Source organism: Oratosquilla oratoria, chromosome 8 (genome assembly GCF_046742065.1).
Source record: "Oratosquilla oratoria isolate Oo_2021 chromosome 8, ASM4674206v1, whole genome shotgun sequence".
Taxonomy (NCBI): domain Eukaryota; kingdom Metazoa; phylum Arthropoda; class Malacostraca; order Stomatopoda; family Squillidae; genus Oratosquilla; species Oratosquilla oratoria.
Genome location: NC_134784.1, coordinates 23,085,802 through 23,229,980, shown reverse-complemented (window position 1 = coordinate 23,229,980; position 144,179 = coordinate 23,085,802). Strand labels below are relative to the sequence as shown.

At 39.1% G+C, this 144,179-nt stretch overlaps 4 protein-coding genes across 5 annotated transcripts; 1 reads left to right on the top strand and 3 right to left on the bottom strand.

Annotated features, from left to right (window-relative positions):
- The first annotated feature begins 13,284 nt into the window (after positions 1–13,284).
- On the top strand, positions 13,285–16,692 carry LOC143027326 (uncharacterized). The gene is made up of 2 exons (XM_076188599.1): positions 13,285–13,391; positions 15,966–16,692. The coding sequence occupies exons 1-2, from the start codon at positions 13,285–13,287 to the stop codon at positions 16,690–16,692; spliced, it is 834 nt and encodes a 277-aa protein (XP_076044714.1).
- A 12,419-nt stretch (positions 16,693–29,111) lies between these two features.
- LOC143027635 (aspartate aminotransferase, cytoplasmic-like) lies at positions 29,112–41,330 on the bottom strand. The gene is made up of 8 exons (XM_076189022.1): positions 41,117–41,330; positions 37,888–38,069; positions 37,640–37,748; positions 32,176–32,360; positions 31,422–31,605; positions 30,978–31,143; positions 30,103–30,245; positions 29,112–29,866 (listed from the first exon to the last, which is right to left on the bottom strand). The coding sequence occupies exons 1-8, from the start codon at positions 41,226–41,228 to the stop codon at positions 29,715–29,717; spliced, it is 1,233 nt and encodes a 410-aa protein (XP_076045137.1). The 5' UTR covers positions 41,229–41,330; the 3' UTR covers positions 29,112–29,714.
- An 11,286-nt stretch (positions 41,331–52,616) lies between these two features.
- Positions 52,617–89,805, bottom strand: LOC143027633 (aspartate aminotransferase, cytoplasmic-like). 2 transcript variants are annotated; one of them, XM_076189020.1, is made up of 8 exons: positions 89,486–89,805; positions 70,240–70,421; positions 69,997–70,105; positions 67,323–67,507; positions 59,291–59,474; positions 56,554–56,719; positions 54,167–54,309; positions 52,617–53,452 (listed from the first exon to the last, which is right to left on the bottom strand). In XM_076189020.1, the coding sequence occupies exons 1-8, from the start codon at positions 89,598–89,600 to the stop codon at positions 53,301–53,303; spliced, it is 1,236 nt and encodes a 411-aa protein (XP_076045135.1). In that variant the 5' UTR covers positions 89,601–89,805; the 3' UTR covers positions 52,617–53,300. The 2 variants fall into 2 exon arrangements, with proteins under 2 accessions (XP_076045135.1, XP_076045136.1); XM_076189021.1 differs by lacking the exon at positions 89,486–89,805 and adding an exon at positions 72,258–72,462 and having other exon boundaries at positions 52,618–53,452.
- Positions 89,806–97,091: 7,286 nt separating this feature from the next.
- On the bottom strand, positions 97,092–121,262 carry LOC143027632 (aspartate aminotransferase, cytoplasmic-like). Its single transcript, XM_076189019.1, has 8 exons — positions 121,108–121,262; positions 108,904–109,085; positions 108,662–108,770; positions 106,035–106,219; positions 105,351–105,534; positions 99,968–100,133; positions 98,705–98,847; positions 97,092–98,447 (listed from the first exon to the last, which is right to left on the bottom strand). The coding sequence occupies exons 1-8, from the start codon at positions 121,220–121,222 to the stop codon at positions 98,296–98,298; spliced, it is 1,236 nt and encodes a 411-aa protein (XP_076045134.1). The 5' UTR covers positions 121,223–121,262; the 3' UTR covers positions 97,092–98,295.
- Positions 121,263–144,179: the final 22,917 nt, after the last annotated feature.

The following is a 144,179-nucleotide window of genomic DNA, read 5'->3' as shown; positions in this document are numbered from 1 at the left end:
GACGTTTGATCTCAATTTTTGTTTGTACGATTTTTTTTTACAAGTTTAAACGATTTTTACTAGTATTAAGATATTTGACCACCGGATAATGTTTACCAGAGAAGTGACATTTGATCGCATTTGTGATAATGCTTTCTCTATTTTTTGACATCTGACCAGTAAACAATATTCAACAGAAAAATTACATTTGATAGCATTTCTTATAAAGCACAGGTTTATTCCTTTTTAATAAAGCTTTTCGTTGTTACTTTTTTCCAACAATTAATAATTTGTACATTTTTCTGATAATACTAATAATCTATACTTGTATTAGGATATTTGACCACAGAACAATACCCTTCTAATAACACTCTCTGTGATTACTTTTTAAGGTGGTGAGGAGCCTACGCCGGGAGGCGCTGAGTAGCTGCGGCCAATTAAAGCTGTCGCCTTTAACCCTATGCGTTCTGTAGATTGTTGGGGGGGGGGGCAGGTAACAACCATTGCTATGAATTGGAGAGAAGTGTGGGATTCGAACCCACAACTAAGCGAATACGAGAGCAACACGCTAGCAATTACGCCACAAGAATCTTTTGGCAATATTCAATTGTTTGCACTTGTACACTTAAAACCCATTATCGGATGAATAATATCAGAAGTACAGGATATTCGTATATTTCGACTACTAACTGTAGTCCTCTTCAGCACTTGTAGAAGGACGATTGACCACCGGATGACGACTACAAGATAAAGTCCACCACATAAGGGTGTCCGGTTCTAAATGAACATAATAATCATAGAATAATGGAACATAACATTCCTTTACATGACATTTTGCTCATAAAGTCCCACTGCTAATGACATATAAGTGTTTTTCATAGTTAAATAAAGCAGATTATTTTCCATCCTTTCTTTCATTTTTTCTCAATTAATACATCCAATCACTCACCAGTACTCCAAAGTTACATAAACGAATCCATGTAAAAATGTCATGGGAAAAAAAGTCACAAAAATAAGTCACGGTAAAAAGTCTCAGGTAAAACGGGTGACTCCAGTCAACTGCCGGAATTGGCGTTCGAATGACTGATCATTGATCAGTCGATACTCAAAAGAGACATAGCAGGCTACACATATATAATTGAACGTAACATGATGTATACATAAAAACCATGCAAAAATACTTATATACAAACTATCAATGGAGAGCATTTTATACACTGTATAAGCTATTACTTCCACTCTCCTTTTCAACAAACTAATGCTTATATGTATGCATATATCTGCATCTTCAACATGCAAATGTAATGTGTAATATTTTGTTGAATAAACTGTTATAAAGAATTGAAAATGAAAAATACAGCATGTAATTCCGTGCCCGAAACATCCACCTAGGGTCACCCTTGGACCAAACGTCCTAGATCGTTCACCGGTGCCTCAAACGTCCGTTCACCGAGGTCATTCACTGCCCGTAATAAAACTCACACTTGAGACTAGAAAAGATACATAAGGAAAAATCACAAGTAATCTATACTAAGATTTAATAACGTCCTATCTTACAATTAAACAAAAATCATTATCCTTTTGCTGAATCTTATTGACATAATACCCTTAAAAATGTTATGAACCAATTATTAACTTGGTGTTGAATTAAAAAATGACCATGGAGGAGCTATTAAGATTATCATTATTCAACAAATGCAGTGAGAATCTAAATAAAAATAATATACATATTCTAATGCATTCCAAACATTTTCTATAGTCTGTTCAGGGCTTGGTGCCCTATTGTTACAAATCATAAACTTCTATATAATATAGTAATGTGGTGTAATTAAAATATTCCCCCAAAAACCTTTCAAATATGAGATAATTATGACTATCAACTTTATAATACAACAAAGGAGTTTCTCTTCATACACATTCTAACATTTCACCTTTCTTGGGCGACTGGCATTTGGGGGATGAATGAAAGGTAGCTGTACAAATGTTGAGAATTGATAAAGGGACGGTGGAATGGAGTGAGAAAGTTTGAGGGCCAATTATTTAAAAGTCTGTTTTGATAATACCCACCAACGTCGCGCGCAGGCCTCACGTGTGGGTAATTTGAATTTTAAGGTGGACAATTTGAGAATAAGTTATTAACGTTGATTTTTTTTCCAGTGAGTCTGTGTTCGAGTTCACGCATACGGTGGATATACAGTATACACAAGTAAAAATATTTTTGATTGTATGTACATGTGTAAGTACATATGTATATATGTAAAGAAATCACAAACAACACGTGAATCATAAAATATGCAAGTAACCACTAGTAAAATGATTACTGGGTAACCGAAAGTTTTCGTCTATTAAAGACATTTTCAAATGTACCTTTGAAAAATGTCTTAAATAGATGAAAACCTTTGGTTACCAAGTTTTCATTTCCCTAGTGGTTACTTGCATAAAACATGTACATATGTATATCTGTGTTTTTATAATAAATACTAAATGTCACAGGGAACATCAGAATTTTCGAAGTGCTTAGGTGGGAAAAAGAAAGAACCGCTGATACAGATGAATAAAATGTCGGCTGTGATTGATCATTTGAAATTCGAACACCAACTTTGACAGTTGTTTGGGGTCTTGTTTTCATAACCTTTGTCATCTTGATACTGATAAATGTCCATTAGGTTTCCTCTAGCGCTATTCTCCCCGGATTTATCCTAATGAAAATCAGATAAAATTCTACTTTTTTTTTTTTTTTATAAAAAAACTGTATTATGGGATTCTATGAAATATACACCAAACCATCTCTGCTGGTTATCATTGAATTATAATTGGATGAAATTTTATTCTATTTTTTTTTTCGTATTATCGGAAATTCTACACTTGCATTCTTTGAAATTTCAAAGGATTACAAAGCCGGAGCATGCGGCCGACAGGAGACATTTTGGTCCATAACTAGGTCGGCTGCGAAAAAATACAACAATGATAAATGAGTAAACAAATAAATATTATAATATATAAATAATAATAGATAAAATAAATAAACAAATGCATAGGTACAGCTAAATTACTAATGAATAGTTTAATATTCGTAACTAAATAGCTGAATCCAATGAAAATACAAATTCAGAGTGCATATATAAGTAAATTTACGCACTATGGATTTGTATTGTTATTGTTACTCCATGTTCAAAAAACGCCAATCATTATCCCCAGTAAATATCAACGTCGGACAAAATCCACCAATATTCTTCCTTAAGGTGGACATAATTCCACCTGGGGCGTTTACATTGGTATCATATCTGGCATCACTTTCATACTTGGTTGTCAGCAAATTTACATGTATGGCAAAAGCATGGTATTTGAAAATATATAAAAGTAGACAAGTTTTTACTTTTCTCGGATAATCTACAACTGCACTCTTTGATATGTACACCAAATCATCTTTGCTGGTGGTTATGAAATCAGAATTAGATAAAAAAAATACTTTGTTAGTTTTTTTTTTCGAAAAGTCTACACTGGCATTCTTTGAAATGAGCAGTTTGATACCAGAATTGAATAGCTGAATCCTACAAGAATTGAAATCCAAAATTCACATATATGTATATATATATATATATATATATATATATATATATATATATATATATATATATATATATATATATATATATATATATATATATATATATATATATATATATACATATATTTACCTCATTTCCAAAACTCCCACACCATTATTCCTAATACATGACGCCTCCGGACAAAATTCCACGACTCGTCTCTCCTTCAGGTGGACATAATCCCATCACGGGCATTTCCATTGATATTCTATCTGGTAGCGCTTTCATATTTGAATGTTAACAAATCTAAATGTGTGGCAGTAGCATGGTATCTAAAAATATACAAAACAAGAAATAAGTTTTTGCATTTGAATTTGTGAAAAAATGGTTCATGCATTATTGCAATTATGGCAATGGTTTATGTTGAAAGTTGTTACTTAACAAATATATTACTTATGAGATTGAATTGATTTATTCATGATTGAAAAAAAATATTAGCAATGGTCTCCACAACATTCAAACGACGAGCCCAAACAAAACAAAAAAACTAATCAAAGCAAATTCATTTAAGTAATTTATATTTGTTATTAGATCGAAAACAGACTGCTTGTTAAATTCAATTCATTCGTTCGTTTTGTTCACGGCGATTTTCATCCCATTCAAATGATACTTCCAAATGAAAAAGACAATTTGATATTTTTTATGTGTGAATTCGTTCAATGATTCTATGTAAACACAATAATCATAAAATAATGAAACATACATAGCATCCATATGTATGCAGAGGAAGGCGCCCAAAATACCTCCGGCCAAAATCCCACACCCAAAATACCTTCACCCAAAATACCTCCATGCATATTGTGCTGTTTGTACTGCTTAGAAGGTTATAATCTTAAATTATCAAGTTTATGGGAATAATTATAATTTGCGGAATGAAGATTTAGATAAATTATAGCAATGGTTTGAAATTGGCTAATGAAATTTAACACAAGTAAATGCAAGGTAATGCACATAGGTAACAATAACAGTAAGTACGATTACAAGATATTTGGAAATTCGTTAACAAAAGTTAGTGGAAAAGATCTCTGCGTAATTATCAGTAACGATCTCAAATCATCCATGCAAATGATAAGTGTTATGATGAGGACATTTGGGAATGATATTGTAAACAATATGTAGAGTATAGAATCCTATAGAAAGTATCATTAGAGGGCTTTTTCATTCAGGATTATTGTGGTGTGGTAGATCAAAGGAATAATCAATTCTATATAGAATTTTTCAATCAAAGGAATCGGGCAAAACAATTGATCAAAGGAATAATTAATTTTCTATAGAAAATTTTAAACAAAGTAATCAGACAAAACAATACAACGACTTCAGTTCACGTGTTCACCCATAGGTAATCGCTTGATAAAATGGATACAAGGGTCCTTAAAATCAGAAATAAAATAAGATAATGTATTTTACCCTGTATTTTACCTGGTCGCCATCTGTAATGGCATATAGTAATTGGCAAATAGTAATTGGAGTCAGAGGTATCTTATTTTATTTCATTTATTTATTTATTCTATTTTATTTTTGAAAATCGGCTTAATTACTATATGCCATTACAGATGGCGACCAGGTACTGATATAGGGTAAAATACATTATATAGGGTAAAATACATTATATAGGGTAAAATACATTATTTGATTTGAACATGTGAACTGAATATCGTTTTATTGTTTTGTCTGATTCCTTTGATTAAAATTTTCTATATAGAATTAATTATTCCTTTGATCAATTGCTTTGTCTGATTCCTTTGATTAACAATTTCTATATAGAATTGATTATTCCTTTGATCTACCATACTACCATAATCCTGAATGAAAAAGTCCTCTAATGATACTTTCTATAGGATTCTATACTCTACGTATTGTTTACAATATAATTCCCAAATGTCCTTATCATAACACTTATCATTTGCATGGAGGTATTATGGGTAGTTTCGGAGGTATTTTGGGTGTGGGATTTTGGCTGGAGGTATTTTGGGCGGAGGTATTATGTCATGGATCCGTATGCAGAGCCCAGTAGAAAGAGAGAGAGAAAAAAAAAAACACACACACGGAGTCCGAGCGCTTTCGTGATATATTTACATTATCAAGGAATACAGAAAAGTGATAATGTGAATATATCACGAAAGTGCTTTCGTGATATATTCACATTATCAAGGAATGCAGAAAAGTGATAATGTGAATATATCACGAAAGCGCTCGGACTGCGTGTGTTTTTCCTCTTCCTAGTGGACTCACGTGATTCACGTGGGAACTGCACAAACAAATCCAGGTATAAGTCATAGGTAAAAAAGGTCACATGAAAAAAGTCACAGGAGCAAAGGTCACCGGAAAAAAAGTCACGGGAAAAAGTCACAAAAATAAGTCATGGGAAAAAGTCACAGAAACAAAGTTACGGGAAAAAGTCACAAAAATAAGTCACGGGAAAAAGTCACAGAATAAGTCACGGGAAAAAGTCACAGGAACAAAGTCACGGGGAAAAGTCACAAAAATAAGTCACGGAAAAAAGTTACAAAAATAAGTCAAGAGAAAAAGTCATAAAATAAGTTACGGGAACAAAGTCACAGAATCAAAGTCACAGAAACAAAGTTACAAGAAAAAGTCACAAAAATAAGTCACGGGAAAAAGTCACAAGAACAGTCACGGTCAAAAGTCACAAAATAAATCACGGGAAAAAGTCACAGGAACAAAGTCACGGGCCAAAGTCACAGAAACAAAGTTACGGGAAAAAGTCACAAAAATAAGTCACGGGGAAAAGTCACAAAAATAAGTCACGGAAAAAAGTTACAAAAATAAGTCAAGAGAAAAAGTCATAAAATAAGTTACGGGAACAAAGTCACAGGAACAAAGTCACGGAAAAAAGTCACAGAAACAAAGTCACGGGAAAAAGTCACAAAATAAGTCACGGGAGAAAGTCACAGGAACAAAGTCAGGGGAAAAAGTCACAAAAATAAGTCACGGGAAAAAGTCACAGGAACAAAGTCACGGTAAAAAGTCACAAAATAAGTCACGGGAAAAAGTCACAGGAACAAATTCGCGGGAAAAAGTCACAGAAACAAAGTCACGGTAAAAAGTCACAAAATAAGTCACGGGAAAAAGTCACAGAATAAGTCACGGGAAAAAGTCACAGGAACAAAGTCACGGGAAAACGTCACAAAAATAAGTCACGGGAAAAAGTCACAAAAATAAGTCACGGGAAAAAGTCACAGGAATAAAGTTACGGGAAAAAGTCACAAAAATAAGTCACGGGAAAAAGTCACAGGAATAAAGTTACGGGAAAACGTCACAAAAATAAGTCACGGGAAAAAGTCACAGAAACAAAGTCACGGGAAAAAGTCACAAAAATAAGTCACGGGAAAAAGTCACAAAAATAAGTCACGGGAAAAAGTCACAGAATAAGTCACGGGAAAAAGTCACAGGAACAAAGTTACGGGAAAAAGTCACAGGAACAAAGTTACGGGAAAAAAATCACAAAAATAAGTCACGGGAAAAAGTCACAGAATAAGTCAAGAGAAAAAGTCATAAAATAAGTTACGGGAACAAAATCACAGGAACAAAGTCACGGGAAAAAGTCACAGAAACAAAGTTACGAGAAAAAATCACAAAAATAAGTCACGGGAAAAAGTCACAAATTAAGTCACGGGAAAAAGTCACAGGAACAAAGTCACGGGAAAAAGTAACAAAAATAAGTCACGGGAAAAAGTCACAGAAACAAAGTTACGGGAAAAAGTCACAAAAATAAGTCACGGGATAAAGTCACAAGAACAGTCACGGTAAAAAGTCACAAAATAAATCACGGGAAAAAGTCACAGGAACAAAGTCACGGGAAAAAGTCACAGAAACAAAGTTACGGTAAAAGTCACAAAATAAGTCACGGGAAAAAGTCACAGGAATGAAGTAACTGGAACAAAGTCACGGGAAAAAGTCACAGAAACAAAGTTACGGGAAAAAGTCACAAAAATAAGTCATGGGAAAAAGTCACAGAGAAGTAAGTCAAGGGGAAAATGTCACAGGAACAAAGTTACAGGAAAATAAGTCACAGTTAAAAAAGTGACTCCAGTCAACCGCTTTATTAATTAAAAGAACTTTTGGATTTTATTAAAAGATGAATTAGCTCATTATATATCTACATCTGATCATTGATCATTTAAAAGATTACATAATGACACAATAATTTAAATATGAACATCAAAACAGAAAATATAAGTAAAAGGTGACTCCAATCAACAGTTTTATTAATTAAAAGAGCTTTTGGATTATATTTAAAAGATAAATTATATCATTATATATCTACATCTGATCATTTAAAAGATTACATATCTTTGAAATAATCATACAATAATTTGAATATGAAAATCAAAACAGAAAATATAAGTAAATGTGACTTTTTCCCGCTACTTTGTTACTACTTACGAATATGCATATATACCAGAAAAAACTATTTCTTGACTCATTTGTTCGTTTGTTTAGAATTAATATATTTGGATCTATTTGATCATCTATCAATACTCTTGTTAATAGATTGGTTTGTTTGTGTCTATTTACTCATGAGCTGACATTCTTATCTACATGTATACTATTTTTTTTCATTTATCCATTAGAATTCTTATTAACACTTCAAATAGTTTATTTATGTTTATATGTTAATTAGGTTGCTTGTGTTTATTCATATATGAATGTCCTTATTTATTCATTCATTAAACTATAGCATATCTACCTATTCTTTCTCTACTTATTTGCTCAAACTATTTGATAACGAATTATATATAGTTGTCATAGACCAAATAACTCTGTTACCAGAATTATAGCTATCAGTTGTCATTGGCAAGGGTCCGAGCAAGAAGGATCTAACGTCTTAGAGAACCGAGGGTGATCTGTCCTAGGTTCCGCCGCTTGTCATCATATTAAAACCCGCTCCCGTTACTGCCCTGACCAGTAACTCCTCACTTTTCGAAATGGGCAGACGTACACGAGAACAGCTCCTGTTAGACTCCTTGACAAAAACCGACGTTGACAAATTTTGTCGTTCTGGACCAGGGAGACAAACCAGGCGTCAAGCAGTGTCTCCTAAGAGCGAATCTCCTAGATGTTCTAGGAGGGCGTTAGGCAAATCTCCTGAGGTAATTGTAGGTGGACATGGTCGACGTCGTAAGCCTTCCAACGGTCCCTGCGTCCCAAAGCAAGGGACGTCTAACAACTCTAATCTACAATCCACGAGTTCGTCAGGTCAACAAAACGGCCATGTAACGAAGACGAGGCGGACCGATGGTGAGATTCTCTTGGCTTCTGCTGAACGCTTCCTTTCCTCTTCGTCTGCTGTGAAGACGGAGGTGTTGCCCCAAGGTCGCGATAACGCGACACCAACAGATGTTCAACTTCCCGGGTCCTCCGTCCACGTAAAAATTGAGAAGAATGACTGCAACGACCCGACTATCGGAGCTACGTCAGCTCCGACAACCAGCATGCCACATGCTGCTGCAGCATATGAGAATTCCGACGTTGGCGAAGGTGCCCAATGCCAACCACGCAAGACCATCAGACGCCGGAGGGGGTCTACTAAAGTCACTTTGGCAAAGCGACGTTATACGTCTCAGATGTCAGGTCGGCTCAACGGCCATGTAGCTGTGAAGACAGAGGTCTCACCCCAAGGTGAAGATGACGCGACACAAACGGATGTCCAACTTCCCGAGTCTTCAGTCCGCGTAAAAGTGGAGATCATTGACAACGACGAGACTATGGGAGCTCCGTCAGCTCCGAGAACCAGCATGCCGGGCGGCGCCGCTGCTCCTGATGTCTGCGCCACTCCTCCTGCTGCTCCTGGTGTCTGCGCCACTCCTCCTGGTGTCTGCGCCACTCCTCCTGCTGCTCCTGGTGTCTGCGCCACTCCTCCTGCTGCTCCTGGTGTCTGCGCCACTCCTCCTGCTGCTCCTGGTGTCTGCGCCACTCCTCCTGCTGCTCCTGGTGTCTGCGCCACTCCTCCTGGTGTCTGCGCCACTCCTCCTGCTGCTCCTGTTGTCTGCGCCACTCCTCCTGCTACTGATGGCGAAGTTGCCCGCAAGACCACCAGACCTCCGGGGGCGTCTACCAAGAAAATTTTAGTAATGCGACGTCCTCCGTCTCTTCAAAGGTCCGACGTACTCCTCAGTTCCTGCATCCCACAAGTTCTGCCATCCAGCAACTGCACCCAGCAGTTCCCCGCAGCATCTCCTGACACTGCCCAAGATAACAGTTGTCGACCAAAGGTCAGGCGTAACCCCGAGAAGCTTCTGTTAGCTTCATCTGAGAGGGCCCGGTCCCGTGAACGTGTTCGATGTGATGTGTCGGGTTCTTCGATTGTGTTTGCCGTCTCTCCTGAACAAGAAGAAAATGGTCGCCACCATGGTGACGTTGACATAGTAGGTGCTCGTCCTCCTGTTGTTCGTTCTAAGAACCTTGATGTAGGTGGTTGCGCGTCTGGCCCTGGACATCCCTCCATCCTTCCCGACGGCAAGAAAAACCACCCTCCGTCTACTGCTCGGCTAAACAACGGAAGCAGCACTCCGGTCACTGATGGCCGAGCTGTTCCAGCAAGGATTCATGCACCTGGACAAATCTGCATATCAGGATCCCCGAAGCCACAAAATCTTGGGCATTGCCATGATCCCACACGTCGGCAGGGAGCACCAGCTCCCACGAGTACAATGGCTCGTCCTTTTAAACCTGCTGCTGTACAGGAAGTTGTTGGCAACAGTTGGCCGCCCGTGTCTACTGCTCTGCTAAACAATGGAGGCAGCACTTCAGAAGGTGATAACCGTCCGGTCATTTCGACGATCCCTGCGCCTCGACAGCCCGCTGGACAGGGCTTTATGTACAGCGTGGGAGCAGAAGCTTCTGCGAGTTACTTGACTCGTCCTGTACAGGGAGGTATTGGCAGCAGTTGGCGTCCCATGGTCAGGATCAACCATGGGCAGCCTCCATGTGTCGCCCGTCCTACAATCTATGGAAGGGGGGCGGCAGTGCCTCAACATCGTGGGAACATGTCCGCGGGACCGGTTCTTCCACCGCCGCATGCTTCTGCTCTACAGGGTGGTATTGGCAACGGTTGGCGACCCATGGTCATGATCAACCGTGGACAGCTTCCTTTGCCTTCCGGTAAATATTTCCCTCCACGTATCTGTGTTCCAGGTGACCAGGGTGTCGGTGGGATGATTCAACATCGTGGGGATATGTCCGTGAGACAGGTTCTTCCAGCTCCTAGACCTAGGCCCGATGCCTTCCCTGCCATCAACCCAAGACTGCCTTATTACCCCATGGGAACGACAGCAGCTCAGTTTGTTCATCCAAACAGCATTCCTGCAGCGAGGCCTGTGTGGTCTCCATCTAATGTCAACAATGTTCCAGTGTTGGGCATGCCATTTGCACCTCCTGTGCGCATGTTGCCTGTCCAGTACAACGGACTCTCCAACAACATCGACGCAGGAAGTCTGGGAGTACGAAATCCTGCGCATCCCATCATTGTCCCCGAGATTCCCCGGCCCATCGCTCCACAGCAATGTGGGGGCATTATGACACCGGGGCTTGGGTACCCTCAGGTTCATTCTCCGGCTACTGCTGGCTGCAACAGCAGCAGGCCAGCACCAGTGGGTCTTCTGGCTCCTGGTTGTAGTAGTACTTCTCCAGGCCAGAAGGCCATGACTCCGGTACCTGGGCATTGCTTCGTTGGTCCCAGGAAGCGTCAGCGTGAGGAGGAGCACTGCCTCCAATCTCCCCCTAAATATGTCAGGGCGGAGAACTCCCAGAGGATTCCTTCGAAGTCCTCCCGCCCTGTGAATGACTACAAACACCCGCGGGACGATCCTAATACATCCCAGATGTCATTCCTAGCACTGGTGGAGCTTATGGAAAAGGAAGAGGCAGATTCCTATCTTGAGCGGAGGAGGATTGTCTCTGCCAAGAAACGCCTCAGATCCGCGACCACCAAAGTTTGAAGTCTATTGATTCTGTATTTGTTCCCATAATCGTGCACTACATTTTTAATTGTGAGACCCTTCTTTAACTGAAGGTCATGTTTGTGATTTTATAATGTCTCTTTGGAAGTAAAGTCTTATTTTAGTATATTTTTGTTATTCATTCATTGTCTGCAGGCCCTTTAATTACCTATGCTAAAATTGACACATGTCTAGTGGGTCCATGAGTTTACTCTGATGGAGGAAAGCAGATTTTTGTCCTCCCCCTTCGTAAAACAATTTTGTTGATACTTGACAAATTGATATGATTAATGTTATTGATACGAGTTTTGAGATTTTCTAGACTTAAGATCTAGAGTGTTGCTTTGAACGGAATGAAGATTTTTGACAACCCATTCGTGCCATCTAAATAGTTTTATGGCACAAACTTGTAGTTTGTAAAATCCTCACTGCATTTTCAACAAACTTGTTTTCTATGCTACCGTATGATTTCAATTCAACTCGGAAGATTACCAGTGCATGTCCTGCGGTGCAGTTTCGCTCCCCAATTACGCGACTGTTTTCTTCCCGAGCATCAATTTTACAGCGATGCTGTCAAATTTGTTGCTTGATATGGTGCAATGTTATATTACATTGCCTCTGCATTATGTTCACATTTTATAATGGCTTTATTCTTATTGCAAAATAACGCTATCTGATTATATAACAATAAATTGAATCTTATGTTATATTATATTCATGTCTTAGTATTACAACAACTCATTTAGCATTACATAATGCACCGAAATAAGAACAACCCATAGTATCTTATTTTGCATCGAAATAAGAACGCATTAGCAGGCCCTTTACCCTGTGCTGCAAAATCTATAAAAATGAATAAAAGTTATTTTTCACCATTATTTCTTACCATTCAGAAATTATAATGTGGAAACTGGTGTTGCCAAATACGAATAATACAAAAAGAGTGAAGTGCCCAATTTCCAGCCCCCTTGCAATGCCTGTGCACGTTACCGCATTATTTTGCATTACATAATGCATCGAACGCATGACAGTAGATGTCCATGCCGAATAAAAACAACAACGAATGTTGTATTCATATTACGTAATAACTAGATTAAAGATAGTCCACATTTTACTTGTGGACTAGCTTGAAGAATTTTCGGAGTTTTGTGATCATATAATCACCTTAAGTATAGATGCTAAATTATGCGATCCGGTAGTAAGTATATGTTCAGCGTACAGCGGAGACATGGCCGATGAACAGAGCTCACGAAGTGCAGGCCAGCAAAATCGCAGAACCTTGATGAGAAGGGACCTAACAAATGTGGAGGGAGAAGAATTATGGCGGTGGAGGGAGACCGAAACAGGGGAGAAAATTAACTGTCAAAAGGACAACGTGTATGACCAGTGATCGGGTCGGGAGAGTTGTCAGAAAGACCTACCCTACACATATATAATATATATACTACACAATTGAATATCATATTTGTATTGCATAATGCAACATGACATTTGTACTGTAATTACAACATAATTATATTTACATTAGTAATTTATTATGCTATATTGTATAAATAACTAAGTGGTAAAATTGGACCCAAGCTCGTCACAATGAGAGAGCAGCATGTCTGTATGACTAAGAATGGTCTACCCAAAAGAAAAACAATGTGATGACGGAAAACTTTATTAATACGTCGTTTCGCTTGTTGCATTTTTGTGAAGTGCATAGTTGTGCTGCAGTACACGTCTCAAGGTCGATGGAGCCCACGGATCAATTGTCCGGGTGTAGGACATTTATTCCCCGCAGTAGACAACGAGACGAAGATCTTCACAAATCCAACAATTTGGAAGTAGTGTGCCAACAGTAGGATAATCCAAGACATCAGGACAATAGAGAAGACTGACAACAAATCCGGTGTCGATCGGATTCCGTGATCTGGGTGGAATAAGTCAATGGGGAAACAACACGCGACCTACGTGTAGGCACCATATAATTGTAAATATTGTGTATATATTGTTAGATCGGGAGATATGTGTTTTCTCCTTACATAAAAGTATTAAAAGTTGCTGTATATTATTATAATTAGTGTATTTTGTTTGGATTTATGAATAATAATATTGTAAGAACCAAATGTTCTGTTCGTTCATTCGGGAGTTTTCCCGCCTAAACTTGGCGTCAGGCTCGACAGTAAACAATGATGGTATCCCATTGTTTCACTAAAATTGGACACTTCAACAAAGAGAGCACAAGAAGGGGCCCCATCTCAGCAAATAAAGGAGGATATCAAGAGAGAGAACGGGAAATTGACTTGTAGCAATCCATCACTCAAGAAGGACCACCTGTGATGACCCCCCGAGACTCTTCAGGGTATCACCGTGACCCATTTAAGAAAATTTGAAACGGTGAATCTTGTGAAAAGGCAAGATGAAACACTACTTGTGGTCAGGGCCCTCACATGGGGGGTGAGGGGGGCGGCAGTTCTAGTCTGGACATCCCGGTCATAAGGCTGACAAAATAATTATTTTCCTACCTCCATTGTACAAGGGGAAAAAACCGTTGATGTATGTATATAAAATTCAGGCGGGTATATTCACCTTGCTCCTCCACGACCGTTATCGTCCTGGGGCCGTATACACAAAACTTTTTTGTTAGCCTTAACAATCTCTGCTAGCTAACAGAAAACCACTAAAAGTTATACACCAATGCTTAACTAACAACTGTTAGCTAGCAAACAGTTGTTTGTCAAGTACCGCTAAACAGCGCTGTTAGCAGCTTATGAACATGTAAATGGACGTATTATCAAAAATTGCACGCATAAAACAGTGTTATTAATGCAGTTGTTCAGAATTTATTAATAAAGTATCATGATAGCACATAGATATCGTATGTATGGGTTTTTAGAAGTACTTATTAACCAACGACAGATATTTTTGGACGAAGGCGCATTGTACAGGCGGCCGTGCCACAGAGAAATCTTCCGACAGAAGACTCAACAATAATTTCAGAGGACATAGACATGGCAGAAGAAACACAGAAAAAGAAAAGGAAGCCAAACTGGTCACAAGAGGAAACACTCCTCTTGATCAACGTGATTATGGAGAAAAAATAATAATAAATGGGCGATTCAAGCCAAGTTTAAACCACAAGGATAAGAGGGAGGCATGACAAAGCACGTTGATGCTATGGTATTGTTTTCTGTTTACATATAAATGTTCATCGACATTTGGAGCCCCAATTCTAATGTTTGTGCCATCTATGGTACCCACAACACCGGGAAACCTACAGTTTTCCATGAACTCTGCTTGTTTTACTTGCACTTCTTGGCGAGTCAATAGGAATTTTACAAACTGAGTTACAATATCTGGTTCTGATAGTGCATCAATTGTTTGAGTAATGACACGGCTGATTGATGCTTGCGAGGTCCCAAATTCGTCACTGCTGCATTTTACCTGTGGCTAAATATCATAGGGTAATTGCCACCTTCGTCTCAGGACTCAGTGGTCGATTCCGTTCTGTTCGGGATTGAAGTTTGTCCCTCACTAAATCAGCCATTTTTATTATACCAGCACGGTTCATTCTGAAGCGTTTGATGAGTTCGTCGTCATTGTACTCGTTAAATATGTCCCGTCGCTGTCGATAAACTCGCAGTCATCTTTTTAGTTGTTGTTGCTCCGCCATCTTCTCTACTAACAGGAACTTGTTAAGAGCTTAATAGTCCTCCTCAGTACTTTTAAGGCCCTAACAAGTTTTCTGTATCACTGTTAGTGCTTAACAGCTAAATGTTAGCCTTAACAGGAATTTGTTACCCTTAACAGCTATTTGTTAGTGCTAACAAGTTTTGTGTATACGGCCCCTGGTGTTTGGGTGGTGGTGAGAAAGAAATGGGGATATATAGGGCGACGGTTACACTTTCAACACACAGATTCATTTAAGAATATTTTTCGTTGAAATTCATAATTTCGTACTTCATAATTGTTACCGAGTTGCATTATATATATATATATATATATATATATATATACATATATATATATTATATATATATACATATATACATATATACATATATATATACATATATGCATATATGTATATACATATATGCATATATATGTATACATATATATACATATATATGTATACATATATATACATACATATACATACATATACATACATATATATATATAACTTAAACCCACTCTCGGAGAAAGATAAGCTGAGATACAGAGTAAACCGTATCTCGGCTTATCTTCGGGTTTAAGTTTTATTTTATTCGTGTGTTACGACACCTACGTTACTTGATTTGATATATATATATATAGGGTGAACAGAAAGTCCTTGGACTTTCTGATAATTTTTTAATTACAGTACATATTCTAAAGTACATATGCTAAATATCTTGTTATTAAACTATTAAATATTTGTTTCTTGCAGCTATATTGAAAATATGAGCCAACGAGAGGCCATCATTCAGCTCCATCGCGCAGGGAAAACCAACTCTGAGATTACTAAACTCCTTAAAGTTGCCAAATCGACCGTGTATCATGTTGTGAATAGATTTAAGGAACTTGGTACATCTGAAGATCGTCCTAGGAGTGGAAGACCTCGCACTGCTCGAACAAAGAAAGTGGTTAACGCTGTCCGAGAGAGGATGCGGAGAAACCCAAAGAGATCCATCCGAAAATTGGCTAAAGACATGAATTTTAGCAACACTTCAATGAGAACCATCGTGAGAAAGGATCTTCGGTTGTCTCCCTACAAGATGAGAAAACGGCAGTTTCTTACACCTCTCCAAAAACAAAAGAGACTTGAAAGAGCACAGATTCTTGTCAGAAAACTGAAGACAGACACGGCAGCGCAAGAGATCATTTTTTCAGACGAAAAACTCTTCACAATTGAAGCTCAGTTCAATAATCAGAACGATAGAGTTTATGCAAAGTCTTCTGCAGACATTAAAGATTCTGTGAGAACAGTTTACCGCCGCCAAAAACCATCTTCTCTCATGGTGTGGGCCGCTATCTCCAAAACTTGGAAGTCTCCTCTGATTTTTGTGGAGCAAGGGGTTAAAATCAATTCAGATCGCTACATCAACGATATTTTGGTTCCAGCCCTTGAAGAGATGAAGAAACACTTCAAAGATCATCCCTTCACTTTCCAATAAGATGGTGCGCCATCTCACACCTCAAGAAAGACTCAGGACTGGTGCTCACGTCAATTTCCAAGATTCTGGAGCAAGGAAATGTGGCCTCCCTCATCGCCTGATTTGAACCCCATGGACTTTTGTGTGTGGTCTTTGTTGGAGGCAAAGGCGTGTTCCGTTGCTCACTCAAGTGTTGATGCTCTGAAACAATCACTCCAGCGGGAATGGGTCAAAATACCCCAGGATAAGCTACGTGCCTCGGTCGAAAACTTCCGGGAGAGAATTGAGAGAGTTATCCGAGTGAAGGGCGACCACATTGAAAATTAATTAATGAGATTCATTCTAGTATTGTAAGCTATCATTGTGATACCTTTTTGATGACATTTAATTTATTTTCTGTTAATAAATCGTTTTTATGTTGGTCCAAGGACTTTCTGTTCACCCTGTATATGCTAAAGTGATGAAAATGCCAATATATATATATATATATATATATACATATACATATACATATACACATACACATACATATATATATACATATATATATATACACATATATATATATATATATACATATATATATATATATATATATATATATATAACTTAAACCCACTCTCGGAGAAAGATAAGCTGAGATACAGAGTAAACCGTATCTCAGCTTATCTTCGGGTTTTAAGTTTTATTTTATTCGTGTGTTACGACACCTACGTTACTTGATTTGATGAAAATGCCAATATTTTCTGTTTCTAAATAAGAATATGAACTATTTTGTATGAAAAAATAATTGAGGAAATAAATAAAAAACATACTGACAATGAAATCTAATATATCCTTGAGTATTCACCTTGGTCTTTGGATCACGTGCTGGGCTAATTTGTATGAAATAAGTATCAAAACAAGGGAGCATAAAAACAGTTTTTAAGAAAACATTTATTACAAATTAGTCAGGTTAGGTTAGTTTTTAGGAAAACATTTATTACAAATTAGTCAAAGCTCATTATATGTATATGTGTGTGTGTATTAACAAAACTCCCACTCCCACATACACCCTCCAAACATGAACCCATGCATGCAGACAGACGCGGACGAAAGTTTATACATCACCCTCCATTCACTCACTCGCGCGGTAGATAGCATACTATAGTAGCACCGATTAAAGTATGACTTTTTTCCCTTTACAATGACATAACAATAAAGATAATATGTAAAATAGAACCAGAGATATAGCTTATTAAAGGACAAAAACATTGATTTTTCGAACTCGACTCGAACTTGGGATGTCACTACTACCTCACGAATCTTTTACCAGTAAACTGCCGGTAATTTCGGTAACGCTATTGTTGTTCACCGGTAATTCCTGTATTGAAATTGGCGGTATTTACCCAGCACTAGTGAGCATCACGACACGTCTTAATTCTTTTCTACGCCCTGATGATTTCGACCAACATGGTCAACAAAAAATAATATTAGTTTTTGTGTTTTTTACTCTTAAGGGTATAGGGAGGGCTTCAACCGGAAATATATTATAAACATATAGCTATATAACAAGACAAAATACTAATTATAGTATAAAATAAGAGATAATACAAAATAAAAACAAAATATACAAATACCTTATGTAAACAAATTTATAATTATTATTTCATTAATACAAATAAGGTAAAATTATATCATGCACAAACCAAAATTATATTTGTACACAACTTGTAAGAAAAATGAAGGAAGGAGAGGGGTAACGTCGATATATTTTTTTTAATCGCCATTGCAACTGTCAGTCCCGTAGAGGAACTAAAAGATATGAAGAGTTGCTTATATATGGGAAATGAAATCTGGGGTGGACGTGAACCGTAGAGTGAGGGAACAATGACAAGTCTTGGGGGGAATGAAATGCGTCATGAGAAATGGATATCAAGGGATGAATACAAGGAGACTACGATTGCGCCGTCAACACGAGAGACAGAGACGAGGAATTTACATATATTTTAGATCAAGTGTTTAAGAAGTCCATGAGACTATAAAAATAACCGAGCAAGTGGGTCTGCCCCACATCTATCACATCTCTACTTTCCTCCCATTTCATTCTTCCCTTCCACTAAACCCCCAAATTCCTCCTCTCCCCCATCTTATGTATCCTGCCCTCCAACTAAAAAGTACGATGGGGGTGAGCGGATGGTGTAGCTCTCTGAGACCCACTCTCCCCCCCCAAAAAAAAGTAATCGACAATGAAAAATAATGGTAATCCATTGTTTCACTAAAATTGGACACTTGAACAAAGAGGGCACAAGAAGGGGCCACACCCCAGCAAATAAAGGGGGATAACAAGAGAGAGAACGTGAAATGGACTTGTAGCAATCCATCACTCAAGAACAGGGGTTCTAAACATTTTTTCTCCAATTCCCCACTTTTCAGTGAGCCAACTCTCCATTTCCCACCACAGCATCCGTCTTTGACAAATTCGATTTTAACCCATGCAGTGTTTAGTACGTAAATATACGCTTTGCTTTTTTTGTGCCATTTTACGGCCCTTCATTTTTGTTTGCATATATCAGATTTTTAACTAACAGTTATCACATTCCCCACTTGGCAACTCCGCCATTCCCCACCAGTGGAGAATTCCCCACAGGTTAAGAACCACTGCTCAAGAAGAACCACCTTTGGAACATGATAGCTCAGAAATGGTTTACTCTGGACCAGGCAGGGGTCACCAAACTACGTCAGTTCATCCGGCACCGCCGACGGTACTTGAATTTGCTTGATAAAATGTATGGAACACGAAACTTTGTGATACAATTAAAATTTAAATATTATAAAATGAAGTATATGAAGTCAACACATCGGAGGCGATTGACTGATGAACATTTGAAAGCAAATCTCTTGATTGGATGCAGCAATTCCAAACCAAACATTGACGATATCTTGAAAGCCAAACGTCAGTTTCGCAACTCTCACTAACCTTTTTTGCTGCTTAGTTTGTAAGATTCGGATATGTGCAAACCACTATGTCTGATGTAACTATCTTTTTGCTAACGTCGCTTCTTTGATAACTTTTTAGTAAATAGATATGTTGGTTGTTTTTGTTTTTTGTGCATGGCACGCCACTCACCCATGATTAACATGGAATGCTAAACTTAGTTTTTCGTTTTTTTTTTCCCAGAGCAGCTTTCGTTCTGGCTTGCAAGTATTCAACAGAATGATTATGCGCCCCGCGCTCGTCATTCTTTCAGTTGTCCGGCCCGCAATGAAAAAAGTTTGATGACCCCTGGGACTCTAGACCAATGGTTCTTAAGCTTTTTTCATCCTGTGATGACCCCCCAAGACTCCTCAGGGTATTACCGTAACCCCTTTAAGAACTTTTGAAACGGTGAACCTTGTGAAAAGGCAAGATGAAACACTACTTGTGGTCAGGGCACTCACATGGGGGGGGGGGGCAGCAATTCTTGTCTGTACATGCCGGTCATATGGCTGACAAAATAATCATAAATTAAGTCGGGGGGGGGGACGCCGCCCTGAGCATCTCAAGCTTCACTTCTCCCGTTGCCAGATAGGTGAGGAGGATGTCTGCAGGGTGGACGGGGGTTTGCGGCGCAGGTAGTGGATGTACGCGATCGAAAATTATATACTTTGAGCAAAGACACAGCTATATAACAAGACATAAAAACTAATTATAGTATAATATAATAAATACTACAAAATAATATCAAAATATACAAACATGTTAAGTAAACAAATTTATAATCATTATTTTATTAATACAAATAAGGCAAAATAATATCATATACAAACCAAAGTTATATTTGTACAAAACTTGTAAGAAAAATGAAGGAAGGAAAGGGGTAACTTCAATATATCTTATTTAATCGCTCATCGACCCCCTAATAAAGTTTAAGATTTTCTATAGACCACCAAACTATTAATTTACGAATTATGTCAGTTCATTATTATCATTATTGGTGTTGTTATTGTCATTAATGCTATTATTATTATCATTATTATTATTAGATTTTCTATAGACCACCAAACTATTAATTTACGAATTATGTCAGTTTATTATTATTATTATTGGTGTTGTTATTGTCATTAATGCTAGTATTATTATTATCATTACAGTTGTTATTATTATTATTAAGTGTTATTATCATCATTATGATTGTTATAATTTTTGTTGATATCATTGTTCTAATTCTTTACTGTGGTTCTTGTCTCATAAATCACTTTTGGTAATTCTAAACTACCATAGTCACAGTTTTCGTGTTTGTGGATTTTACTTATTCTATTCGTTTATTTTTATTTATTTATTTATTTTTATTTTAATCCGTTATAAAAGGGCCAAATGGCAACATTCATCATGGCAACGGCGTTCCAATAATAATAGACACTTTCACATATACATGTTTTAAAATAGGTATCTATAACTTACCACTAGGTTTGATACTGATATTGTGTATTCTTTATTATATCACGGTAATATTCAAGCCAGTAATATTACACTAGTTCGTCTTCTTGATGTTCATTCACGATGTGGTCGAGTGTGAGATTCTCCCTACATGCACGCCATCAGCCATCTTCAATAATTCGCTTTCGAGCGTACGCACGCTTTTGTAGTACATCTTTAAGTTTAGCTACCTCCATTATAGGGGAGAAAAGGCCTTTGGTATACGTGTGCTAATTTAAGTGATTGATAAAATATTTTACATTGTTAGTATTCTTTCATTACCCATCCTCGTACAGCCTTGATATCATCACCTACGCTTGTGTTACACACGGGAACATAGCAACCGCTTGATGGGCTGGGAAAAGACAGAATTATTGGTACATGATGTCGGCAAAATCCAATTATTTTTTTTAGAGTAGTCAACATACAAAGATCGAACAAAATGGAAGCATGTTAAAATATTCCACAGACAAAATCTTGCACTTCACACCGTTTCCTCTCTGATTTTGTCCATCATCAGTGGACAAATGCCCCCTCACCTTATTTCTCCTTTCGCATTAGGTCATCGGCGGTGGAGAGATGTCCTGCACATGGACAATTGACCCTGTTCTTCCTTAGGCTCCAATGACACCCCCCTGTAACTTCCTAGAAATATTAGTGTACCATGCCTTGATGAAGTTTAAGCAGTAAAAGATCGTACTAACAAAGCCTACTTCGTCCTCACATGACGTGTCTTTTGGTAGACAGGAAATTACAGAATATCATGAACAGGGCTGCTAGGTTAATAAAAGGTGTGGCAAGACGTGACAGAATTACACCTGTACTAGTAATAGAGCTTCATTGGTTTCCTATTAAAGCCAGAATTATATTCAAAATTTGTGTTATGGTATACCAGACAATTAGACATGGGGAAACCAGATTACTTAAGGCAGATACTGGACGATCATCAACCTGGATCAGCTGTATCACTTAGTAGCGATGATTCTTTTATGCTGGTTGAACCAAGTTGTAATTTTCCAATGGGATTTAGGGCCTTCAGGACATTTTGCCCAAGGCTATTTGATCGACTTCCCAGAGATAAAGGAAAGTGATAATGTTGATACTTTCAAGAAGAAATTGAAAACGTACCTATTTAGTGAATGTTACACTCAAGACGCAAATTAGTGAGCGTCGGAAAGACGGAACGGGAGTCGAGAATAAACAGTGATGATGATGATGATGATGATGATACACAGGGTTTCTCTCTCCTTAGCTTTGGGAGACTGGAACTTGCACACTGATCTATATAACACCTGGATAGCGTATACGGGCCGTGGGCTGCCCCAGGAGTGAGGCCAGCGGGCGGGACATGGCCGCCATAATGGAAGTACCAAAACAGCTAGTGTGAATCGCTCCGCCGGTCATTATAACACCATTTTTAAATCAGTGTCATGGGAGCTGTCGTGTTACTCTCGTGGCCTGTGATCCAAGCATGATTGGGTATATAATGGCCACACAATTCGTCGCTGCTGGGCCCTCCATGTACATACATACATACATATACAAGGTGTATATCAAAATAGCATCATCACAATAAAACAATATATTGATATTTATTACCTCTGGCAGAAATAACCATTTATATACATAAACTTGTGCATGTACAGTATATGGATGAGTTGGCATTGACAAATTATAATTCCAGTATATATTATAACTTCAAGGGAATGTTACACAGACAACAAATGGGATAATGATATATAGTCAAAATATTATAGGGATAATAATATATCTATACTAGCATTTAACGGAATAAATATCCCTATAACATTTGATTACTGTACTGCTTATCGTTATTGGTGCTTGAATAAAAAAAAATTGATAACTCCTTCCTCACTTTGACACCGGTTACTTTTTGAGAATACAATTTGGAGATATGATGGAGCCTGATTTTGCAGAAGCACGTGACGATACACTTGATCAAATTGACGATGAGGTTAGAATCCGGGGTTGTGTCGATCATGTGGAAAGATAGAGAAATTGCCATATCTATGATCTAAATTGTTTCAAATAGTAAAATATCGCATTAAAGTGGTGAACATGTAAGGGGCCATTCAAAGAGTATGTAACGCATGGTAGATGCGATGCGTTACGAGGATGTGGGGGTGTTTTCAACAGTGCTACGCAACGCTAATAATGGTTATTTATATTCATTTATCAATTTATGTCATAAATTATGCACTGAAATAGTATATCCTACAGATCGAGCAATAAATATCGAGCAAAAAAATCCAAAAACATCATACCATGTTTCATTCTTTGATGCAATCGTAAACAATTTCACACAGGACAAATAAAAATGAGTATGTTTTGGTGAGAAGTCAAGGGGGAGGGGTGTTTGGCGGATCTGGCCTACACTTGATGGGGGTGCCGAGTTGTAATTAGTTGTAATCAGTGTTATGTAATACAGGGAGATGTAACACCCAGTGTTACGCAATGTTACATGAGGTGGGGGGTGTCGAATTTCACCAGAAAAAACGTTACATAATTTTTGAACGGGCCCCGAATAGTAATTCAGCCCATCTAATATGAATTCCTCACACTTCACAATATAGAAAAAGCCTACACATGTAATCAGGAAGAACAACTGGTTCTATACAGCTACACAGCTCTGGACAGCGTTTGAGCCTTATAAGATATTTTTAAATGATAAATATCTATCCTGCTATTGCCACGATTACATTCGTGACAAATGGGTTGCTGCTAGACCTCTATTTCTTACGATAATAAATACAAAGCATTAACATGACAACACCTAACAAAACAGTTGGTGGGCAACATTTTATGGCTCCTGATGGCCGCATCATTTCTTGATGGGTATCGGGATATTTTGGGTAATAAAACCTTAATTTACTTACGAGTGGAAGGACTGCTCACATCCACCTTTTCTCCGGTTGGTGCAGTTGAATGCAGCACAAGTTGGCATTGTAAAAGGATCGTTGAATATGTATATGGGAGCGAAAGCTGCCGAGAACTGTAATTGTATCAGATCAGTGATCGCGTGGCGCGACTTTGTTTTGGTACTAACATCATGGCTGCCGCCGACCTCATAATCTCGACAGCGATCCGTGATCCAGTTATATCTAGATCAGTGCTTGCACCACCAACAAGGGATAGAGAGTGGTTGCCAATGAAAAAAGGAAAAGACAAACTCTAAAGGGATGTTCTTATATGCCCCATATACATATATCCATGTAACGAAGCATTGGGGGTAGCACAGCTCCTACTGTCTGGCCTTGCTGATGAAACAGTCTGGCTGTATTGTCTTAAAATCAATGTTGCGGGGAGAGGGAGGACATCATTCATCCAGGATAAGTATTTATTTATGTATCTTATTTGTTATCTACATTATTATAGTTTTTGTTTATTAATTTATTATTATTATATATTCTTTTGGCTACCTCCCTTGTAAGGGGGGAAAAGCCTTGGTATATGTATGTCTGATTTTTTTTCGCATCCGACCTAGATATGGACCAAAAGGTCTCCTGTCGGCATGCTCCGCCTTTGTAATCCTTTGAAATAAACAGGTGCAGCTTGGTTGTATATCTAGGAATTGTCAACTGTCTTGTTTATATATATTAACACCATCTCTAAGAGGGTGGAGGGGAGTGGAATATGTTGGGATGGAATGGGTGGGAGTGGTTTTTATGTCTTTGTTTTTGGCTACCTTCCATGTAAGGGGTGAAAAGCCTTTGGTATGGTATATGGTATTGCCACCATAAGTACTCTCTGGCAGTTTCTTGTTAAATCCCTATAGTACTTGTTGAGTGATGTTTATGAGTAATGTGCTAGTTTTGTATCGCCATGGATTCTCTGACAATTTGTTTGGTTTCAGGATATGGACTGTGTGTGTGTGTGTGCCATTTCCCAGATTGTTGGATAGCTAACATACAATCTAACAAGATGAGTTGACCAATCGTCCCTTGTCAGGTCTCCATATGCGAAAAAGTTGGAGAAACTATTCAAAGACGATGAGGAGAGATCTCAGGCTTGCTTCAGAGACCAAATGCCAGTCCTTCGGGGCTGCACCTCTCGAGGGTGGTGTGGGTAATGATGGACTTAGACGATGAGCAGAAGATAGCTATTATTGCCAACAGTTCACCAGTTGAGTAAAAGCAGCAACGACTGCAACAGCACTGTAGGAGAGAGGGCAAACGCAGAGTATGGGATCCAATGTATTTAACGTTTTGCCCAGCAGGGATTCTTCAGAAATAACCTGAAGAAGCCCTGCTGGGCAAAACGTTAAATACATTTGATCCCATACTCTGCATTTGGCCTCTCTCCGACAGTTCACCAGTTCTTGCAATATGGACAATATTACACTGGTACCATGAGAATCTGCTGTGGATGTGCTGTGTCTTGCAACACTGTTTCTGACCCAGGGTAGTAGACAAGATGCAGGGATGACCCGTCATCCCGGAGGTGCCAAGATACGAGGGAGGGAAGTGGAGTATGTAGGGGATGGAATGGGTGGGAGTGGTTTCTATGCCTTTGTTTTTTGGCTACCTCCTGTGTAAGGGGGAAAAAGCCTTTGGTATATGTATGTACCAAGAGAAAATCTTGGTTCATGGCATTAAGCTAGTAGGATAAGGTGTATGAATAGATAGCATTCAGCTATGGGAGCATTGATGTGTTACATTAGAAGGAAAGGAGTCTTGTCTTGTATCAACATGTGGAAATGATTTGGGTAGATGGGAAGTACATACATACATACATATACCAAGGCTTTTCCCCTTACAAGGGAGGTAGCCAAAAAGGAAAAGGCATAAGATCATTCCCACCCATTTCATCCCTGAATACACTACACACCCCTCCACCCTTCCTCTCATCTTAGCACCTCCTGGTGCACATCCACAGCAAGGCCGCTTCATTAAATCGGCGTCCCCCCTCTCCGTCCCTCCATGCATAAAAGGAGAAGACAGGGAGAAATCCCTTCGGGTTGCATCAAATTTTGCTCACACATACTACCTCACCCCCCATTCCACCTCATGCATCACAAACTCATCCATATACAACCATTCTCCATTCACCCGTCTTCTGCCCTCTCCCGCCCTTCCTCAACAGACGTTCCCCTCTTCCCCAAAACCCCTTTCACCCCATCCATCCACCTCATCCTAGGACATCCCCTCATGTTCACTCCCTCCACATCTGCCTTCCATACCTCATTTACTAGTCTTTCTTCACTCATTCTTTCCATGTGTCCAAACCATCCTAATATTCTTTCATCAACCCTGTCTCCCAACTCCCTTTCCACCCCTGTTCTCCTCCTCATTTCTTACTCTATCTAGCCTAGTAACCCCCATCATATTTCTCAGAAACCTCATCTCAAACACATTCAAACTCCTCTCTTATGTTCCATGTTTCTGCCCCATACAGTGCTGTTGGCACAATCACTCCTTCATACAGTCTCCTCTTAGCATCCATTCCCAAATGTCTATTCCTCATTACACTCTTCAATACACCAAGGCATTTACTCACTTCTCTCAATCTACATTCTACCTCCACCTTTTCCTGCCACATTTGCACCCAAGTATCTAAAACTATCCACTTCCTCCAGTCGCTCTCCCCTAATGCTCACTTCCAGTCTACTGACATTTTCACCCCTTGTACATCTCATCACCTTACTTTTACCCACATTTATCTTTAGCTTTCTTCTATCACATACTCTCCCAAACTCTGTCACCAACTTCCTCAATCCCTCCTCCGATCCTGCCACAAGCGCAGTGTCGTCCGCAAACAACAGCTGGGTCACCTTCCACTTTTCTCCGTTTCCTACATCCATCTCCAATCCCTGACCCACTACCCTTGCATTTACCTCTCGCACTACCCCATCCATGTATAAGTTGAACAGCCAGGGCGACATAACACATCCTTGACAAAGTCCCACCTTTACCTCGAACCACTCTCTCCATTTCAAATCCTGACAACCTCTACTACTCTCATAAAAACTCTTGACAGCTCCTAGAAGCTTTCCTCCTATCCCGTATATCTGCATAACCTCCCACAGTGCCTTTCTGTCTACCCTATCATAAGCCTTTTCCAGATCCATAAAAGCCAAAAAAACATCCTTCCCCTTTCCTATAGCTTTCTCTCATATTTGTCTTACCACAAAGATCTGATCTACAAAACCTCTACCCATCCTAAATCCACACTGTTCCTCTCCAATTACTCCCTCTGTTCCTCTCTATCAAGATCCTCCCATAAGCCTTCCCAACTACACTTAACAAGCTAATCCCTTTGAAACTACTACATTCACACTTGTCCCCTTTTCCCTTGTAAAGTGGAACTATACAGGAACTCCTCCAGTCCTCCGGTACTCTACCCACTCTCCAGCAAACATTAAATAACCTCACCAACCAGTCCACCATCATTGTACCTCCTTTTTTTAGACATTCTGCATGGCATCCATCCAGACCAGGTGCCTTACCTGCTTTCATCTTAACAACTGCCTTCACCTCATCCTTCCTCATTTTTTCTCCATTTTCCTCACTCATCACTCTTATTTTCTTAGCATTTCCCACTGCAGCTATCTTTCCCTCCCTATCCTCCTTCACATTTAGCAACTCCCTAAAATATTACGCCAATCTTCCCCTTACTGCCTTCTCTTCCATTATCATCTCTCCATCTGCACCTTTTCTTCTCTACTTGATTCGCCTCCTCTTCCTCTCTTAATTTCTTTCCAAAACATCTTTTTATTACTTTCAAAATTTTCTGTCATACTCTTACCCCACTTCACATCTGCTCTCCTCTTTGCCTCCTTTACATTTTGCTTCACTTTTCTTTTCTTTGTACCTCTCATATGACTACCTCGTCCTATTTTGTAACCAATCTGTGAAAGCTCGCTTCTTCTCTTCTACAACCTTCTTTGTGTCCTCATCCCACCATTCACTACCCTTTCTTCTATTTCCTCCTGTCCTTCTTGTTCCACACACCATCCTTGCACACTTTGTGACTCCCTCCTTGAACCATCCCCATTCCTCCTCCACACCTAGCTCTACTCTATCCTTCAGCTTCTTCTTGTACTCCTTCTCATTTAATGACTTCATTCTAAGCACCTCCCTATCTTTTGTCCCTTTCCTCTTTCTCCATCTATCCTCCACTCTCAACTTACTTTCCACCAAAAAATGATCTGATATTCCCCCACCCTCTCCCCTTAGCACATGTACATCCTTAACTCTTCCTATCATAATCCTATTTACCACTACATAATCCATCAACGCTCTATCTACCACCCTCTCCCATGTGTACTTATGCTTGACTTTCTTCCAGAACACTGTATTTGCTATCATCAACTCTTTCTAGACACATTTCCACCATCAACTCTCCACTACAATTCTTTCCTGGAACTCCACATTTCCCAACCACTCCATCAATTGGACCATTTCCTACCCTAGCATTAAGGTCTCCCAGTACTATTACATTGACATGGGAAGTAGGAGAACCATTCTTTCCAGTTCATCTTGCAGGCCCAATTGCATGTACCCAACAATGGCCCCCTTCCAATACATGATGGATGATTTGGTTTAATGTTGCAAATTTCCCCTAGCAAGAGGCTAGGAAAGTGTCCTTTACAAAGGACGGAGAGGGGGGGGGGGGGTCGCCGAATTTATGAAGCAGCCTTGCTGTGGATGTGCTGTGTGTTGCGACACTGCTTCTGACCCTGGGCAGTGGACAGGATACAGGGATGACCCGTCATCCAGGAGGTGCCAATATAAGAGGGAGGGAGCAGAGTGGAATATATAGGAAATGGAATGGGTGGGAGTGGTTTCTATGCCTTTTTCTTTTTGGCTACCCCCCATGTAAGGGGGAAAAGAGCCTTTGGTATATGTATGTATATACTCTTGGTCCAACATGCTGGTGACAGGGTTTGAACTTCCACCCCCTTGATCTCCGCTGAAAGTAGCAATGTTCTGGCCTGCTTGCATCCCTTCCAATGCATACATGTTGTTTAAGGAAATGCCAATTTAACAGGTAATCGTTTATTTGTCTCATGACTATTTACATCATGTACAGACGGCAACTTGGCAGCTGTCATGTCACTGGCAGAACAAACTCAAGTGTCCTGTACAGTATTCTACATAAACAACCAATGTCAAACTACTCCACAGTTCTGTCTGTTGAAATCCTCTAATGTACCAAGGATAATACAAGTCGCATTAGAGTGCAGGAGGAATTTAAATTAGTTTATATACCATAAAAGAAAAGCTTGTAAATATCCAATTAAATCCATCAGTACTCAACTTAAAACAATTGATACAATTGCTTGTACCCACATATCCTGAGTATACTTCCGTGACACTCAAGCATCAATTGGTTAATTAACTGACAACTATGTGTATCAAGATAATTTTGGCTCAACAATGAAATCCAAGTAACATAATTGCATATATATACCAGTTGTCAAACATTAACTCAACATTTTCGTTAACAAAACATTCAAGTAGGAACAATTACGTCTCGGTAACATAATGAACAAGTTATACTTGCATTTTTCAACAAACTAATGTATGATACATAATTTCTCTGTTTAAGGCTGGTTCTGGTTAAACTGTTTCAGTCCTACCTATTACAAACTTGCTTTGGGTATCGAAGTTACAGCGTCGTGAATTGCCTCGGCCACATAATCCAAGTTATGAGTCGTCAGACCACACATGTTGACTCGACCACTCGACAGCAGGTATATGTGGTACTTTTCTGCCATATACTTGACCTGTTCAGCTGAAAGCAGAGAACAAAGAACTTCAGACTATTATGAAAAGCACTATCAAAGTAATGGGAGCCACTTTTGATTCTACAATCACTGGTGGCTCTCAGCTGACTCACCGTGGGGTGATGTCAACAACCTTACCATTCTCAACCCTGACACGCATGCCCTATGATGAGAGAGAGAGACCCTTCCCTCTATTCCATCAAGTTATTACAGTACTTTCAAGTCCTTTCTATGGTTTCCTTACCAGAAAGTCCAGTGAAAGAGAACATGCCAATCTGGTCAGTGATGTGTTCCCAAGTGCCTGGTGTTCCCAATTTAATAAGACGCTCCTTCAGACCTGTACGCATTTCCTTGATGCGGTCACTCATGGTCTTAATTGCTCCCTTCCTGTAAAACAATAGGGAAAAACACCAAATTTAGTAATAAACAAAAATAATAAATAAATAAAATAAATAAAATTATGATTTTTACTCTTAAACCCCTTCATATAAATGATTCTATGACAAAACGCAATCATACTTCCTCAATATTCTCCATGTGCAGATTTGTTATAATGAAATCTTTATATCATAAGTATGTCATGTGACATCACAAATTAGTTCAGAACTTGTAATACATTTACTCAAAAATAAAATGTGGAAGAAGTATTAAAGATATAAACCCCCTCCACATAAAATAAACTCCTGCTTCTATCAGCAACTTATTTGTTGTCAGCTGCAGGTACATACATATACCAAAGGCTTTTTCCCCCTTACACGGGGAGGTAGCCAAAAGATAAAGGCATAGAAACCACTCCCACCCATTCCATTTCCTATATATACCACTCCCCTCCACCCTCCTCCCTCCCTCTTTTCTTGGCACTTCCTGGATGATGGGTCATCCCTGCATCCTGTCCACTGCCCTGGGTCAGAAGCAGTGTCGCAAGACACAGCACATCCACAGCAAGGCTGCTTCATAAATTCAGCGACCTCCCCCCCCCCTCTCCGTCCCCTCATGCAGAAAAAGAGAAGACGGAGAGAAAACCCTTCGGGCTGCGTCAAATGCAGGTAATCTGAATAAACCCAATCAAGACTAAAAGGGCTAAACTAAAAGTCAATTCAATAACCAACGTGTTCTTACCATTCAGCAAAAAGTGCATCATCATTGAGTACCCTGGCTACAATGCGAGCACCATGGTTGGGAGGATTGGAGTACGCACCACGGACCAGCAAGGTCAGTTGGGATCTGATGGGAGTGATTACTGCTGGGTCCTTGACTATCAGCGTCAAGTTCCCTATGCGCTCATCTGATTTGAGAAAAACATTACATTGCCATTTATCTACATATATACTAGCTTATAACAAAAGGGCCCCTCATAAGATATGTGACATCAAGGTATGTATCCACCCATTCACCCATCCCATACGAAATTGTTCTCCCATTTTATCTTAGTTACTTGTGGATGAAGGCCCATCCTTAGGGCACACCAAGGAAAAGGTTGGTGGCTGGGTTGAACGACTTCATACAAGCTCATGGTAAGGATGTACCTATACCTCCTTTGCTTACAAACACAAGTCTACTTACTGTAGAGCCCAAAGTTTTTGGCAAAGGACTGCGTCACAAGCATTTCAAAGCCACGTTCAGCAAAATAACGGATAGCCCACGCATCCTTCTCTAGGTCTCCTGATGCAAAGCCCTGGTACGCAGAGTCGAACAGTGGGAAATGGTGTTTTTCTTCAACTGCATCAGCAATTAGCTTCCACTGCTCCTGTTGTACGAGAGAATGAAATGATTTATGAAATAATGCTTAAACAACATGAAGCAGCGATTTCAGTTGTCTTCAAGCGAGCACAAGGTACCAACAAAGGGTACCTATATATGATGGCCCTGCGAGAAGGAAGCCAGTGCTCTTACTGTCACCCAAATTCAAACCCTGTCAAGTTCTCGCTTACATATGGAGGTGCAGCCTCAGGTGGCTGACCCTATCTATCAACTTTAACTGTAGTTCCTCTGACTTTAAAACACAAGGAGTGCTAACAACCAACAACAGCTCCCATCCTGTTATTTTCGGTAAATGATATAGAAACCATCCCATACTATACAATGCAAACATTGGTTCAAAGTTTCTTCCCAGAGACTATGGGAGGCCCCAGGGACTGTTCCCATCTACAGTGGGGCTACAGGTTTCCAATCTATGAAACTCGGGGATTTAAGACTAAAAAATGTATCTGTGAATATGTCCCTCACTTCATGATTGCATCCATTCAATTAAGGGGTACATCTAACATTACCCTGAACAAAGACTATACAATACGTCTTCAATGACCTATTTTCGTACCTGCGTAGGGTCCACACCAGTGGGATTATGAGCACAGGCATGGAGAATGATCACGGACCTATCTGGAGCACTGCGTATATCTTCCAACATGCCATCAATGTTGAGTCCCTTCGTGCTTTCGTCCCAGTAGCGATAGGGCTTGGGCTCCTTGAAGCCAGAATGGAGGAAGATGAGACGGTGGTTTCCTGAAGAAGGACAAAATTGAAGATTTTTTTTTTTTGTATAAGGTACACAATTTTAGATGTCTATTTTCTTAATCTTATTTTACACATGTTGTGGGGGTTAGCCTCCCCCCCTCACCTCCCAAAACAAATAATAAATGAAAATAAACCAAAATTGGAATTTTTAAGTTGACTTAATATACAAATCAAACACTGTACTTTTTGTATAGCATGCATGTACGAGTTTGCTCTTAATCCCTTCTCTCTGGTGATGCATATTTCATTAAATTAAATCTTCTGGTCTTCCTATCTATATACTATCCTCAGGTGGTGGTAAGAATACAGTGTTGAACGTTTCACCATAGCATTTAAAACTAACAATTCACTTAATCATTCTCAAGTTAAATAAAATCACACGTCATTGGCAAAAATTAAATCTTTATAGGCATGGTTCATTAAAGTCCATGCTACAAAGTTCTCTGTGAGGGGCACTGTCCTAGCCTTCTGATAAGAGGGAGTTTGTGACATTAAACCATATCATTAGTACACCATGAAGGAGGCACTGAGCACCAAGGGAATGCTTGTTGAGTAGGGAAGGGGGAGAAGACCGGAGATCGGGATGAGTGGATAATGACTGTGTAAAGATGATACTGTTATGCAAGAGTGAATGGGGGGTATGAGGTGCTTATGTGTTAACATTTTGATGCAGCCTGAAGGGATTTCTCATTTTCTTCTCTTTTTCTGCACGAGGGAACTGAAAAGGGGGTCACCTATTGAGTGAAGTGGCCTTGTGGATGTACTGTATCTTACTACATTGATTTTGACCCAGGGCAGTGGGCAGGGTACAGGGATGATCAGTCATCCATGAGGAGCTAAGATGAGGGGGGGGGGGAAGGGTGGTGGATGGGAACAGAATGGGTGGGAGTAGGTATGTGCCTTTGAGTTGGCTACCTCCCTTATAAGGGGGAAAAAGTTCTTGGTATATAGATAGGTTAACATCATCATAATGAAGAGGTTAATGTTCCAATTTTTGCAAACTTAAAATACAAACAAAACACAAAACAATGAAACTTCAAGACATAAGAACAAGTCCTTGAGTATCTGTTATATCAACTTTGCCATTTCTAAAATCTAATTTAGAAATGCTCACATGAAAAGATGTTAACCTTGAGCACTGAAGGCCATGTAGCCTGAGTTTTTCAACATATATGCATGAATGTGTACATCATTTGAAAAATAGTTTCAGAATCAATAACCCCCTGCTGTACAAATAGAGCTGAGACAACACTTGATATAAAAAACCTAATTTCTACATAACTATCACTTCTGAACTCCAGACTTCAGATATATATATATATATATATATATATATATATATATATATATGTATATATATATATATATATATATATATATATATATATATATATATATAGTAAGAATGGAAAGACACGATTGGGAACAAGAGACTTTCTTCCTGACCAGTTTTACATTTTGAGGCGTCTTCAGAGGTATATTTACAGAAAATGAAATCATTGGTATTTGTAGGGCAGTTGCTGTGGTTTATGAGGGACATGGGGTGGGATTCTGTATGTTACTTGGCTTGGTGGTCATGTGGTCAGGAATAAAGTCTCTTGTTCCCAATCGTGTCTTTCCATTCTTACCATTCATACACCTGTCATGATGTCACGATATAAATAAATATATATATATATATATAAGGAGGGGCAATGTCATACTAATAAATACATTAAGATTCATGCCTTGTTGCTAGTCATTATGATTAACAATGCAGTTGTAAAGAAATTGCACACAAATTCTAAATATTCTCAAAAATGATAATGTGCTTGTGAAATTGTAAAAGCAGTGATCAGTGAAGGCAATAGGAAACACAGATGGGTGTAAACAACTTGTATGAACCACAACAGAGGCATTGAAATGTCCCACATCAACACAATCTCTTCAAACCACTTCACCTTTTTTTTTAAGTATTTTCTATATATATTCCTTAATGTCCAACCCACACAGACCACCAACAACCTTGATGGTCTACATTACAATCAGGGAAAACAAAACAACAAAGGCAGATTAAAAAATTCTGTACAAAAGTACATCATTCTCTAACATAAAAAAGAAGCAAAAAATTAAAAAGATAAGAGCAAAATGAAACAATCCATTGCCCCAGGTATCTCTTGTAGAAGACCCATAGCTCTCGGGTAACTAATTGGTAACATCTACCAGACAGACCCACACGTCACATACAGAAGAAATACATTGTCTGGGTAAGGCTAGGGTGGGGTAGTACAGGTTGTGTGTGTGATACATTGATGTGGGGCAATTTCGGTGGCCAGGCATGTGTTCGCATGTTTTTAGTGCCATGTGATGTCCTGAATAAATCATATTAATGTGATTCTTGCTTCTGTTGGGCAAATATTTGATGGAGTTTGAAGGAGGACAGGGGCTTGGTAGTTGGCCTTGAAGTGCTCGTCTTGTGATCCCAAAGAGTCTGTACATGATTTTGACCAGTTATGTAGTGTGATGGTAGGTTGTCATATATGTTTCAACAGCATGACACTGTTTTTTTCCTTCATTTGATTGTGCTTGTGTTGTGGAATGAGCTGCATGGAGAAGTCTGAGGACTCTAGCTTGCAGAGAGTATGCAGATAATTTTCATCAAGTGTTCATTTGTTGGTTTGTGTGCAAATGTAGAAATAATTCCCATACAAACACAATTAAAACAGCATACATTACAAACACCTACATACCACCAAACACAGTGACACACAACCAAAATCCAACCTCTCAGTGATACAATCCATTGGCAGTGACAAAGTCCATAATACACACAAGTAATAAACCTTGAGGATATACGTACAACCAAAATTTCACACACAAAATCATCAAACAAAAATAATAAAAATCGAAAGGAAGCCAATCAAAGCAAAAGAAAAAGAACATATATTACAGACAAAACATGACATCACATGCTGGTCTCTTGCGAGAATCTGGGCAACAGATGGATTGAGGCCCTGTTTTACAATGCAGCTACATAGATTTTCAACATCACCATGCAAAAGCCATGCCCACACACGTAACCGTGACAAAGTTGAACCACCTCAGTTCATACTAAAACAGGAATTGGGAAGACTTTTTTTCATAATCAATTAATATATTCAAGGTCTCAAACAAAGTACAAAACTCACCAGGTTTAAGAGGATGGGAAGGTTATAACTGATGAAGGTGGGCAAGTATGCATACCAAGAAAGGAACAAAGTCAACCATAGCATACTCAAAATTCACGTACGGCTTCTAAAATATATTAATGCTCTTACAGCTATCATTACAACTAAGGTATATCAACTATGGAGTATTATAAGTGAAACAAAAAGACTAAATTAATACAAAAACAAGCCAAGTAACTTAAATACAAAGAATACATTTGACAGAAAAAACAAGTAATTTTCATCAATATATGTACCTATATTAGCAAAACATAAGTAAATAAACTGCAAAACAGGGTTAGAAATTGTGGACACATCATTCCTGAGAGTAATACAGGTAAGGTTAACATAATGGTGACAGGCAAGGGTTAGGTAAAAACAACAATGGTAACATTTACATACATACCCATCAAAGGGCCTTTTCCCCCTAACAAAGGGGGTTGCAGAGTTAAAGCATACGCCCACCCCATATACATGCATATACCAACGGCTTTTTTCCCCTTACAAGGGAGGTAGCCACAAAACAGGCATAGGAACCACTCCTACCCATTCCATCCCCTACAGACACCATCCCCCCCTACCCTCTTTATCTTGGCACCTCCTGGATGATGGGCCATCCCTACATCTTGTCCACTGTCCACCCCATAGTCCTCCAAAACAGATTCATTGCCCTCCCTATCTTAACACGTCCTTTCACACCACTCAGGTCTAAAACAATGGAGTGGAACAAGATACCTCCGTAGCAGGGATCAACAGCTGGAGCTGGTTTAGCCTCTATTACTCACCTACTCAAAATGAGGAGACAAGGTTGCATATGTGATAGGGAATACAAAAGTCATGAGAAAAGATGAGGGAGACTTCAAATTGTTACAAAAAGATCTATACAGAATATAACTGAAGCCAGGGGTGGAAAATGAGGGGTAATACAAAAAGCCAAGTACAGTAATCTTTCTTCTGCTATGACATTGTGGACGTGGTTGTGGACAAGGTTGAAGACAAGATTTAAAATGTGATCATTCATCTTTCAAAAATTCACACTTCAGCTATTCTGACCACCAGAGTTCTAGGCTGGCATGGGCACAAATTCCATTAACGCAATTTCCTATAATTACCAGTTACATTTTACATACATACACCAAACAGAATGCACCCACTCTTCATCTATCTCACACCTATTCTGGTCCCTTTCATCTTAGTTGCTTGTGTATGAAGCATCAACTCTGTCCTCTGCCTACTGCTCAGGTCTGAAGCAATGCAGCAAGGCAGAGCACCTCCATACATATACTCACTGGCCCTTTACCCATTATGGTGGGTTTGGGCAGCCAAGGCATGCATCCGGCATTCATTTTACCACAACTTCTGACATCCCCTTCTTGTCTTTTTCCTCCAACCAATCTAACAAACATGGTTGTATGCAGTAATGTTTTTTATCCAGTCCACTAGGTCAATTTTATTTACTAAATATTTTTCTTAGAAATGCAAATCAGGATTTCATCATGCTTTCTTGCTTTGGTCAGTCTTTCACTACAATCAACATTTTCTTATTTCACACCAATATAAAACTAGTTGACACATCAACTGTATAAATGTTCTCTTTTAGTCTGTAAAATATTGCTCTTCAACCCTTCAAATTCAAATGGAGCCTAAGTAAATCTTCATTCTGGACCTAATGGTATCAATATGAGGGTTAAGACATTCTGAATGAAGACTTGGGGGTCAATCTCATTACGGATAAAAACCCACAACAGATAAAACATATATGTAATGGTGTGGGAGAATGCTCCAAGTCCCATTTTCCCCCCATAATGCCAGAAATTATTCCTAAAGTTAACCAACGTCAAATTAATATATCTACAGAGAACCCCCTGTAAGCGAGGTGGGGTTGGGGAGGGGGTTTCTATGTAAATATATGATATATGAGGGCAATGTTTTACATTTTTTACAACACCTGGAGCCTTCCCCTGCAGTGATACCCATACGTCAAAAAAAAGATATCTATCAAATGGGATGATGCACAAATCCTCGTACCTTGAACACCACACAAACCCAAAAATGTATAGACAGTCACTCAAGGAACCTTACCCCATGTAGGAACGGAGTACATGAAGTTTTCAAACTTCAGAATCTTGCCCAAGAAGTCTGCGGCAACTCTCAAGCCACCAGTGCCTGACAACACTTGCACAGCAGTCACCTGTAAAAAAAAAAAAAAATTATTTTACAAAACAATAACTGACACAGGGTCAGGCCATGTCTGTTTATTTACATACAACAAAGAATACTATGAACTTAACCATGCATAACAGCCAATTAAATACTGATAATGATCTTACCTTGCCCTCCTTCAGGAGCGGGCTATCAGCTCCCAGGAGAATCCTGGATGCAGCAGTTGCCAAGGGTTCAAAGCCAAGGATGGGAAGGTACTCATGATTCAAAGTGTCATTATCCGCCATCTCCTTCTCGACTTTCCGCACCACCGGCAAAACCCATGGCTTACTATCATTGGTGCGGTATGCTGTGTGAAATTAATATGAAATTAACTCAAATCATATAATAAAAATAGAGGTACATAACATTTTTCTGAAGCTTGTGTCAGTAAAAAGGAAATAAATCTGACTGATCAAAACACATTTTCAGGAGTGAAGACAACAGTGAATTCTGGTAATTAGCCATGCAGGTGCAAATTTAATGTTCATTATGAACATTCACAAAATAATAACATATCTAGAAATTGACTGGAAATAGGGAACAAGTCAAGGGGATTTTGTAAAGTGTAGGCTTGTGAAATTAACTTGGGATACTTGCATCATTTTCTGCTGTGCTCGAGTGTATTACCATCTTGGATAAGTTTGTTTCCAGAATATTTTGTTCCTATGCAGTTTTTTTATTAGTTGTTGCTTAAATGAAGTCTATGTAGTGGCTACACTCATCATGAAGAATACTGTAGCAGTTCTGGTCAACTGTTTAACAGTCATATAATACCTACAATGTGGGCAACTGTGACATGTGAAAGGTATTTGCACCACCTACCTAAAAGTCTTGATGACAAGTGTTTGTAAAATTATACATTTCTAAAAATCTTGATGACAAGTTTGTAAAAATATATATTAAGAAAACAATCACAGATGTAAGGAATGAGTTTTCTAGTCCATGTCCTCCAATTTCCATCAATTTCAATTATGCTGGGTTTAAAAAAAAAGTGGGTTTTACAATAAATTTCTTTATTGTCCTTAGAATGTTTGGAGGAATATTCGCTTATCCAGTTATCTAAATCACACGAGATTTATTCAATGTGAAGACAATGATAGGGAGGTCTGTTTTGGGCAGAAGTTTCAACTTCATTTCTATGGAACAAGCTTGATTTAATCTACACAATTCAATGTTATAGGTCATTCAAAGTATCTTGTTGGAAAACTTCTTTTAGTTGCTTACTTGTCTAGCAGTCATAGGATTTATGCTTATACACATACCTAGATTCAAATTCATGTTTCCAACTTAATCTATATCTTTGACTTCCAATTATATTTAGATTTGAATTCATGTATTGTTTGAGCTTGGGCTATAGGTCATCATACCAAAAGTTCAGGACTTTCAGAAGTTTCTTTTCATTCTGGAAGGCAAGGTGTTGTCCTTCTTCAACTGGAAAGCAAATCTGGGACACTCTCCATCTCAGTAGTAAATTCCTTTCAATGAGTGTCTTCATTATCCATGTTATTGATGGCTGGACATGAACAATGTCTGACAGACATGTCCATGATGCCTAACAATACCTTGAACTTTTCATTCACCTTGACTATGGTTGTTAACCTCTCATTAAGAGGAAATGACCTACCATATCAAAAAATGTAGCCTCTACCTACACTTTCATTAAACATCAGAAGTTGCAAGTTGCATCAATGAAGATCTTGACAATGTCAGGCAACATCAATTTCAAACTATGGGCACTACATTTAATATACAAGGCACAACAATTCTGTTGAAGAAGTCTGACTTCAACTCTTTTTGTTTCCTCTAATGTTGGCTTCACTTTTACCACTGATCTTGAGGGAACTAAAAAGAATTCCTCAGTTCTGTTCCAATTATGACAAATTTAGCCCTGTAGACTTCCCTACCTCAAGGGACCCCAAGAAATGCTCTCCTATTATTGGCTTGTCTTCAAGTGCCACTATTTGTTAGCAGAACCATCTTTCTGGACAGTCCCTAAGTCCTCACCATGTTATCTTACATTTCAAATATTGGTTGAGTCAGTCAAGGTTATCTATAATCTTATCTTACATTTCAAATTTGAGTGGAGTCAGTAAAAGGTATCTATAATCTGCTACTATCCTGATTATCACACAGTTGCTTTTGACTTTAAGGTACAGCCTGAAATAATAAAAGTATTTCCACGGTTTACTAATCTCCTTGGTTTGCTTGGTAATCTTTACATTGATGATATCAACAACTTCATTTTGGTTCATTTGGAGAAGGTACAGAATAAAACAATCTTGGTTCTCTGCATAACTTGGATAACTCCTCTTCATTTAAGATTCAGTAAAAAATCATGTGGACATTTTCTCCCATTCTTTTAGGGTAATATAATCAGGATGAATCTGGTAAGGTCCTCTTCTGCCGAGTTCTTTTTCTTTGCTGGACAACGAGAATATCCAGCCAAAGGGGTCAACAGACAGCTCTTGATATAGTTCATTCACGCTGTTGTGGTGGCAATGTAGTTTTTTGCTCTTAGGAGTAGAGCTATTCATGTTATTCTTATAAAATGTTTATCACCTAAAAGATGTATGCAGGGTGAGTGTGGAGGGGGACACTGGAAGGTGAGCATCTCACCCTTGTAGAAGCAAAGACCCTGTTCTTAGACATAATACTAGCATAACCCATGTTATAAATAAAATGCATAATCATTCACTATCAACTGCATCCACATCTGTTTTCGATCATAATACTGCATTTACATTAAAAATTAAACGCATTTTAAAGTCTATTTAGATATTTAAACTTGTGCATTTTTTTTTACTCCGCCTCCTCACCTAACCAGTGACACTATTCCGACATGACTGTGCAACTCGCTCTGCAAGTAATTTTCCCCAATACGCATTACTACGTCACGGCCATGAACTCACGAACTAAACTGACAAGCGATAATCACTTTTCTAAGGTCAATAACAAATCAATCGAAAGCAATCTGCATCGGAGATTGTATCTCCTCTCCCACACAGGAAGCCGGGAATTCGTGACACGCACAACACTGTTCGTCTAAGTTTCAAGTGCAACGTATTTTCTAGCCGAATAAAAAATGCATTTCTAAACAAGCAAAACGAAACATGAGAATCTTTAGCTGTCGTGATTCACACACCGAACGAAAGATAAATGAATACTGGGATGCTTCGTTAGTTTCATTTACAAATTACAGGTAGAGAAAACTCTTGATGTTATAAAATGTAATTATTAGTGAAAAAAAATAGTTACGCGTAATCATAGAAGAGAAAAGTGTCCAACACCTAATTTCCCAGACAATTTAAAGGAATCGCACAAACCTATTGAATCTTTTTTCATTTAGTAACTTACCGCCAATACTTAGATTTACTTTCTTTTCATGTGTGTCGTCATTAAAGGCTTTTACAACAGCAAACACTTCAATTGGTGGAGCTTGCTGAACTTCGTTAAAAAGGCTACCCATTTTGGTGTTACTTCAGTCTGCGTGGGACGCTACCTTTCACGATGTTATGAGCAGACTGACGAAATCGTGAGATCAAGGGAGACTGTACGAGAACAGTATGGAGATTTGGCAACTGCCGATCGCTCGTCGTACCCTAAACAACAGCGCCAAGTCTTGATGCGGCTAGAGTGAGAAATAATATTTGTCCGATACATGTACATAGTTCTGCATAATTTTCTTCTATGATTCAATAGACAAAAATAAGAAATATTCTTATTTCATAAATACACAAAAAGAAATTATATATAGTTATTATATGCAAAACAATGGTTAATACAGCTTTATTTTCTACTTTTGTGTACAATAGGAATATAAAAACAGAGCCAAACTTAGAACTTCGAACGCCCTCCTGCTTTCATGCCGGCCGCTAGGGTAGACGTATTATGACAGGCAATAGATATTACTAGGGGCCCATCTCGCCGGGAAAACTATAGACGCAAGTATCCAACGTGAGTTTTAAACTGGCATAGACTGAATTCCCACTATGGAAACTTTAAAGGTGTTTTGAACACGATACTCATCTCTCTTTGCTCACCCATATTACATTCGTTAATAATATCTGTGTCATCTATAGTCTTCTTGACCTTTATTTGTCCGTGATCTATAACAAAATTTGTATGTCGTTCAGTAAAAGCTGTTCTAATATAATCACTCAATACAAAAGTCAGAATTAATATTACATACGAGTATGTATACCCCCGTAACCTTTTCATGCGAAATATGGTAGTTGCATTGGCACATATGCCTATGCTATTATTAGCAACATAACAGGTAATACTCATAGGATACACTGAATATCCTGAAAATATGAAGGCTATACAAGTTTATAACGAAAAGAGAGGTAATGCCTTCATTTAAATATTCTACAATAAGTAAGATATCAACTGAGAAACATTTCCTCAACAAGATCACAGATGCACTGTATCTGTCGCCGGTATCGATCTACACATCAACGGATAACATGACCCCCCTCATATAAGACAGTTTATGTAGATTCTCGCTGAGGCAAGATTAAACATCACAAATCGTGCCTCTACAATAGCAACAAGGATCATATAGCTGGTCACCGGGTCATACGTGACAGCCGCTGCCTTGCCAGACCTATTCTAAGATGATGCACCACGTAGGCTACACCGAGAAACAGACCTACGCACCTCTCCTTTCAATTTCATACGTTCAAGATGCATAGTTGCACGTTATCAAATCTTGCCAAATGAATGTGTGTATATATATATATATATATATATATATATATACATATATATGTATACATATATATATATACATATATATACATGTTTATACACATATACATATATATATACATATATATACATATATAATATATGTATACATATATATATATATGTATATATATATATATATATATATATATAAACACAAAATAAACCTTGATAAGATGTGAATAAAAGCTTATCACTGGTTAACACTTTTCCTCCTCTTTTTGTTATTGTCGTCAAACACTGGTTAGCAAATGTCTACTGGACAACGTGTACATTACATTAATTAGTTCAGGGGTTCTTAGCATTTTCCCGTTACGCACCTCAATCATCAGACCATTGACCCGTGCAACACCTGACACAGAATACAGAATAGTAATATATGAAGACTAATTAGATATACAATGGTATCGCAAGGGATATCCAATGGTTAAAGAACGTAATTATTTTATTCAATAGAAACAATGTAGTGATACAACATATGCAGGATTGAATCTTTCGCTAGTCATTGAACCCTGTTACCATCCAGCGAACTCCAGGATGATGTTCAAGCCTCAGTTGAACATGACCCAGTGATTTATGAAAACTTTCATCGCAAGGCAATTAATCTATTCATAATAAATTAAAAAAAATAAACATATTAAATGTTCAATGATGGGGTTCATGTTTCCTCAAATAAAATCAGGACGGTCTAACGGTTTTCTTGAGTAAAGTGTAAAGTCATTGGCATCCGGTCTTTCCAGAACAATCCTGCATCCTCACTCTCCACTTACGAGAGAGGATTTTACGTTGCTGAGGGGACGAACTCTGACATGAAGAGGATTTCTATCGATCGAGACCTCCTCTAGGTGAGGATTCGTCCTCTAAGTTGGATGAAATAATTTGTAAATAGAGAGCATCTGCTAAATACGTCTCTGTATTGAAAGGGAGAAAAGTCTCGAACTCGTTCGGCGTGTCAACCTGATCATTGCGACAACGCCAGCAGAGAGTCCCAGGAGGTAGCATCTAACAAATAATGAAAGACATATAAATAAGATATAGTAAAGAATATAGAATAAAATAAAAACAAAACCAAATAGAACAAAATCCAGATAAATAAAATAAAATAAAAATCGAATCATACTACAATAAAATAAAGACCTCACTGTTGTCGTTTTTATCTACCAACAACCGACTACTAAGAACCGACTTGGTAAGGTTCAGCCTTAATCTGAGGGCTGGTCGATTTCTAGATTTTATCTCCAGATCCAGGAGGGGTTGAGGTGAAAGAAGTCTGACGGCATCCAGGGAAAAAGGAGAGTAGCACCAGGTACGAAAGAGGTCATAAATTGATTCATATAATCAATCTCTACATATTGATAATATTACGGAATCGAAATATATTTTACTGCAAGCTATGTTGATTATATAAAACAAATGGCGCGTATCAATAATAAAAATAAACGATAAATTATATTTAATAATATTTTTATATGGTGTGAAGTGATAAGATTAGTTATGGCCGAGCGGGTTAGAGCGTCGCTACTTGCGGCGGAGATCGAGGTGACGGCGGTTCGAACTTTGCCGCCAGCGAGTTGAACCAATGGCATGGTTCATTAAATTCCACGCTACAAAGTAAGGAGCGACGTTAACCGATCGATCAATATTTTCATAATACAGTTGTGTTTATGTAACATTTAAACACACACACACACACACACACATACGCACACACACACACACACTCGTGGCGCAGTGGTTAGTTCTCGGCCGCCACTACGGGGGTCCGGGTTCGAATCCTGCCTAGGGCTGAAATTATTTCAGTATCGCTGTGCTGCGGGTCGTTACTCCAACTCTCGTGGGCGGGGAGTTGGGTGTGTGTGTGTGTGCGTGTAAATGTCACAGCATTACCCATAGATCAGTTACATACGAGCTCTGAGCTCTCTTACGGGAGGGAAATAGATGTCGATCACGAGTCCAACACGTGATCCAAGACCATGGTGAATCAAACACACACACAACATTACCTATATATCGGTCATATATTTGAGATCTGAGCTCTCTTCCGGGAGGGAAATAGCTGTCGATCACGAGTCCAACACGTGATCCAAGACCATGGTGAAACACACACACACACACAACATTACCCATAGATCGGTCATATACGAGCTCTGAGCTCTCTTCTGGGAGGGAAATAGCTGTCGATCACGAGTCCAACACGTGATCCAAGACCATGGTGAATCACAGGGACATTAGGGTTGCGAGTCGCGAACTCAAACTACTCGGCCATCACTCCTTCCCCATATTTAGTGGATGAGGCGGTGGAATTGGGTGCGCTGAAGTTGGAATTGCAATTATTTCCAACTCTTTTTCTCTTATCTTATCCGGTTGTATTTGTGTGAACGAGACAAAAGTGTAAAAGGTAAAGGATAGGCCATTAGTTCCAATGCGCGCGTGCGCACACACACACACACACACACACACACACACACACACACACACACACACACACACACACACACACACACACAAGCACATAGCATTACCCATAGATCGGGTCATATGTAAGGTCTGATCTCTCATCTGGAAAGGATGTACCTGTCGATCACGAGTCCAAAACGTGATCCAAGACTGTGGTGAATCACACACACACATACACACACACACACACGCATACGCACACACACGCACGCACGCACGCACACATTCACACACATATACGCACCCCCCCATATATATATATATATATATATATATATATATATATATATATATTGCTAGCCCATTGTTCCTAGATTCTTTGATCAAGTACCAGATAAGAGTATGATAACATATGGAGCATGATAAGGATTTCATGAGAAGCAAGACTCCCGCTCTATATCTGGTTTAGTCTGGTCTGGACTGAGGTCTTGTTGCCACCTTACTTCGGGAGTCGAAAAAAATCCTCTTTAAGAAATTTTGACCAAGAGGGCTTCGGAAGACTCGGGCGGGTCTCCCATGTATAGCTATCACACTGGGCTGTTTTCCCCCAACCTCCGATTCATCGACGGTACTACCGCCGATCTCCAACACTTTTTTCCGCCGTGCAATCACTGTAGCAAACTATTTCGTTTTCTCAATAATTTACTTTGAAGGTCATCCGATATGCTGGAGGAAAGTAAATTTCCTCCAGCATTATCAGATTCCTTCCCGAAAGCTGCAAATCTCCTCCAACAGTCGAAGGAAATTTTAGCCCAGTGTGATGACGCCTTTAGAAGGTGGCCATTGGGATTTTCATATGTCACTCCTATTCCTCCTCTTCTTCCCTCCCACTCCCCCTCCTCCTTCTCCCCTCATCCTATCCACCGTTACCCCTTCTCCCCTCTTTCCCCTTCCCCTCCCCAGCTTCCGTTAACCCTTTCTCCCCTCTTCCCCCTTCCCCTTCCCAGCCTCCCCCGTATTGGGTGCTGACTGCATCAATTTTAATAAATCAATATTTTTAAGGACTTGAATGACACCTCTACGGACCAGTCATGCAGCGTTTTTTTTGCAATTGGGGACCAGTCTCCAATAAAGACAAATATAGAATGAATAAACAAATGAATGAATAGATGAATGAATGAACGAACGAATGAATAAATGCATAAATGAACAGAAAGATAAATAGATGGACAAAACGAGTAAATGAATAAATGAATAAAGAAATGGATATTTAGATAAAATATGTATAGATAAATAGGTAAATAAGTAGACCAACAAATAAATGTTGATCATCTGCAGTCTGTACTCTTCTTCGTTTCTCTTTGACCACCTCATTGGCTCAACCTCCTCGATATGCCAGTCCTTAATTAAGGATACAATCACTGGTTATCACACGCACGCACACACAGACACATATGAGGAGAGACTGGCTAAATTGAAATGACCTATTTTGGAACAAAGAAGAGAAAGAGGCGACCCACTGACCATCTGCAGAATCATGAAAGGCACGGAAGTCATTGATAGAGAGAACTTACTAAATTGGGACAAGAGAAACACAACAAGACACGAAAAAATAAAAAAGGATAGTTATAGGAGAGAGAGAGAGAGAGAGAGAGAGAGAGAGAGAGAGAAACATTTTCCACATAGAGTGGTAGACATCTGGAACAAAAACTATACACTAATTTCAGAGCAAACTAGGCACTGCGGTATACAAAGACGGGATACTACGAACATAGCTCCCCTTCCCGTAAGATACAACTAGGTAAATACACACACATTACTCATGAAGGGCCTGGGATCTTCGGTGCCAACAGCCAATGTCGATAAGCCCCTTCTGCACCGGTTGACATTAATCCCCCTTATTTTATTCGGTTGTCGCCAGGCGATTTTATTCATCTCCATGGCATCCACAAAAGAAAGAAGATGGATCTCAAAAACTTAATAAGATCACCTGGCGTCAGGGAAAAAAAGTATAAGTAAATGAAATAAAAGCGAAAAATATAGGGGGTATTTGATTTTTATTTTCTTGTCTTTTTTTTTTTTGGATGGGTGATAAATAAGTAAAACCAAATAACTAAAAAAAAAAAAAAAAATTGGTGGGCATTCGATTTTGATTTTCTTTTCTTCTTTGGGGAGTTTTTTTTTTTTTAACGTTTATTGGTAATTAATTGTAGATAAGAATGAGAAAAGCGAACAAATCTAGCATTCAAGGTCACCCACCCTCCCTCGTCTGCCCGAACGTCTATTGTTAGGCTCCTCGATGCAAGACTTGGCAAGACTATCTCTTTTCAGGTGACTTCACGATGCTATTGCTAAGCGGGCGAGAGAGAGAGAGAGAGAGAGAGAGAGAGAGAGAGAGAGAGAGAGAGAGAGAGAGAGAGAGAGAGAGAGAGAGAGAGAGAGAGAGAGAGAGACAGAGACCGAGAGAGAGAGAGAGAGAGAGAGAGAGAGAGAGAGAGAGAGAGAGAGAGAGAGAGAGAGAGAGAGGCACACACACACACCACACACAAGATCCAGCAACAAGTACATTTTACTAGCAAGTGGCAGTCCTGTTCGACGGTCCTCATAGAGGTTCCTCTCCCACACGTCTTCAAAACCGGTCAATACTCTAACTACCATTTGGAGGTGCAGCCTCGGGGCTGGCATTCGGTCTCCGAACGGTGGCAAAGATGTCTCTATCATGTCGACCGTACCTCCTTCGTCTACTGTCCTCTTCTTCCTCCTTCACTTTCTTCTCCTTCCTCTTTCTCCATTTCCCTCTTCCTCCCTCACTTTCTCCATTTTCCTCTTCTTCCTTCTTCCTCACTTTCTTCTTCTCCTTCCTCTTTCTCCTCTTTCCTCTTCTTCCCCACCTCCTCTTCTTTCTTCCTCTCCTCTTGTGCCTTCTCTAATTTCTATTTTTCTCCTTCTCCTCCTCCCCTTCCTTTAGTCCCCATATCCAGCCCTTCCCCCCTCCTCATCTTCCTCCTCCTCCTCCTCCTTCGTCCCCATTTACTCTCTCGTCCCCGCCCCCTTTCCCCCACTCCTCTCTACCTCTTCCCCTCCTCCCTGCGCACTCCCTCCTCTCTAGCCCCTTGTCCTCCTCCACCTCTTCACTTCCTCATCGCCCCTCCTCCTCTTCCCCATCTACCTTCTCGTCCTGGTCTCCCTTCATTCCCCTCTTCACCATCCTCCTTACCCTTCTTCCATCCTCTTCTCCTCTCCTCCTTCTCTTCAGCGTGGCCGCTTTGACTGAAGTTCTTCAAGGTCACCGCTGCATGAATGCAGAACAAGCCGGTGGGCAGACAGCCGTCCGGCTTTTACCGGACCCGGCCAGCTCCCGGAGACGCGGCCGGATGAGTCCGCCTCTGCAGGCCTCCACCAGAACCCAGACTCACAACCAACACCCGGACAATGCGTGTGAATCACCATGATCTTGGACCACGTGTTGGACTCGTGATCGACAGCTATTACTCTCCGGATGAGAGTTCATAGCTCATATATGGGCTGTTCAGTGGGTAGTACTGTGAGTTTGCACACACACACACACACTCGTGGCGCAGTGGTTAGTTCCCAAATGCCACTACGGCGGCCCAAGTTCGAATACCGCCCAGGGCTGAAATAATTTCAGTATCGTTACACTGCCAGTCGTCACTCCAACTCTCGTGGGCGGGGAGTTGGGTGTGTGTGCGTGTAAGGTCACAGCATTACCCATAGATCGGTCATACAAGCTCTGAGCTCTCTTCCGGGAGGGAAATAGCTGTCGATCACGAGTCCAACACGTGATCCAAGACCATGTTGGTGAATCACACACACACACACGCAACTCCTTTCCCACCGTGTATGCATGTATGTGTACGTGTGCAATCGAATGTTGTACTTTAGCCAACGTGACCTGACGTGGCAGTGCCACCGCGGATGAATGGACAGAGCGTGGCACGTTGCATGTGACACGTGGCATGTGACACGTGGCACGTGGCATGTGACACGTGGCACCTGACCCGGGTCAACTCACGTCAAGAGGGGCGGGTCTCCATGACAACGAATAAAATCGCCGGACAGCAGCCGGGATAAAGGGGAAAAGTACCACACGGTAGGTCTGTCTGTCTGTCTGTCTCTTTTTGTTTGTTTGTCTGTCTGTCAGGGTCTCCGTCTGCCTGCCTGCCTGCCTGGCTCTCTGGCTGTTTGCCTCTCTGCTTGTCCTACTTATTTGTCTGCCTGCCTGCCTGCCTACTTGCCTCTCATACCGCTTGTCTGCCTATTTGTCTGCCTGTCTGCCTTGCCTACCTGTCAGAGAGAGAGAGAGAGAGAGAGAGAGAGAGCATGGAGAAAATAGATACGGATAAAGAACAGGAGATATAAAAAATGAGCCCGAGATAACAAAGGGAGAGATTGCGAGAAAACAGATAGCTGAGAGACCGAATGAGAGAGAGAGAGAGAGAGAGAGAGAGAGAGAGAGAGAGAGAGAGAGAGAGAGAGAGAGAGAGAGAGAGAGAGAGAGAGAGAGAGAGAATCACCAGACCTGTTATATTTAAACAAGTTTTTATTCCAGTAAGCGACAGGATTCCTAATTCGGTTAGTGGCCGAGTCCTCGGATTAACAAGGTCAACTTATCGTGCGAGTTAAACTGGAATAGTGACAGAATTATTTTAAGCTTTACAAAGGCGGAGCATGCCGACAGGAGACCTTTTGGTCCATAACGTGGGTATCCTAAACTCCTTCCTTGTGGAAGGGCCCGAGCACAACTGAATAAAATCACCCGGCGGCAGCCATAACAAAATTTGCCACCTGATCCAGAAGATGATTCAGGTAAATATGTATGTACATAAACACATTCACACACATATACATAACTACATACGTATATGCATACATACTGTAAATACATAAGTACATATTTATGTACACACATACAAAAATACATAAATATATACACGCAAACATATACATAAATACAATGCACACATACATACATACCCAAAATTTTTCACACTGAATGAGAATCCAACAAGAAATAATGGTCTCAAACTGTCAGGAAATAAATTCAATTTGGAAGTGGGTAGAAACAACTTTGCCAACCGTGTAGTTAATGAATGGAATAAACTTCTTGCAGAGGCAGTGCAATGTAGTTCAATTCGAAGCTTTAAGATTCGTTTAGATAAACACCTAAGATGCTGTAATGCCTGCCATTTGTTTTATATCATTTGTTTGTTATTATTGATCTGTTTGTTTATCATTTCCTTGATTTTCATTTATCATTTTTCTGTCAATTTATTACTATTTACTATTTACCTGTTTCATTATTATTTAACTATACCTATGCATTTATTTATCTTATTGTTATCTATATTATTATAATTTCTATTTTTTATCTTTTTCTTTTTTTTTTGCATCTGACCTAATTATTGGACCAAAAGGTCACCTGTTGGCATGCTTCTCCTTTGTAATCCTTTATATACATGCATAGAGGACCACAAGGTCCTTCAGGGGGAAGCCCCTCACTGAGCTTCTCCTTATCTGAATGGTACGTCTATACGGAGCTCCCAAGCCCCTCTTGACCTCATCTCTGGGAACTCCCAATCGTCACCCAGCCTGAGCCAGACCAAGCAGTGATCTTTACCTTTCGTAGGCAGGTTTCAGCTACAAGTCGCTGTTAGCCAGAATAGAGTTTATAGTTCCTTTCATGTTTAGGAAGAATCTAGTCAATCTGAACATTTCCTAGTTTGGGGATATGTCTTGGATTAAAAGAATCATCTGGCTTTAACTGGAATAAAATGTTTTATGTATGACAATGTGCTGAACAGGCATTCGACCTCACTGAACTGGTGTGTGGATGAACAGATGAATTACTTTTGTACCAGATGGCCGTCAGGCAATATTATTCAGCTGCGGGGAAAGTTTGGAAATCCTAAGGGTAATAAAAACTTGGCAATGTGATTAGATTTTATTTTTCATTTTATCTTATCTCCTATTTATAGACCAAAAGTGCTTTCTCCCTTATAAGAGAGGTACCCAAGTCAAATGGCACATACCCATTCCACTCCCATCCACCACCCTTTCCTTCTGCCCATCTTAGCTCCTCATGGATGACAGGTCATCCCTATATCCCGCCCACTGCCCTGGCTCAGAGGCAATGCAGCAAGACATAGTTCATCCACAGCAAAGCCGCTTCATTGAATCGGCAATCCCTCATGCAGAAAAAGAGAACATACATATATCAAATGCTTTTTCCCCCTTACAAGGATGGTAGCCAAAAAACAAAGGCATAAAATCCACTCCCACCCATTCCATCCCCATATACTCCACTCCCATCCATCCCCCTCCTTCCCTCTTATCTTGGCTGCTCCTGGATGACAGGTCACCCCTGCATCTTGCCCACTGCCCTGGGTCAGAAGTAGTGTTGCAAGACACAGAACATCCACAGCAAGGGTGCTTCATTAAATTGGTGAATCCCCCTCTTTGTCCCCTCATGCAGAAATGGAGAAGACGGGAAGAAATCCTTTCGGTCTGTGTTGAAATATCATAATTCACACATAAGCACCCCTTTCCTCCCCATCCCTCCATTCCTTACACCACAGTATCATTTATATACAGCCACTCTCCACTCATCCCAATCTCCTGCCCTCTCCCTTCCTTGCTCAACAGACATTCCCCTCTTGATCAACACCTCTTTCATCCCATCCATCCATCTCATCCTTGGTTGTCCCCTCAAGTTCACTCCATCTCTACCTTCCACATCTCTTTTACTAATCTTTCTTCACTCGATCTTTCCATATGTCCAAACCATCCCAATACTTTTTCATCAGTCCTATCTGCCATCTATTTTTCCACTCCCGCTCACCTCCTCGTTACTCTATCCAACCTAGTAACCCATACCATACTTCTTAGACATTTCATCTCCAACACATTTAAACTTTTCCTCTCTGCCTCACTTGAATTCTATGTCTCTGTCCATACAATGCCATAGGTACAATCACCCATTCATACAATCTCCTTTTTGGATCTATTCCCAGATACCTATTTCTCATGACAATTCTTAATCCTCCATGGCATTTACTTAACTCAATCTACAATTTACCTCCACCTCCATTCCTCTCTTTCCTGCCACATACCACCCCAAACACTTAAAGCTATCCACTTCCTCCTGCCTCTTTCCTTTGAGACTTACTTCCAACTCACTGGCATTCTTCTCCCCTTGTACACCTCACCATCTTGCTTTTACCCACATTTACACTCAACTTTCTTCTATCTCATACCTTTCCACTCTCCGTCACTTACTCCCTTCATCCCTCCTTTGACCCTGCCACAAGTGCACTGTTGTCAACAAATGGCTCACTTCCCACCTTTCTCCATTTTCTGTAACCATCTCTAGTCCCCAATCCATTAGCCTCACCTTTAACTCCTGCACCACTGAATCCATGTACACATTGAACAACCATGGTGACATGGCACATCCCTGACGCAGTCCCACCTTCTCAAACCACTCTCTCCATTTTCAATTCTAGTATAGGCTCTACTACTCTCTTAAGAATCTTTGACTGTCCTTAGCAGCCTCCCCCAATCCCACATATCTGCAAAACCTCCCACAGTGCTTTTCTGTCTACCTTGTCATAACCCTTTTCCAAATTCATCAAGGCCCAGAAAAAATCTTATCTTTTGTTTTATCTCATTTATTTCATATAATTTTATTTATTCTACAAACAACATTTTCTAGTAGGGTGGATTCTACTTAAACCATTAATATAGAAAGAAAGGAGAAAGGCCCACTAGGCAAGGAAGGAACAATACTCCCTCAGACTTCCCTATGAAAAACAAACATGACAATTAAAATCTGCTCAGGTTTACCTATGAAACTAAGTCTCATAACAAAGCATGTGAACAGGTACATTGACCTATTATTCTAGATTTGATCAATTAGTTTTAACTGGCTTCAACCAGCACTAGGCATCCACTCTCACAAGTGGCTTAGTACAGCCTCGCTCAGATGCTTTGCATTGTTTGGTAAATCAAGATAACATCATTGCCATTGATGGCACTTTTGTTGTTGGTATGGTACTGTTTTGGGATTTCCAATCAATAGTTGGCAAAACTTAATCTAACCTATCCTGGCCTACCCTAACAAAACCTAACCTATCCTAATAAAATCTAACCTAACTTAAACTAATCCAACCTAAAATAATCTAACCTAATTATATATATACAATACTATTTGTGAAACATTAACTCAACATTTTCATTAACAAAGCATTTGAGCAGGAACAATAACATCTCGTTAACATAATGATCAAGTTATACATATATTTTGAACAAATTAACATATATATAATTTCATTGTTTAAGGCTAGTTCTGGTTGAACAGTTTTCGTCCTACCTATTACAAACTTGCTTTGGGTATTGAAGTTACAGCGTCGTGGATTGCCTCAGCCACATAATCCAAATTATGAGTTGTCAAACCACATATGTTGACTTGACCATCCAACAGCATGTATATGTGGTACTTTTCTGCCAGATATTTGACCTGTTCAGCTGAAAGCAAAGAACAAAGAACTTCAGAGTATCATGAAAAGCACTATCAAAGTAATGTAAGCCACTGCTAAATTCTGAACCTGCCATCTGACTCACCATGGTGTGATGTCAACAGCCATATCTATATCACACACAAATACTCTCTTCTCTTCCTCCAAAACCACCAAATACCAGCCTCCAGAAACATATTCATAATCACATCACTCACCGCTCCATTAACACACTGAAAGACAACACATTGCTGCATGCCAGACCCCCTGATATCCATCCCTCTGAATCCTCTCTCCCACAAAAGGACAGAGTCCACCTGGCCAGGCTGCGATGTGGCCACCACCCAGACCTTCTAAGCTACCAGAAGAGACTGGATGACCTCATTGTGGACAAATGCCCAGGATGTAACACTTAACCCCATACTATTCAACATGTCATGGAAGACTGCATTATACACAATCATGCACACAAACAACACAACATACACTCCATAAAGGATTTGTGGGAAAATCCTTTTTCGGCTGTGGCATTCCTTGGGGAGACAGGACTGCTCGGACAGTCTAGGGAACAACAACAACAACAACAACAGCCTCACACCATTCCCAACTCTGACACATGCCCTACTCATACGTTAAAAAAAAAATGTTAACCATCTTCAACAGACTTTCTCGTATTCCATCAAGTTATTACAGTACTTTCAAGGCCTTTTAATGGTTTCCTTACCAGAAAGTCCAGTGAAAGATAACATGCCAGTCTGGTTAGTGATGTGTTCCCATGTGCCTGGCGTTCCCAATTTAATAAGACGCTCCTTCAGACCAGCACGCATTTCTTTGAAGCGGTCACTCATAATCCTAATTGCTCCCTTCCTGTAAAACAATAGGAAAAACATCCTCAACTTTAGTGATTAAGAACCAAAAAAACCATTATGATTTTTATTTTCAAACAGCTTCAGATATTTATGATTCTCTGACAAACCAATTATACATCCTCAATATTCTCCATGTGTGGACTTATTCACTAATTTGCCATGAAATCTTTATATCACAACTGTCATGTGGCAACACAAACAGTATTTAATCATAAAATACATTCATATTGTATATATGAATACCTGAAAAGGCATTTTCTTCCTCATAAGGGAAGGGTTGCTAAATCAAAGCAAATACCCTTCCTACACCTATCCACACGCCATTCACTGTCCCTTCTATCTTAGCTCCTCATGGATGAAGAGTCATCCCTATCACCCACTTAGGTCAATTACTTAGGTCACAGGCAATGCAGCAAGACAAACAAACCTCTGCAACAGGGCCTGACCGCTGAAATTAGTTTACCCCTACTCCTTTATTACATGGAGCCCCCTCTCACCCATCCAGTCAAGAAATATACATACATGCATACATATACCAAGGTCTTTTTCCCCCTTACAAGGGAGGTAGCCAAAGTCAAAGGCATAAATCCACTCCCACCCATTTCATCCCCACATACTCCACTCCCATTCACCACCCCTCCCTCCCTGGCTCCTCCCAGATGAAGGGCCACCCTTGCATCTCGCCCGCTGCCCTGGGTCAGAAGCAATGCAGCAAGACACAGCACATCCACAGCAAGGCCGCTCCAGTCCCTTCATGCAGAAAAAGAGAAGATGGGAAGAAATCCCTTCAGGCCATGCCAAAATATCATTCACACACACTCCCTCCCCCCACACACAACCACCCTCTGTCCATGCCCCTCCCTTCCCCTCCCCCCAATAGACATTCCCCCTTCCCAATGCCCCCCCATCCCATACATCCACCCCACCCCAAGTTTCCCCCATGTCCACCCCCTCCACCCCCCACTCTCCACATCTCTTCCACCAATCTCTCTCCACTCATTCCTTCCATGTGCCTAAACCATCCCAAAACTCTTTCATCAACCCCATCTCCCAACTCCCCCTACATCCCTGCTCTCCTTCCCACCTCCTCATTTCTCACTCTATCCAGCCCAGCAACCCCCACCACACCTCTTAGGCATCTCATCTCAAACATATTCAAACTCTCTCTCTTCCTCTCCAATATTCCATGCTTCTGTCCTATACAGCACTGTTGGCACAATCACTCCCTCACGCAATCTCCTTCCAGCATCCACTCCCAAATATTCATGTCTCATTACACTTTCCAATCCACCAAGGCACCAACCTGCCCATCCCTCAGCCACACCAGCACCCAAACATCCAAAACCCTACCTCCTCCAGTCTCACTCCCCCAATACTCACCTCCAATCTGCCTCCACCCTCTCCCCATATACATTTCATCACTTTACCTTACCCATACCTATCCTCAACCTCCTTCCTTCATACACCCTCCCAAACTCCGTCACCAACTTCCCCAATCACCCCCCTCCAATCCTGCCACAAGTGCAGTGCCATCAGCAAACAACAACCTGCTCATCTCCTATTTCTCTCCATTTTCTTCAACTATCTCCAACCCCCGGCTACCACCCCATCTATGCACAAAGTCCCACCCCCACCTCAAACCACTCACTCTCCCCATTTATATACAGAACATACAAAAGACATGCAGAAATGAAAAAAAAATATATCCTTTTGGGCACTGTCATTTCCTCGTCCATTTATAACCATCCTCTAGCATCCAAAACCCCTTCGCCCCATTCATCCACCTCTCACTCTATCCACCTTTGTAACTCCTTTTCCTTCTTCAAATTCCATGTTTCTTCTCTATACAGTGGAATGTGTACAACTAGCACCTCATACTGTCTTCTTTTTGTATTCATTCTTTGGTACAGGTCCCCCTTGCTAAATGACTTAATTACATTTCTGAAAACTCAAATGTATAGTGAGTTTGTAAATTTATGGGAAAAATAGGGGTAGTGAGTCATAAATCATTTACTGCCCTCTCCTCTGAATACATTCACATCCAGAAATTGGTAATATAACCACTCAAAAAATATGTTACATGTGGAAGAAGTATTCAGGATATAAATCAACCCCCTCAATTAAATTAACTCTTGCTTCTATCAATGACTATTATTTGTTCTGGAAGCTGCCAGGTATCTGAGGAAACTCAATTTAGTGCAAAAGGGTTAAGAAATCAATTAATTCACCAACATGTTCTCACCAATCAGCAAAAAGTGCATCATCATTAAGTATCCTGGCTACAATACGAGCACCATGATTGGGAGGATTGGAGTATGCACCACGGACCAGCAGGGTAAATTGGGATCTGACAGGAGTGATGACTGCTGGGTCCTTGACTATCAGAACCAAGTTCCCTATACAGTCATCTGATCAAAGAAAAAACATTAGTATGATGAGGTATAGAAATATTTCATGGAATCAAGAGATTACAGAGTTAAAGAGATTATAGATCTAAAGAGTGAGTACCTTGCAATGTATAAAGAAGTGAATTAAAAAACAAAATGCAGAAATAAATAGGGAGGTAAATGCCCTAAAAAAAGAACTAATCAAAATAAGAAATAAAAATGAAAGGATGAAAAATGAAGATACTAGCACAAATGAAGCTTTAAAAAGAGAGGTAAACAAATTAAAGCAAAGACCAAGAAAGTTGGGGATTGTATAAGGTAGACAGATCTTCAAAAAATTAAAAACCAATAGAAATTAGATCAGGAGAACAAAAAAAAAATAGCATTTAAAGAAACTGTCCACCAACAACTACAAGAAAATACAAACAAAACATTAAAGTAATCAAAGAAAAAAAAATGAGTCAGTGACACAGTAGACAAAGTAAAGTGCATAGTGGTATATGGTATAAAGGAAAAACACAATTTAATTAGGCACTTAAGAGAAAAAGAAGAGAATAAAATAGCAAAAGAAATTCTGAAAGTACAAGATGAGGGGCAAAAAATAGAAAAGGAAATATAAGAAGTGCATAGAATGGAACAATACTCAAAAGAAAATAATAGACCTCTACAAATTAAACTAATGTCACAAATGATAGAAGTATAAGCAAAACTACAAAAGTATATGGATAAGAAAGGAAATGAGTGATGAGGAAAAAGAGACAAGACACTAAGAAATGAAGTTAATGAAAAAAACTAGAAAAGAATGGTGACCAAAAAGAAGTTTTTTCGAAGTGTTGGACTAGAGGCTGAAAAAATGGAATAGGAAAGGAAAATGTAGGAAAAAGAAAACAAGGAGGAAAAGGAAAATATTAAAAGTAACTTATACCAACACAGATGGTCTGATTTCAGGATTAGATGATTTAAATGATTATCTGGTGGAAGAAAAACCAGACATAATGGGAATTGTGGAGACGAAATTAAAAGGTCCTTTATTATAATATATAAAGGGGGAAACAAGGAAGACCCTACAAACTATAGACTTGTCTCCCTTACAAGTACAATAACCAAATTTGTGAGAAAGTTATCAAAAGTAGATGGACAAAACACCTGGAGGAGAACAAAATACTAAATCTGAGAAAATTAGGATTTAGACAGGGAAGGTCATGTGGCACAAATCTGATCTGTTTCTATTCAGGGTTAATAGATATAATACAAGAAAGGGACGGATGGGCAGACTGTGCTTTCCTGGGCTTACAAAAGGCGTTTGATAAAGTACCACACAAATAATTAAGAAAACTTGAAACAACAGGTGTACAAGGAAAACTATTGATATGGATGAAAGATTTCTTGCATGGAAGAAAAATGAGAGTGGTGCTCAGAGATAAAAATTCTATTAGGGAAGAAATGATAAGTGGAGTCCCACAGGGTTCAGTACTGGTTCCGATTATGTTTGCTATATATGTAAATGACATGGATGAAGGTGTAGAATGTTACATGAACTTCTTTCCTGATGACGCAAAACTACTAAAGAAAGTAAGTACAGAAAAAGATTGTGAATTGCTACAGAGAGATCTGAACAAAGTCTGGGAATTGAGTGAGAAGTGGACTTCAACATTAAGAAATGTGGTATAATGGAATTTGGGGGGGGGGAGAAATCAGGATAATATAAAATCAGTGCAAAGGAAGTAAAGAATATTGATTCCAAAAAAGGACCTAGGAGTAATCATCACCAAAGACATGTCCCCAGACAAACAGATAACAAAATAGTCAGAGAAACCTACAATTTGTTAAGATCAATAGAGGTGGCTTTTGATTACTTGGACAAAGAAATGGTAAAGGAAATACTAATCACATTGATAAGACAAACACTGCGGTATGCAGCAACACTATGGACACCCAGTACAGAAAAAAATATAAGGAAAATAGAAAGACTCCAAAGATGACCCCAACATTTTCAAAACAGACATGAGCAAAGATTGTCTAAAACTGAAATTACCAACCCTGGAACAATGAAGAGAAAGTAGTGATCTGTTGGCCATTTACAGAATTATGAAAGGCATGGAAGTCCTTGATAGAGAAGATTTATTAAAGTGGGACAGAAGAAAAACAAGGGGACGAAAAGAAACTCAAAAAAGGACAGTTATAGAATAGATCTGGAAAAAAATCCACACAGAGTGGTAGATGTCTAGGTCAAATTAAACAAAACAATAGAGTGAGCAAAACCATACATGAATTTAAGAACAAACTAGAGGTTGCAAGATACAAAGATGGGACACCACGAGCATCTTTCCTGTAGAATACAATTAGGTAAATACATATACCAAAAGGCCCAATTATAAGATCAATGACCAGTCAAGGTGTGTACCCATCCTTCACCCCTCCCATATATATTTGTTTTCCATTTTATCTTAGCTACTTGTGAATGAAGGGCCATCTCTAGTGTACACCAAGGAAAAGGTAGGTGGCTAGGTTGAACGACTTCATACATGCTAATAGTAAGAATGCACCAATACTGTATTTCCTTTGTCTTCACACTAACACAAGTCTACTCACTGTAGAGCCCAAAGTTTTTGGCAAAGGACTGTGTCGCAATCATTTCTAAGCCACGTTCAGCAAAATAACGGACAGGCCATGCATCTTTCTCCAGGTCTCCTGATGCTAGGCCCTGGTAAGCACAGTCAAACAGCGGGAAGTGGTTCTTTTCTTCAATTGCATCAGCAATCAGCTTCCACTGCTCCTGTTGCATGAATGATATAATTTATCAAACAATGAATAAATATCATGAAGCAACAATTTCAGTCATCTTCATGTGAGCACAAGGGACCTACAACAAGCACCTGCACGTGGTGACCCTGTTGAAAGTTATGGGTATTATATAAACGCTTAGAAAAGTACTTAACTGTTTATTGTTCTTGAAAGGCACAATGCACATGACACGATTAAGTTTATATTCAGACAAAAATGTACACGACAACCTCTCCACACTGTGGCTTCACAATGACTGACATGGAGAAGCGTAATGTCTCCCTTAGCGCGGGAAATCTCTCAGGCCTAGCAACTGAACTTTCTTATACATGCAAATTCAGTATAGATTATACAATAAATCAAATGACAAAATTCTTACTATACATTGCATTATACATTCAATCAAAAACAACACAAGATGCACAATAACAAATATTCATATTTCAACACTCCTTCTCAGATTGTATTGTTTTTGTAAATTCTATTCATTCACTTTTTGTTCAGTCATTCCCATACCTTTTCTAAATTTTTGAAACTTATCCACAGGGAGTGCCTTGGTTAATATATCAGCCAACATATTATCACTTGGACAATATTTCACACCAATGGTTTTGTTATTGATCAACTCTCTCACAAAATGAAACTTTATATCAATATGTTTAGTACGAGAATGATCTTTCTGATTCTTCGCAAGGACTATAGCAGACTGATTATCCTCAAAGATAGTTATAGGACTTTGACAATCGTGTTTCAAGTCCGTTAGCAAAGATTTAAGCCAAACAGCTTCCTGTGCTGCACCAGATAGTGCTACATATTCCGCCTCAGCAGTTGAGAGTGCAACGCACGATTGCTTGTTTGAGCGCCAAGAAATCAGTCCACTGGTCCCGAGCCTAAAACAATAACCTGATGTGGATTTACGGTCAGATCTATCACCAGCCCAGTCAGCATCAGCAAAACCTACACATTCATTTACATCATCATTAGTATAGAGTAGTCCAACTGTAATGGTTCCTTTGAGGTATCTGAAGATCCTCTTAACTGCTGACCAATGCTGTTGATAAGGTTTATTACAGTACTTAGCAACATTACATACTGCATATGAAATGTCTGGTCTGGTTTTTGTGGACAAATATAACAAACTGCCAACTGCAGATTGATACTTAGTAGTATCAAAGAGATCTGATTCATCATAGTCTTTTAAAAGAACATTGCTTACATCACATGGAGTAGATACGGGCTTACAGTCACCAAAGCCAAACTTGTTAAGAACACTCTTAATAAATCCAGATTGATTGATGAATATTTTACCATTATTTTGTGCAATTTTTACACCTAAAAAATATTTCAATTCTCCTAAGTCCTTCATCAAGTAACGCTCACTCAACGAATTCTTAATCTCAGCAATAATATCAAAGGACTTACAAGCTAAAATGACATCATCAACATATATGGCAATTATACATGTGCTAAGGGGAGAGGGTGGGGGAATATCAGATCATTTTTTGGTGGAAGGTAAGTTGAGAGTGGAGGATAGATGGAGAAGGAGGAAAGGGACAAAAGGTAGGGAGGTTCTTAGAGTGAACTCCTTGAATGAAAAGGAAAAGGAGAAGGAGTACGAAAAGAAGCTGAAGGAGGAGTGGGAGGGAGTAAAGGATAGAGCAGAGATGGGTGTGGAGGAGGAATGGGGATGGTTCAAGGAGGGAGTCTTAAAGTGTGCAAGGATGGTGTGTGGAACAAGAAGGACAGGGGGAAATAGAAGAAAGGGTAGTGAATGGTGGGATGAGGAAACAAAGAAGGTTGTAGAAGAGAAGAAGCGAGCATTCACAGATTGGTTACAAAAGAGGACAGGGGAGTCATATGAGAGGTACAAAGAAAAGAAAAGAGAAGTAAAGCAAAAGGTAAAGGAGGCAAAGAGGAGAGCAGATGTGAAATGGGGTAGGAGTATGACAGAAAATTTTGAAAGTAATAAAAAGATGTTTTGGAAAGAAATTAAGAGAGGAAGAGGAGGCGAATCAAGTAGGGAAGAAAAGGTAAAAGGTACAGATGGAGAGTTGATAATGGAAGAGATGGCAGTGAGGGGAAGATGGGCAGAATATTTTAGGGAGTTGCTAAATGTGAAGGAGGATAGGGAAGGAAAGATAGCTGCAGTGGGAAATACGAAGAAAATGAGAGTGATGAGTGAGGAGAACGGAGGAGAAATAAGGAAGGATGAGGTGAAGGCAGTTGTAAAGATGATGAAAGCAGGTAAGGCACCTGGTCTGGATGGATGTCATGCAGAATGTCTGAAAAAGGGAGGTTCAGTGATGGTGGACTGGTTGGTGAGATTATTTAATGTTTGCTGGAGAGACGGTAAAGTACCGGAGGACTGGAGTAGTGCCTGTATAGTTCCTCTTTACAAGGGAAAAGGGGACAAGTGTGAATGTAGTAATTTCAGAGGGATTAGCCTGTTGAGTGTAGTAGGGAAGGCTTATGGGAGAATCTTAATTGAGAGGATTAGGAGAGTAACAGAAGGAGTAATTGGTGAGGAACAGTGTGGATTTAGGACGGGTAGAGGTTGTGTAGATCAGATCTTTGTGGTAAGACAGATATGTGAGAAAGCTATAGGAAAGGGGAAGGATATTTTTTGGGCTTTTATGGATCTGGAAAAGGCTTATGATAGGGTAGACAGAAAGGCACTGTGGGAGGTTATGCAGATTTATGGGATAGGAGGAAAGCTTTTGGGAGCTGTCAAGAGTTTTTATGTGAGTAGTAGAGCATGTGTTAGGATTGGAAATGGAGAGAGTGAGTGGTTTGAAGTAAAGGTGGGACTTCGTCAAGGATGCGTTATGTCGCCCTGGCTGTTCAACTTATACATGGATGGGGTGGTGCGAGAGGTGAATGCTAGGGTAGTGAGTCAGGGATTGGAGATGGTTAAAGAAAATGGAGAAAAGTGGGAGGTGAGCCAGCTGTTGTTTGCGGACGACACTGCGCTTGTGGCAGGGTCAGAGGAGGGATTGAGGAAGCTGGTGGCAGAGTTTGGGAGAGTATGTGATAGAAGAAAGCTAAAGATAAATGTGGGTAAAAGTAAGGTGATGAGATGTACAAGGGATGAAAGTGGCAGTAGACTGGAAGTGAACATTAAGGGAGAGCGACTGGAGGAAGTGGATAGTTTTAGATACTTGGGTGCAAGTGTAGCAGGAAAAGGTGGAGTGAAGGTGGAGGTAGAATGTAGATTGAGAGAAGCGAGTAAATGCCTTGGTGGTTTAAAGAGTGTAATGAGAAATAGACATTTGGGAATGGATGCGAAGAGGAGACTGTATGAAGGAGTGATTGTGCCAACAGCACTGTATGGGGCAGAAACGTGGAACATAAGAGAAGAAGAGAGAAGGAGTTTGAATGTGTTTGAGATGAGGTGTCTGAGAAGTATGGTGGGGGTTACTAGGCTAGATAGAGTGAGAAATGAGGAGGTGAGGAGGAGAACAGGGGTGAAAAAGGATTTGGGAGAGAGGGTTGATGAAAGAATATTAGGATGGTTTGGACACATGGAAAGAATGAGTGACGAAAGACTAGTAAAAGAGGTATGGAAGGCAGATGTGGAGGGAGTGAACATGAGGGGACGTCCTAGGATGAGGTGGATGGATGGGGTGAAGGGGGCTTTGGGGAAGAGGGGAATGTCTGTTGAGGAAGGAAGGGAGAGGACGGAAGACAGAGGTGAGTGGAGAATGGTTGTATATGGATGATGTTGTGACGACATGAGGAGGAATAGGTGGGGGGTGGGGTAGTATGTGTGAGTAAATTTTGACGCAGCCCGAAGGGATTTCTCCCCGTCCTCTCCTTATATGCAAAGGGGGACGGAGAGGGGGGGTCGCCGATTAAATGAAGCGGCCTTGCTGTGGATGTACTGTGTCTTGCGACACTGCTTCTGACCCAGGGCGGTGGGCAGGGTTCAGGGATGACCCGTCATCCAGGAGGTGCTCAGATGAGAGGAAGGGTGGGAGGGGTGTGGAGTGTATTTAGGGATGAAATGGGTGGGAGTGTTTTTATGCCTTTCCTTTTGTGGCTACCTCCCTTGGAAGGGGGAAAAAGCCTTGGTATATGTATGTATGTATGTATACATAAATCATTATCATACATGCGAGTGTAAACACATGAATCACTAGGACTTTGTTCAAAATGCAAGTCTTTAAGAAATTTATCTAAGTTATCATTCCAACATTTAGGACCTTGTTTGAGGCCATAGATGGCCTTGCTTAGTTTGCATACTAACTCTTCTTTTCCAGGTTCATGAAAAGATTCGGGTTGAGTTAAGTAAATCTCTTCACGCAGTTCTCCATTGAGAAATGCAGAAGATACATCCATCTGATGGATCTTTAATCCTTCACGAGCAGCTAATGATAAGATGGTACGTATTGACTCAAACTTAACCATGGGACTGAAGGTCTCATCATAGTCAATACCAGGTCTTTGTGAAAAACCTTGAGCAACTAAGTGAGCTTTGTAAGAGGAAACTGAGCCATCAGGTCCAATTTTCTTTTTAAAAACCCACTTCGATTTGACGGGAGTTCGTCCTTCCGGCAACTCTGTCAAATCCCAAACATCATTAGAAGAAAGAGCTGTTATTTCACTCTGCATAGCTGCCTTCCAAAGAGATTTTTCAGGTCCATTCAAAGCATCCTCGACACTTTGTGGTTCACCAAGTGATGGTGCATCACAAATATTAACCCATTCACCAAGACGTTCTGGTGGACGTCTATCTCTATTGGACCGCCTAACATGCATTTCAGGAGCTTCATTTCCATTTTTCTCATCTTTATCTACAGGAATGGAAATATCAACTTTTTCAACTGAAGCAGAATCAACATTAGCACACTCCTTCTCAAGAAAATACATTTGAGATTCATTGAAAATTACATCCCTGCTGTAAATTATTTTCTTACTAGTTACATCATACAATCTGTAACCTTTAGTAGTAGATCCATATCCTAACATAACACAACGCTTAGATTTAGAATCTAATTTAGATCTTTCATCTTTAGGTACATGAACATATGATACACATCCAAAAATTCTTAAATGTTCAACATTAGGTTTTCTGCCATTAAGAGCTTCATATGGTGTCATGTCTGTTAGAGCAGCTGTTGGACACCTATTTCTAATATAGACTGCTGTACTTAAGAGCTTCAGCCCAAAAAGACTTAGGTAAGTTTGAATCTGATAGCAGTGCTCTTACGGTTTCAACCAGGGTACGATTTTTCCTTTCTGCAACACCATTCTGTTCAGGAGTTTTAGGTACAATAGTTTCATGACGTATTCCCTCCTTCTTAAGATAATTTTGGAACTCATTGGAGGTATACTCTCCCCCGTTATCTGATCTCACAATTTTGATTTTAGCATCATATTGTTTCTCAACCAATGTCTTCCACTCTACAAATTTGTTGAAAACATCGCTCTTATTTGTCAAAATGCACACCCATGTATACCTAGAAGCATCATCTATGAAGGTCAGAAAGTAATTACCATTACCCAAAGAACTAGGGTTAAGCTTCCCACATACATCAGTATGTATTAATTCAAACAATTTTCTATTTCTGTCCTTCAGTGATGGTCGAAATGGTTGTCTATGATTCTTACCATCAACACAGCTTTCACAAAAAATAGAGTCACTTCTAAGAGAACTGTTGACACCATTTATCAAATCTTTCCTAACTAATTTACAAAGGTTATCAATGCCAAGGTGGCCTAACTTGCGATGCCATAACATCTCTTTTGACTGTGCAACAAGTGCAGAATTGGAGACAGAGTCAAATGTCGTTGCAGCTGCAATATCACTTACATATTCTAGAAAATACAAATTCCCTACTAAATTTGCAACAGCCAACAACTCATTTTCTTGGTTGAAAATTTCACATTTACCTCCATGGAAATTTACAGTTACATCATTCTTAACCATCTTAGGTACTGACATCAAATTATAAGTTAAATCAGGAATCAAGAGAACATCTTTTAGAGTACAATTAGTTATTTCATCATTAGGTAGTTTCAATTTAATGCAAACATCACCTACTCCATAAGCTTTCATCTCCTACTTCAACAAAGGTATTTCTAGTGTCTCATAACTTGAAAAAAGTTCCTTTTTATGGGACATATGTTGCGTAGCACCTGAATCAATTACCCAACTGCCTTCTTTGACTACAGTATTTATAGATAAAGCACTAGCAACCAATGCTATTTCTTTTTCATCCTTTTTATTTCCCACTGCACAATTCACTTTTTCATTTTTACACTTCTTCAAATAAACCCAACAATTTTTCTTGACGTGCCCCATCTTTTTGCACTCAAAACACTGTATCTTTCTATATGACTTTGTTTTATTAACAACAAGTGCACTGTTATTGTTTGTTGACTTCATAAGACTACACTTACTTTCTTCATGTAGAAGACGTTCCATCACAGTTTCCCACTTTGGAAATTTTTCCGAAGCCTCTAGTGCTGTTACAAGCACTGAATAACTGTCAGGCAATGACGATAACAATATAATAACCTTGTCTTCCTCGTTAACGGCGTCGCCAACCACTGCGAGTTCATCAAATAGTTCTACGAACTTCTTCAAATGTTCCTGCATACTGTCTTCCTGGCGTAACTTCATGTTGTACAACCGTTTCTCGAGTCTTAGTTTATTTGACCAGGTTTTCTTTTGAAAAGTGTCCTCCAGTAGTTTCCACACAGCACCTGGATCAGTTGGATCCCCAACCAAATAAAGAAGATTTTGGTCAATAGCCAATACAATAAAAGCCAACGCCCAGGCCTTTTTCTTATTGTATTTTTCCAGTTCCCCTTCCTCTGTCGGTACTGTTTCTGAGCCATTTACTATACCGAACATATCCTCTTTAATCAAGTGCATCTTCATCTGCAACTTCCACGTAGGATAGTTCTTATCATTCAACAGTGTGAGGTTGATTGTACTACGATCCATTTTGTCAGTCTGTGTCACACAAATGAAATGCAACGTAATAAACACTTACGTTCACTCTTGTTCACGTGCCTACACCGCCATGCTCGATTCAATCACTATTCGCTGTGACGCAGTGTAATTTCTAAGCACACAAAATAATGTGTCCTGGGCCCATAACCTATGTTGAAAGTTATGGGTATTATATAAACGCTTAGAAAAGTACTTAACTGTTTATTGTTCTTGAAAGGCACAATGCACATGACACGATTAAGTTTATATTCAGACAAAAATGTACACGACAACCTCTCCACACTGTGGCTTCACAATGACTGACATGGAGAAGCGTAATGTTTCCCTTAGCGCGGGAAATCTCTCAGGCCTAGCAACTGAACTTTCTTATACATGCAAATTAAGTATAGGTTATACAATAAATCAAATGACAAAATTCTTACTATACATTGCATTATACATTCAATCAAAAACAACACAAGATGCACAATAACAAATATTCATATTTCAACAGACCCTATGAGAGGAAACCAGTTCTCTCCCTGTTACCTATCTTCAACCCCTGACAACTTTTCATTTCCACAAGGAGAGGTGACAACCAATTACAGCTCCCATCATACTACTTCAAGCCAATGACACAGAAACAATCTCACATTAATACAATATAGAAATCAGTCTAAAGTTTCTTCTCAGGGAGGTCTGTGGGAAGGCCCAAGGACTATTACTATTTGCAGTGGGGCTATAACTATCAATCAACAAAACTTTAGGATTTTGAAACTCAAAATTATATTTATGAATATGCCCCTTACTTCATGAGTGCATCTATTAAACTAATAAGTACATCTAGCATTAGCCTGAACAAGGCTTACAAACCATTACTGCAATTATTCATTTTCATACCTGTGTAGGGTCTACACCAGTGGGATTATGAGCACAGACTTGGAGCATGATCACAGACTTGTATGGAGCATTGCGTATATCCTCCAACATACCGTCAATGTTAAGTCCTTTTGTGCTTTCGTCCCAGTAGCGATAGGTCTTGGGCTCCTTGAACCCAGAATGGAGGAAGATGTAGCGGTGGCTTCCTAAAGAAGGGCAAAGTTGAAGATTTTTTCAGTATGAAATGTTCCACATTTTCTGATTTTTTCCCTAATCTTATTTTACACATGACAAGGGTGTTAGCCCCCTGCCCTCAGCTCCCAAAACAAATAATAATGAATAAATGAAAATATATAAAAACAAGAAATTTAAATCACAACTTAAAATAATTAAAATATCTATCCATATATGTACCAAGGGCTTCTTCCTTTTCATAAGGGAGGTTGCCAAGTCAAAGAAATGTACCTACTCCCATCCATTCCACTCCCATTCACCACCCTTTCCTCCCTCTCATCTTAGCTCCTTGTGGATGAATTAACAAAATAACAAAATAAACATTGTGGATAAATAAAAAAAATAATAAGTAAACATTTTATTTTACATAAAGCATGCATGTATGAGCTTGTTCTTAATCCCTTCTCTCTGTTGATGTGAAATCTTCTGGTTTTTCTATCTATATACTATTCTCGGGTGGTGGTATGAATACATGTTGAGGGCTTCATCAAAGTATTTCAAACTGACAAACTCCACTTCATTATACTCCTAAAGTTAAATAAAATTGTCTGTCATTGGCCAAAATACTTACAATACGCAAAACAATGACATTTCACAACATAAAAACTCATCTAAACCCTGATACATCCAAAAGTGGAATACGCATCAGGAGTATGGTCCCCACACATTTAATAAAGGTTCCACCTTCACATGGCATCACTCTGACCATTCTGATGGCAAATGCCATTTTTAAATTATGGTTTTACTGCCCCATAATGTCCTGAATAATTTGTATTAATGTAATTCTTGCTTCTCTTGGGAGTTTTTTTTTTTAGTAAGGCAAATATTTGATGGAGTTTGAAGTGCTTGGTTTGTGATCTGAGTGTGTATGCAACACTGTTCTTTCCTGCAGTTGGTTGTGCTTGTGTTGTATAATGAGATGCATGGAGAAGATCAAGTGCTATTGGAGAGAACTATGTGCTGATCATTTTCATGAAGTGTTCTATAGGGAGTATTTTAGTTTGTGTGCACATGTAGAAATAATTCCCATACAAATACAAGGGAAACAGCATACATTGCAAACATCTATAAACCACCAAACACACTGAAACACAACCAAATTCCAAACTCTCAATGACACAAGCCACTGACAGTCACGAATTCTATACTACAAACGAGTAATAAATCTATCCCCAGAGGATATATGTTCAACCAAAATTTCACACACAATATCATCTATCCAAGAAAAGTAATAAAATTAAAAGTAAAAAGATTATCAGAACAAAAGAAAAATGACAGCTATGGCAGACAAAATATGACATCACATATGTACATAAATACCAAATGCATCCCCCTCCTCAATGTCTTACATTTGGACCCAAACCTGTGACCAATTTCTGAGGACTGCTGGTCTCCTGCAAGAATCAGGCAACAGATGGACTGATACCCTGATTTACAATGCGGCTACATAGATTTTCAACATCAAAATCACCATGCAAAAGCCATGCCCACACATTTAACAGTGACAAAGTTGAACCACCTCAGTTTATACCAAAACAGGAATTGGGAAGATTTTTTCATTTTCAGTAAATATATTCAAGGTCTCACACAAAGTACAAAACTCACCAGATTTTAGAGAATGGGAAAGTATAACTGATGAAGGTGGGCAAGTATTCATACCAAGAAAGGAACACAAGTTAACTATAGTCTACTCAAAATCCACATAATATTTCTAGATATACCAATGCTCATACAGCTATCATTACAACTAAGGTATATGAACTATGGACTATTATAAGTGAAACAAAAAGACTAAATTAACAATAAAAAAAGCCAAGTAACTTAAATACAACAAATACATCTGATAGAAAAAACAAACTGTTTCATCAAATAACTTGTATATATACTTTTATTACTCACTTATGTGGTTCTTGGGCCACTTGATGACCCATCACTGGCATTGTCAAGCCTCACCACAGCATTCAATCTTGTGGTGCCTTCTGCCAATCCTCCATATCCAGCGCCACTTTCAGAACATCTTTCTTGATGTTGTCTATCCATCAATACCGAGGTCTTCCAACCGGTCGGCATCCTTGCAGAGTCCCATTCATTATTATCTTTTAGCCTTTCTTCTGTCAATCTGGAGCAGTGTCCTGCCCATCTTAGGTGTTTAGCTCTTACAATGTCCTATATATAAGACTGCCCTGACATTTGACAAAGGTCTTTATTATGGCATCTCACCCAATAGCCTAGTTCAATGCCAAATACTGGGCCAAAAATCCTTCTTAGGATACTATTGAAAAAAAAAAAAAAAAAAAAAAAAAAAAAAAAAATATATATATATAAATAAATAAATAAATAAATAAATTAATAAAATAAAGATTGTGTTTTCTTATCTTTTTCTGGAATGATACATAAATCTTCTTTCTTAGAATACCACATCAACCCAACAAGACATAGACAGCCACTCAAGGAACCTTACCCCATGTAGGATTGGAGTACATAACGGTGTCAAATTTCATAATCTTTCCCAAGAATTCTGCGGCAACTCTCAATCCACCCGTGCCTGACAACACTTGCATTGCAGTTGCCTGTAAAAGAAATTATCTTGCAAAACAATAAATGTGATATAGGGTCAGGTTATATAAATTTAGTTACACACAACAAAGAATGCTATGAACCTAAGCAAACATAACATTTAATTAACTACTGATAATTATCTTACCCTGCCCTCCTTCAGGAGTGGGTTATCAGCTCCCAATAGAATCTTGGATGCAGCAGTTGCCAAAGGTTCACAGCCAAGGATAGGAAGGTACTCATGATTTAAAGTGTCATCCTCTGCCATCTCCTTCTCAATCTTCCGCACCATCGGCAACACCCATGGCTTACCATCATTGGTGGAGTAAGCTTTGTGAAATTAATACAAAATTAATTCAAATCAAATTCAGTTACCATTAAAAGAGTTTATCAATATTTCCAGAAGCTTGTGTCATTAAAGGAGAACAAAGTCTGGCTGATCAAAATTAGCACATCTTGAGGAGTGAAGACAACATTGAATTCTGGCATTTTGCTATGCATGAGCTTTTTCAATGTTCATTATGTATGAGAGGAAGAGTTTAAATGTGTTTGAAATGAAATGCCTAAGAAGTATGGTAGGGATTACTAGGCTAGATGGAGTGAGAAATGAGGTGAGGAGGAGAGTGGGGTTGGAAAGGGAGTTGGGAGGTAGGATTGATGAAAGAGTATTGGGATGGTTTGGACACATGGAAAGAATGAGTGAAGAAAGATTAGTAAAAGAGGTGTGGAATGCAGAGGTTGAGGAGTGAACATGAGGGGCCAACCAAGGATGAGATGGATGGATGGGGTAAAAGGGGCACTGGGAAAGAGGGGAATGTCTTGAAGAAGGGAGAAGACAGAAGATAGGGGTGAGTGGAGAATGGTTGTGTATGGATGATGCTGTGATGCATGGGAGTGGTGGGGGATGGGGAGTGAGGGAGTATGTATGAATGATATTTTGATGCAGTCCAAAGGGATTTCTCCCCATCTTCTCTTTTTCTGCATGAGGGGATGGAGAGGAGGGGTGGGTTGCTGAATAAATGAAGTGGCCTTGCTGTGGATGTGCTGTATCTTACTACATTGTTTCTGACCCAGGGCAGTGAATGACATACAGTGATGACCCATCATCCAGGAGAAGCCAAGAAAAGAGGGAGAGGTGGTGGATGGGAGTGGAGTATGTGGGGATGAAATGGGTGGGAGTGGATTTATGCCTTTAACTTGGACTACCTCCTTTGTATGGGGGAAAAAGCCGTTGGTATATGAATATGTCTATATTATGTACATGCGTAAAATTGACTGAAAATAGGAAAAAGTCATGGGGATTTGTTAGGTCAGCACTGATGACAGAATGTCGTAAGTGTAAACTGTGGGCTTGTAAAATGTTAACATGGAATGCCTGCAACTATTCTTGTCCTGTTTGAGTGTATTACTATCTTGGATAAGTGTTGTTTCTAGGATCTTCTGAAACTATGAGGCTCTTTCATTACTGTTGTTGTTTAAACGAAATATATGGTGGTTATACTTATGATAAGGAAAACAGTTGCAGTTCTGGTCAATTGTTTAGTAGGCATACCTATATACCTACGATGTAGATAACTGTGACATGTGAAGGGTGTTTGCTCTAACTACCTAATAATCTTGTAAGAATGTATATTAAGAATTTAAAAAGGTACATAAACTGCATTTGCTATTCTACGTTCTCCATCTATGAATTTCAATTACATTGGGTGGGTTTTATAAATTTGTTTACTGTCAGTTGAATATAAAGAGGAATGTTCTCTTATCAAAATCGCAATGGGGATATAATGATTGGAACCTGCAAATTGTGGTTCTGTAAAATGAATGTTAGACAGGATTCTATCCATTCTGCCCATCTTCTAAATCTCTAAAATCCCTTACCTCTATACTGACTACCAAGGTGCTGGCCCATGGGGCTGACAATTTTTGGATCAGGTTCAAGATCTCTATCAACTTTAATTGTATGTTTTTACTCCACATTTGCACATGCAATGAATACAGTAATGGTTCCCATTGTATCACTATAAGCAGATGAGACAGAAAATACCCCACACTGATAAAATACTGACAACAATACAGTTTCTGGTCCAGATTGTTGCAAGCCACTGTTATGGTTGGGGTTCCCAGTTAGTGAAACATAAGTCAATAATTATCATTAGGCTATCATACCAAAAGTTCAGGACTCCTTGAAGTTTCTTTTCATTCAAGAAGGTGAGAAGTTGCTGTCCTTCGACTGGAAAACAAATCTGAAACAGTCTCCAGTCCCGTGAGTTCCTTTCATCACTGTCTGAATGTCCCTCGTGAGTATGCATATGTCCATGACCACTATTAATACATTCACTTCGCCCATGGTTGTGAACCTCATTAAGTCACTGGTGGTCATTGGAGGTGTGGAGTTCTTGTTGTGGTGCAGGAGCAGGACAGAGATACAACCCAAACCAGTTACAACCAGATTTACTATCTACAACGGCCTCATCATATAAAACAGGTTCTAAGGGGCATAATACCTAAATAGTTTATGCCCGCGAAATAATTCCGCCAAAATGAAGAGGTTTTGGTCTCACAGAAAATACTACTGCATACATTTGATGTAGCAGATAATTCAAAGTGAATATGGCAATATTTAGTAATGCTTGGAAGCGGTTATCAATTTTAGGAATCTGCACGACCCAACAAGAACGATTTGTGCCGTCCCATTGAAATAGCCTGTTTGCAAATGGCTGGTGCTGTAATAAATATGCCATATTTTGTACATCTTATTTACACACGACTTTATGTTTAACACGTTACTCCTTGACGACTTTACTAATGCAAGATAACATCTGGAAAGCGGGATCAGGTGATTTTGGCCCAGGGTTTTTCTGGGCCGAAATCGCCGGTGATTTGAAGGCTTGGTGCACTGTATAATTTCAATTTAGATAATTTGTTTCTTAAATTTAATTTCGTTTTCACACAGTATGTGCAAAAAATATCGTTACTTGAAATTATATACAAGTATTTTTTAATTCTTTTGATAATACATTTTCTTTCAATAATAAGTAAATAATAATAGCAACATTTGGAGGACTGGCAGAAACGTCCGACTCTGCAGAGTTCTGGCTGAAACGTCAGTGGCCGAAACATCCTACATTCGATGCGCTCCCCTCCTGCATGCTCACTAATGGTGCTGAACTTCTGGGATGGGTTGTTCAAAACAAATTTTTGCACCATCTTGGCGTTAAATCTATCTTGATATTAAACATCATGGTAACACAGAGCGTTACCATGACATTTAACATCAAGATAAACTAACGCCAGAATTAGTTTTTTGAACAACCCAACCCTAGACTCCTTGTTATAATATGTTATCAATGTTAGGCAACTTTATGTACAACAATAACACCATTTAGTATTACCATAGTCCACACATGAAAGTTGTATAATAATAGCAACATTTGGAGGACTGCTATTATTATTTATTTATTATTGAAAGAAAATATACCATTAAAAGAATAATATATCACCGGCGATTTCGGCCCAGAAAAACCCTGGGCCGAAATCACCGGGCCGAAATCACCCGAAGCCCTGGAAAGCAGTTGTGTCATGCTCACTGGGTACTGTGGGGAAACCATATATAGGTAGTGAGTGCATTGTAGTATGACGGCGATTGTCAACGTCAAGATAAGATACATCTTAACCAACCAAAATTTACCCTTTCGGTCCTCGCTCTTTGCTCCCCTTCCCAGGCACGAAGTCGTAGTAATTTCAAAAGAAAGCAGCCTACAGCCAAGACATGAAAATCGAAACCATTCAGGACATGCGGCAGTGGCAGGTTCAGATGGGGGTGGGGAGTAGAAGTACATTAAACACATCACTGAGGGTAAATATCTAAAAATGTAAGATTAAGTATTACTATTGCCCAATATTCTGAAAAAAACTAAAGTGAAAACCTACACTTCAATTTTTATTCAAAATCATCGTATTCGTGCTACTGAGCAAGGTAAAACGAATACTACAAGGCACGTCAGTGGGGGGGGGGGTGAGGGAGGGCCAGAAAACCTCTCCACTGCGCAGGTAGATGATGACGTCAACGGAAATATCGAGACCAGGGTTCAGCGGCTCGAGAGCTGTCAGTCACTCACACACCAGTGTGTGGAGCGAAGCTCCATCTTCTGATTAAAGGGGTAGCTAAGCCAGACAAATAACATAAAAATGCCAACAGTTTGTATAGTGCAGAAGTGCAATGCCGTTAGACTGAAAGGTGATAAAAATATACATTTCTTTTCACAACCCAAAGATAAAAAACTTAGAAACAATACTCGGTCATCTGGATATGTATACAGCCGTCATTTTGAAAGCAACTATTTATTATCAACAATTCCTGAAATTTTCATTCAATTGCAAATAAACAGACTAAAGAATCCGTTTAAAACATAACTGAGCTTGGTGGAGATAAAGGTCTGCATACAAAATCCACGCTTGACATGTCATCCCATCTAAAAACTCATATTAAAATAACCCACCTACTGTCAAAGCATGGAAAACAATTTTATAACTTTTCTGGCGGTCATATCTCAGGTACTGATAATTTGAGGATAAGAAAGTGATACTGAGTAATTTCAATATTGTGAACATCATAGTGTAATTCCATAGTCTACCATACATACAGATGGTTTTCTTTAAAGTTTACATTTTCTTCCACCTCTCACTCTCCCACTCTGCATTTCCTATGACGTCACGGTGGAGGTGTGCAAAGACTATATAAGAAAGACGGGAAAGCTCACGGAGAGCCGCATCGTCCACATACATTTTACTGTGCGGCTCTCTCACTAGATGGCGTGTACGCCAATCAGCAGTTTTAACTGCATCGTCTGTTTGTTTACAATTAAGCGGGACATTCAATCATAGAGTGTGGGCGGAACTATCACCCATGTGTGGTGTGCAAAAAGAAAAAAATGCCTTTCCCCATCTAATACTTCAAGTTTTTCCTAAAGATAGAGAAAGGTAAGAGATTCAACATACACAATACATGGAAACTTTAACAGAAAATGGAGGAATAAAATAGAACATAGTTAATCTTCTTTATCTTTATGTCAGACTCAGTGCAGTGTCACTTAGCTTGGAAATGAAAATTATAGATGAATACCTTACAAATATCTAGAAATATGAATTGATCATGTCAAATTCATACCATATCTTTATGGCAGTCCCAGGCAGGCACAGCAACTTTGATATAGTTATGTCATGTTCTTAGCTTATGTGGTAAAGTTATAAACTTTTACCTTAATTTTGAATAAATGGCCAAATACACAGCAACAAAAAAAAAGTTGAATCGCATGTATGTTTCTTCTTTTTTTTTTTTTTTTTTTTTTTTGGTAAGTTGTGACTGCTTCTTAAAGTTCTTTGGTAGTTTTAAAATTTAACGGTTTTTGTTGAATGATTTCTCTGTGTTATGCTTGTTCTTTTACGGTCTCAATAAACGTCGACCAACGCCGACCAAAGCCGACCAAACCCAAATAATGACGGCTTTTGCTCAAATGCATAATTTTATATAGAAATTAGCATGTGGTTGCATTATTTGACCAATTTTCTTTTTAAATGTGTGATTATCATGTAATTTGATCAAAGAGAAGTTACGTTTTTATCGTCTGCAAAATTACCTAAGTCGACCAACGCCGACCAAACCCAAACAATGACGGCTTTTGCTCAAATGCATAATTTTATATAAAAATTAGCATATGGTTACATTATTTGACCTATTTTCTTTAAAATGTGTGATTTTCATGCAATTTGATCAAAGAAAATTTACGCATTTATCCTCTGCAAAATTACCAACCACAGCTACGAATGCCGTCCGACTCACTAATAGCCGACCAACGCCGAACAAGGACGGTTTATATTCAAATGCACGATTTTGTATATATAAAAAAAAACGAGCATATGGTTGCATTATTTGACTTATTTTCTTTAAAATGTGTGATTTCCATGTCATTTGATCAAAGAAATTACGTTTTTATCCTCTGCAAAATTACCAACCGCAGCTACGAATGCCGTCCGACTCACTCATAGGCGACCAAATCTCAAACAAGGACGGTTTTTGCTCAAATGCATAATTTCATATAAAAAACTAGCATATGGTTACATTATTTTACCTATTTTCTCTAAAATGTGTGATTTCCATGTAATTTGATCAAAGAAGTTATGTTTTTATCCTCTGCAAAATTATTTTATGTATGATTGCAAATCTTGTTTGTTTGATTTTGTGACTTATTTCTTGCATGTTCATCCTTTTATTTTTGTCTATGTTTTTTACAATACAGTACCTGTCTTGCTACATATGTATATATTTTTGTTTGTTTGCTTTTGGGGTTTTCCTTTGTTCTGTTAACATTTTTTGCTTTATTTTTGCATATGCATGTTATGTCTGCTTCTTTGTTTATTTTTGTTTCATATTGTTTTTGATTACTGATTTTCCAATGTTTCGTTTGGTATTTAATATCTGATTGCATGTTTTGGTTGCCTGATGTATGGTTCATTTTTGAAGTTGAATAATGTTATTTCTTTTAGTTTGTTTGGTATATGTTCTTTACAAGACAGTATTGCTTTGTTGCAAATAAAAGAATCTCATGTATACCAAACTTTTACTATCCTTGTTTGTATAATTTGTGTACAGATACTTGAATAAGTATACAAAGTTCAAACATAAGCACAAGCACAAACAAGAAAAACATGATATTACAGAAATAATAAGATAAATATAACTAAAATAACCTTTTAAATTTTAACTGTTTACTCAATTTCAAATATTTAGTAATGAATGATGCATTGTGCAGAAGTATTTTACCAACTTTTGATTTTATAAATATGATCATGTGTGTAAAGCATATATTAGATAGTCTTGTTTGCATGCAAAAGTCATAAAATTACTACTCATTATTTTATAAAATGAGAGTAAAACTTTTTCGAGATGTTGATTATTTTAGCGAAAGGATCAGTTTTAAAATTTCCATAAACACTATATATAATACAAGTTAAGTATGATTTGAAAGCCGCGCTACGCCACTTCCGATTTATAGTTTGCGGCTCTGTCGATAGATGGCGCGCATTCCCGCTGGATGGATGACGTTTTCTTATTAGTAAAAGATAGAAGCTTTCCCATCTTTCCTATATAGTCTTTGGGAGGTGTGCGGAGGGGGGGGGGCGTTCATTTCTGTGGAAGCGGTGCTAATTTATCTATTTAGTAATGAAGCCATTTTAGCGTTTTGGCGTGAACGTGGGCTTTTTCGGTTCCGTTCCTAGACACACTCCAACCCTAGACAGGAGAGATATATGTTATAATCTAAGTTTTCGTGTTTGAAAAAGTACATTTTTCGGATTGCTCTCCTGAAACCCCCCCCCCCATCCCCTTCTTTTGTTCGAATATCTTAGACTGGATTTGGAATATTTGGCAATACATGTACGACAGTGACGTCTGCAGTCTACATTGGAAATATTCTCTACACTGATAAAGGTTATTTTTCAGAATACTTAATAACTATAGTAAGAGGATCCGTAAGCTATAGTTCAATATTTAAATGGTAAGGTGCTACTTTGGTATGCGATCTACTAAGTATTTCAGCGGCTTTGACCCATCGTTTTTCGCTCATATTTCCGAAATAATCATTCACATACGCATGGTATATTAGCACAGCCTAATTCATACCCGTCCATAATTTTTGACGTTATAGTGTATTCACAAGTGTATTTAATTACGGTGTTTACTCTTGATATTGTGTGTGTCGTAGCCGACACCCGTGAAGTAAATCGAACAAGTGAAGTTGGGATACACGAGGTAGTTTGTGATGACGTCACGACTTCACCTGTTCGATTTACTTCACGGGTGTCGGCTACGACACACTTAATATCAAGAGTAAACGCCGTAATTAAATACACTTGTAAATGCACTCTAACGTCAAAAATTATGGCCGGGTGTGAAATAGGCTGTGCTAATATATCATACTGATGTGAATGGTTATTTCGGAAATATGAGCGAAAAACGATGGGTCAAAGCCGCTGAAATACTTAGTAGTAAGGTACTACTTTGGTATGCGGTCTGGTAAGGTGTTACTTTCGTAGGCTATGCGATGCACATGTCATGAAGTTACTTTGGTATACGATCTACACTTTATATTGTGATCTACAAGAAAACCTATACGTTGATTACGTTGGTTATACGAATATTATATTATTTTTACCTTTATTCTCAATAGTCATTCTTATGCAATCAATCTATTAACATTTCCTGGTGGTTTAATCAACATCGTCACAAGTGTCCACGGCTCTTTACGTATAAGGCATAAATTCGTTTAAATTTTGCCTTCAAAGTCATCGCGAATAATGACAATTTTCTCTTTTTTTCACTTTTTCTTAAGATATCCGTCTTCAGTTCTAAAACTGAACTGCTTTGCTTTAGTGAAAGTATACAGCTAACAATTCAAAATCTTCGGTAGATTCGTCAGGAACACGAATATCTTAAGGCTTGCAGCCACGTTTTCTTTGTTCAACAGTCATTTCAAAACGTTTTGCCAACTCTGTTATTTCGCACAGTAATCTTGCACGCTTGATCAATTCTAGTAACACTTATAGGTAAATGAAATCGTCCTTTGTCATTAGTCAGAACGAAGTTTCTAAATTGTGTCATGTATATATATATATACATATATATATATATATATACATATATATACATATATATACATGATGTATATATATATATATATATATATATACACACACATATATGAGAAATTCGCTAGTGAACAGCGACATCAGACACACACACACACACACACACACACACACACACTTTCAACGAACGGACGGCTTGACGAACGCTCTGAAGAAAAGTGAAGATTGTGGATACCAACGCAAAGAGAAGTGCCTTTTTGTATTTGCAGGGGGGGGGGGAAATTGCTCGTGAGGTAGAGGGAAAGTAAGGAAAGAGGAGAGGGGGAGGGATTACTGGGGAAATGGAAGGTAATGAGGAGGTGGAGGAAATGGCCCTGACGGGCCGCCGGGTAGACAAAAGACCCCAAGACGAGTTGGATGATGACATGTCTAATAGGAATGTGAAGATTAGAGGTATAGATAGGAGCAATATAGCAGAAAGTGATGAGAATATTTTCAAGGGATTTAAAGAGAGTGGGGGGGACTCAAACCCCCCCCGACTGACAAGACTAGAGATGAAGGTTGATAAGGTGATCGAAGACTTGGAGAGTAGGTTAGGTCATATGAACACCATTTTAAAAAGGGTTGAAAGATTGGAAGAACTGGAAAAGGCGAATAAAAACTTAACTGATGAAATAGAAGAACTAAAAAGACAGTTAAGAGAGGTAAAGGGGGAGAATGAGGAATTGAAGAAGAATAGTAAAGAAAACAGAGAAACAATAGCTAAAGAAAGTAAAAATTGGAAGCAAACCCAAGAAGGAAATAAGATTTCATTCACTGACATAGTCAAACAGCAATTGAAAGAACATACTGAAGACTCAGTTATTAAAGTGATGAGACAAAAGGAGAATATAGTAAGGGATTTAGCAGACAAGAAGAAATGTATAATTATATTAGGAATGGAAGAGAAACACAACACAGATAGAACCACAAGAATCAAAGAGGAAAATGAAAAAGTAAGCCAATTACTAGAATCAGTTCAGGAAGATGAACCAGGAATTATGAAACAAATCGAAGAGAAATTTAGACTCGGAAAGTATAGCACAGACAAGACCAGACCAATTAAGATTAAATTCAAGTCACAAACAACGGCAGAGAATATCTTATCCAAAACAGGGAAACTAGCAACAAGTGAACAACACAAAAAGATATGGATAAAAAGAGAAATGAATAAAGAGGAAAGAGAGGAAGAAAAGCAGAAAAGACTGGAAGCTAAGACAAAAAACGAGAACAGAACGGAGTCAGAGAAAGAGAGATTCTATTGGAGAGTAGTGAACATGAAACTAAGGAAGTTCGACATACAAAAGAAAAACATAAGGGAAACAGAGAACACAATGGAAGTGGCAGAAAACTAAGAGTGTCTTACACAAATATAGATGGATTAATAACAGGATTGAATGAGCTGAATGATTATTTGAAAGAAAAAGAACCGGACATAATGGGAATTGTAGAAACAAAATTAAAAGGCCCACTACCACCCAACAGTGTAGGACATGATGCATACAATTATTGGATTAGAAACAGAGAGAAAAAGCAAGGGGGTGGAGTTATGTTCCTGACTAAGAAGGATATAAACGTGAAAGGTGTCATATATGGAAAGAATACAGTAGAGATGATTATGATAGAAGTGGAAGACAGAGATAAGAAGAGCAGAAAATTTGTGATCAATTATGTGCCTCCGAAAACAGCCTCATGGGAGGAGAGTGAATATAAAAGTATGTTAGAGGACACAAAGATAGCATTAACTAAAATAATGGAAGACGGAGGAAGAATAGTTATGATGGGCGACTTTAATTGCAAAGAAATCTGCTGGGAAGAAATGACAGCAAAGAGTGGTGATGACTCATGGGGAAATGCTCTACTTGAGATGATTACTGACCATTCAATGACACAATGGATACAAGAGAACACTAGGTATAGAAATGAAGAAGAACCATCGAGGCTAGACTTAATAATTACATCTGAACCTAGAATAGTGGACAAGATTGAATATAAAACACCAATAGGTAAAAGTGACCACATATTGATTGAACTGGAACTTAATGAAGAAAAATATATGAAAAGAAATGAACAATATAGAAAAGGAAGAATGATGTATGAAAAAACAAACTTTGATAAAATAAGAGAATTCTTCCAACAAGAAAACTGGGAAGAAATATACAAAGAAGAAACATCAGTGGAAGAGAAATGGAATATTTTGACAAAAATTTACAAAAAAGGAGTGGAAAAGTATGTCCCAAGACAAAAACAAGAAAAAGAATATGTAAAATGCTGGTACAACAAAAGTTGTAGGGAGTTAAAAGACAAAAGAGACAAAGCCTGGACCAGATGGAAAAAAGACAGAAGACCTGAAAAATGGAAAATATATACTGGTTATAGAAATGAATATGTACAAAAGTGCAGAGAGAAAAAAAGAAAATATGAAAAAGATGTTATAGAAAAGTGTAAAGATCAACCAAAACTATTCTACAGATTTGTAAACAATAAACTGAAAAACAAACAAGACTTGGAGAAATTGAGACAAGGAGGAGTTGAATACACTGAGGAAATGGAAATGGCAGAAATTATGAACAAACATTTTAAATCAGTGTTTACAAGGGAAAATATACAACCTGAAGAGATTGAGTGGAAAGAAAAAGTCCCCCCTATGGAAGAAATAGAAGTAACAAAGAATGAAATATTGACACACTTGGGTAATTTTGATGTCAGAAAATCGCATGGGCCAGATGAAATAGCAAACTGGATTCTGAAAGAATGCAGGAATGAACTGGCAGACAAAATACATAGCATAATAAGCAGTTCCTTAAAAGAAGGAAAAGTTCCAGAAGATTGGAAAAAAGCAAATATAGTACCTATATATAAAGGAGGAAATAAAGAAGAACCTACCAATTATAGACCAGTCTCTCTAACAAGTACAATAGCAAAAATTTGTGAAAGAATTATCAAAAGTAGATGGGTAAAATACTTGGAAAAAAACAACGTACTAAATCCAAGGCAATTTGGATTCAGACAAGGTCGGTCATGCGTCACCAATTTAATATGTTTCTATTCAAGGCTAATAGATATAATACAAGAAAGAGATGGATGGGCTGATTGTGCATTTCTAGACCTAAAAAAAGCTTTTGACAAAGTACCACATAAGAAGTTGCTTAAGAAATTAGAATATGAAGGAGGAATACAAGGTAAATTGCTAAATTGGATGGAAGACTTTTTGCAAGAAAGAAAAATGAGAGTAGTGATAAGAGATCAGCACTCAAAATGGAATGAAGTAATAAGCGGTGTCCCGCAGGGAACAGTTCTGGCCCCAATAATGTTTGCTATATATATTAATGATATGGATGAAGGAATTGAAAGCTATATGAGCTTCTTTGCAGATGATGCAAAACTACTGAAAAGAGTGAAAACTGAAGAAGATTGTGAATCACTACAGAGGGATCTAAATAAAGTACAAGAATGGAGTAGGAAGTGGGAGATGGAGTTCAATACAAAAAAGTGTAGTATAATGGAATTTGGAAAAAGCAAAAACAGAATAGCAGGATCATATAATTTGGGAGAAGAAGGAATAAAAAAAGTAGAAAATGAGAAGGACCTGGGAGTCATTGTTATGAATAATATGTCACCTGAGAAACATATAAATAAGATTTTTGGAGAAACTTATAATTTAATAAGAACAATCAAAGTGGCATTTACATACCTGGATGAAGAAATGGTGAGGAAAATCCTAATCACCCTGATAAGACCAAGATTGGAATATGCAGCAACGATATGGTCACCAAGTACAAAAAAATGTATAAAAAAACTTGAAAGGATACAAAGAGCAATTACAAAACTGGCACCAACACTCTCAAAACTATCATATGAAGAGAGACTACAAAAACTTAAACTACAGACACTAGAGCAAAGAAGAGAGAGAGGAGATTTGATAGCTATTTACAGAATCATGAAAGGCATAGAAATTACTGATAGAGAGAATCTGATAAAATGGGATGACAGAAATACAAGAGGACACGGAAAGAAAATAAAAAAAGACAGCTATAGAAGAGATTTTAAAAAGAACAGCTTTCCTCACAGAGCAATAGACAGTTGGAACAAGTTAGATGAGAAAGTGGTGTGTGCAAAAACAATACATGAATTTAAAAATAGTTTAGATAAAATGAGATATGAAGACGGGACCCCACGAGCATAGCTCCCCTTCCCGTAAAATACAACTAGGTAAATACAACTAGGTAAATACACACACACACACACACACACACACACACACACACACATATATATATATATATTATATATATACATATATATGTATATACATATATATTGATAAGTATTTTAGACAAATGATTTGGATGATGGAGAACATAAACACGGGAAGGCTTGGAACCCTAAACAATGTTTCGTTCGCGTAGAACTTCTTCAGAGAGTGTACGGAAAACTGTAATTGAAGTTTATGTACTAAACTTAATTATCTTTTCGGATACTTGGGAAAGTTCGTTTTTCTGGCGTGTTTTAGAATTAAGAGGATAGGTGATTTGATAAAGACTTCCGAAAAGAGAACCAATTCCGAAGACAGTGTTGTATACAAAATCCCGTCCAATAGTTGCTCAATGGCGAGTCATCATGGGGGTTAGATAAAAGAATTTATGAACATAAAAACGACATAAAAACACATAGGACATCAAATTCTTTCGTAGTTCATGCGGAAAAATTAGATCATTTACCAAACTGGAGAGGAGCTAAGATGCTGCATAAGGGTTTTCATAGATTCAATAGATTTATAGAATCAGCATATATTTCAACTAAGAATTCATCGAACCATCGAGGAGGGTTTATCAATTTAGCTAAACAAACTAGTATTTTATTTCTAGAACACGCCAGAAAAACGACCTTTCGCAAGTATCCGAAAGATAATTAAGTTTAGTACCTAAACTTCAATTACAGTTTTCCTTACACTCTCTGAAGAAGTTCTACGCGAACGAAACGTTAGTGTTCAGGGTTCCGAGCCTTCCCGTGTTTATGTTCTTCATCGAAATCCAAATAATTTGTCTAAAATACTTACCAATATATACATACATATATATATATATATATATATATATATATATATATATATATATATATATATATATATGACACCATTTAGAAAATTCGTTCTGACTAATGACAGAGGACGATTTCATTCAGCTCGGAGTGAAGGCTCCCGAGCGCAATTAAGGAGAGGAACGACGACGACGTGTGTCCAACTCTAAGGACAAAAATTGTCGCCACAAACAATCGGCTTTCACTATTCCATATGTGATGCATTTGAGGATTTGGTTCTGGCTAATGGCAGACGATTTGATTGAGGTTAGAGGAATCTCTTGAATGTGTGTGTGTGTGTGTGTGTGTGTGTGTGTGTGTGTGTGTGTGTGTGTGTGTGTGTGAGTGCGCGCGCGCACATACACATGAAAACATCTTTGCAAGTTCCATGAAAGAACTTTGGCGTATATTGTATACACCGTACGAAATGATCAAATTAAGTACTCTCTTGTACATATATAAGTGTTACTAGAATTGATCAAGCGTACAAGATTACTGTGCGAGAGGATAGAGTTGGCAAAACGTTTTGAAATGACTTTGTTGAACAAAGAAAACGTGGCTGGAAGCCTTGAGACATTCGTGTTCTTGACGAATCTACTGAAGATTTTGAATTTTTAGCTGCTTGTTTTCACTGAAGCAAAGCTGTACAGTTTTAGAACTGATGACTGATGTTTTAAGAAAAAGTGAAAAGAGAAATTTGTCCTTATTCACAATGACTTTGAAGGCAAAATTGAAACGAATTTATGCCTGATACGTAAAGAGCCCTGGACACTTGTGACGATCTTGATGAATCGAGCAACAGGAGAGAAGCCGGCTGATCGTTGAAATATATATATATTTTTTTTAGTTTCTTCTTCAAAGAAAGGCGTTGCAGCGAGAAAGTTGACTTCTTAATATCGCTTTTGTTTTAGGCCTTTTGTGTATGTTCTAAATCTCTGGCGCATTACCGTGTGAAGGACATAGAACCGAAGATCCTTTATTGGGTCTCTGATGTCCAAGTTCTTTTCGAACTTCTTGATCACACGGCTGCATTCCACGAGATATGTGTCCCGGGTGTCGAATTGTATCTCACGCCGGCTTCTCTTCCTGTGCCCCTCCTCTTGAGTGTATCTCCTGCGTTTCTTGTTGATTGGGAAGTCCTGGTTCTGCATGATGGCGTCGAAGTGGAAGTTGGTCCCACCGAGCCGAGCGTCCGGCGAGAGCCAGCGTCGCTGTCTTCGTGAGCTCTTCAGCCTCCGAGATTCCAACACTTGAGCTCAGTCGCCATGGCCACCAACACATTCAAGCTCATTACGTTCAGCTATTTCATTGTTCTTGGTCAATGGGTGTGCATGAGTATAGTAATGGTCATAATCATTGTGTAAATATGAACACAATTGTTATCATAACCACTGCGTGAATGTCAATATAACTGTGATAAATAATGCGCATATAGGAATATAATTTTTATTAACTATATTGCAGTGGCTTGCAATGGACAAGAGTAGAGAATGCCGACAGGTCTTTTCGATATGTAAGGAGGTAGGATGCAGAAAACAAACCGACAGACAGACAAACAGGCATACAGACAGACAGACAAATATATAAATAGATAAATGAATAAATGTTTGAATAAGGACACAAGTGACCTAATAAATAGTCCACCTAATTGACTAAATGGACAAGCACACGAATAATATAATGACTGAACAAATAGAAAAGAAGAATTGGAAATCATAATTGCAGGAGGCCAATTGATGCATAGCAATAAAAAATGAAAACGAAAACGACAATACGAAATGAATATTGTTGATAATTCCAAAGAGAATCCCATAGAATTCTAGTTACAGTGGAGATAAAAAGGTTATTCGGAATGGATGGGAATGGAATGGATGGGAGTAGAATGGATGGGAGAGGAATGGGTGAGAGTGGAATGGGTAGGAGTGGAATGCATGGGAGAGGAGTGGGTGGGAGAGGCATGGGTGGGAGAGGAATGGGTTGGTAAGGAGTGGGTGGGAGTGCAATGGATGGGAGAGGAATGGGTGGGAGTGGAATGGGTGGGGGAGGAATGGCTGGGATAGGAATCGGTGGGGGAGGAATCGGTGGGAGAGGAGTGGGTGATAGAGGAGTGGGTGGGAGAGGAATGGGAGGGAGAAGAATGGGTGGTAGAGGAATTGGTAGGAGACGAATGGGTGGGAGAGGAGTGGGTGGGAGAGGAATGGGTGGGAGTCGAATGGATGGGATAGGAATGGGTGGGAGTGGGATAGATGGGAGTGGAATGGATGGGAGTAGAATGGATGGGAGTGGAATGGGTGGGAAAGGAATGGGTGAGAGTGGAATGGGTGGGAGACGAGTTGGTAGAAGTGGAATGGGAGGGATAGGAATGCGTGGGAGGGGAATGGGTGGGAGAGGAGTGGGTAGGAGAAGAATGGGTGGGAGAAGAGTGGGTGGGAGAGGAATGTTGGAGGAGGAACGGATGGGAGATGAGTGGGTGGGAGTGAAATGGGTTGGAGAGGAATGGGTACAAGAGGAATGGGTGGGAGAGGAATAGGTGGGAGAGAAATGGGTGGGAGAGGTGTGGGTGTGAGAAGAGTGGGTAGGAGAAGAGTGGGTAGGAGAGGAATGGTTGGGAGAGAGATGGACGGGAGAGGAGTGGGTGGGAGAGGAATGGGTGGGAGAGGAATAGGTGGGAGACGAGAGGGTGGGAGAGGAGTGGGTGGTAGAGGAATGGATGGGAGAGGAATGGGTGGAAGTGGAATGGATGGGAGTGGAATGGATGGGAGAGGAATGAGTGGGAGAGGAGTGGGTGGGAGAGGAATGGATGGGAGAGGAATGTGTTGGAGAGGAATGGGTGGGAGAGGAATGGGTGAGAGAGGAGTGGGTGGGGTGGAATGGGATGAAGAGGAGTGGGTGGGAGAGGAATGTGTGGGAGGGGAGTGGTTGGGAATGGAATAGGTGGGAGGGGTGTGGGTCGGAGAGGAATGGGTGGGAGACGAATGGGTGGGAGAAGAGTGGGTGGGAGAGGAATAGGTGAGAGAGAAATGGGTGGGAGAGGAGTGGGTGGGAGAAGAATAGGTGAGAGAGGACTGGGTGGGAGTGGAATGGGTGGGAGAGGAATGGATGGGAGAGGAATGGATGGGAGTGGAATGGATGGGAGTGGAATGGATATGAGTGGAATGGATGGGAGTGGAATGTGTGAGAGAGGAATGGGTGGGTGAGGAATGGGTGGTAGAGGAATGGGCGGGAGAAAAATGGGTGGGAGAGGAATGGGTGGGAGAGGAATGGGTGGGAGAGGAGTGGGTGGGAGTGGAATGGATGGGAGTTGAATGGATGGGAGTGGAATGAATGGGAGAGGAATGGGTGGGAGTGGAATGGATGGGAAAGGAATGGGTGGGAGAGTAATAGTTCACGCATGTCGCCAACACTGGCAATGCGGAAAGTTCATCTTCATCATCATATAATGGTCTCCCTCTTTAGGAAGCTGCCCGCCTCTGCTAAGTCTGCTTGTCAGTATCGCTTTGCTCGCTGCTTGACTACGACCAATTACGCTCTGCCTCATTAAGTACCAATTCTCTTCTCTCTTAAGTTTAAAGAGTCGCCCACCGCTGATTAGTCAGCACCGCCCTGCCCCGGCTGGGGCCACTACCCTTCGGGAGCACATGCGGGAAGTGATTCCTGCTCGCTTCTCGTAAAATATACAGTACACACACCAAGGTCTAAATATACAGGTCAGACCGTTTACATTCTTCTGCGCTGCGTTTGACGTCATTTGGATGAGTCCATTTTCTCTTTGTGATACACTGAAGAAAACTGTGAAACGCCAAGGAAGACAGGAACTATAATATTTTATATATAATATATATTATATATTCATATATATAGACAGGAACTATAATATTTTATATATATTTATATATATATTTTATATAATATTTGTCAGAATATAACTAATTGCGTGGAGCAGTGCGAGCGAAGGCGACGTCATTTTCGAACGACGGACCAGCTTCAACTGACAGCTATAGGACCCGCTAACCCCACTTTGAGCAGCCAGGTGACGTTCACGGGCCCGCTGCGCCAACTCCCTCGAAATTCGGTCGGAAGTGGTTAGACCTTATATTCTTAGATCTTGACACACACCTCTCAAGAACATAACCACGCCCCACGCACAAACATCTACACGTACTTTTTCTTCGCCTAAAGTTCGCTTCTTTTCTAACTTTCTCTGATACTACATCTTCTCATTTCAATTTACCTCCTATTATTTTTTTCTTCCGTTTTTCTACCTTTCTCTACCACTACGCCAGCTACCATTTTCTCAGCTTTTAGTTACTAAAGATGAAGACGTCGCCATCCAAGTTTCCTGCCCATTCCTCCTGCGCCACGATCATCACCCCTAAATTCGCTTATTGTCAACAGCCGACTTTTATACATCACTATCTTAATTTTCTCACAGACATCGTTTCACCCTCACACACCGATCCCGTGTGTGCGTGTGATCTTTCCTAAGTAGTCCATAGTCCATATATGGTCGACCTGTGCTCCCTTCCGTAGTTTTACCTGCGTAGCTGATGTTCGTTAGATTCACCAACTTGTCTCAATTTTGCTTTATCTTATCTTTTATCATTATATTATTTTTAAATTATTTTCTATAATACACATGTAAATGGTAATTACTTCTCTTGGATAAATATATGTAGTATGTTTTATTTGAGCCACACCGAATAAATGAAACATGTATATCGAATACCAAAGCTGAATTAGACTCTTGTAGATCGTTTACCAAAGTAGCACTAGGTTATCTTTACACTGATGATATCAACAACTTCATTTGGATAAAGTGCTGATTAAAACAAATGATTACCTTGGTTCTCTGCACAAATCGTCCAAATTCTCTTCATTTACTAAGATTCGGTAAAAGTAATCACATGGGCATCTCCTATCCTCTTTGGGTAAAATAATCAGGATATACTGTTGTATGCATACACATATATGCTTATTTATATATCTATAGTGCTGTATAATTGCAGTATTTTTCTAAAAAATAACCAAGTCATGCATAAGATTGTTTTAGTCTTCTCCATCCGGTCGCTTCCTCACCTAACCAGTGACACTATTCCGACATGACTATGCAACTCGCTCTGCAAGTAACTTTCCCCAATACGCATTACTACGTCACAGTCTTGAACTCACGAACTAATCTGACAAGCGACAACCACTTTCCAAACATGGTGCTAGTATTTTGCTTCAAAGGTTAATAAACAACCAATCGAAAACAATCAGCAACCGAAGTTGTTTTACATATGCCCAACGCAGGAAACCGGGAATTCGTGATATGGATGACAATCGTTGGTCTACGTTTCTATTGCGAAAGATTTTCTGATCGAAATGAATGTTCATTTTTACACAAACAATAGCAGAATCATGAGAATCTTCACCTGTCGTGATTCACACACCGAACAAAAGATAAATGAATATTGGGGTGCTTTGTTAGTTTGATTCACAAATAGAGGCAACTCCTCCTATACTATATAAATATTCGTGAAAGGCAGATTCGTGAAATTAGAGCAGTTATGAGAAATGTCTTTCCAGTATGTGATATACCAGACAATTCCATGACATTACAATACACTATTCAAAATGTCATTCTCACTTACAGCCAGTTGCCCGTAGATTTAGTTTCTTTTCATGTGTGTCCTCATTGAAGGCTTCTGTAATAGCAACCACTTCGTGAGGGGGAGCTTGCTGAACTTCGTGAAAAAAGCTAGACATTTTGGTGTTACTTCAGTCTGCGAACGATAGTACGAGAATGGTGTAGATAGCACCGAACAACTGTGTCTAGTCTTGGTGCTTGGAGTAAACCAGAAGTCAACTGCAAAAACAATTGTATTGCAGCTGTGCACTGTAACAGATAAAGCACACGACTAGTCACATAAACAAAACAAACGCAATTAAGCGAAACTAAACACACGTGGAGAAGCTAGATAACACTTGTCACAAACCAAAAAGATAAAGCCATGCATAAAACCAACGCATGGCAATAGCGATCTGCAGTTAAAAATAGACACAAGCATTGCTATGACGTCACATGCCACTGCGCTTGGAAATCTCTTATTGACAAACAAATCTGTTCGCCTCAGTACTCTCCATTCTCTTGAGAAAAATATCTACATTTATTGGTTATCTTGACGGGATCAGACTTAATTTAATTTTTCAAAACGTCATCCATTAAACACTGCTGCTATGGATTATATCGTAGTGGTTCAGGTTATGTAGATAAGCCGCATATGGGAACTATCTACTTGGATCCGTTTTTCCAAACCACATTTGGACTTTGAAAAATGTTAGCGATGGGTTCGAGCGTGTGGAAGGTAAGATTTTACCACCGAGAGTATGAAAAAAAGACAATGCACAGACACTACGTAGGCGAACCTGGACCTACTGACGCCCGCCCACATTCAACGCCAGCCCACTCACACCCACAGCAAGTTAGGCCACCAGACACTGAAACAATACAATGTTGTCCAGCTCAAACATGGTTTATTCATTTATTGTCAACTACAGAATCCCAAAGTGTTAGACTTATTTTGGTAGAGTCTAGGCCTAATGTCAATATTCATTATGGCTATTAGGTTGACAGATTTTTATTCTGCAGGTAGTTGTTGACCTTGTTTGCGTACCATTTACTGTCGACTAGTATAACCATTGTTGTGTGAGCAACTACTCTAACACAAGATTTCACCCCGAAAAATTTAAAGAGCAAAATTTACTAAATCAATCTAACGAACTAGGTCTAGGTCAGTACACAATCATGCACACTCGATGGCGCAGTGGTAGTGATCGCGGTCGCCATTACGGCGGTCTGAGTTCGAATCCCGTCCAGGGTTGAAATAATCTAAGTATCGCTGCGCTGCGAGTCGTTACTCCAACTCTCGTTGGCGGGGACTTGGGTGTGTGTGCATGTAAGGTCACAGCATTACCCATAGATCGGTCATATATGTGAGCTCTGAGCTCTCTTACTGGAGGGAAATAGTTGTCGATCACGAGTCCAACACCTGATTCAAGACCACGGTGAATCACACACACACAGGATCTAATAACGAGTACTTTGCAAGTGGCGGGCCTTTAGGACGGACGTCATAGAGAATCATCTCCCTCTCCCTCCCAGGCATATTCCTTCGTCTACTGTACTTTCCTCCTCCTCCTCCTCTCTTTCTCCCTCCCCTTCTTCTTCCCGTTTTCCCCTTCCTTCTTCACCTCCTTTCTTCCTCCCCTCTTGTGCCTTCGCTAACTCCTCTTCTTACCTACCTGTTCTCTTTCTCCTCTTCTTACCTCCTCCCCACCTCCACCCCTTCCTTTCCTCTTCTCCCCTCCTCCTCCTCCTCCTCTTCTCATGTATCACACCGTTCTTTTTTCCCAGCCTCCCCACTTCCTCCCACCGCTCTCCCTTCCTCCTCTTTAGCCCCTCGTCCTCCTCTCCTCTCCCCCCCCCCCTCAGCATGACTGGTTTGAGTAAAATGCTTCAATCTATCCCCTTGTCCTCGTCTCCCTTCCTCCCCTCCTCTTAACCCCCTTCCCCCTCTCTTCCTTCCTCCTTCTCAACATGGCAGCTTGGACTAAAATGCTTCAAGGTCACCGATGCATTAATGCAGAACATGCCGCTGGATGGCTGGGCGTTGCCCGGTCTAAGCCCAAAACGGCCGTCCGGCTTTTACCGGACCCGGACAGCTCCCGGAGACTCGGCCGGGTGAGTCCACCTCTGCAGGCCTCCCCCGGAACCCAGACTCACAACCAACCCCCGGACATTGTGTGTGCGATTCACCATTGTCTTGGATCACGTGTTGGACTCGTGATTGACGGGTATCATCCTCCCGGATGAGAGCTCATATCTCATCTATGACACGATCTATGGGTAATGGCGTACCCTTACACACACGCACACACAAAAACACGTTATCATCTCCCTACGCTGGTATCATCGTCTCCGATATTCACCTTCGCTGGTATCATCTTCGATATTCAGCGTAGCTGTCATCTCCCTTCGATGCCTAGCGTGTACACGTGCATACGCACACACAGGCTACAATCTGGTACTCCGACGTCGTCGCCGATCTCCCAAGGGAAGGTTCATTGTTCAAGTGACCCAGCTCACCAACTTTCCCGGCAACGCTCTTTTTGCGAAGAATAGACTCCGGCATCTCAGGTCAAACCACCTGCGCGAGCAAAGGGCTCTCCCGGTGCCTCTCGTCGCGTCGGCATCCGACGCGACCAAACCTTCCAAATATTCTTATAGCTAATATGGCAATAACCTACTATTACCATGTTTGGCAACTTCTGCACATATGTAAATAGAAAATGTTTCTGGCAACCCTTCGAGGTTTGATTGGAGCTTGCCTTGTATTTTGTAAGGCAGAACGTGGCAGCCGGCATGTCTCCCTCCACGTGGAGCTTCCGAGCCCCTCTTGACCTCGTCTCTGGGAACTCCCAATCGTATCACAGCCTGAGCCAGACCAAGCAGCGATCTTTGCCTTTTGTAGGCAGGCTTCAGCTGCAAGTGAGAGGGAAATGGGGTCGGAGATGGAGTGGTTTGGGAGCGGTTGTATATACCACTGTCTCTTTTTTTTCTGCGTGAAGGGAAGGAGAATGGGGATCACCAATTAAGTGAAGTGGCCTTGTTGTGGTTGTGCTGTGTCTTACTGCATTGCTTCTGACCCAGGGGAGTGATCAGTATAGAGGAATGACCTGTCATTCATGAGGAGCTAAGATGAGAGGGAGGACAGGATAGTGGATGGGAGTGGAATGGGTGGGAGTGAAATGGGTAGAAGTGGGTACTTGCCTTTTGACTTGGCTACCTCCCTCATAAGAGGGAAAAAGCCCTTGAAGTATATAGATAGGATGATTATTTATATAATTTTTTATAATTATTGTCATCACCATTTAATATTATTATTAATATTACCTGGGATAGGAGGAAAGCTGTTAAGAGCAGTCAGGAGTTCTTATGAGAGTAGTAGAGCTTGTGTTAGGATTAGAAATGGGGAGAGTGAATGGTTTGAGGTAAAGGTGGGACTTCATCAGGGATGTGTTATGTTGTCCTGGCTGTTCAATCTATACATGGATGGGGTGGTGCAAGAGGTGAATGCAAGGGTAGTGGGTCTAGGGTTGGAGATGGTTAAAGAAAATGGAGAAAAGTGGGAAATAAGCCAGTTGTTGTTTGCTGACGACACTGCATTTGTAGCAGGATCAGAGGAGGGATTGAGGAAGTTAGTGACAGAGTTTGAGAAGGTGTGTGAAAGAAGGAAGCTGAAGATAAATGTGGGCAAAAGGGGAAAGAGTGGCAGCAGGCTGGAAGTGAGTATTAAGGGAGAGATTGGAGGAAGTGGATAGCTTTAGATACTTGGGTGCAAATGTGGCAGGAAAGGGAGGAGTTGGGGTGGAGTTAGAATGTAGATTGAGAGAAGCGAGTAAATGCCTTGGTGGATTAAAAAGTGTAATGAGAAATAAACATTTGGGAGTGGATGCTAAGAGGAGGTTATATGAAGGAGCGATTGTGCCAACAGCACTGTACAAGGCAGAAACATGGAACATAAGAGAGGAAGAGAGAAGGAGTTTGGATGTGTTTGAGATGAAATGTCTAAGAAGTGTGATAGCGGTTACTAGGCTAGATAGAGTGAGAAACGAGGAGGTGAAGAGGAGAACAGGGGTGGAAAGGGAGTTGGGAGATAGAGTTGATGAAAGAGTATTAGGATGGTTTGGACACATGGAAAAAATGAGTGAAGAAAGATCAGTAAGAGCGGTGTGCAAATCCAGATGTGGAAGGAGTGAATATGAGGGTACATCCTAGGATGAGATGGATGGATGGGGTAAAGGAGGCATTACGAAAGAGAGGAATGTCTGTAGAGGAAGGACAGAAGATAGGGGTGAATGGAGAAGGGTTGTGTATGGATGATGCTGTGATGCACGAGGGGGTCAGGGATGGGGGGTGAGCGAGTATCTATGAGAAATAAATTGATGCAGCCCAAAGAGATTTCTCCCCGTCTTTTCCTTTTCTGCATGAGGTGAAGGAGAGGGGGGGTCGCCGAATTAATGAAGCAGCGTTGCTGTGGATGTGCTGTGTCTTGCAACAATGCTTCTGACCTATGGCAGTGGACAGGATGCAGGGATGACCCGTCATCCAGGAGGTGCCAAGGTGAGAGGGAGGGAGGAGGGTGGAGGGGAGTGGAGTATGTAGGGGATGGAATGGGTGGGAGTGGTTTCTATGCCTTTGTCTTTTTGGCTACCTCCCATGTAAGGGGGAAAAGAGCCTTTAGTATATATATGTACATATAATATTACCTTTATCATCATTGTTACTATCAGTATTATTATTATTATTATTATCATCATTATTACCATTTTTATACAATTTTTTTAGTTTTAAAAATATATATATATTTACATCTACACAATTAACATGACTAATTTAGTTTTGGCTTTAGTAGACAGTCTGGGATCTAGATTTCCATAAAACAATCTAGTACATACATATGCAAATTCCCTAACCCCCTTTATAAGTGGGGTTGCTGAATCACAGCATACATTTGCCTTGTCTCTATGTGAGAGAAAAGTTAGTCACCTTTTAGGACACTTGATGGTGGTGGTGGTAGGGGGACAGGGTGATAGTATCCTTGTCCCTCCATCACATGGTGCTGAAGAGAAAACGAAGACAGATGAGGTGAGTCAGCACTCCTCTTTGATTGGAGATTGGTTTTCAGTCGTAAAGGAATGTTGCGTGCCTCTGGGCTATAAAGGTGTCATTAGAGTCTTCCTCACCATGAGTACTGACTGCACTGGAGTTATGCAGTCAATGCAATATACGTAACTTAATATTAGCATGTTGTGTTAAGCCAAATTTCTGGGCAAGAAAATGAGGAGGCTCTGCAATATCTAATCCCTTAATTGCCTAGGCTGGAAAAGTAAAAAAAAAAAAAAAAAAAAAAAAAAAAAAAAAAAAAAAAAAAAAAAAAAAAAAAAAAAAAAAAAAAAAAAAAAAAAAAAAAAAAAAAAAAAAAAAAAAAAAAAACAAGTTCCAGTGAGCTTGTTTATTTATTTTATTTGTTCGTCTTTTTTTAAGCTTAAGGTAAAGATAGAGAGAGGTTTAAAGGAGAAAAAATTGAAAGAAAGGACAGGAAGAGAGAACACATGGGGACAATACCTATTAATTGCTTGTTCACTTTGCTGTGTACATTCATGAGATTTCTTACTCTAAAAATTAAGCTTTTCAGATTTGTTAAGCAATTATTATTCACATAAAATCTTTTATCTACTTCCATTACATGTGGAATGGTGCCATTAATCGATCTTTTAATCCCTTCCCTACAATGACGCCTATATAGGCATCATGAGGTGTGAGCGAGTATACAAGGATGCCTGTGTTGTTGTCTTGAATATATATATTTTGTAATTGTAGCTAAATGACCCCCATATTCTGTGAACTGGCCTGGTCATATTTTCTGTGGTTATCAATATTCAGAGTGAAAGAGAATGAGTAATGCAGCTACAACTTTATATATTTATAATGCAATTATTGTGATACATCATCGTACGTCAAGCAGCTTATGCTGCCTGCAAGAATTTGACTCTTATTGAAGAGGTTGATCTAAACATTATTCAAATCTTACATGTATGATATTATTCTAATTATAAGAAACTACTTACAATGCAGGGGAACTATACAAATAAACACTTTGAAGTCACTACAAGTAAAATATATATAATACAGTACTACCTCTCATTAACGGACTAAAAGGGGGGTAACGGTGTCCGTTATGTGAATAATCCATTGATTTGGAGTGGTTTTTGGGTGGCATATTGATTGCACTGCCTTAAACAACAGCACCAAAAACATTAAAAACACAGCAAAAACACTGCAGACACAGCTAATTAATGTCTGTTAATGAGAGGTAGTACTGTACTGTACAAAATTGGCAATGTGATAAATGTTATTTTATTTTATCTTATCTTCTATCTATATACCAAAAGCTTTTTCTCCCTTGTAAAGGAGGTATCCAAGTCAAAGGCACATACCTACTCCCACCCATTTCACTCCCATCCACCACCCTTTCCTCCCTCTCATCTTAGCTCCTCATGGATGACAGGTCATCCCTGTATCCCGCCCACTGCCCTGGGTCAGAGGCAATGCAGCAAGACACAGTACATCCACAGCAAGGCTGCTTCATTTAATTGGCAATACCCACTCTTCATCCCCTCATGCGAAAAAGAGAAGACAGGAAGGAATCCTTTTGGTCTGTGTCAAAATATCATTCACACATAAACACCCCCTTCCTCCCCATCCCTCATCCCTCCATTCCTTGCATCACAGTATCATTTATATACAGCCACTCTCCACTCAACCCTATCTCCTATCTTCTCCCTTCCTTGCTCAACAGACATTCCCCTCTTGCTCAACACACCTTTCACCCCATCCATCCATCTCATCCTTGGTTGTCCCCTCACATTCACTCCATCCATCTCTGCATTCCACACCTTTTTCACTAATTTTTCTTCACTCATTCTATCAATGTGTCCAAACCATCCCAATATTTTTTCATCAGCCCTAACTGCCATCTACTTTTCCACTCCCACTCATCTTCTAGTTTCTCACTCTATCCAACCTAGTAACTCATACCATACTTCTCAAATATTTCATCTCCAACACATTCAAAATTTTCGTCTCTGCCTCTCTTAAATTTCATGTCTCGGCTCCATACAATGCCAGAGGTATAATCACATCTTCATATAATCTCTTTGCATCTATTCCCAGATACCTATTTTTCATGACAATTTTTAATCCCTCAAGGCATTTACTTGCTTCTCTGAGTCTACAATTTACATCCACCTCCGTTCCTCTCTTTACTGCCACATGCCACCCCAAACCCTTAAAGCTATCCACTTCCTCCAGTTTCTTGTAGCAGTGTGTCGGTGAGGAAAGTTGAAAAAGCGGGGTCTTGCTTTCTTGATTTATTAGCAAGCCATGTAAACAAACAAGCGACGTCTAGAACGTCTTCGTATCAGTGACTTAACATAAACAACGGATGTCTACATAGGATTCAATTAGATACACACGACTAAAGGTGCTGTATAGGATCTAAACCTATTACAAAGTATAAAACATATGAGAATCACATATATAAGGAATCTACAGCACCAGTATACAATTCTTTAACACCATCTACATGTATATAAAACTAATAATAAGACAATTAATCTCAATTGACCACATGCATCCAACTCACTGGTGTCTTCTTCCCTTGTACATCTCATCACCTTGCTTTTAACCCACATTTACTTTCAACTTTCCCCTATTTCATACCTTCCCAATCTCCATCACTAACTCCCTTAAACCCTCCTTTGACCCTGTCACAAGTGCACTGTTGTCAACAAACAACAAATGGCTCACCTTCCACTTTTCTCCATTTTCTGTAACCATCTCTAGTCCCCAATCCATTAGCTTCACCTTTAACTCCTGCACCATTCAATCCAGGTACACAATGAACAGCCATGGTGACATGACACATCTCTGACATAGTCCCACCCTTACCTCAAACCACTTGCTCACTCCATTTCCAATTCTAACACAGACTCTAATAACATAATAAAAACTCTTGACTGCCCTTACTAGCTTTTCCCTAATCTCATATATCTGCAAAACCTCCCACAGTGCCTTCCTGTCTACCTTGTCATAAGCCTTTTCCAAATCCATAAAGGCCCAAAAAACCCTATCTTATATTATCTAACTTATTTTGTTTAATTTTATTCTATAGTATTAATTTTACTTTATTTATTCAATTTCACCTTATTTTACAAACAAAATTTTCAAGTATGGTGGATTCTAGTTAAACCATTAATCTAGATAGGAGAAAGGCTCACACAGCAAGAAAGGAACAACACTCCCTCAGACTTCCCCATGAAAAACAAATATGGTAAGTAACACCCACTAAGACTTACCTATAAAAAACAAGTCTCATAACAAAGCATATGAACTGGCACATCAACTAATTAACTCAGATTTGATCGACTAGTTTCAACTGGCTTCAACTAGCACATGGCATGCACTCTTGCAAGCGGCTTAGTACAGCCTCACTCAGAAGCTTTGCACTTTGGTAAATAAAAATATCATCTTTCCCATAAGTAAAAATTATAACATTAAGAGTCATGTTTTCTATTTTAAATACATTTATGCAGCAATTTATGTCGTATCTTTTTTTAAATATCAGTTTCCAAATTAGCTAAGTCACCCCTTTGCCTCGTGAAATCCGAGACAATTGAAAATTCTAGCACTAATAGGAATCTACGAGCCTGACTGCGAAAGGTCCCATTATGTCTCAGTAACATAATGAACAAGCTATACATACATTAAAAACTAATGTATGGTACATAATTTCACTGTTTAAGACTGGTTCTGGTTAAATGGTTTCAGTCCTACCTATTACAAACTTGCTTTGGGCATTGAAGTTACAGTGTCATGGATTGCCTTAGCCACATAATCCAAGTTATGAGTTGTCAGACCACATATGTTGACTTGACCATTTGACATCATGTATACATGGTATTTTTCTGCCAGATACTTGACCTGTTCAGCTGAAAGCAAAGAACAAAGAACTTCAGACTATCATGAAAAGCACTATCAAAATAATGGGAGCCACTGCTAAATTCTGGACATGCCAGCTGACTCACCATGGTGTGAAGTTAGAGCCATAACTACAGCCTCACACTATTTCCAACCCTGACACATGCCCTATTCATACATTAAAAGAAAGTTGACTATCTTCAACAGACTTCCCCATATTCCATCAAGTTATTACAGCATTTTCATGGCCATGCTATGGTTTCCTTACCAGAAAGTCCAGTGAAAGAGAACATGCCAAACTGGTCGGTGATGTGTTCCCAAGTGCCTGGTGTTCCCAATTTAATAAGACGCTCCTTCAGACCAGCACGCATTTCTTTGATGCGGTCACTCATGGTCCTGATTGCTCCCTTCCTGTAGTAGGAAAAATACCCTTGGCTTTAGTAATTAAGACACAAAAAACCATAATGATTTTTATTTCCAAACCCCTTCCTCAATATTTTCCATGTGCGGACTTGTTCACCAATTTGCTATGAAATCTTTATATCACTGTTTTGCCAATTTTTTTTTCATATAAGTATATATATAGGATATCTGGAATTGATTCAATTGTAGCTCCAAATATAGTCATAGGTTGTGAGGTGTACCCACTTCTTCATTGGCTACCTATGTGACTTGCATCCTTCATGTTTCCATGTAGGAAAAAAGACTGTGCCAAGTATGGGTGGGGCACACATTCAAAATCGGGAGGATGGAAGTGCGCCTTAAGCTTTTTGCAAATATTCTGCATCTGGGCAAAAAGCTAAGGAACTATACCCTATGCACTGAGATCTGGCCGTTAGGGCGGACCACTGGGAGTTCCCCTGTGGTGCCACATATAATTATTTTATAGTTTTATTTTATTATATAATTCTATTTTATAATTTTATAATGTTGCCTCATATGATTATATTATAATTTTTTGTCACACACCACCACTGAGATAAAAATCAAAGCAATGTTTTCTATACAAAGGTTTCGTTTCTTTAAGTGTAGATATGGCATATGTGCATGCGAGAGCGACGTTGCCACTACATCTAATCTCTGGCCCCGCCCCCCTCACATTGCATTCAGAAAACATTGCATCCACACGCACGTTCTCGCCATGGATGCCCATATGTGGCAACACCGGGAAATATCCTAGCCACGCCTTATCGGCCAATTCTCCTTCCGCTGACTATAGTTGGTTTCCATAATACCGGAGTTATATATATGTTACTATGAACATCATGATTGAATTGAATCAGCTTGGGTATGTCCCCTCACTATATGATTAATTTATATTTCTGAAAACCCAAATGTATAGAGAGTTATAAACTTATGGGAAAAATAGGTGCAGTGAGTTAGAAATTATTCACTTCCCTCTCCTCTGAATTAACCCTTGCTTCTATCAATAATTATTATTTGTTCTGGCAGCTGCCAGGTATCTGAGGAAACCCAATCCAGTGTAAAAGGGCTAAACAAGAAATCAATTCATTCACCAACGTGTTCTCACCATTCAGCAAAAAGTGCATCATCACTGAGTATCCTGGTTACAATAGGAGCACCATGATTGGGAGGAGCAGAGTATGCACCACGGACCAGCAGGGTCAACTGGGATCTGATAGGAGTGATGACTGCTGGGTCCTTGACTATCATCATCAAGTTCCCTATGCGGTCATCTGATCAAAGAAAAAACATTAGTATGGTACCTATCTATATACATATATACATGCGTGAGAAATCACATAAACATGTGATTCTAAATATGCGGAAAAACCACCAAGGAAAAAGATAAACTGATGACCCAGCGCTTTCGTCTATTTAGACATCCTCAGGGTACATAGAAATAAAAATGGACACAAGAATATATACACAGAGTATAAGGTCAGGAAGGGAACCGGGAAAGGTTGTGAGGCTCTATTGTCAATCTGACCCGTTCATGGCAGCAGACATTTGGGCTACTACCTTTTTCACAATAAAATTGTTCAGTTTATACATACCATGACTTAAATTTAAGTTATTGACAAATGTATCTTTGATCGGACTGGATTCTATTATATTTCTAGTCAAAACTGACTTATTTCTAACAACTTTTTTGGTACCCTCCCTATTAATGCATACATACATACATACATATACCAAGGCTTTTTCCCCCTTCCAAGGGAGGTAGCCAAAAAGGGAAAGGCATAAAAACACTCCCACCCATTTCATCCCTAAATACACTCCACACCCCTCCCGCCATTCCTCTCATCTGAGCACCTCCTGGATGACGGGTCATCCCTGCACCCTGCCCACCGCCCTGGGTCAGAAGCAGTGTCGCAAGACACAGTACATCCACAGCAAGGCCGCTTCATTTAATCGGCGACCCCCCCTCTCTGTCCCCCTTTGCATATAAGGCGAGGACGGGGAGAAATCCCTTCGGGCTGCGTCAAAATTTACTCACACATACTACCCCACCCCCCACCCCCCCGCCCATTCCTCCTCATGCAGTCACAACATCATCCATATACAACCATTCTCCACTCACCTCTGTCTTCCGTCCTCTCCCTTCCTTCCTCAACAGACATTCCCCTCTTCCCCAAAGCCCCCTTCACCCCATCCATCCACCTCATCCTAGGACGTCCCCTCATGTTCACTCCCTCCACATCTGCCTTCCATACCTCTTTTACTAGTCTTTCTTCACTCATTCTTTCCATGTGTCCAAACCATCCTAATATTCTTTCATCAACCCTATCTCCCAAATCCTTTTTCACCCCTGTTCTCCTCCTCACCTCCTCATTTCTCACTCTATCCAGCCTAGTAACCCCCACCATACTTCTCAGACACCTCATCTCAAACACATTCAAACTCCTTCTCTCTTCTTCTCTTATGTTCCACGTTTCTGCCCCATACAGTGCTGTTGGCACAATCACTCCTTCATACAGTCTCCTCTTCGCATCCATTCCCAAATGTCTATTCCTCATTACACTCTTTAAACCACCAAGGCATTTACTCGCTTCTCTCAATCTACACTCTACCTCCACCTTCACTCCACCTTTTCCTGCTACACTTGCACCCAAGTATCTAAAACTATCCACTTCCTCCAGTCGCTCTCCCTTAATGTTCACTTCCAGTCTACTGCCACTTTCACCCCTTGTACATCTCATCACCTTACTTTTACCCACATTTATCTTTAGCTTTCTTCTATCACATACTCTCCCAAACTCTGCCACCAGCTTTCTCAATCCCTCCTCTGACCCTGCCACAAGCGCAGTGTCGTCCGCAAACAACAGCTGGCTCACCTCCCACTTTTCTCCATTTTCTTTAACCATCTCCAATCCCTGACTCACTACCCTAGCATTCACCTCTCGCACCACCCCATCCATGTATAAGTTGAACAGCCAGGGCGACATAATGCATCCTTGACAAAGTCCCACCTTTACTTCAAACCACTCACTCTCTCCATTCCTAATCCTAACACATGCTCTACTACTCTCATAAAAACTCTTAACAGCTCCCAAAAGCTTTCCTCCTATCCCATAAATCTGCATAACCTCCCACAGTGCCTTTCTGTCTACCCTATCATAAGCCTTTTCCAGATCCATAAAAGCCCAAAAAACATCCTTCCCCTTTCCTATAGCTTTTCTATTTGCCCACTCTTGACGCTATACTGATGTTGTTTTAACTTTACTTTTAATTCTTTTCCAGTCTTTTCCAGACAAATGCTATATTGGTCAGACTGGAAAAGAATTAAAAGTAAGGTTAAAACAACATCAGTATAGCATCAAGAGTGGGCAAATTTCTAATGCATTATTTATTCACCTAAGGGATTTTAATCATTGCATAAATTGGGAAGGTGCTAAAGAAATTATTAAAAATAAGTCATTTTTGACTAGAAATATAATAGAATCCAGTCTGATCAAAGATACATTTGTCAGTAACTTAAATTTAAGTCATGGTATGTACAAACTGGACAATTTTATTGTGAAAAAGATAGTAGCCCAAACGTCTGCTGCCGCGAATGGGTCAGGTCGACAATAGAGCCTCACAACCTTTCCCGGTTCCCTTCCTGACCTTATACTCTGTGTATATATTCTTGTGTCCTTTTTCATTTCTATGTACCCTGAGGATGTCTGAATAGACAAAAGCACTTGGTCATCAGTTTATCTTTTTCCTTGGTGGTTTTTCCGCACATATATACATATACCAAGTTTTTTTTTTTTTTTTCCCTTACAAGGAAGGCAGCCAAAGTCAAAAGGCATAATGCCACTCCCATCCATTTCATCCCCACCCACTCCACTCCCATTCACCGTTTCTCCCTCCCTCCCTCTCATCTTGGCTCCTCTTGGATAACAGGTCATCCCTGCATCTTGCCCATCATCCTGGGTCAGATGCAATGCAGTAAGACACAGCACATCCACAGCAAGGCTGCTTCAATTAATTGGCAACCACCCCTCTCTGTCCCCTCATACAGAAACATTGGAAACGGGAAGAAATCCCTTCAGTTTGTGTCAAAATATCATTCACACATAACCACTCCCTAACCCCCTCATTCCCCACCAACTCCCCATCCATGCATCACAGCATCATCCACACACAACCATTCTCCACTCACCCCTATCTTCTGCCTTCTCCCTTCCTTCCTCAACAGACATCCCCCTCTTACATCCCCTTCTTGCTCAACACCCCTTTTACCCCCATCCATGCATCTCATCCTCAATCATCCCTTCATGTTTACTCAATCCACCTCTGCCTTCCACACTTCTTTTACTAATCTTTCTTCACTCATTCTTTCCATGTGTCCAAACCATCCCAATAATTTTTCATCAACCCTATCTTCCATCTCCTTTTCCAGCCCTACTCTCCTCCTCACCTCCTCATTCCCAACTCCATCCAACTTTGTAACCCCTACCATACTTCTCAGATATTTCATCTCTAACACATTTAAACTCTTCCTATCTTATGTTCCATGTGTCTACCCCAGACAGTGCTGTAGGCACAATTACCCCTTCATATAATCTCCTCTTAGCATCCATTTCCAAATGTCTACTTCTCATTATACTTTTTAATCATCCCCAAGGTACTTGCTTCTCTCAATCTACAATCTACCTCCACTCATCCCTTTTCCTGTTACAAGTGACTCCAAGTATCTAAAGCTATCTACTTCCTCTAGCCTCTCTCCTTTAATACTCATTTCCAAATTGCTTCCATCCTTTTCCATTGTACATCTCATTACCTTACTTTTACCTACATTTACCTTCAACTTTCTTTTCTCTTACATCTTCCCAAACTCCAACACTAACTTCCTTAATCCCTCCTCTGATCCTGCTACAAGTGCAGTGTCGTTCACAAACAAAAATGGCTTATCTCCCACTTTTCTCCATTTTCTTTAACAATCTCCAATCCCCTGTCCATTACCCTTGCATTTACCTCTTGTACCACCCCATCCATGTACACATTGAAGAGCCATAGTGATATGACATCCCTGGCAGAGTCCTACCTCTACCTCAAACCACTCACTCTCTCCATTGCTAATTCTAACACAGGCTCTACTACTCTAGTAAAAACTCTTGACTGCCCTTAACAGCCTTCCTCCTATCCCATATAATTGCAAAACCTCCCACAGTGCCTTCCTGTCTACCCTGTCATAAGCCTTTTCCAAGTCCATAAAGGCCCCAAAAACATCCTTACCCTTTGCTAAAGCTTTCTCATATATCTGTCTTAACACAAATATCTGATCCACGCAACCCCTACCTTTCCTAAATCCATTCTATTCCTTACCAATTACTCTCTGTTCCTCTCCTAATCCTCTCAATCAAAACCCTCCCAGGAACCTTCCCAACTACACTCAACAGACTGATACCTCTGAAACTACTACAATCACATTTGTCTCCTTTTCCTTTGTGAAGCAGAACTATACAGCCACTCCTATAGTCGTCTGGCACTCTACCCTCCTTCAGGCAAACAATAAACAACCTCATCAGCCAGTCCACCATCACTGTATCTCCCTTTTTTGGACTCCACATGACACACACCTAATTCAATTGTCTTACCTGCTCTCATCATTTTAATAACTGCATTCACCTCATCTTTTCTTATTTCTCCCCCATTTTCCTCATTCGTCACTGTCAATTTTTTTTTAGCACTTCCCATTGCAACCACCATTCCCTCCCTATCTTCCTCCACATTTACCAACTCCCTAAAATATTCTGGCCATCTTCCTCTTACCACCAACTCATCTATTATAATCTCTCCTTCTGCACCTTTCACCTTTTCTTCTCTACTTGATTCGCCTCCCTTCCTCTCTTAGTTTCCTTCCAAAACTTCTTTTTATTACTTTCAACTTCTTCTGTCATACTCTTCTCCCATTTTATATCTGCTTTCCTTTTTGCCTCCTTTACAGTATCTTATTTCTTATTTCTCTTCTTTTTTCTTTGTACCTCTCATGTGATTCTCTTATCCTATTTTGCAACCAGTCTGTGGATGCTTGTTTCTTGTTTATTACAACCTTCTTTGCTTCATCATCCCATCATTCACAACCCTTCCTTCTATTCCTTCCCATCCTCCTCATTTGACACACCATCTCTGCACATCTTGTGACTCCCTCCTTGAAACACCTTCTCCTACCTCTACTCTATTCTTCACCTCCTCCCACTCTTCTCTCAGCTTCTACATACACATATACCAAAAAGCCCACATACAAGATAGATGACCAGTCAAAGCATGTACCCACCCTTCACCCATCCCATATATATTTGTTTTCCATTTTATCTTAGCTACTTGTGAATGAAGGGCCATCCCTTGGGCACACCAAGGAAAAGGTAGGTGGTTAGGTTGAATGACTTCATACAAGCTCATAGTAAGGATGCACCTATACTGTACATCCTTTGTCTTCATACTAACACAAGTCTACTCACTGTAGAGCCCAAGGTTTTTGGCAAAGGACTGTGTCACAATCATTTCAAAGCCACGTTCAGCAAAATAACGGACAGCCCATGCATCTTTCTCCAGGTCTCCTGATGCTAGGCCCTGGTAAGCACAGTCAAACAGCGGAAAGTGGTGCTTTTCTTCAACTGCATCAGCAATTAGCTTCCACTGCTCCTGTTGTAGGAGAGAATGAAATGATTTATGAAATAATGATTAAATAACATGAAGCAATAATTTCAGTTCTCTTCACATGAGTACAAGGGACCTACAACAAGTACCTATACATGGTGGCCCTATGAAAGGGAAGCCAGCACTCTCCCTGTTACCTATCTTCAAACCCTGACAACTTATTTCCACAAGGAGAGGTGACAACCAATGACAGCTCCCATCTTACTACTTCAAACCAATGACACAGAAGCAGTCTAACATAAATACAATGTAGACATCAGTCTAAAGTTTCTTCCCAGAGAGACCCATAGGAGGGCCCAAGAACTGTTGCCATCTGCAGCAGGGCTACAGGCACCAATCAACAAAATTCAAGGATTTTGAAACTAAATATCATATCTATGAATATGTTCCTCATTTCATGAGTGCATCCATTAAATCAATAAGTACATCTAGCATTAGCCTGAACAAGGCCTATAAGCTATGCCTTCAATTATTCATTTTTGTACCTGTGTAGGGTCCACACCAGTGGGATTATGAGCACAGGCATGGAGAATGATCACAGACTTGTATGGAGCACTACGTATATCCTCCAACATGCCATCAATGTTAAGTCCCTTTGTGCTTTTGTCCCAGTAGCGATATGTCTTGAGCTCCTTGAAGCCAGAATGGTGGAAGATGTAGTAGTGGCTTCCTGAAGAAGGGCATAGTTGAATTTTTTTTCAGTATAACATGTTACATATTTTGATTCCTTTACCTAATCTTATTTTACACATGATGAGGGTGTTAGCCCCCTGTCCTCATCTCCCAAAAAACAAATAATAATGAATAAATAAAAATAAAACAAAACAAGAAATTTTAAGTCACAACTTAAGATAAATGAACTATTTGTCTATATACCAACGGCTTCTTCCCCCTTAAAAGGGAAGTAGCCAAGTCAAAGGCACATACCTACTCCCACCCATTCCACTCACATCCACCACCCTTTCCCCTCTCTCATCTCTCAAAGATATTAACTCTGAGCACTGAAGGCCATATGGCCTGATCATTTCTTTAATTCATATGCATGAATGTGTGCATCACTTGAAAAATTTAATTTGAAAATCAATAACCTGCAGTACAAGTAGAAATGAAACATGACACTCAAGTAATTTAAAAACCTAATTTCTATATCATCATCATTCCTAAAGTACAAAAATATATTTCAAAGATGTTAGCAATTTTTACAAAAATGGCAGTATCACACCAATAAATACATTAAGATCCATGCCTTGTTGCTCATCATTATGAGTCAACAGTGGAGTTATAAAGAAATTACACACAAATTCTTAGTATGCTAAAAAATGATAATGTGCTTGTGAAACTGTAAGAACAGTGGTTTATAAAAGCAATAGGCAAACACAAATGGGTGAAAACACGACTTGTTTGAAACACCACACAGGCATTAAAATGTCCCATATCAATGTAACAATCTCCATAAGTTTCTATTTTCTTTTTTAGTATTTTCCACATACAGTTCTTAATATCCAACCCCCCCCACAGAATATACAATCATCCTTGACGAACTACAATACAATCTGGGAAGACAAAACAACAAAGGTGGATTTGAAACTTCTATACAAAAATACAACATTTTCTAACATAAAAAATAATAATAAATAAAAAAATAAATCAAATAGGAAATATTCAGATGACGGCAGAATGAAACAATTGATCTGTCACCCCAGGTCTCTCTTGCGGAAGACCCACAGCTCTCGAGTAGCTAATTGGTAACATCTAGCAAACTAGCCAATACATCACTTACAAAAGAAATACATACTCTGGGTAAGGCTAGGGTGGGGGGATGCTGGCTGTGGAGTTTGGTGTCTTCTGTGTAAAAACTGCATATGGGGCAATTACAGTGGCCAGGCCTGTTCTATGTTGGCATGGTTTTAGTGAGGGTAGAACCTTTATTTACATTTTATAAAAGCCACTGACAGTCACAAACTTCATACTACACACAAGTAATAAACCTATCCCCAGAGGATATATGTTCAACCAAAATTTCACACACAAGAAATGTAATAAAATTAAATGTAAAAATATTATCAGAACAAAAAAAGTGAACAGCTATGGCAGACAAAATATGACATCACATATGTACATAAATACCAAATGCCACCTCCTCCCCTCAATATCCTACACTTCGACCCAAGCCAGTGACCAATTTCCTGAGGACTGTTGGTCTCCTGCAAGAATCAGGGCAACAGATGGATTGATACCCTGATTTACAATGCAGCAACATAATTTTTAAATATCAAGATCACCATGCAAAAACCATGCCCACACATGTAAAAAAGTTGAGCCACCTCAGTTCATACCAAAACAGGAATTGGGAATCTCTTATTCATATTCAGTTAATATATTCAAGGTCTTAAAGTATAAAACCCACCAGGGGGTGGCGAGATTATAACTGATGAAGGTGAGCAAGTATATATACCATGGAGGGAACACAACTCAACCATACCATACTCAAGATCCATGTACCGGTAAGCTTTCTAAGCTATATTGATGCTCTTACAGCTATCATTACAATTAAGGTATATCAACTATGGATTATTATAAGTAAAACAAAAAGACTTAATTAACAATACAAAAACAAGCTAAGTAACTTATATACAAGGAATACATCTGATAGAAAAAATATACCATTTTCATCATATAACTTGTAATATACCTATATTACTCACTCATGTGCTGCCCTCTGCCAGTCTTCCATATCCAGTACCACCTTCAGGACATCTTTCTTGATGTTGTCTTTCCATCAGTACTGAGGTCTTCCAACTGGTCGGTGTCCTTGTAGAGTCCCATTCATTATTATCTTTGTTAGCCTTTCTTCTGTCATTATGTGTCTAGCTCTTACAATGTCCTGTATATAAGGCTGCTTTGACATTTGACATAGGTTTCTATCATGGCACCTCACCTAATGGCCTTGTTCCAACGTCAAATACTGGGCCAAAAATCCTTTTTAGGATATTATTGTAAAAAAATTCTTATATGTGCTTTCTCATTCTTTTCTGGAATGATACATAAATCAGTATACCTAGAATACTACATCAACCCAACATGACACAAACAGCCACTCAAGGAACCTTACCCCACGTAGGATTGGAGTAAATGACGGTATCAAACTTCAGAATCTTGCCCAAGAAATCTGCTGCAACTCTCAAGCCACCTGTGCCTGACAACACTTGCACTCCAGTCACCTGTAAAAGAAATTATTTAGCAAAAAAATAGAAGTGATACAGGGTCAGGTCATGTCAATTTAGTATACACAACAAAGAATACTATGAACCTAACCATGCATATGAGTTAATTAAATAATGGTAATGATCTCACCCTGCCCTCCTTCAGGAGCGGGTTATCAGCTCCCAAGAGAATCCTGGATGCAGCAGTTGCCAAAGGTTCAAAGCCAAGGATGGGAAGGTACTCATGATTCAAAGTGTCATCCTCTGCCATCTCCTTCTCAACCCTCCGCACCACTGGCAACACCCATGGCTTACTATCATTGGTGCGGTATGCTGTGTGAAATTAATATGAAATTAAATCAAATTCATCGTCATATAAAAGAATATAAATAAATTTTCCGAAACCTCGCATTAGGGGAACATTTTGAGGATTGAAGACACATAATTCTGGCATTCACTATACATCAGCTTTTTTCATGTTCATTATGTACATGTACAAAATATATGAAATGCACATCTTGAGAAATACATATCAGAGGAGAGATTTAGGAAGTTAATGATGGAGTTTGGGAATGTGTGTGAAAAAGTAGTTGAAGATAAATGTGGGTAAATGTAAGGTGATATGATGTACAAGGGGAGAGGATGGCAGCAAATGAGAGAGAGACTGGAGGAAGTGGATAGCTTTAGATAATTGAGGACAAATGTGGTGGGAAAGGTAGGAGTGGAGGTGGAGTTAGAATGTAGACTAAGAGAAACAAGTAAATGGCTTTGGGGGATAAAAAATTGAAGAGATTGTATGAAGTTGTGCCAGCAGCACTGAATGGGTCAGAGACATGGAACATAAGAGAGGAAGAGTTTAAATGTGTTTGAAATGAAATGCCTGAGAAGTATGGTACGGCTTAAGCTGGATGGAGTGAGAAACGAGGTGAGGAGGAGAGTGGAGGTGGAAAGGGAGTTGGGAGATAGGATTGATAAAAGAGCATTGAGATAGTTTGGACACATGGAAAGAATGAGTGAAGAAAGATTAGTAAAAAAGGTGTGGAAGATAGAGGTGTGGGGAGTGAACATGAGGGGGTGACCAAGGATGAGATGGATGGATGGGGTAAAAGGGACATTTGGAAAAAGGGGAATGTCTGTTGAAGAAGGAGGGAGGAAGACAGAAGATAGGGGTGAGTGGAGAATGGTTGTGTATAGATAATGCTGTAATGCATGGAAGGGAGTGGGTGGGGGATGGGGGGTTAAGGAAGTATGTGTGAATGATATTTTGATGCAGCCTGCATGAGGAGATGAAGTGGCCTTGCTGTGGATGTGCTGTCTTACTACATTGCTTCTGACCCAGAGTGGTGGGTGAGAGGCAGGGATGACACATCATCCATGAGGAGCCAATAAAAGTGGGAGGGAGGAGTGGTGACTGGGAATGGAGTATGTGGGGATGAAATGGGTGGGAGTGGATTTATGCTTTTGACTTTGGCTACCTGCATATATCAAAATTGGTTGAAAATAGGGAAAAGTCATGAGGATTTGTTAGGTCAGCACCAATGACACTGTCATGTAAACTGTGAACTTATGAAATGTTAACATGGGATGCTTGCAACTTTTCCCATTCTGTTTGAGTGTATTACTGTCTTGGATATGGTTTGTTTCCAGGATCTTCTGATACTATGAGGCTCTTTCATTACTGCTGTTGCTTAAATGAAGTATGTGGTGGCTATACTTATCATGATGAGGAAAACAGTTGTAGTTCTAGTCACCTGTTTATCGGGCATATCTATATATCTAAGATGTGAGTTATTATGACATGTGAAAGGTATTTGCACCACCTACCTAAAAATCTTCACAAGTGTTTGAAAAAATGTATATTAAGAATTTAAACAGACGTATAGGGTGCATTTGCTAGTTTATGATCTCCAATTTCTATGAATTTTGATTACATTAGGTTGGGTTTTATGATAAAATTGTTTATTGTCATTTGAATATTAATTGTACTGTTCTCTTATCCTTTGATCTAAATCACAATGGGAAGATAATGATAGGGGCCTGCAAGTGGTGGTTCTGTAAAATCAATGTTAGACAGAATCATCTCCACTCTGCCCATCCCCTACACCTCTAAAATCCCTTTTTTAACTCTATCTAGAGGTGCTGTCCCAAGGGGCTGACAGTCTTTGGATCAAGCCCAAGATCTCTAGCAAGTTTATTGTATGTATTTCCTCCACATTTGTACATAAAATTAATACAATAACTGCTCCTATTCTAATGATATAAGCAGGCGAGACAGATAATACCCCACACTAATAAAACACTAACACCGGTCCAGTTGCTTTCCAAAGAGATCTCTGGAAGGGCCCAGAGTATTGCCAGTCACTGTTAGGGTTGGGGTTTCCAGTCAGTGATACAAAAATTCAATAATTATCATTAGGCTATCATATCAAAAGTCCGGGACTCTTTGAAGCTTCTTTTCATTCAATAAAGTGAGAAGGTGTCCTTCAACTCGAAAGCAAATCGAGGGCACTATCTGAGTGTCCCTCATGAGTATGCATGTTGCTGATGGTTGGATAGTGATCAATGTCTGAAATGTATGTCCATGACCCCTAACAATAACTTGAACATTTCATTCACTTCGTCCATGGTTGTGAACCTCTCATTAAGTCATTGGTGGTTGGGAGAGCCTTCCATGGGTGGTGGTGGAGGTGCAGCAGGATATAGCTTGTAGTGGTGGATGAGCTTATGGTAGTGTTAGGCGGGATGAAGAGTTACAAATAAACCACAATTACAAGCAGATATACTATCTACAACGGCCTCATTATATCCCCCAAAAATGCACATCACCATTATATTGTACCGGGTAATCATATGCAAGTTCCAAGGGGGGCATAATGATTAAATATTAATATAGTTAATGATAATGCCCGTGAAATAATTCTGCCAAAATGTAGACCTTAGGGTCCCCAGAAAATACTACTGTATATATTCAATATATCAGGTAATTCAAAGTGAATATGGCAATATTTAGTAATGCTTGGAAGCTGTTATTAATTTTAGGAGTCTGCACGACCCTCTAAGAACAATTTGCGCCGTCCTACTGAAATTGCCTTTTTGTAAACGGCCACTTAACCTTAGCTAAAGCAATATGCCATATTTGATACATCTTATTCACACACGACATTGCGTTTGCCACGTTCCCCTTGGACGTCTTTACCAGCGAAAAAAATACACGGGAGCGACGAGCGATTTCGCTCGGGAAAGTTCCAAAGTCGCTCTCGCAAATCCGAAAAAAAAAAAAAAAATCCATCATTTGGCAATCCCTGAATCCCATCACCATTGATGAAAGGATCAGAGCAAACACAACTTACCCGTGATCAATCATTGCATTATCAATCGATATAAACGTAACGCATCAATCAACTTTAATTTGTTGATGTACGTACGTATGTGTATGCCGTATAGCTGCTAGAGTTCAATGGCTTACCTAGCCTATCTTCGTATCAGCTGCATGCGCGCGTATACTATAGTACATGTTGACTAGACTCTACACGACTATCGTGCTACACAATGTCGCTAATTGCGAATTGCATGGTACCTGTATGCAGGGAAGTTTATTGGTTGCATGCAGCTTGCTGCCCAATCAACGCGCTGACTACACGTACAATGCACCATACCTAATACCACATCACTGCATGCATACGTACACTGTCCATATGCAAACTCGCTCGAGGCCTAGGAGGGAAACTGGTAAATCTCATTTATAACTTCATTCGCGTATTTACGAGAAAACAAAATAGAATCAAATGATTGGTTAGTAATTGAAAGTAAATGAATTTAAGTATAAATATGAATATTTGATAATTATATATTTAGTTCATGAATATGGATCTTTGGAGGGAGAATAAAAATACAAAAATAAAAAAAGATTCGTTAGCTAGCTTAGGTTTACGGTAGCTAGGTCTACGTTCGTACGTCACGTCCAAGGTAAAACGAATACTATAAGGTATGTTAGCGAGGCGAGGGGGAGAGCCAGAAAACCTCTCCACTGCGCAGGTAGATGATAACGTTAACGTAAATATCGAGACCAGGGTTCAGCGGGTCGAGAGCTGTCAGTCACTCCCACACCAGTGTGTGGAGCGAAGCTCCATCTTCTGATTAAAGGGGTAGCTAAGGCAGACAAATAACATATAAAAATGCCAACAGTTTGTATAGTGCAGAAGTGCAATGCCGTTAGACTGAAAGGTGATAAAAATATACATTTCTTTTCACTACCCAAAGATAAAGAACTTTGAAAGAAATGGATTGAATTATGTGGCACACACAATACTCGGTCATCTGGATATGTATGCAGCCGTCATTTTGAAAGTAACTATTTATTAGCAACATTTCCTGAAATTTTCATTCAATTGCAAATAAACAGACTAAAGAATCCGGTTAAAACATAACTGAGCTTGGTGGAGATAAAGGTCTACATATAAAATCCACGCAAACCCAAAATGTAATATAATAAAAACCATATGATGCTTTTATGTGTCATTACTACTGGGTTTATATTCAGCTAGTTGGTGTGTATCAACAGTATAATATCTTCCTCATCTAGGCTACCTGAACAACATATAAATTGACATGTCATCCCATCTAATAACTCGTCATATTAATATAATCCACCTAATGTGAAAGCATGGAAAACATTTTTATAACTTTTCTGGCGGTCATATCTCAGATACTGATAATTTGAGGATAAGAAAGTGATACTGAGTAATTTCAGTATTATGTAAACATCATAGTGTAATTTTAAAGTTTACCATACATCCAATTGGTTTTCTTTAAAGTTTACATTTTCTTTCACCTCTCACTCTCCCCCCCCCCTCTGAATGTCCTATGACGTCACGGTGGAGGTGCGCGGAGGGGGTGCTCAACGTACCTTATAGTATTTGTTTTACCTTGGTCACGTCCATGCCAAACTTTCGATGATCGTTCATCATGGAGCGATTTCTAGTGAAGCGAGTGAAGATGAGTGAAGATGGTTTGCCTTCAGATTCAGTCTTTTCAGAATTGAGGGATAGTGTTTTGACGGCAGGAACCGCTTCTGGACCAGCAAAGCCTAATCCAAACTCTACGGGCAAAGGCCAAGGAAAACGAAAACCAGTAAGGCATGAATCTACTATACGCTCGTGGAACCTAGATTGGCTTGAAGTGGATCGGGGCAGTGATGGTACACTAACGGTGTATTGCATGGCTTGTCGTGCATTTCCACCCCCAACCACTGCCAGTGGAAACAGAGGCGCTGTGTCTGCCGATCAGTTTCACCCATCCCCCTCCCCCCAAAATTAAAGGCTGATGTTAAAATATATATATATATATATATATATATATATATATACATCAACACATGAGTAATGAGTTATCCTTCCAATAGTTTGAAGGTAATCGAACCTGCAAAAACATGGCTCTGAAAGTATCAAAGATGGCTCTGGTAATTTAAAAAAATGGTTCTGGTGAAAAAAAAAATGAAAAATGGCTCTGGAAATAAAATTATTTTTTCCCCTGGTCTTTACTAATGCAAGATAACACCTGGAAACAGGGGAGCAATTCTAGCTATACTTCCTGCCCACAAGGCTGACAAAATAATTATAATAAAAAGAGGTCAAAGAAGCCTTGACTATTTTACCGCAATCGACAATTTCTGCGTTAGAACCAACAAAATATGAAGTCACTTCTACACTGCAGTCTGAAGAATGTTTTTTTTTTCTATTTTCCAAGAAAAACTTTGATTTCACTTAATTATACGGCACACACAGCAAATACATATTTTATCATGTATATTGGTATCCTATAATCACGTTGCACAAATTAGGGTCATAAGTAGTGAGGGATGGAGATGGGATGTGGTGATAGGGGGGGGGGGGTTGTCACTGAGAACTTTGCCCTGGGGCAGCATGTAAGGACTGCCTGGAAAGCATTTCTAACATGCTCACTGAGCATTGTGGGGAAACAGACAAATTGTAACAATCAATTGTCGACATTTTTGGGGGGAGGGGGAAAGGCCGCAATGTAGGTAGTGGGTGGGTTCGGACAGACAGTGATTTGTCAAGTCAAAACACGAGATCCTTTTCGACCAATCAAATTTGTCCCTTACGGTTCTCGCTCTCTGCACTCCTGGGCCCCTGCCCAAGTCGCAGTCGTAGTCGAAGTCGTAGTCATTAGAAAAAAAAAAAGGCGGCCTACGGTCGGTGGTTGAAGATCTAAGGAGGATGAGATGGTAGTTGGGTGAGGTGATGTGTGGAGAGGTGTTGTTGGTTGACGAGGAATAGAGAGTTGATAAACACTGAGGAGGGTAGAATAGAATACACGAGATCGGGGAGGTTAAGACATCGAGGTGCAGGTGGAATGGTAAGGGGAGGTGATCTAGGTTTGAGAACTGAAACAGGAGATAAACTACTAAACTATTTCCATTATCTCGTGACCCACAGGTGTTGTCTGCCGTGTTGTCACGTACTGAATCAAAACATTCGGCATATACCGGGAGTTGTCCACTACCTCGTGTATATTAACATGGAATATTCTAAATGCATATCTATTTTTTCATTAAATGGTAGGTGACATGAGTAATTGTTATAAATGTAAAAAAAAAAAAAGGTACTTGTTAAACGATGTGGCATCTCAGATCAGGTGACGTCCCGGCTCCCAACTAGGAATTTCCGTGGGGTTGGTAATTACATAAAGCTGAGTGCGGGTCTTCGGGCCGCTTGCAGTCTCTTTAATTATACCGGTCATACGTCATACATGCAAATATAAAGAAAACAGTGTCTCCCCCGTTTTCTTTGGAGATGGTTTAGACGCGGCAACGCTGCTGGTTTTGCCGGCCACATCCTATGGGTCACCAGATAATGGAAGAAGTGTAGGTTGGACTGGGTGGGGGAGATGATAGCTAAATCGATGGTGGGGAAGTACTTGCTGGATATATGTGTGTGTGTGTGTTGGGGGGTTGTACTGCTGTTTAGGTGGGTGTTTGGGAGGATGGTGGGGATAGAGCCTTGGAATTGCAACAGGTTATCAAGAACTAGTCTCGCAATGGGGCGGGGGAGCTTCACCTTTTCAAAAACAGAAGTAGTTCCCGACAGACTTGAAGGAAAGGATGGCTCTCAGTTTGGTGTAGTTTTCTGTGAGTATTGTGATTCTAGTATTTCTGAAATTTGAAACCAATTGTAATCATTGTACAATAGCAACGCTACGCAAAGCTGTAGATGCTTGTCTCCTTGTTCACTTGATGTAAAGCTGACATTTCATTGGAGGTCGTCAATTTGGTAATCTTTATGTTTAGATAATACAGTACTTGAGATAACAAATATGATGCCTTCATTCTCAATAGTTATTCTTAGGCAATAAATTTGTTAACATTTCCTGGTGGTATCCAGGCGTATCGCCAACACTGGCAACACGGTAAGGTGGGGAGGTCTCCTTATGTACAAATACCCACAACTCTTCACCATCATATATAGCCGACCTGCGGTCCGTTCCGTGATTGTACCAGCTTAGGTGTTCGTTCGATCCACAGATAGAATTAGTAAACTTGTCTCAAATTTACTTTGTTTTATCTTTTAAAAATAAATGTATACATGTTTTAATTATTCTCTAAAATAAATGCATATAAGATGGTAATTATTTTTTAATAGATATATGTATATGTAGAATATTTTATTTGACCCACATTAAATATATGAATTGCATTCCAAAGTAGAATTTGACTTGTATATCACACTGGCTATGTAGATCGCATACCAAATTAGCACCTGGTAACTTTTATACTGATGACATCAACAACTTCACTTTGGATCGTTTAGATGTAGTACAGAATAACAAAATTATCATAGATGTCTGCACATATCGTCCAAATTATTTTCATTTACTTAGATACGGTAAAAGTAATCACGTTGACATCCATCCTCTTTGGGCAATTTAAGCAGGAAACACTGAGTGGAGGATAGATGGAGAAGGAGGAAAGGGACAAAAGGTAGGGAGGTTCTTAGAGTGAACTCCTTGAATGAAAAGGAAAAGGAGAAGGAGTACGAAAAGAAGCTGAAGGAGGAGTGGGAGGGAGTAAAGGATAGAGCAGAGATGGGTGTGGAGGAGGAATGGGGATGGTTCAAGGAGGGAGTCTTAAAGTGTGCAAGGATGGTGTGTGGAACAAGAAGGACAGGGGGAAATAGAAGAAAGGGTAGTGAATGGTGGGATGAGGAAACAAAGAAGGTTGTAGAAGAGAAGAAGCGAGCATTCACAGATTGGTTACAAAAGAGGACAGGGGAGTCATATGAGACGTACAAAGAAAAGAAAAGAGAAGTAAAGCAAAAGGTAAAGGAGGCAAAGAGGAGAGCAGATGTGAAATGGGGTAGGAGTATGACAGAAAATTTTGAAAGTAATAAAAAGATGTTTTGGAAATAAATTAAGAGAGGAAGAGGAGGCGAATCAAGTAGGGAAGAAAAGGTAAAAGGTACAGATGGAGAGTTGATAATGGAAGAGATGGCAGTGAGGGGAAGATGGGCAGAATATTTTAGGGAGTTGCTGAATGTGAAGGAGGATAGGGAAGGAAAGATAGCTGCAGTGGGAAATACGAAGAAAATGAGAGTGATGAGTGAGGAGAATGGAGGAGAAATAAGGAAGGATGAGGTGAAGGCAGTTGTAAAGATGATGAAAGCAGGTAAGGCACCTGGTCTGGATGGATGTCATGCAGAATGTCTGAAAAAGGGAGGTTCAGTGATGGTGGACTGGTTGGTGAGATTATTTAATGTTTGCTGGAGAGAGGGTAGAGTACCGGAGGACTGGAGTAGTGCCTGTATAGTTCCTCTTTACAAGGGAAAAGGGGACAAGTGTGAATGTAGTAATTTCAGAGGGATTAGCCTGTTGAGTGTAGTAGGGAAGGCTTATGGGAGAATCTTAATTGAGAGGATTAGGAGAGGAACAGAGGGAGTAATTGGTGAGGAACAGTGTGGATTTAGGACGGGTAGAGGTTGTGTAGATCAGATCTTTGTGGTAAGACAGATATGTGAGAAAGCTATAGGAAAGGGGAAGGATGTTTTTTGGGCTTTTATGGATCTGGAAAAGGCTTATGATAGGGTAGACAGAAAGGCACTGTGGGAGGTTATGCAGATTTATGGGATAGGAGGAAAGCTTTTGGGAGCTGTCAAGAGTTTTTATGTGAGTAGTAGAGCATGTGTTAGGATTGGAAATGGAGAGAGTGAGTGGTTTGAAGTAAAGGTGGGACTTCGTCAAGGATGCGTTATGTCGCCCTGGCTGTTCAACTTATACATGGATGGGGTGGTGCGAGAGGTGAATGCTAGGGTAGTGAGTCAGGGATTGGAGATGGTTAAAGAAAATGGAGAAAAGTGGGAGGTGAGCCAGTTGTTGTTTGCGGACGACACTGCGCTTGTGGCAGGGTCAGAGGAGGGATTGAGGAAGCTGGTGGCAGAGTTTGGGAGAGTATGTGATAGAAGAAAGCTAAAGATAAATGTGGGTAAAAGTAAGGTGATGAGATGTACAAGGGGTGAAAGTGGCAGTAGACTGGAAGTGAACATTAAGGGAGAGCGACTGGAGGAAGTGGATAGTTTTAGATACTTGGGTGCAAGTGTAGCAGGAAAAGGTGGAGTGAAGGTGGAGGTAGAATGTAGATTGAGAGAAGCGAGTAAATGCCTTGGTGGTTTAAAGAGTGTAATGAGAAATAGACATTTAGGAATGGATGCGAAGAGGAGACTGTATGAAGAAGTGATTGTGCCAACAGCACTGTATGGGGCAGAAACGTGAAACATAAGAGAAGAAGAGAGAAGGAGTTTGAATGTGTTTGAGATGAGGTGTCTGAGAAGTATGGTGGGGGTTACTAGGCTAGATAGAGTGAGAAATGAGGAGGTGAGGAGGAGAACAGGGGTGAAAAAGGATTTGGGAGATAGGGTTGATGAAAGAATATTAGGATGGTTTGGACACATGGAAAGAATGAGTGAAGAAAGACTAGTAAAAGAGGTATGGAAGGCAGATGTGGAGGGAGTGAACATGAGGGGACGTCCTAGGATGAGGTGGATGGATGGGGTGAAGGGGGCTTTGGGGAAGAGGGGAATGTCTGTTGAGGAAGGAAGGGAGAGGACGGAAGACAGAGGTGAGTGGAGAATGGTTGTATATGGATGATGTTGTGACGGCATGAGGAGGAATGGGCGGGGGGGTGGGGGGTGGGGTAGTATGTGTGAGTAAATTTTGACGCAGCCCGAAGGGATTTCTCCCCGTCCTCTCCTTATATGCAAAGGGGGACGGAGAGGGGGGGTCGCCGATTAAATGAAGCGGCCTTGCTGTGGATGTACTGTGTCTTGCGACACTGCTTCTGACCCAGGGCGGTGGGCAGGGTGCAGGGATGACCCGTCATCCAGGAGGTGCTCAGATGAGAGGAAGGGTGGGAGGGGTGTGGAGTGTATTTAGGGATGAAATGGGTGGGAGTGTTTTTATGCCTTTCCCTTTTTGGCTACCTCCCTTGGAAGGGGGAAAAAGCCTTGGTATATGTATGTATGTATGTATATATATATATATATATATATATATATATATATATTTATATATACCTATCTGAATAGAATCGCCAATGACGACGATGTCAATCAAATAATTCCTTCCGACAGTTGTCCCCGAATTCGAACAGAGACTTGCGCAAGTCTCGGTTCGAATCCGGGGACAACTGTCGGAATGATTATATATACATACATACGTACATACATACATATATATACATATATATATATATATATATATATATATATATATATATATATATATATTGGAAAACAGCAAACACCAGATTCAATTGAAGGGTTTATTTGCCCGACGTTTCGATTCCCGTCCAGGAATCGTCTTCAGGGGGTATAACGGTTACAAGAATGTGAACTCCTTATGAATCGCTGAGATGGTAAACCTGGGAAAGGTTCACCCTATCAGTCAATTGTACAACGCATACAATACAATAATAAAATAAAATAAAATAACATACAATAAAAATAATAAAATACATTACAATGCCAATTACAGTAAAATAAAAATTACAATTTTGAACATAAAACAAACGAAGAAAAAGTGACCATAGGTGACACATAGTAAACAACAACAGGACAAAGAGTAAATAGAAGTGCACCAAATGTCCGCACTGAAGAATCAGGAACAAACGACTAAATTAAAAACAAAAATGCACTACAAAATACAAATAGAAATAAAATGCATGGCTGTGAACAAAAACAAAAGTAGCAAAAAGACTCACAACGTGAATACGTCAGAACATACAATATGGACCAAATATCCGAAACGAAATGTCAGGGGGGGGGGGGGGTAAACGGCTAAATTACAACCAAACAAATAAAACTAAACATCCAATATGGATCCCAGATTCCAAATCTTCTCTTACATATATATATATATATATATATATATATATATATATATATATATATATATATATAATGCTGTAAAATTACATTAATTTTCTAATGTTTTTAGTCTTCTCCATCCGGTCACCTCCTCACCTAACCAGTGACACTATTTCGACATGACCATGCAACTCGCTCTGCAAGTAACTTTCCCCAATACGCATTACTACGTCACATCTTTGAACTCCCGAACTAATCTGAAGAGCGACAACAACCTTCCAAACACGAACTCGTATTTTGCTTCAAAGGTCAATAAACAATCAATCGAAAACAATCTTCAATCGATACTGTTTTACTTGTCATGTCCGACGCAGGAAACCAGGAAATCGTGACACGGGCGACACTATTGGTCCAAATTTCAATTGCATTTTTTTTTCTGATCGAATTAAAGTTGGATTTCTACACACACACACACACACACAAAGCAGAATCACGAGAATCTTCACCTGTCGTGATTCACACAGAGAGCGAAATATAAATGAATATTGGGATGCTTTGTTAGTTTGATTCACAAATGGAGAAAACTCCTGATGTTATATTAAACACTTATTCGTAAAATCATATCAGTTATGAGAAATGTTTGTCCAAAACGTGATGAACCAGATGTTCCGTGGCATTGTAGCCTACTACGCCAGCAACAGTGGCCTATGGTTCCCGAAACCTGACTCGATTTACTGTCAAGAGAAAACGGGATGACTCTGAACGAACAGATGAATTCTAGGGACTTTTTATCTTAATTTTCAGTAAATAAATGAATAAAATACAATTCTTACACAAAACTATTAATTCAATATTTTCCAGGATACCTTCTTGGATACCCCCAAGAACAGGGTTTAGTAGGCCTACCCCTTTGGGGGGTAGTGAAGCGCTACATTAATTAAAAACACATCCACTACGCTACTCAAACTGTCTTTTTAACTTACCGCCAATTGCGCTTAGATGTACTTTCTTCTTGTGTGTGTCTTCGTTGAAGGCTTTTGCAACAGCAAACACTTCAATGGCAGGAGGTTGCTGAACTTCGTGGAAAAAGCTAGACATTTCGCAGTTGCTTCCGTCTGCGAGCGACAGTTCGAGAACATTGACCGTTCTTTGCTCAACAGAGCCATATTTTATTGCTTGAGGTACACCAGAGATCAGCTGCTCAAACAATTGTATTACAATTTTGTACTGCAACAGATAAAGCACACGGCTAGTCACATAAACAAAACAAACAAAATTAAGCAAAACTAAACACACATGAAGAAGCTAGGCAACATATGGCACAAATTAACAAAATTAAGAGATGCATTGAATAAATGCATGGCAATAGCGATCCGCGCAGTTAAAAATAGGCACAAGCGTTGCTATGACGTCACATGGCACTGACCTTGGAAATTCCATATCAACAACAAATCTGTACTCGGTATTTTCTCGAGACAAATATTTACCTTTATCGGTTATCTTGGCGGGATCAGACAGCTTTACAAAACATCGGCCACCCGTACGTCGCCGGGCGAATGTTGTATATGAATCAACTCAAAATGATGTAAAACCAAGAAATCTTGCTTATTTTTATTCACCTTAGATTAGAAGGGGAGAAACTGGTTCGGTGTTTTCGAGATATACGCACGAAAGTTTGGTAGATAATCAGTAGATTTTCTTTCGCTCCTCACGCGGGTAGAACGAGAACGTGTAACCATTACTAACCATCACCTACCACACACGTGCTCCACATGCTTGCAACATAGCGAGACTCCCCTCTTGCTTACCTTGTATTTCTAGAACATACATCTAATGCAGCACATTTCAAGACAAACAAGATATAGATACCCAATGTCACCAGACTAACCTATTAAAAATCCTTTATTATAACTGCCCTATTATATTACCCATAAACTATCATATAATATACCTAACAACACCCACCAACTATACGACTAACCCTCATATATAAAACTGACCCCAATGTATAGAATAGCGAGACTAACGCCTTTACTTACAACAACCCACTAACCCCCTATATTAACCTACGACACCTATGTCACGAACGCCAGAGCTGGGTAGGTCAAGAGCCTACCGGCCACAGCTGGGCAGGTCAAGAGCCTACCAGCCAGAGCTAGGCAGGCCGAAAGGCTGCCAGCCAGTTGTGCCCTAGGTCAAGGCCTGGCACTTACTGTATTTTGCCCACAGGGCCCATTTGTAGTTTGTTAACCAGATTGCCTTCATTGTTAATAAATAGAAGAAAACTCCCGTTTTGGAGTTTGTCGACATTTTTGGGGGGAGGGGGAAAGGCCGCAATGTAGGTGGTGGGTAGGTTCGGAAAGACAGCCATTATCGGTTACAAACGTCCGTAGTATTTTTTCGGGGAAGCTTTGTTAGAATTTCAGAGAGTGAAGGAATTTGACATTTATGATGTTTCAAGTCAGTGTACAGTCGCCCATGATAGTCTGACACTTACGAAAAACGTGTTTATAGTTTGTTGTTGTTGTTGTTGTTGTTGCAAATATCACTTTATGTGGTAAATTGATTTTCAGTATTTTTTTTATAATTTCATGGAGGATAGGTATTTGTGGTGTTTCTTATTGTTTTGGTAAATTTTTTAGTAAGCATCCATCACACCATTATTGCCCGGCCACATTTTGTGCATTTATTACGAAAATTGGCAGTGCAAAATTGCCAGTTCTATACGTCTGAATACGTACTAAATAGCACCTGACTAACTGTCGAAGTACAACTTCACCTCCTCATACTTCGTTTTGTACACCAGAATCGCCCAAATTACGCCCTAAAGGCCAATTTTATATCCCAAGTTACCCCCCGAAAAATTGCTGCTAGGGTTGCCAGTTTTGTCAATAAACGAAAATTTTTAGGATGCCTTTTAGTCAATAGATAGGGCTACTTGGTCATTACCACAGATCTGACCCTTGAGGTAATGCCTATTTTAAGCGATTTTTTTTTTAAATTTGTGGCATACGACGTAAACCGCTGACGATCAATCCATAAAACAATTGCGGCATGCGACCAACGCCGCTGATGGGGTAGGGGTTAAACACTGGTGCTATGAATTATATCGTCGTGACTTAGGTTACGTGGGTAGACCGCTTTTGAAGGAAATTATCTACTTGGACCCGTTTTTCCAAACCACATTTGGACTTCGAAAAATGTCAGCGATGGGTTCGAGGGTGTGGAAAGGAAGATTTTACCACCGAGAGCGTGAAAAACGACAAACATATGCAGCTGACACTTCGTAGGCAAACCTGGACCTACTTATGCCCGCTCACATTCAACACCGGCCCTCTCACGCCCAGAGCAGGGTAGGCCACCAAACACTGAAACAATACAATGTTGTCCAGTTCAAATGTGGTTTATTCGTTCATTGTCAACTACAGAACCCCAAAGGATTAGGCTTGTATTGGTAGAGTCTAGGCCTAATGTCAGCGTTCATTATGACTATTAGGTTGACAAAGTTTTATTCTGCGGGTAGTTTGCGTACCATTTACCATTGTCGACTATTATAGCCAATATTGTGTGAGAAACTACTCTAACACAAGATTTCACCCCCGAAAAATTAAAAGACCAAAATTTACTAAATCAAATATTTACTGACAAATTAGGTCTAGGAGGTCAATACACATACGCGCACACACACACACACACACACACTTCAACGAATGGACGGCTTGGAAGACGTTCTGAAGAGAATTGAAGTTTGTGGATCCCAACACAAAGAGAAGTGCCTATTGTATTTACAGGGTGGGGGAAATTGCTCGTGGAGTAGTAGGAAAGTAGGGAAAGAGGAAAGGGGGAGGGATTACTGAGGGAAATGGAAGGAAATGAGGAAGGAGTAGACTTGGCCCAGGCAGACAGGCGAAAGGTAAACAAAAGGCCTCCCGATGATGACGAAATGTCTAATAGAAATGTAAAGATTAGAAGTATAGACAAGAGCAATACAGTAGAAAGTGATGAGAATATTTTCCAGGGATTTAAAGAGGGTGGGGGGGGGGCAAACAACCCCCCCCCCCCCCGACTGACAAGACTAGAAGAGAAGGTCGATAAGATGATCGAGGACTTGGAGCGTAGGTTCGGTAATGTTGACAGTATTATACGAAGAGTTGAAAAATTGGAAGAACTAGAGAGGGCGAACAAAAACTTAACTAAGGAAATTGAAGAATTAAAACAACAGTTAAAAGAAGTAAAAGATGAGAATAAAGTCTTAAAGGAGAATAATAAGGAGAACAAGGAGGGTTGGAAAAAAATTCATGAAAATAGCAAGGTTGCATTCACTGACATAATCAGACAACAAATGAATGAACAAACTGAAAACTCAGTTATTAAAGTGATGAGACAGAAGGAGAATATAGTAAGAGACTTAGCAGACAAAAAGAAATGTATAATTATATTAGGAATGGAAGAGAAACATAACCCAGATAGAACCACAAGAATCAAAGAGGAAAATGAAAAAGTAAGAAATTTACTAGAATTAGTTCAGGAAGATGAACCAGAAATAATGAAACAAATCGAAGAGAAATTCAGGCTAGGGAAATATAGTACAGACAAGACCAGACCAATCAAGATTAAATTCAGGTCACAAACTACGGCTGAGAATATCTTATCCAAAACAGGGAAACTAGCAACAAGTGAACAATATAAAAAGGTATGGATAAAAAGGGAAATGAATAAAGAGGAAAGAGAGGAAGAAAAACAGAAAAGACTTGAAGCAAAGGAAAAAAAAACGAGATAAGAACGGAGTCAGAAAAAGAGAGATTCTATTGGAGAGTAGTGAATATGAAACTGAAGAAAGTCGACATACAAGAGAAAAACAAAAGGGAAACAGAGAACACAATGGAAGTGACAGAAAACTAAGAGTGTCTTACACAAATATAGATGGATTAATAACAGGATTGAATGAACTGAATGATTATTTGAAAGAAAAAGAACCAGACATAATGGGAATTGTAGAAACAAAATTAAAAGGTCCACTACCACCCAACAGTGTAGGACATGATGCATATAATTATTGGATTAGAAACAGAGTGAAAAAGGAAGGGGGTGGAGTTATGTTCCTGACTAAGAAGGATATAAACGTGAAGGGTGTCACATATGGAAAGAATACAGTAGAAATGATAATGATGGAAGTAGAAGACAGAGATAAGAAGAACAGAAAGTTTGTGATAAATTATGTACCCCCAAAAATAGCCTCATGGGAAGAGAGTGAACATAAAAGTATGTTAGAAGACACAAAGATAACATTAAACAAGATAATGGAAGAGGGAGGAAAAACAGTTATGATGGGCGACTTTAATTGCAAAGAAATCTGCTGGGAAGAAATGACAGTAAAGGGTGGAGACGGCTCATGGGGAAACGCTCTATTCGAGATGGTTACTGACCATACAATGACACAATGGATACAGGAGAACACTAGGTATAGAAATGAAGAAGAGCCATCGAAACTAGACCTAGTAATTACATCCGAACCTAGAATAGTGGACAAAATTGAATATAAAACACCAATAGGTAAAAGTGACCACATATTGATTGAACTGGAACTTAATGAAGAAAAATATATGAAAAGAAATGAACAATACAGAAAAGGAAGAATGATGTATGAAAAAACAAACTTTGATCAAATAAGAGAATTCTTTCAACAAGAAAACTGGGAAGAAATATACAAAGAAGAAACAACAGTAGAAGAGAAATGGAATATTTTGACAAAAATTTACAAAAAAGGAGTGGAAAAGTATGTCCCAAGACAAAAACAAGAAAAAGAATATGTAAAATGCTGGTACAACAAAAGCTGTAGGGAGTTAAAAGACAAAAGAGACAAAGCCTGGACCAGATGGAAAAAAGACAGAAGACCTGAAAAATGGAAAATATATACCTGCTATAGAAATGAATATGTACAAATGTGCAGAGAAGAAAAGAGAAAATATGAAAAAGATATCATAGAAAAGTGTAAAGATCAACCGAAACTATTCTACAGATTTGTAAACAATAAACTGAAAAACAAACAAGACTTGGAGAAATTAAGACAGGAGGGAGTTGAATACACTGAGGAAATGGAAATGGCGGAAATTATGAACAAACATTTTAAATCAGTGTTTACAAGGGAAAATATACAACCTGAAGAGAACGAATGGAAAGAGAAAGTCCCCCCTATGGAAGAAATAGAAGTAACAAAGAATGAAATATTAACACACTTGAGTAATCTTGATGTCAGAAAATCGCATGGACCAGATGAAATAGCAAACTGGATACTGAAAGAATGCAGGAATGAACTGGCAGACAAAATACATAGCATACTAAATAGTTCCTTGAAAGAAGGAAAAGTTCCAGAAGATTGGAAAAAAGCAAATATAGTACCTATATATAAAGGGGGAAATAAAGAAGAACCTACCAACTATAGACCAGTCTCTCTAACAAGTACAATAGCAAAAATTTGTGAAAGAATTATCAAAAGTAGATGGGTAAAATATTTAGAAAAAAACAAAAACAAAGTGTTAAATCCAAGGCAATTTGGATTCAGACAAGGACGATCATGCGTCACCAATTTAATATGTTTCTATTCAAGGCTAATAGATATAATACAGGAAAGAGATGGATGGGCGGACTGTGCATTTTTAGATCTAAAGAAAGCTTTTGACAAAGTACCACATAAGAAGTTGCTTAAGAAATTAGAAACTGAAGGAGGAATACAGGGCAAACTACTAAATTGGATGGAGGACTTTTTGCAAGAAAGAAAAATGAGAGTAGTGATAAGAAACCAGCACTCAAAATGGGATGAAGTAATAAGCGGTGTTCCGCAGGGAACAGTTCTGGCCCCAATAATGTTTGCTATATATATTAATGATATGGATGAAGAAATAGAAAGCTATATGAGCTTCTTTGCAGATGATGCAAAACTACTGAAAAGAGTGAAAACTGAAGAAGATTGTGAATCACTACAGAGAGATCTAAATAAAGTACAAGAATGGAGTAGGAAATGGGAGATGGAGTTCAATACAAAAAAGTGTAGTATAATGGAATTTGGAAAAAGCAAAAACAGAATAACAGGAGCATATAAATTGGGAGAAGAAGGAATAAAAAAAGTAGAAAATGAGAAGGACCTGGGAGTCATTGTTATGAATAATATGTCACCTGAGAAACATATAAATAAGATTTTTGGAGAAACTTATAATCTAATAAGAACAATCAAAGTTGCATTTACATACCTGGATGAAGAAATGGTGAAGAAAATCCTAATCACCCTGATAAGACCAAGATTGGAATATGCAGCAACGATATGGTCACCAAGTACAAAAAAATGTATAAAAAAAAACTTGAAAGAATACAAAGAGCAATTACAAAATTGGCACCAACACTCTCAAAACTATCATATGAAGAGAGACTAGAAAAACTTGAACTACAGACACTAGAGCAAAGAAGAGAGAGAGGAGATTTGATAGCTATTTACAGAATCATGAAAGGCATAGAAATTACTGATAGAGAGAATCTGATAAAATGGGATGACAGAAATACAAGAGGACACGGAAAGAAAATAAAAAAAGACAGCTATAGAAGAGATTTTAAAAAGAACAGCTTTCCTCACAGAGCAATAGACAGTTGGAACAAGTTAGATGAGAAAGTGGTGTGTGCAAAAACAATACATGAATTTAAAAATAGTTTAGATAAAATGAGATATGAAGACGGGACCTCACGAGCATAGCTCCCCTTCCCGTAAAATACAACTAGGTAAATACAACTAGGTAAATACACACACACACACACACACACACACACTTTCGTCGGATGGACGGCGAAGATTGGAGTTCCGAAGAAAAAGTGAAATTTTCGTGGATCTCAACGTCAAGGAAGTACCTTATTGTATTTACAGGGAAGGGGAAAGCTCGTGGTGTAGTGGGAGGGTGATGAAAAAGGAGAAGGGGAGGAATTACTGAGGGAAATGGAAGGAAATGAAGAAGGAGAGGACTTGGTCCAGGCAGGCAGACGCCATATAAACAAACGCGGCCCAGAATTCAGTGACGAGGAAGAGACTAACAAAAGTGTAAAGATTAGAATTATAGATAAGAGCAGCACAATGGAAAGGGAAGATAACAATTTGCATGGATTTAATGTGGGGGGGGGGAAGCCAACCCTCCCCGATTAGCAAACATAGAAGAAAAACTTGAAAAAAATTGTCAAACATTGGGAGGATAGGTTCGGTGAACTCACAAGGATCACGCAGAGAGTTGAAAAATTGGAAGAATTAGAGAAGGTGAACCAAAAACTAACTAAAGAAATAGAAGAATTAAAAAGACAGTTAAAAGAAGTAAAAGATGAGAATGAGGAATTAAAGAGGAATAATAAAGAGAATAAAGAGTCCATAGCAAAAGAAGCACAGGGTTGGAAAAAAATCCAAGAGAACAGTAAAGTTGCATTTACTGACATAATAAAACAGCAAATGAAAGAACAAACTGAAGACTCAGTTATTAAAGTGATGAGACAGAAGGAGAATATAGTAAGAGACTTAGCAGATAAAAAGAAATGTATAATTATATTAGGAATGGAAGAGAAGTATAATCTAAATAGAACCACAAGAATCAAAGAGGAAAAAGAAAAAGTAAGCAGTTTACTAGAATTAGTTCAGGAAGATGAACCTGAAATCATGAAACAAATTGAAGAGATGTTTAGGCTCGGAAAATATAGTACAGATAAGACCAGACCAATTAAGATTAAATTCAGGTCACAAACGACAGCAGAGAATATCTTAGCAAAAACAGGGAAACTAGCAAACAGTGAACAATATAAAAAGGTATGGATAAAAAGAGAAATGAATAAAGAGGAAAGAGAGGAGGAAAAAATGAAAAGACAAGAAGCTAAGGAAAAAAACGAGAACAGAACAGAGTCAGAAAAAGAGAAATTCTATTGGAGAGTAGTGAATATGAAAGTGAGGAAATGGGACATACCAGAGAAAAACAAAAGGGAAACAGAAAATACAATGGAAGTAGCAGAAAATTAAGAGTGTCTTACACAAATATAGATGGATTAATAACAGGATTGAATGAACTGAATGATTATCTGAAGGAAAAAGAACCGGACATAATGGGAATTGTAGAAACAAAATTAAAAGGTCCACTACCACCCAACAGTGTAGGACATGATGCATATAATTATTGGATTAGAAACAGAGAGACAAAACAAGGGGGTGGAGTTATGTTCCTGACTAAGAAGGATATAAACGTGAGGAGTGTCACATATGGAAAGAATACAGTAGAGATGATTATGATCGAAGTGGAAGACAGAGATAAGAAGAGCAGAAAGTTTGTGATAAATTATGTGCCTCCAAAAATAGCCTCGTGGGAAGAGAGTGAACATAAAAGTATGTTAGAAGACACAAGGATAACATTAAATAAGATAATGGAAGATGGAGGAAGAATAGTTATGATGGGCAACTTTAATTGCAAAGAAGTCAGCTGGGAAGAGATGACAGTAAGGGGTGGAGACGACTCATGGGGAAATGTTCTACTCGAGATGATTATTGACCATACAATGACACAATGGATACAAGAGAACACTAGGTATAGAAATGAAGAAGAACCATCGAGACTTGACCTAATAATCACATCGGAACCTAGAATAGTGGAAATGAGTGAATATAAGACACAAATAAGTAAAAGTGACCACATATTGATTGAACTGGAACTAAACGAGGAAAAATACATGAAAAGAAATGAACAATATAGAAAAGGAAGAATGATGTATGATTTTTTTTATAAAATAAGAGAATTCTTTCAAAAAGAAAACTGGGAAAGAATATACAAAGAGGAAACAACAGTGGAAGAGAAATGGAATATTTTGACAAAAATTTATAAAAAAAGGAGTGGAAAAGTATGTCCCAAGACAAAAGCAAGAAAAAGAATATGTAAAGTGCTGGTACAACAAAAGTTGTAGGGAGTTAAAAGACAAAAGAGATAAAGCTTGGACCAAATTGAAGAAATACAAAAGACCTGAAAAATGGAAAATATATACTTGTTATAGAAATGAATATGTACAAGTGTGCAGAGAGGAAAAGAGAAAATATGAAGATATCACAGAAAAATGTAAAGATCAACCAAAACTATTTTACAGATTTGTAAACAACAAACTGAAAAACAAACAAGAATTAGAGAAATTAAGACAAGGAGGAGTTGAATACACAGAGGAAATAGAAATGGCAGAAATTATGAACAAACATTTTAAATCGGTGTTTACAAGGGAGAACATACAACCTGGAGAGATCGAATGGAAAGAGAAAGTCCCCCCTATGAAAGAAATAGAAGTAACAAAGAATGAAATAATGAAACACTTGAGTAATCTTGATGTCAGAAAATCGCATGGACCAGATGAAATAGCAAACTGGATTTTGAAAGAATGCAGGAATGAACTGGCAGACAAAATACATAGCATGATAAACAGTTCCTTGAAAGAAGGAAAAGTTCCAGAAGATTGGAAAAAAGCAAATATAGTACCTATATATAAAGGGGGAAATAAAGAAGACCCTACCAACTATAGACCAGTCTCTCTAACAAGTACAATAGCAAAAATTTGTGAAAGAATTATCAAAAGTAGATGGGTAAAATATTTAGAAAAAAACAGCGTGCTAAATCCAAGGCAATTTGGATTCAGACAAGGACGATCATGCGTCACCAATTTAATATGTTTCTATTCAAGGCTAATAGATATAATACAAGAAAGAGATGGATGGGCTGATTGTGCATTTCTAGACCTAAAAAAAGCTTCTGATAAAGTACCACATATGAGGTTGCTTGAGAAATTAGAAACTGAGGGAGGAATACAGGGCAAACTGCTTAAATGGATGGAAGACTTTTTGCAAGAAAGAAAAATGAGAGTAGTGATAAGAGACAAACACTCAAATTGGGATGAAGTAATAAGTGGTGTTCCACAAGGAACAGTTCTGGCCCCAATAATGTTTGCTATATATATTAATGATATGGATGAAGAAATTGAAAGTTATATGAGCTTCTTTGCAGATGATGCAAAACTGTTAAAAAAAGTGAACACTGAAGAAGATTGTGAGTCACTACAGAGTGATCTCAATAAAGTATGGGAATGGAGTAGGAAGTGGGAGATGGAGTTCAATACTAAGAAGTGTAGTATAATGGAATTTGGAAAAAGCAAAAAAAGAATAATAGGATCATATAAATTGGGAGAAGAAGGAATAAAAAAGTAGAAAATGAGAAGGACCTGGGAGTCATTATTATGAATAATATGTCACCTGAGAAACATATAAACAAGATTTTTGGAGAAATTTATAATCTAATAAGAACAATCAAAGTGGCATTTACATACCTGGATGAAGAAATGGTGAAGAAAATACTAATCACTTTGATAAGACCAAGATTGGAATATGCAGCGACGATGTGGTCACCAAGTACAAAAAAATGTACAACAAAACTTGAAAGAATACAAAGAGCAATTACAAAATTGGCACCAACACTCTAAAAACTATCATATGAAGAGAGACTAGCAAAACTTGATCTACAGACATTAGAACAAAGAAGAGAGAGAGGAGATTTGATAACTATTTATAGAATCATGAAAGGCATAGAAATTATTGATAGAGAGGGTCTAATAAAATGGGATGATAAAAATACAAGAGGACACGGAAAGAAAATCAAGAAAGACAGCTATAGAAGAGATCTGAAAAAGAGCAGCTTTCCTCACAGAGTAATAGATAGTTGGAACAAGTTAGATGAGAAAGTGGTGTGTGCAAAAACAATACATGAATTTAAAAATAGTTTAGATAAAATGAGATATGAAGAGGGGACACCACGAGCATAGCTCCCCTTCCCGTAAAATACAACTAGGTAAATACAACTAGGTAAATACACACACACACACACACACACACACACACACACACACACACACACACACACACACACACACACACACACACACACACACACACACACACGCACACTTTCAACGAACGGACGGCTTGAAGAACGTTCTGAAGAAAAGTGCCGATTGTGGATCCCAACGCAAAGAGAAGTACCTTTTTGTATTTACAGGGTGGGGGGAAATTGCTCGTGGGGCAGTAGGTAAGTAGGAAAAGAGGAGAAGGGGAGGGATTGCTGGGGAAATGGAAGGAAATGAGGAAGTGGAGGACTTGGCCCAAGCAGACAAGCGTAAGCTCAACATGAAACGACCACCGGACCAGCTCAGTGATGACGAAAGTGATAATAAAAATGTAAATATTTTAATTATAGAGAGGAGCAATACAGTATAAAGTGACGATAATATGTTCCAGGGATTTAAAGAGGGTGGGGGGCACACAACCCCCCCCCCCCCGACTGATAAGACTGGGGGTGAGGGTTGATAAGGTGATCGAGGACTTGGAACGCAAGTTAGGTAATGTTGACAGTATGATACGAAGAGTTGAAAAATTGGAAGAACTAGAGAGGGCGAACAAAAACTTAACTAAGGAAATTGAAGAATTAAAACAACAGTTAAAAGAAGTAAAAGATGAGAATAAAGTCTTAAAGGAGAATAATATGGAGAACAAGGAGGGTTGGAAAAAAATCATGAAAATAGCAAGGTTGCATTCACTGACATAATCAGACAGCAAATGAATGAACAAACTGAAAACTCAGTTATTAAAGTGATGAGACAGAAGGAGAATATAGTAAGAGACTTAGCAGACAAAAAGAAATGTATAATTATATTAGGAATGGAAGAGAAACATAACCCAGATAGAACCACAAGAATCAAAGAGGAAAATGAAAAAGTAAGAAATTTACTAGAATTAGTTCAGGATGATGAACCAGAAATAATGAAACAAATCGAAGAGAAATTCAGGCTAGGGAAATATAGTACAGACAAGACCAAACCAATCAAGATTAAATTCAGGTCACAAACTACGGCTGAGAATATCTTATCCAAAACAGGGAAACTAGCAACAAGTGAACAATATAAAAAGGTATGGATAAAAAGGGAAATGAATAAAGAGGAAAGAGAGGAAGAAAAACAGAAAAGACTTGAAGCAAAAGAAAAAAACGAGATAAGAACGGAGTCAGAAAAAGAGAGATTCTATTGGAGAGTAGTGAATATGAAACTGAAGAAAGTCGACATACAAGAGAAAAACAAAAGGGAAACAGAGAACACAATGGAAGTGACAGAAAACTAAGAGTGTCTTACACAAATATAGATGGATTAATAACAGGATTGAATGAACTGAATGATTATTTGAAAGAAAAAGAACCAGACATAATGGGAATTGTAGAAACAAAATTAAAAGGTCCACTACCACCCAACAGTGTAGGACATGATGCATATAATTATTGGATTAGAAACAGAGTGAAAAAGGAAGGGGGTGGAGTTATGTTCCTAACTAAGAAGGATATAAACGTGAAGGGTGTCACATATGGAAAAAATACAGTAGAAATGATAATGATGGAAGTAGAAGACAGAGATAAGAAGAACAGAAAGTTTGTGATAAATTATGTGCCCCCAAAAACAGCCTCATGGGAAGAGAGTGAACATAAAAGTATGTTAGAGGACACAAAGATAACATTAAACAAGATAATGGAAGAGGGAGGAAAAATAGTTATGATGGGCGACTTTAATTGCAAAGAAATCTGCTGGGAAGAAATGACAGTAAAGGGTGGAGACGGCTCATGGGGAAACGCTCTATTCGAGATGGTTACTGACCATACAATGACACAATGGATACAGGAGAACACTAGGTATAGAAATGAAGAAGAGCCATCGAAACTAGACCTAGTAATTACATCCGAACCTAGAATAGTGGACAAAATTGAATATAAAACACCAATAAGTAAAAGTGACCACGTATTGATTGAACTGGAACTTAATGAAGAAAAATATATGAAAAGAAATGAACAATACAGAAAAGGAAGAATGATGTATGAAAAAACAAACTTTGATCAAATAAGAGAATTCTTTCAACAAGAAAACTGGGAAGAAATATACAAAGAAGAAACAACAGTAGAAGAGAAATGGAATATTTTGACAAAAATTTACAAAAAAGGAGTGGAAAAGTATGTCCCAAGACAAAAACAAGAAAAAGAATATGTAAAATGCTGGTACAACAAAAGCTGTAGGGAGTTAAAAGACAAAAGAGACAAAGCCTGGACCAGATGGAAAAAAGACAGAAGACCTGAAAAATGGAAAATATATACCTGCTATAGAAATGAATATGTACAAATGTGCAGAGAAGAAAAGAGAAAATATGAAAAAGATATCATAGAAAAGTGTAAAGATCAACCGAAACTATTCTACAGATTTGTAAACAATAAACTGAAAAACAAACAAGACTTGGAGAAATTAAGACAGGAGGGAGTTGAATACACTGAGGAAATGGAAATGGCGGAAATTATGAACAAACATTTTAAATCAGTGTTTACAAGGAAGAACATACAACCTGAAGAGAACGAATGGAAAGAGAAAGTCCCCCCTATGGAAGAAATAGAAGTAACAAAGAATGAAATATTAACACACTTGAGTAATCTTGATGTCAGAAAATCGCATGGACCAGATGAAATAGCAAACTGGATACTAAAAGAATGCAGGAATGAACTGGCAGACAAAATACATAGCATACTAAATAGTTCCTTGAAAGAAGGAAAAGTTCCAGAAGATTGGAAAAAAAGCAAACATAGTACCTATATACAAAGGAGGAAATAAAGAAGAACCTACCAACTATAGACCAGTCTCTCTAACAAGTACAATAGCAAAACTTTGTGAAAGAATTATCAAAAGTAGATGGGTAAAATATTTAGAAAAAAAACAGTGTTAAATCCAAGGCAATTTGGATTCAGACAAGGACGATCATGCGTCACTAATTTGATATGTTTCTATTCAAGACTAATAGATATAATACAGGAAAGAGATGGATGGGCAGACTGTGCATTTTTAGATCTAAAGAAAGCTTTTGACAAAGTACCACATAAGAAGTTGCTTAAGAAATTAGAAACTGAAGGAGGAATACAGGGCAAGCTACTAGATTAGATGGAGGACTTTTTACAAGAAAGAAAAATGAGAGTAGTGATAAGAAACCAGCACTCAAAATGGGATGAAGTAATAAGCGGTGTTCCGCAGGGAACAGTTCTGGCCCCAATAATGTTTGCTATATATATTAATGATATGGATGAAGGAATAGAAAGCTATATGAGCTTCTTTGCAGATGATGCAAAACTACTGAAAAGAGTGAAAACTGAAGAGGATTGTGAATCACTACAGAGAGATCTAAATAAAGTACAAGAATGGAGTAGGAAATGGGAGATGGAGTTCAATACAAAAAAGTGTAGTATAATGGAATTTGGAAAAAGCAAAAACAGAATAACAGGAGCATATAAATTGGGAGAAGAAGGAATAAAAAAGTAGAAAATGAGAAGGACCTGGGAGTCATTGTTATGAATAATATGTCACCTGAGAAACATATAAATAAGATTTTCGGAGAGACTTATAATCTAATAAGAACGATCAAAGTTGCATTTACATACCTGGATGAAGAAATGGTGAAGAAAATCCTAATCACCCTGATAAGACCAAGATTGGAATATGCAGCAACGATATGGTCACCAAGTACAAAAAAATGTATAAAAAAACTTGAAAGAATACAAAGAGCAATTACAAAACTGGCACCAACACTCTCAAAACTATCATATGAAGAGAGACTAGAAAAACTTGAACTACAGACACTAGAGCAAAGAAGAGAGAGAGGAGATTTGATAGCTATTTACAGAATCATGAAAGGCATAGAAATTACTGATAGAGAGAATCTGATAAAATGGGATGACAGAAATACAAGAGGACACGGAAAGAAAATAAAAAAAGACAGCTATAGAAGAGATTTGAAAAAGAACAGCTTTTCTCACAGAGTAATAGACAGTTGGAACAAGTTAGATGAGAAAGTGGTGTGTGCAAAAACAATACATGAATTTAAAAATAGTTTAGATAAAATGAGATATGAAGACGGGACTCCACGAGCATAGCTCCCCTTCCCGTAAAATACAACTAGGTACAACTAGGTAAATACACACACACACACACACACACACACACACACACACACACACACACACACACACACACACACACACACACACACACACACACACACACACACACATTCGTCGGATGGACGGCGAAGATTGGAGCTCCGAAGAAAAAGTGAAATTTTCGTGGATCTCACGTGTGTGTGTGTGTGTGTGTGTGTGTGTGTGTGTGTGTGTGTGTGTGTGTGTGTGTGTGTGAGTGTGTGTAAGGTCATAGCATCACCCGTAGATCGGTCATACGAGCTCTGAGCTCTCGTCCGGGAGGAAAATAGGTGTCGATCACTAGTCCAACACGTGATCCTAAGACCAAGGTGAAAAGACCAAGGTGAATACACACACACACACATACATACACCACACACACACACACACACACACACACCTAAACCACACACACACACACACACACACACACACACACACACTTTCAACGAACGGACGGCTTGACGAACGCTCTGAAGAAAAGTGCAGATTGTGGATACCAACGCAAAGAGAAGTGCCTTTTTGTGTTTGCAGGGGGGGGGGGAAATTGCTCGTGAGGCAGTAGGTAAGTAGGAAAAGAGGAGAAGGGGAGGGATTGCTGGGGAAATGGAAGGAAATGAGGATGTGGAGGACTTGGCCCAGGCAGACGGGCGTAAGGTCAACATGAAACGACCACCGGATGACGAAATGGCAAATAAAAATGTAAAGATTAGAAGTATAGAGAGGAGAAATACAGTAGAAAGTGACGAGAATATGTTCCAGGGATTTAAAGAGGGTGGGGGGGACACAACCCCCCCCCCGACTGATAAGACTAGAGGAGAGAGTTGATAAGGTGATCGAGGACTTGGAACGTAAGTTAGGTAAGGTAGACTCCATCTTCCAGAGAATTGAAAGATTGGAACAACTAGAGAAGGCTAACAGAAACTTAACTGAAGAAGTAGAGGACCTAAAAAGACAGTTAGGAAATGTAAAGGAGGAGAATGAGAAATTGAAGAAGAATAGTAATGAAAACAGTGAGAAAATAGCTACAGAAGCTAAAAATTGGAGAATAACTCAAGAAGGGAATAAGGTTTCATTCACTGACATAGTCAAACAGCAATTGAAAGAACATAATGAAGACTCAGTTATTAAAGTGATGAGACAGAAGGAGAATATAGTAAGAGAATTAGCTGACAAAAAGAAATGTATAATTATATTAGGAATGGAAGAGAAACATAACCCAGATAGAACCGCAAGAATCAAGGAGGAAAATGAAAGAGTAAGCAGTTTATTAAAATTAGTCCAGGAAGATGAACCAGAAATTATAAAGGAAATTGAGGAAAAATTCAGACTCGGAAAATATAGTACAGATAAGACCAGACCAATTAAGATTAAATTCAGGTCACAAACAACGGCAGAGAAAATTCTATCCAAGACAGGGAAACTAGCAACAAATGATCAATATAAAAAGGTATGGATAAAAAGAGAAATGAATAAGGAGGAAAGAGAGGCAGAAAAGCAGAAAAGAATTGAAGCTAAGGCAAAAAAACGAGGAAAGAACGGAGTCAGAGAAAGAGAGATTCTATTGGAGAGTAGTGAACATGAAAATAAAGCAGTTCGACATACTAAAGAAAAACATAAGGGAAACAGAGAACACAATGGAAGTGGCAGAAAACTAAGAGTGTCTTACACAAATATAGATGGATTGATAACAGGATTGAATGAACTGAATGATTATTTGAAAGAAAAAGAACCGGACATAATGGGAATTGTAGAAACAAAATTAAAAGGCCCACTACCACCCAACAGTGTAGGACATGATACATACAATTATTGGATTAGAAACAGAGAGAAAAAACAAGGGGGTGGAGTTATGTTCCTGACAAAGAAGGATATAAACGTGAAAGGTGTCATATATGGAAAGAATACAGTAGAGATGATTATGATAGAAGTGGAAGACCGAGATAAGAAGAGCAGAAAATTTGTGATCAATTATGTGCCTCCGAAAACAGCCTCATGGGAGGAGAGTGAACATAAAAGTATGTTAGAGGACACAAAGATAGCATTAACTAAAATAATGGAAGACGGAGGAAGAATAGTTATGATGGGCGACTTTAATTGCAAAGAAATCTGCTGGGAAGAAATGACAGTAAAGAGTGGTGATGACTCATGGGGAAATGCTCTACTTGAGATGATTACTGACCATTCAATGACACAATGGATACAAGAGAACACTAGGTATAGAAATGAAGAAGAACCATCGAGGCTAGACTTAATAATTACATCTGAACCTAGAATAGTGGACAAGATTGAATATAAAACACCAATAGGTAAAAGTGACCACATATTGATTGAACTGGAACTTAATGAAGAAAAATATATGAAAAGAAATGAACAATATAGAAAAGGAAGAATGATGTATGAAAAAACAAACTTTGATAAAATAAGAGAATTCTTCCAACAAGAAAACTGGGAAGAAATATACAAAGAAGAAACATCAGTGGAAGAGAAATGGAATATTTTGACAAAAATTTACAAAGAAGGAGTGGAAAAGTATGTCCCAAGACAAAAACAAGAAAAAGAATATGTAAAATGCTGGTACAACAAAAGCTGTAGGGAGTTAAAAGACAAAAGAGACAAAGCCTGGACCGGATGGAAAAAAGACAGAAGACCTGAAAAATGGAAAATATATACTGGTTATAGAAATGAATATGTACAAAAGTGCAGAGAGGAAAAAAGAAAATATGAAAAAGATGTTATAGAAAAGTGTAAAGATCAACCAAAACTATTCTACAGATTTGTAAACAATAAACTGAAAAACAAACAAGACTTGGAGAAATTAAGACAAGGAGGAGTTGAATACACTGAGGAAATGGAAATGGCAGAAATTATGAACAAACATTTTAAATCAGTGTTTACAAGGGAAAATATACAACCTGAAGAGATTGAGTGGAAGGAAAAAGTCCCCCCTATGGAAGAAATAGAAGTAACGAAGAATGAAATATTGACACACTTGGGTAATTTTGATGTCAGAAAATCGCATGGGCCAGATGAAATAGCAAACTGGATTCTGAAAGAATGTAGGAATGAACTGGCAGACAAAATACATAGCATAATAAGCAGTTCCTTAAAAGAAGGAAAAGTTCCAGAAGATTGGAAAAAAGCAAATATAGTACCTATATATAAAGGAGGAAATAAAGAAGAACCTACCAACTATAGACCAGTCTCTCTAACAAGTACAATAGCAAAAATATGTGAAAGAATTATCAAAAGTAGATGGGTAAAATACTTGGAAAAAAACAACGTACTAAATCCAAGGCAATTTGGATTCAGACAAGGACGATCATGCGTCACCAATTTAATATGTTTCTATTCAAGACTAATAGATATAATACAAGAAAGAGATGGAGGGGCTGATTGTGCATTTCTAGACCTAAAAAAAGCTTTTGACAAAGTACCACATAAGAAGTTGCTTAAGAAATTAGAATATGAAGGAGGAATACAAGGTAAATTGCTAAATTGGATGGAAGACTTTTTGCAAGAAAGAAAAATGAGAGTAGTGATAAGAGATCAGCACTCAAAATGGAATGAAGTAATAAGCGGTGTCCCGCAGGGAACAGTTCTGGCCCCAATAATGTTTGCTATATATATTAATGATATGGATGAAGGAATTGAAAGCTATATGAGCTTCTTTGCAGATGATGCAAAATTACTGAAAAGAGTGAAAACTGAAGAGGATTGTGAATCACTACAGAGAGATCTAAATAAAGTACAAGAATGGAGTAGGAAGTGGGAGATGGAGTTCAATACAAAAAAGTGTAGTATAATGGAATTTGGAAAAAGCAAAAACAGAATAACAGGATCATATAATTTGGGAGAAGAAGGAATAAAAAGAGTAGAAAATGAGAGGGACCTGGGAGTCATTGTTATGAATAATATGTCACCTGAGAAACATATAAATAAGATTTTTGGAGAAACTTATAATTTAATAAGAACAATCAAAGTGGCATTTACATACCTGGATGAAGAAATGGTGAGGAAAATCCTAATCACCCTGATAAGACCAAGATTGGAATATGCAGCAACGATATGGTCACCAAGTACAAAAAATGTATAAAAAAACTTGAAAGAATACAAAGAGCAATTACTAAACTGGCACCAACACTCTCAAAACTATCATATGAAGAGAGACTACAAAAACTTAAACTACAGACACTAGAGCAAAGAAGAGAGAGAGGAGATTTGATAGCTATTTACAGAATCATGAAAGGCATAGAAATTACTGATAGAGAGAATCTGATAAAATGGGATGACAGAAATACAAGAGGACACGGAAAGAAAATAAAAAAAGACAACTATAGAAGAGATTTGAAAAAGAACAGCTTTCCTCACAGAGCAATAGACAGTTGGAACAAGTTAGATGAGAAAGTGGTGTGTGCAAAAACAATACATGAATTTAAATATAGTTTAGATAAAATGAGATATGAAGACGGGACCTCACGAGCATAGCTCCCCTTCCCGTAAAATACAACTAGGTAAATACACATCTAATTCCTCTCTTACCGTGTGTGTGTGTGTGTGTGTGTGTGTGTGTGTGTGTGTGTGTGTGTGTGTGTGTGTGTGTGTGTGTGTGTGTGTGTGTGTGTGTGTGTGTGTGTGTGTGTGTGTGTGTGTGTGTGTGTGTGTGTGTGTGTGTGCGCGCGCGACACGCGTACGTGTGCGTGCGTGTGCGATCGAATGTTCTACCTTGGCCAACGTGACCTCACGTGTCAGTTCCACCGCGGATGAATGAGCAGAGCGTGGCACGTGGCACGTGGCACATGACACGTGACCCGGGTCAACTCAGGTCAGGAGGGACGGGACGCCATGGAGATGAATAAAATCGCCTGACGGCAGCCAGGACAACTGGGGAAAGTACCACACGGTAGGTCTGTCTGTCTGCCTGTCTGTCTCTTGTCTTTTTGTCTGTCTGTCTGTCTGTCAGGGTCTCCGTCTGCCTGGCTGCCTGGCTGGCTCTCTGGCTGTTTGCCTATCCGCTTGTCCTACTTATTTGTCTGCCTGCCTGCCTGCCTGCCTGCCTCTCATACAGTTTGTCTGCCTGTTTGTCTGTCTGTCTATTTGCATCTCTAACTGTTTGTCTGTCTGTCTGCCTTGCCTACCTGTCAGAGAGAGACAGAGAGAGACCGAGAGAGAAAGTGTGTGTGTGTGTGTGTGTGTGTGTGTGTGTGTGTGTGTGTGTGTGTGTGTGTGTGTGTGTGTGTGTGTGTGTGTGTGTGTGTGTGTGTGTGTGTGTGTGTGTGTGTATGTGTGTGTGTATGTGTGTGTGTGTGTGTGTGTGTGTGTGAGAGAGAGAGAGAGAGAGAGAGAGAGAGAGAGAGAGAGAGAGAGAGAGAGAGAGAGAGAGAGAGAGAGAGAGAGAGAGACCGAGAGAGAGAGACAAATAGGGATCGAGAGAGAGAGAGAGAGAGAGAGTGAATCACAAGACCTGTCATATTTAAACTACTTTTTATTCCGGGAAGCTGCGGACTACCAAATTTGGTTAGGGTCCTATTCCCCCCCCCCCCCCGGGTCAACGAGATTAACTGGACGTGAGAGTTAAACCGGAACAGCGATCGGAGTGGACTTGATTAAGGTTCACGTGGTTAGCCTAAACTCCTTCCTCGAATGGAATCGTCCAGCGGCAACCAGAATAAAAGTAAACATTGCCACCTGATCCAGACGGCGAGTCAGGTAAATATATACATACGTGCATACATACATACATACGTACATACATACATACATACATACATACATACATACATACATACGTACATACATACATACATACGTACATACATGCATACATACATACATACATACGTACATACATACATACATACATACATACATACATACATACATGCAATACAATACATACATACAGTACATACATTACATACATACATACATACATACATACATACATACATACATACATACATACATACATACTGTACAGACATACATACATACATACATACATGCATACAATACATACATACAGTACATACATTACATACATACATACATACATACATACATACATACATACAAGACATACATAGAGAACCACACTGTCCGTAGGGAAGCCTCTCACTGAGCCTCTCCTTATGGAAAGGGCAGCCGGTACGTCTCGATCCTCAAAGCGGTGCTCCCGAGCCCCCGACCCTCTTGTTGGCCTCGTCTCTGGGAACTCCCAATCGTATCCTAGCCTGAGCCAGACCAAGCGGCGATCTTACCTTTCGTAGGCAGGCTTCAGCTGCAAGTGGGAGGGAAAGAGGGAAGGGGGAGGGGAGGAAGGGAGAGCGAGGAGAAGGGAAGAAGGCGAGGGGGTGGGAGGGGAGGGGAATAGGGACGGGGACGGGGAGTGGAAGGGGGAAGGGTAATGGGGAAGGAGGAAGGGGAGTGGGGAGGAGGAGGAGAGAGGAGGAGAAAGGGGAAAGGGGAGATGGGGAGCCAAAAGAAAATCTATAGAGATCTTTTCACGTTTAGGAAGAATCTAGTCAATCTGAACATTTCCTAGTCCGGGGATATGCCTTGGACACAAAAAAAAAAAAAAAAAAAAAAAAAAAAAAAAAAAACTCGCCTGGCTTTAACAGGTATAAAATATTTGAAGTGCGCCACTGTGTTGTACGGCCGTTCGACCTCAATGAACTGTTTTGTTGATGAACACAGATGAATTCCTTTGGCAACAGGTGGGCGTCAGATGATTTTATTCAGCTGAACGGAGATTATCGAAATCCTAAAGGTAATAAAATCGAAAAAAGAATATAATTTGAGAGGTTATCATCATCACTATCATTATTATTATAGTTATTATCATCATTATGATTATCATTATTCATCTAAGGAAAGAATCTTGAGAATCTAAAGGGTTATAGAAAAAATAAATAAATAAATAAAATAAAATAAAAATAGATAAATAAAAAAAATACAATTCATTCTATGATCTTAATTATCTATTACTTATTGATTTAGTTATTATTTATATACCTATTCTCTTATTTTTCTCTTATTTATTTATTTGTTTATATTTATATATTTTTATCTTTTTATCTATTGTTATTTATTATCATTATTATTACCGATCTTTTTGTTTTTTACATATATTTTTTGTAAATTTCTTCGATTTCTGTGTGGTTGAAATGTAGGTTTGGTTCTTGGAAACAGTTTGGCATTTAGATTTCCATAATAAAATTAGTACGTTCATATGCAAAACTCCCCCATATTAGGAGGGTTGCCGAATCTAGACATGCGTTTGTCTTGTCTCTGCGTGTGAAAAAACTGGTCTCCGTTTACGACTCGCGTTGGGGGAACAGGGTGACAGTATCCTTGTCCCGTCACCACCGGCTGCTGAAGAGAAAACGGAGAGGTTATTCAGCGTTCCTCTTTCTTTGGATATATGTTTCCGAACGTAAAACAATGATGTGTGACTCTGGCCCAAAGGGGTGTTAGTATAGTTTTTCTTCCCTATGGTAGAGTACTGACTGCATCAGAGTAATACAATCAATACGTGAATGGAAATTATTTAGGTGCGAAAAAGCAGACTTGGGAACACAACATATTTAGTTTTCTTATTTTTATTACACATTTAATTTTACCTAATTACATTTTATTTGATTCTATCCTTATATTTTTCTTGTTTCATTTTATTATTTCTAATAAAATTCTATTTCATTTTAGTTCAATATAGTTTACTTTAATTAGATTTAACTTAATTTCATTTATTGTACTCTATTTTATTTTATTTTATCCTATTAATCTTATTTTCTTTTAACACAATTTTGTTTTCTAATATAGCGGATTCTAGTTAGATAAGAAACATCACTAATTCAGACTTATCTACGAAAACAAACATGACAAATAACACCCACCCAAGCTTACCTACGAAAAATAAATATCGTGACAAAAGGTCTGAACAGCCACATCGAGGTATTAATTCAGAATCGATCGAC

Coding starts and splice junctions, on each gene's coding strand:
- LOC143027326 (XM_076188599.1), top strand. CDS start 13,285: ATGGAGCCCACGGATCAATTGTCCGGGTGTAGGACATTTATTCCCCGC. Junction 13,392..15,965: donor TTGGAAGTAGTGTGCCAACA/GTAGGATAATCC, acceptor TGTTTCTTGCAG/CTATATTGAAAATATGAGCC.
- LOC143027635 (XM_076189022.1), bottom strand. CDS start 41,228: ATGGGTAGCCTTTTTAACGAAGTTCAGCAAGCTCCACCAATTGAAGTG. Junction 38,070..41,116: donor AGTAAATCTAAGTATTGGCG/GTAAGTTACTAA, acceptor AATTTCACACAG/CATACCGCACCAATGATAGT. Junction 37,749..37,887: donor CGCTCCTGAAGGAGGGCAAG/GTAAGATCATTA, acceptor TTTTTTTTACAG/GTGACTGCTGTGCAAGTGTT.
- LOC143027633 (XM_076189020.1), bottom strand. CDS start 89,600: ATGTCTAGCTTTTTTCACGAAGTTCAGCAAGCTCCCCCTCACGAAGTG. Junction 70,422..89,485: donor AAATCTACGGGCAACTGGCT/GTAAGTGAGAAT, acceptor AATTTCACAAAG/CTTACTCCACCAATGATGGT. Junction 54,310..56,553: donor GATGCACTTTTTGCTGATTG/GTGAGAACATGT, acceptor ATTGTTTTACAG/GAAGGGAGCAATTAGGATTA.
- LOC143027632 (XM_076189019.1), bottom strand. CDS start 121,222: ATGTCTAGCTTTTTCCACGAAGTTCAGCAACCTCCTGCCATTGAAGTG. Junction 105,535..106,034: donor CTGGTGTGGACCCTACACAG/GTACAAAAATGA, acceptor CTCCTACAACAG/GAGCAGTGGAAGCTAATTGC. Junction 100,134..105,350: donor CAAAAACCTTGGGCTCTACA/GTGAGTAGACTT, acceptor TTCTTTGATCAG/ATGACCGCATAGGGAACTTG.